The sequence below is a fragment of the Pelobates fuscus genome, chromosome 2 (genome assembly GCF_036172605.1).
Source record: "Pelobates fuscus isolate aPelFus1 chromosome 2, aPelFus1.pri, whole genome shotgun sequence".
Lineage (NCBI taxonomy): Eukaryota > Metazoa > Chordata > Amphibia > Anura > Pelobatidae > Pelobates > Pelobates fuscus.
Window position 1 is genome coordinate 352,394,242 of NC_086318.1, and position 114,234 is coordinate 352,508,475.

General features: G+C 42.3%; 1 protein-coding gene across 1 annotated transcript; it reads right to left on the reverse strand.

Moving 5' to 3' along the window:
• Positions 1 to 26,180: 26,180 nt before the first annotated feature.
• Positions 26,181 to 106,622, reverse strand: THUMPD2 (THUMP domain containing 2). The gene is made up of 10 exons (XM_063443638.1): positions 106,429 to 106,622; positions 87,786 to 87,918; positions 59,191 to 59,582; positions 56,443 to 56,520; positions 38,014 to 38,066; positions 37,409 to 37,496; positions 36,654 to 36,725; positions 32,845 to 32,959; positions 27,872 to 27,992; positions 26,181 to 26,821 (listed from the first exon to the last, which is right to left on the reverse strand). The coding sequence occupies exons 1-10, from the start codon at positions 106,543 to 106,545 to the stop codon at positions 26,542 to 26,544; spliced, it is 1,449 nt and encodes a 482-aa protein (XP_063299708.1). The 5' UTR covers positions 106,546 to 106,622; the 3' UTR covers positions 26,181 to 26,541.
• Positions 106,623 to 114,234: the final 7,612 nt, after the last annotated feature.

The window sequence follows — 114,234 nt, forward strand, 5'->3', positions numbered from 1 at the left end:
CATTTGAAAAATGTTTTTGGGAGTTACATATGGTATGGCCAATAAAAAGCAAATCTCCATACGTTCCGGATCAATTAAGAGAGGTATAGCGCTCCCCATCTCAAAGGCCAGATTTAATTGCATGGGCTCAATTGTTTCTCCATCCACATTGGCAAGCATCGCATGAACAATATCCTTGGATACAAAATACAGAGGTATGTGTCCCCCTGCCAATTCAATCATTCCAGTTTCCAAAAGCAAGTGTGTGGAACAATATTGGGTCATGCAGAAATAGAAGTTCACGCTTAAATAAGTCATGACTTTGGTGCAACTCAGTGGATTTGGCAATTAACTCCGAATGCAAATTTGTTGGAACAACTGTGTCTTGCACAATAGTTAACACGTCTTGGAGAAGTGTTCTTTGCTGTTTTATCACCTGATGAATATCGTTAATGTGTTGCTTTAGCGCATAGATTTCCATATCCAGTTTTTGGACAGTAATAGAGTTGGCTGCAGACATTCCAGTTGCGACGACTGCACCGACAGTGGCACAAACTAATGCAACAATTATAGCGGTGAGGAACCTTTTGGGTCGGTTGCTCATCGAAATAGAACTGGATACAAATGGTTTCCGGGTTTGCTCCAAAATGTTTCGCACACGGTCTTGTGCTCTTTGGAGGTGCATCTGGTACCAAGTCTGTAACTCAGGAAGCTGCATTGATGGAATGTTGTACGCCTTCTCGATGGAAATCTTGGGGTCCAAGCTGACGAACACACGTCGGGTAAGGATCCTCTTTTCTGTTAAGATGAACCCTGGTGTCTCTTGAATCAGGATGCCGGAGGATGGTCCCATCTCTGCGATCGGGTCGGTCCGTAGCTCTTGGCACAGGAGCAGTACGATCCAGAAACACGCCACATCCTTCTTGGACATCTTTCGACAGTCACGGATCAGGAACTCATTTCAGACTTATCTACTAATGATTCAAGGTTTGTTAAGTATACAAACTTATAACAGTGTGACATCACTTGGCCTAGGACAACACATTATTACGATTCATCAATATATGTATTCTCTCTAATTCTATTTTTATAACTTCATCCCTCACTACATTTATTACTGACTCCTCAGCAATATACCTATAGCAGCTAAACAAGCTAGTAACCTGCTTAGAAAATGTAGTTATTGGATGGCAAGGAAATGGTTAATGACATGAACATACATGAGATCATGGCACATCACAACATTTCACATCATACGATACCACATGAATCAAGCATTCATCCAGGTTAGTCGTTCACCCTTCTGCATCCGAATCCACACCTATAATCCTTAATTGAGATTTAGGATGACAAGCACGCAACTGGTTAATGTGAACCCACTTTTCAATAAAATCACCATCCTTAGGAATTTTTATCTTGTACACTACTGGGGAAATTTTGTCAATGATGACATATGGCCCTTTCCAAGAAGGTAAAAATGTATTTTCCTTGACTTGATTTCGCGCAAAGTTATACAGATAGACTTGATCTGTTATCTCATATTCCTTTTTCGTGTTTTTTAAATCGTAATAGGTCTTAACCCCTGTCGCTGCTTTTTCTAGATTCTTTTGGGCATAAGCAAACGCATGCTGTAAATGCTTGCGCAAATCTTCAATATACTGATGCGTAGTGGCAGCATTGATCAAATTATGATCCGAAGTACGATATAGTAAATGCTGTGGTAAAACCATCTTTCTTCCTGTCATCAATTCAAAAGGTGACAATTTGGTAGCAGTGCTAGGTGTAGCTCTAATCGCCATTAAAACTAGGGGCAATTTAATGTCCCAGTCTTTACCAGACTCCTTAACATACTTCTTCAGAATATTAACGATAGACTGGTTATATCGCTCTACCCCCCCGCTAGACGCAGCGCGGTATGCAATATGTAGCTTTCGTTTTAACAACTAGAATGTTCCACATCTTAGCCATTACTTCGCTGGTAAAATGACTACCTCTGTCTGACTCAATTCTTTGGGGCAGACCGAACCTGGAAAAGACATGGTTAATCAACAAAGTGGCGCACACGGTACTCGTGTTCTCTTTACAAGGCAAACATTCTATCCACTTTGTGTACATACATGTAACGGTTAACATGTATTTGTTACCTCTTGAAGATCTTGTTACAGGACCTATAAAGTCAATTTGAATATCAGACCAGGGTAATGACACCCCCCTCTTCTGAAGTGGTGCACGATGGGTTGGACCATGGGGTTGATATTGCGGACAAATCAAGCATCCCTGACAGTATGTATTAACATCTCTTAACATGTGTGGCCAATATGCATAATCACGCAATATCTCATATGTGATCTTAGCACCACGATGCCCAGATGTAGGAGCATCATGTGCGTGTTGGAGCATTAACCCTCGGTATACAGTTGGGACTACCCATTGTTGAATACCATGTTTAGAAGTTCTGACCAGCAACCCATCCATGATACTAAATTGGACTTTATATCTCATCAAGATTCGTAAATCTTCATTATCTTTGCAATCCTCATCTGTGATGGGATTGACAGTAGGGTCTTCTATATGTTTATAGAATATACCTATGACAGGATCGTTCTTCTGACTGGTAATCAGGTCCTCACTAGGAGCTTCTTGACTCCATTGCACGACATTTAAGTCGGCAGTATCTCTAGCCTGTCGTCTAGTTATGGCTTCAACGTGAATTGAACCCATAAGATCATCAATGTTTAGGGTTTCTCCATTGATGGCCGCTTGTTTTGCCAGTGAATCGGCTAAGTCATTACCATCCTTGTCAATACCTTCTATTTTAGAATGGCCTTTGGTTTTCTTCCAATATATGGTTAAACCATGTTCTTTAACCAACTCATCAATTTTACAAAACAATTTCCCATGTTTAACAGGTTTGTTATTGCTTTTCAGCATTTGGTTAAGTTTCCAGCTAGGCAGATATTCAACGAAACTGTTGCGAACATAGTTGGAATCAGTTATAATAACAAATTCTTTGATACTATATTCTATTGCCATTTGAATGGTCTTATATACTGCACAGAGTTCGGCTATCTGACTGCTTTTGGGACCAATATTGTATCCTATAGATACATTGGGATAATCACCTATCCAAGCGATTCCGATACCTGCAACTAACTCTCGTTCAGCACCAGCGACGTGGTGATATGAACAACCATCAATGTATACCCACGGTAGTGGTCGACAGTATTCCTCGTCATAAACTTTATAAGGGGATAACAATTGCTCTTCTAGGAAGTCATCTCCGGTGTCATTATCATCCAGAGATGGAGCAGTACAGTCATGTAATTCTGCTAAACCTTGGGCAACTGGGCTTCTCTTATTATGTTTATAACGGACTTCTAACGGCCATCCCTGTAAGGATAGAGTCCATGCAGTAATCCGACTGTTAAGAGAGATTACCGTCTCTAATTCTTTCACTCTGCAGATACTGTAGAGGTTGGTGAGCTGTTTCTACAATAATTTTCTCACCTTGGATATAGCTACGAAAATTTTGTAGTGCCCAGACAGTCGACAATAACGCCTTCTCACACGTGTTGAATTTAACTTCAACAGGTGACAAAGTCTTGCTAGCATATGCAATAACTTTGTTTAAACTGTCCTGCTTCTGATACAGAACAGCACTGATGCTTAAATCGGTATATCCTGTCTCCAGATAGAAGGGTTTACCCCCCTCTGGGTATGCTAAACAGGGTGCCTGAGTGAGCTTCCTCCTCAGTTCACTTACCACTTGGTCCTGAGGCTCCCCCCAGTTCCAGGTAGTTTCCTTTTTAAGCAGGTGTAAGAGTGGTTTCGTTATTTCTGCATAGTTATCTATAAACTTACGGGAGTAATTAGTCATACCAAGGAACGATCTTAATTCCCTGATGTTTGAAGGTGTTTTAGCCTTTAGTACGGCTTCAACCTTCTTTCTCTGGGGATTTAATCCTTCAGAGGTTACCTCATGTCCGAGGAAATTGACATGGGTGCGACACCATTGCGCCTTTTGTAAAGACAGTTTAATCCCTGCCTCTCTTAACTGAGTGAGAACATGTCTAATCTCTATGATATGCTTATCAAAGGAAGTGCTTTTCAGCAAGACATCGTCGACATATGATAACGTTCCTCTCTTGAGTGCGTCAGGCATAGCTTTATGCATGAACACAGCGAATTCATGACCAGAGTTTATGTAACCGAAGGGCATACGGGTCCAGGTATACTGCTGCTCTCCAAATGTGAAGGCCAATTTGTATTGGTCTTCATTATGGACTGGTACAGTCCAATATCCCTGCGCACAGTCAATGGCAGTGAATATTTTGGATCCCTGCATTTGTACCAAACATTGATCTATGTATGGCACTGGCCAACCAGACATATAGACGCGTTTATTTAGCTGTCGTAAGTCAGCGCATAAACGCCATTGTCCATTAGGTTTCAGAATCCCCAAGATCGGATTATTATACGAACTGTGCACTGGACTTATAATGCCCCTTTCCTTTAAGTTCTGAATGATGTCTTGTAGACCATCGTATGACGCTAATGGGAGTCTATATTGTTTGATAAATACAGGTGGTAAATTTGGATCAGTTTGTATTCTGGCTACGTGGAGGTTAGTTAACCCACAGTCGTAGGAATCTTTGGCAAAAATATCTTGGAATTCCAAAAGGATTTCCTTTAGCTGCTGTCGCTCAGCATCGTTGGAGCAACCGTCAGCTAAAGATATTTGCTCTTCTAGCCTTTCCTGAAATCCTGGAAAGATTTCAGGCTGGCCTATCTCATAAGCTTCTTCAAGCCTAGAAGTTAGGTCAGTTCGGTGTTGACTTACCTTTTCTCTTTGGTCGTGATACTCTTGTGATTCCTGCTCATTGAGCGGATGATCGAAGGTGATTGATGCTTCTTCGATTTTACATGAGCCGTCTTCGACGTTGAAGGGATACACAGATAGGATAGTGAATAATCCTTCTGGGGAGGAATGGAATATTTGATCGACAATTTTGTCCTCAGTTAAGTATTCTTCAGGGATGAGGCCTATAATTTGGTTTTGGAAACCAAATGTATAGTACTCAGCATCCAATGCTAGACCTAATAATGTTCCTTTTGGTAAAGTAACACTATTGGGTGTAACATTGTTGACCATTATATAGGTGGAATTCTTACCAATACTTACCATTGGTGTATGTGTTACCACCATCCCTAAATGTTGTATCCTGTTGGATAAACAGATTAGGGCATCAGAGTTTTCTAATCTCTGACCCTCCTTGACCTGTAGGGATAAAAGAAAGTTACTTGTCCCTTGTGGAACGGTTATGTCACCAGGTACTTGGATACTTACCGCATATGGTAGTATTTGTCCTGATCTCAGGGTGTTTTCCTCGTGTAGGTATCCACAAGGATTACCATTTAACCTTGTCCACAAGTTGGAATTAATCAGGTCAAGGTGTATGGCAAAGCGATGTATGACATCATTGCCAATGTAAACCTGATAGCGAGGTTCGTCTATCACTAGGAATACATGTTTAACTGTCTTATTTCCGATGGAAATAGATAGTAAACATTTTGCTATCACATTGTGACTCTCTGATTCGCCATCCAGGTTCTGGATCCACCTGTCATGTGGGGAAGCGTACCTGATCATTTTAGGATTAGCGATCTGCTTTAACAGACTTCTGCTAATATAGCTGTTCTCACTCTTTAAGTCCAGCTTTGCATTCCTATTTCTTCTTAAGTCATTTATCTGAATGGGAAAGAATAAGTTATCATTAACCCTTTCAATTCTGGCAAGGAATTGAGCATGACCTGCCAGATCTACAGATTCAACATAGTCCCTGTGGAGAGAAATGGTTAAAACATCACCTTCCAGAGAGACATTCTGGATCCTCTCTGGAGCAATTCTTACGGAATGCTCATCTACAGGTGCGATTGCGTCATTCACCTGCAGGATAGTCACGTCAGGTGACTGACTATTCCTAAAATATACCTCTATCGAGTCAGGTCTTTCTTCTATTACATGGCAGTTACGATCAGATTGTACATGTGATTTCTCATAGGTTATAGGAACCTTAGCTTGTGACCATACAATTCCATTCACACAGTCAATAATTGTGTTAAGTCTTCTGAGTATGTCTATACCCAGAATCAGTCGGTTATAGGGGAGATCTACCACTATCACCGGGTGTCTAAAGGTTTTGTTACCTATTTTAAACTTTAACCAGGTATTGCCAATAACATGAAGTGCATTTCCTCCGACACTTAGCAGAGCATTGGGGAAATCTCTTAGCTTCGGCTTATCCGTTGCTAAGTCCATTACCTGCTGGAAGTAGGTATTGGATAAGATCGTGGCTTGTGAACCAGTATCTATTAACCCTTTGAAAGGCTGGGGTAGCGAATCCTGTATTTCTACAGACATTTAGTACCTTCCTTCATGTTCTTCTAATTCACATAAGAATTTAGAATGTGTCAACATATTACTTGTTTTCCATACATTACCGGTCACAGCAGTAGTTTCTACCTGTACTGAGGAATGCTCAGTCTTACCCACAGGCCCATCCTTTTTAGGAATATCTTGAACTTTCAAGCGGGAACTAGTGGTCGGCATCTCATCAGTTAACCCTTTCAGGGCTGGATCCTGGAAACTAGTGGTTGCTGGGGCTATTTTAGCCTTTGGCTGAAACGAAAAAACAGAGGAACACGTTGCGCCTCCTTCACCCGTAAGTGAAGTGACGGAATAGGCAATAGGTTTCCCAACACAACTATTGTTTATTTGACTGTTAGTACCTGGAAAGGAAACAGGATTAGGTATTACATCTACTGACAACCTAGCCTGTTTAGTCACTGTAGCTATTGTGGCTGTGGCATTTGTTGTTGTTGCTGCAGTTGCACAGGTGGCTCTGCAATTGGAGCTGTCCCTAAAAAAGGATTGATAGCAAAGGCTTGGTTAATCTTTGTTATTTGCTCCATTAATTTGCCCATCTGGTCTGTCAATTGACCAACCTGACTACGCAAATTATTTCCCCCATTGCCGTTTTGTTTTTGCCCATTAGAATTTGGCTGGGATGGCTGAGACTGTTGGGAATTATTGGAAGCGGATTGGTTGTTTCTGTTTCCATATCTCCTATTTCCCTGAGGATTCCTTCTCCATTGGGAATTGCCTTGGTTTTTATTTACCCAGGGGTGTTTATTCCCATTGGTATTGGATTTTTCAGAGTTATTGTCAGAGGAGTTTGCAGAATTGCTTCTGGCGTTTTCCTGTTTCTGAGGTTTTGGTGTTTTCAAAACCTCAGAATAGGTCCTCTTTTTCTGTTGGGTTTCTAAACCTAACTGAATTTTAGTCTCTGACACCATTTTATCACCAGGTTTCTTAACCTTTGGCTGATTTTCATCATGTGCATGGTGTATGGTATACAATTTCATGCACTGACTGACTAGCCATTCTAATGGTAGCTTACAATCATAATCTCTTGCGAGATTCATTTGTATACTTACTGGCATGGCATGAAAATACAGATCTTTGAAATCTGTGCTTTCATACCTGGGTTTTCTTTGGGCCACGGAGTATGCATTTTTAAGAATTGCTAAAAATTCTCTGGGGCTTTGATCTGGACGGCACTTTAAGTTATAAAGCGCCTTCTTTGCAGAAGCAACGGTTTTATACTTACCATATTCCATGATTATTTCATATTTCATCTTGGACCAGGACATTAATTGCATAGCTTGAAGACTCTCTAGATAAACACGGCACATTGAATCAAAGGTCCATGTAATGAACCATTTCTTTTGAATGTCATCATACATGCCCAATGAATTCATTGCTCTATCATAATTTTCCAGATGTTCAGATATGTTTCCTGAACCTCTAGAAAATTGTGGGACAGTCTCTCTTAAGGAATTTAATAACCTTTGGCGATTCATAAACAGGTGTCGTTGATTTACGACCTCTGTTTCTGTTTGTTTCCCTGCGATGTGGTAAACGTCTATGCGATCTGTCTGCTGAAGAGGAATTAGACCCGTACAACAGTGCAGATGGCATATCAGTTACATGGCCTTCAGAGTGGACAGTGCAATCACTTTCACTCCCATCACTCTGAGCTTCTTGTTCACTGTCACAATTCTGATCAGCATCAGAATCCTGCCAGTGCACAGAACCATGTCTGTTTTCATTCCTATCAACCTGAGTCTGATTCCCTCTGTCAAGTTTGGCCAGGACAGTCTTTTCAAACTGTTCTGCCCAAGATTGCCAAGAATCTACAGGTGTTTTCTTAGAATTACTCACATCTTTACTTAGAGACTGTTTTATGAAAACCTGGTTTGGTGTGGGAAAATCATAACAAGGAGGGGATTTATAGATAGTCTTTTCTTGCATTTTTATGCAACTTTTTGGCACAGAATGATGGCTACCAACCTCACTGCCTGATTTCAGACTCTCCTCTTCATACTCATCCAATTGCGTTTTAAGCTGATTTATTTCCTGTGCACATTTATCCATCAAGGCTTTCATTTCTTTTTCATGATCAGCCTGACGAGTGTTATGCTCAACAAGTAAATCTTGGTATTTCCCATCTTGAATGCCAAATTGTTCACTGTACGTGTCCAGTTTGGTATTCAATACCTTGTTTTCATCTAACGCCTTAAGAAGTGCTGTCATAAAGAAAGGCCAAGAGTGTATTATGTACCCCATTTTTTTCTCTATGTTCTTTTGTTCAGCAATTACTTTAAGGTGTGTTAGTATGTGTTCATCAGATATCATCGTGCGTTTAGCATCCCATTCAATACTTTTTAACCAACCATCATAGCTTAAATCATTTTTCATATGTTTATGAATATGGATTAGAGCATTTTTTCTTAGGTCTTCAATTATTTCACAATTATCTGTTACAGATTTATCGCTGCCGCTGGCCATATTTTATACAGTGATTTAATCTCAATACAAAACTCTTTTCTATATTAAGATTAATATTGCATGAATTACAAATATTATTGTATATGGAATATAATTTCAACTTAAACGATCTCAGCAGTGCCTCCAATTTGTGGGGATATTTATGGGATAATAATATTAAACAGATGAGAATTGCCCACGATTTTCAATTCTCAGATCCCAAAGAACGTTTATCGTTTTAAGTGAAATGTATATCATATCAATTAGTCACAGATTTGTTATAAAAATAGATCGTTTTTATTTCTTAACAATTTAAATAATAATAATGAGTGACATGCATGATAATAATCAATGGAATTTCAGTATAACATGAATATGCAATACAATATGGTAATATAAACAAACATCTCCTAATGGTATAGACGTAGTTTAGAATCTACACATTATGCCGTCAAGACATTTATGACCCTTTCTTCGCAGAGAAGGAATGTGAAAGTTTCACAGGGAGACAGAGCGTAGAGCAATACAAACTTAGCTGGCAGAGTAACCCTTTCAATGCTGGCTAGACCTCTTCTAGGGATTTAAGATCTACTCCTATGTAATTTTAACTAAAAATAACATTTAAACCAGTCATAGTCTTTAGTCATTTCCTTGCATCCAATGAGAAATCTTACTATGTTCTATAAGCTAATATTTTATTAATTTGTCTAAATAGATATTTTATCTTATTTTAGAGCCAATCAATACAGCTGGATAAATGTGCTAATATGCTAACGTGATATTAATCACAAAAATACATTAATGGCTATATTAATCCCAGCTGCAGATGGGGTGCTATAACCATATATATATTCTTTAATAATTAAGATTTCTAAATATGAAATCTAATCATGATTTATCCAGTCATATATCATGCTATTAATTTTAATTAATTTTAATTAATTAATTAAATGCCAGTATATTTACCAGTTAAGTAGATATTTTCTCATCAGATATTCTCAGGTAGCTAAGTGTCATGCGTCTCTTTCTCTGCATGGAGTGTAAGAGTTTCTTGGTTACTCTCATCGCCCGATTCTCCCTCCTCAATCTTTGAATCTCGAGAGTGTTGTAATGCCTCTCTCTTCAATCTTTGAATCTCTGAATCTCCCTCTCTTCCCTTGTCTTAACTTTTTAAAGGGGAAATTCCTCTAAGTGATAGCCAATCACAATGCTGTAGGTGTGGTTATTTTCTAGGTAACCATTTTAGTATTTGGACTCAAGATGGCAGTCTTGTCCCACTAAACATACCTATCCAGGAAAGAGTTAACTTTTCCTGGTGGCTATTTTGACGTCACTTTGGCTTATCTTTATGTTTGCCCTAACTCAAGTCTTCTGTCAGTTCAAAGGGTCTTTCTCAATTTTATCCAGACTATGCGTCTCCATTTTCTGTAATAATTCCTAATATGACAGCTTATAATACTATAGATGAACTCAAAAATACAATGAGAATCTGTTAGGTATAGAAAGTAAAATTTAATTAGTTAATCTTCTGTCACCTATGTCTGGGAATAGAATGTATTAATATTCCATTAGTAATTAGACAGTCTCTTATCACTTGGTTTGTTTATACAAGACATTCCATTCAGCTCGGGCAAAGCGGTCAGTTTTAGAGAAAGGATAGAAATTCTGTGTCTCTTTGTCAACTTGAGAATAACAAAATGGAGTCTGGTCTGTTCACATTGACTTCAGAATATATACTTTGTATTTCTATCATAGCACAAAATGTCTGCCGATATAAATACCCTGACAAGGTCCATCTAGGATTAACCCTTTCTGCTGTATGTTTACCTATGGGTTAATCCAGCCTCTAGTGGCTGTCTCATTGACAGCCGCTAGAAGCGCTCCCGCGCTTCTCACTGTGATTTTCACAGTGAGAAGATGCCAGCGTCCATAGGAAAGCATTGAGAATGCTTTCCTATGGACTGGCTGAATGCGCGCGAGGCTCTTGCCGCGCATGTGCATTCAGCCGATGACGGGGAAAGGAGGCGGAGAGTCCCCACCGCCGAGGGAGCCCGGCGATGGAGAAAAGGTGAGTGTTTAACCCCTTCCTCACCCTAGAGCCCGTCGGGAGGGTGACCATAAGGGTGGGGGGGACCTAGAGACCCTATATTGCCAGGAAAACAAGTATGTTTACCTGGCACTATAGTGGTCCTTTAAACACAGTTGTGGGGTATGGTTGCATAGCCTGGCAGTTGTGTATACATACGTACGGGTGTGTAGGGGTTATTGGAAACAAAAATGAAAACTTTGTTTGAGCAAAAAAGCTTTTAAAAAATAATTTACAAATTAATATAGTGTGTATGATGTATGTCTTCAGCTGGTGACTGTGACAGGGTGAGTAAAGGGGTACCAGTGGCAGGGAGAGTGTGACTGGACGAAGGATGTAAATGGGACAGGTTGGGGGGGGTGAGAGAGAGAATGAGGGAGGGCGAGTATGACATGGTTTGATGAGAGAGTGTGACGGGCAAGTGGAGGTAAGTGTGTCAGGGCAATAGTGGCTTGGTAGGGGGGACAAGTGTGCCAGGATTGGAGGGGTTAATGTGACAGAGTAAGTGTGGCATAGTTGGGGAGTGTGAGTATCACAGGGTTGGTGTGAAGGGTGAATGTGGCATGGTTGGAGGAAAGATTGTGACAGGATTAAATGGGGGTTAATGTGACAGGATGAGTGTGGCAGAGTGTGACAGGTGTAAAGGAATTAATGTGACAGGATAAGTGTGGCAGGGTTGGGGGGAAGTGTGACAGAGTGAAAGAAGGTGAATGTGTTAGAATTAGGGGGATTAATTTGGCAGGGTGAGTGTGGCAGAGCGAGGACAGGTGCGAATGTGACAGGATTAGAAGTGGCTAAATTAGTGTGGATACATGAAGGAGCTGAAAGTGTGGGGGATGACAGTGTGTGAGTGGTAATAATGTGTGGGAATGTGACAGTGTGTGGGGAGGCTGACAGTGTGTGAGAGTATAGTGACACTACATTTTGGAGGGTGACTGTGTGAGGCAGGGTGACAGTGTGTGTGAGGGGGTGACCCTATGAAGGACAGTGGGTGAGCCTGTAAGGGACAGTGGGTGATACTGTGTGGGACGGGGGTGACAGTGTGATGGAGGTGGGTCTTAGTGTGAGGGAGGTGGGTGATGATGTGTGGAAGCAGGGCCGGCCTTAGGCAATTAGGCTTAGGCAAAAAGTCTTCACAGCCCCCCCCCCCCAACTCCCACCAAGTTGCCTGAATACAGTAACACACACAGGCACCAGGGACTTGTGTATTGCGAGGCAAACAAGGCATTTGCAGGGGGCGGCACTTTGCAGGGGGCGGCAAAAAAAGCCGCCTCCAAACCCCCAGGCTTGCTTGCCTCGCGTCCTGGGGGGCTCAAGAGCTGGCCAGTTGGCCACTTTTGAGCCCCCCCGAGGCTGGCAGTGAAGGAGCATAATCACCTGAGCTCTTCTTGCTCAGCTCCCTCTGCGCCGCTTAATGAAGCAGGGAGCCGGAATATGACGTCAGTCCGGCTCCCGGCATCACTAAGCGCCGCCTACTCAGCCTGTGCGCCCTCTGCCTGCCCGCCCAGCAGCCACACTGGACTGCAGGTAAGAAATCCACTCCAGCTCTCCCAGGGAGGCTGGGTGGAATTAAAATAAAATTAAAAAAATATTAGTTTGTGAGTGCTAGTGGAAATGTCTGTGTGTGTGTCTGTGAGTGTGTATGTCTAAGTGAATGAGTGTGGTCAGTGAGTGTGTATGTGTCAGTCAGTGAGTGTGTATGTGTTGGTCAGTGGGGGCGTGCGTCTTTCAGTGAGTGCGTGCATCTGTCAGTGAGAGTGTGCATCTGTCAGTGTGTGTCCAAGTAATAGTGTGTGTGTATGTCATTGTTTGTCAGTGTATATGAGTGTGTGTCTGTCAGTAAGTGTGCGTCTTTCAGTGAGTGAGCGTCTGTGAGTCAAAGTGCGGCCTTGACAGGAAGGGGTGGGGGAAACTCGGTTACAGGCATGTACGCACACACACACACACACACTCAGTTAAAGGCAGTCACACATACAGGCACACACAATGGCACAGCTACAGTGACACACAGACAGACAGTCACACACACACACACAGGCAGACACACACACATAGACAGACAGTTATACACACACACAGGCAGTCACACACACAGGCAGGCTGGCAGACAGTCACACAGGCAGGCAGTCACACACACACACAGGCAGTCACACACACACGGAGACACACACAGGCAGTCACAGGGAGACACACACACACACAGGCAGTCACACACACAGGCAGTCAGACAGACAGACAGACAGTCACAAACACGCAGTCACCTACACACACACAGGCAGTCACACACACAGGCAGGCAGTCACACACACAGGCAGGCAGTCACACACACAGGCAGGCAGTCACACACAGAGGCAGGCAGTCACACACACACACACACAGTCACACAGACAGACAGTCGCACACACAGGCAGTCGCACACACAGGCAGTCACACACACATAGGCAGGCAGTCACACAGGCAGGCAGGCAGTCACACAGACAGGTAGTCACACAGACAGGTAGTCACACAGACAGGTAGTCACACAGACAGGTAGTCACACAGACAGACAGTCACACAGACAGACAGTCACACAGACAGACAGTCACACAGACAGACAGTCACACACAGGCAGGCAGTCACACACAGGCAGGCAGTCACACACAGGCAGTCACACAAACAGGCAGTCACACAGACAGACAGTCACACACACACTTACCTCTTTCCAGTGGATGCAGTTGGCTGATGGGGAAGCAGGGACTGTGCAGCAGGGGCTTTGGGAGGTATTAGCCCCGCCTCCTCCTCGCGATAAGCCCCGCACCATCGCTTGGTAAGCCCCACCCCCTCTGATTTCTTTTTTTTTTATAGACCCGGGTGGAGAATAATTAATCCTCCACCCGGGTACCTGTTTTAGCTCCCTTGCACTCCGGCCATGTGTGAGCTGTGTCGGCCACAGGGCGCCATGGACCAGCTCAGCTCGCACACACCTAAGGCCGGCCCTGTGTGGGAGGGGGTAATACTTTGAGGGAGGGGGTAATACTGTGGGGAAGGGAGATGGTATGTAAGAGGGGGTGATGGTGTGAAAGAGATGGGGTGATACCGTAGAGGGGTAATACGGTGGGGGTGGGATACTGGGAGGGAGAGAGGTAATACTGTGAGGCTGGAATAATGTAAGGGAGTAGGTAATACTATGGGGCGTTACTGGGGAGGAGAGGGTAATACTGTGAAGGGGGATACTGGAAGAGAAGGAGGGTAATACTGTGGGAGTTGGATACAGGGAGGAAGGCTGTGAAGGTGTGAGTGAGGGAGGGAGGGGGTGATAGTGTAATAGAGGGGGGATACTGGGAGGGATAGGGTAATACTGTGGGGATGGGGTTGACAAATACCATCTTTCTCTCCCTGGTTATATAGTTACATAGCTGAAAAGAGTCTTGCGTCCATCAAGTTCAGCCTTCCTCGCATATGTTATTGCTGTTGATCAAAAAGAAGACAAAAAAATGAGACTGAAGCTCTTCCAATTTTGCAACAAACTAGGAAAAATTATTTCTTGACCCCAAAATAGCAGTCAGATGTCTCCTTGGATCAAGCAGCTATTACCCCACTAATTAGAAATTATATCTCTGTATGTTATGTTTTTGCAAGTATTTATCCAATTGCAGTTTAAACATCTGTGTGGACTCTGACAAAACCACCTCTTCAGGCAGAGAATTCCATATCCCTATTGCTCTTACTGTAAAAAACAACTTTTCTTTGCCTTAGATTAAATCTCCTTTCTTCCAACCTAAATGCGTGACCTCGTGTCCTATGTATAGCCCTGTTTATGAATAGATTTCCAGATAATAGTTTGTAATGGCCCCGAATATGTTTGTATAATGTAATCATATCCCCTCTGAGGCACCATTTTTTCCAAACTAAAGAGATGTAAATTTTTTAACCTTTCTTCGTAACTAAAATACTTCATTCCTTTTATCAATTATGTAGCTTGTCTCTGCACTTTTTCTAGTGCCATGATATATTTCTTTAGAACAGGTGCCCAAAATTGCACAGCATATTCAAGGTGTGGTCTTACCAGCGATTCATAAAGAGGCATAATTATATTTTCATCCCTAGAATTTATGCCCCTATTTATACATGACAAAACGTTACTGGCCTTAACAACTGCAGATTGACATTGCATATTGCTGCCTAATTTGTTGTCTGTAAAAATTCCCAAATCCTTCTTGTGTGTGGTTATCTCTTATTCACTACCATTTAGGGTGTAAGTTGCTTGTGCAATCTTGACCCCGAAGTGCATAACTTTGCCTTTCTCTACGTTAAATTTCATCTGCCATTTTAGTGCCCAGTCCCCCAATCTATCCAAATCCCTCTGCAGCAAAGCAATATCCTGCTCACATTTTATTACTTTACAAAGTTTTGTGTCATCTGCAAACACTGATACATGGCTTTCAATGCCTATTTCAAGATCATTTATAAATATGTTGAAAAGAAGCGGTCCCAAAACAGAACCCTGAGGGACACCACTTACCATGTTTGTCCAGTCTGAAAATTAACCATTAATGACAACTCGTTGTACTCAATCCTTAAGCCAATGTTCCAATGTTCTATCCTTAAGCCAATGGTGGTCTAGTGGGCTCAGTGGTGGTCCGGTGGGCTCCTTGATGTCCAGTGGCCAGGATAATCGGTCAGCAGCTCTGCAGTGTGAAGAACTGCAGACCATGTATCTTGAAATATCCGGTCAAACTATTGTCGTGATAACCCGCAGAAACGCTCTGATTGACCAGATCTCACAAGACACATGGTCGGCAGCTCTGCACGCTGCTGAGCTGCAGACCAGCGGCCACAGGCGCTCTCCGGCCGGGCAGACTTGAGGCGCCTCACATCCGGTGGCATACTGAGCAAGCCACCGGGTCCTCTCTTGGTGTCGGGTCCTCAATCACTGACCGAGGACCCGACACAGTCTGCCCTAATAAGAGAGCCGCCTCTGTGTATATATATATATATGTGTGTGTGTGTGTGTGCACATGTACACACAAATATGTGTTCAAAAATGTGCTGCATGTGGAGATTCCTAATTCTTGTAATTAGCCATATGGTTTTCAAATAGTGTGCTTTAATATGAAGTCATTACAAATCTTTCTGTCACTGAAATGTGCTTTAGTCCAAAAAAAAAGTGGAGAGCTCTCTTTTTGACATTGCTATTTACAATGAAATTTATTTAAAAAAAAAATTAAAAATGCAACTTTGAATTCAGTTGAAGGAGCACTTACCATTACGTTTTGATGTTATATTCTTAAAGAGGTCTAACATAAAATATATGTTTAACACAAGACACAGAATGCAATTTGCCTTTTGATATTTGTTCAGGAGGTATGAGCCTTCTTGATTAAAGCCTGTGAGAACATTCAAGAATCCATCATACTTAATTTGACATCAGTGAGTGAAAAGTCAGTGCCTGCAGTTTTAGTCTTATTCAAAGGAAAGTTGAATGTGTATAAGAAATGACATGACTGACCTTACGTCGCACAAGAGTACAAATAAGCAATGTCATGATGATACAATAACTACTGCAACAAGATTAAATACTTTGAATAAAAGCATTTGAGAATTGTGCATTACTGATGCAACCTTGCTATATAAAGAACACCAAAAAACATCTACTAAAACAAAAACATATGTCTTTGTTTAACCCCTTAAGGACCAAACTTCTGGAATAAAAGGTAATCATTATATGTCACACATGTCATGTGTCCTTAAGGGGTTAAAGGAACACTACAGAGTCAGAAACGCAAACATGTATTCCTGACCCTATAGTGTTAAAACTACAATTTAGTTACCCCTGGATCCCAATTTCCTCCCTAAATATAGTAAAATCTTACTTGCATTCAAGTCTGCAGCTGCTGGCTCTGCCCCATCTGCCTCTAAAACACATGCTGTCTGCTGACATCATCAGAAGTGGTGGTCTGAGCCAAACACAATGCTTCCCCATAGGATTGGATGAGACTGTCAAGGGGCAGAGCCAACACAAGTCAAACACAGCCCTGGTCAGTCAGCATCTCCACATAGAGATTAATTGAATCAATGCTTACTGTGCAGCACTGTCACAGGAAGCACCTCTAGCTGCCATCTGAGGAGTGGCCAGTGCAGTTATCATTAGGCTGTAATGTAAACATGGCGTTTTCTCTGACAACAAGTATGAAGGGAATGATTCTACTCACCAGAATAAATGTAATAAGCTGTAGTTGTTCTGGTGACTATAGTGTCCCTTTGAAGATCATTATTGTGAAAAAAAAGGTTACACACAGTTGTCTAGGTTGAAAAAAAGACTGAAGTCTATCAAGTACAACCGTGAAGTCCATTATTTTATGCTGTTGATCCAAAAGAATTTGTAGCCATTTCCAATTTTGCCCCAAAGACAGGAAAAATGTCTTCCATAATTACCATCAGATTTCTCCTTCGATCAATAACCTGTTTACATACCTTTCTACTTCTGTCTCAGTCTCAATGAGTGGCCTCTTGTCTATTGTATATGTGACGAGAGCAATCTCGCCACATTGCATTGGAGAAGCCTGGCTGCCCGCCTGCTGCCTTTGGACTATGGCCCTGGGAGATTGGGCCCTTTAAAAACAGTATTCGGCCATACCAGAGTGTATGTCACTCATTCTGGCCCTTTAAATACAGTGGGGTCATTTGGTACTTGCCCTGTGTGAGCTGTGGTAACCCAGATAGCTATGCCATGGAGCCTATTCGTGTGATTAAAGACTTTGGCTCTATGGCGATTAAACTGTATTCGGTTGGTCTGAGTGCCATTCACCTAATAATGTGCACTCAGACCTGAGCTATCTGGGGATATGTGAAATGTCTGTGTGTTATGTGTAAAATGTGACTTTATGTATTTTAAAGTGTTTTATGTCGTTTTGCAACCATGTGGTTAATGGAGTCTGCCTCTAGTCCTGGATAATTGGATTACTTCTCCAATTATCTCCAGGGCAGAAGGGAGGAAACCAGGATGCATTGTGGGGATGTTTTTTTCTGCCAGCCAGGGGGAACAAAAGATACTTTTACTAACTTTTGAACCCCTGGTCTGATTCATGCCATTTTTTAATATGTTGTTCCCCTGAATGGATTGATTGAGGATATGTATTTTTATGTGAATGTGATGTATGGTTTTAAAGTTACAGAGTATGTGTGGAAACTGTATTTTTACTGTATGTATAATGGGATTATGTATCACACTAAGGGGAGGGGATGTGTGGGTTGCACCCATGATACTATTGGTTATTTTATGCCTCCCCCTAGGTGTGGCCTGTATGTGTACTCATGTAATAAAAACCAGGCTGAGTGCCCCAGCACCTCAGACCACTGCTTGACCCTCAACACGGAGCCTTGTCTCGTTCTTGGGGGGATTCACTGTATGCTGTTGGAGATCGATTGCTAGGAGTGTAAGCTGATGTCTGCTTTTCCTGTTCGTCTGCTAGCAGCTATTCGTGAGGTTCCAGTTTGGAGTGCTATTTTGTATCCAGTTCTGGAGTTGGGTGTTCTGCAGTAGCTGTGCCTGTCTCTCAGAAAGGGGCATATCACCTAAACGGATTTTAACCCCTTGTCTGCTGAAACGGTCCGTTACAATTGGTGGCAAGCGGCGGGATCGTTCCTACAGCCAGAAGGACAGCTACAGGAAACACCATTTCTTTGGATTTACAAGTGGGGCAACGCATGTCCCAGTACAGCGACTCTAAAAGCAACAGAATGGAACCAGCAGTGTTATACGAGGAGGAGGACCTGGATCGCCGGGATGCATTAAAGAAAAGCATCTGGTACCAGGCCCTGGATGTACAATACCAGCGGGGTGAGAGTCTCCCCAGTGAAGAGCAGCGGTTGCAGAAGCAAGTGGCCCTGCGGATGCCCTTCCTGGGAGAGCAGCCCCTGGAGGAATGGGTGAAGGAATTGGAGTTCCGAGTATGGCAGGAGATTTGGCTGGAAGATGCCTACCAGGCACTCTGGTGGTATATGGCACAGTATATACCCTGGACAGCCGAGCATGACAAGCCAGAGGGAGAGGAGTTTGATGGTCCTGGCTTGTTATGGGAGTCCTTTGCAGAGACGGACTTCGGGAGCCCTGCACAGACCAGACTTCAGGATATTTTCTACACAAGGGAGGCTAGGCATGACTGGGATGACCCCCATGAGGTAGGGCAAGACCTGCTTCACCTAGCAACCATGGAGTGGGAACTGGAGCAGGACTACCGAGATCTCTTCCACTCCATTGGGAAGGCTCAGCAGGACAGTAAAGTGACAGACCCAGATCCAGACCCATTCCGCTGGGAAGATATTGTGGAGATTTACTGGGAAGAACCCCAGGTGGCCGGTAGAGATGGGACCGAGGTCTCTCCACCGGTCCTGCAGGGAATTGGGAGCCCAGTCTCCATTCCCCAGCGGCAGGCTGAGTTACAGGGGGCAGAGGTAGTTGGTCCTAGCCCCCAGCAGCAGCGTGATTTTTTGGGAATAGAGAGCCCAGTCTCCTTTCCCCAGCGGCAGAGTGTCCAGCAGGGAATAGAGAGCCCAGTCTCCTTTCCCCAGCAGCAGGACACTGTATTGGGAGGAGAGACAGTCGGTCTCCCTCCACAAAGGCGGAAAGTATGTATGGGAGAGGAGCTTGCTACCACCTCTCCCCAGCGGCGGATCATTGATGTGCAGGGAATAGAGAGCCCAGTCTCCTTTCCCCAGCGGCAGAGTGTTCTATTGGGAGAGGAGCCTGTTACCCCCCCTCCCCAGCGGCAGCTTAAGGTACCAGGGGGAGACTGTAAGCCCCCCACCGGTGCAGATGGGACCGTGGTCTCTGCACTTACCACACAGGGGGTAGGGATGGTCGGTCCTGCCCCCCCACGACAGGGCTGTGTAACTAAAGGGGAGACAGTCGGTCTCCAGCAGCAGAGCAGTGCAGCTAAAGGGGAGACAGTCGGTCTCCAGCAACCAGGCTTCAACCAGACTACTCCTGTGGTAGTGCTGGCATCAGGGCAGAGTACCGCTGGTCTCTGCCCACTCAGCAACCCACCAAGGCAGCCTACCAGTCCCCCACACAGCCATGGTGAGGCACCTGGACATGGACAAATTTCTCCTCTACCCAGGTGTAGTAACCAGTTATTGTGGGTGGGCTGTACTGCTGTTTCTGTTTTGTGGGTGGGCTGCTGGACTAACAAGGGCACTGACCGGCAGGAGGTCAGATACCCTGTTAGTCTGTTTGGAAAAGGGGAGAGATGTGACGAGAGCAATCTCGCCACATTGCATTGGAGAAGCCTGGCTGCCCGCCTGCTGCCTTTGGACTATGGCCCTGGGAGACTGGGCCCTTTAAAAACAGTATTCGGCCATACCAGAGTGTATGTCACTCATTCTGGCCCTTTAAATACAGTGGGGTCATTTGGTACTTGCCCTGTGTGAGCTGTGGTAACCCAGATAGCTATGCCATGGAGCCTATTCGTGTGATTAAAGACTTTGGCTCTATGGCGATTAAACTGTATTCGGTTGGTCTGAGTGCCATTCACCTAATAATGTGCACTCAGACCTGAGCTATCTGGGGATATGTGAAATGTCTGTGTGTTATGTGTAAAATGTGACTTTATGTATTTTAAAGTGTTTTATGTCGTTTTGCAACCATGTGGTTAATGGAGTCTGCCTCTAGTCCTGGATAATTGGATTACTTCTCCAATTATCTCCAGGGCAGAAGGGAGGAAACCAGGATGCATTGTGGGGATGTTTTTTTCTGCCAGCCAGGGGGAACAAAAGATACTTTTACTAACTTTTGAACCCCTGGTCTGATTCATGCCATTTTTTAATATGTTGTTCCCCTGAATGGATTGATTGAGGATATGTATTTTTATGTGAATGTGATGTATGGTTTTAAAGTTACAGAGTATGTGTGGAAACTGTATTTTTACTGTATGTATAATGGGATTATGTGTCACACTAAGGGGAGGGGATGTGTGGGTTGCACCCATGATACTATTGGTTATTTTATGCCTCCCCCTGGGTGTGGCCTGTATGTGTACTCATGTAATAAAAACCAGGCTGGGTGCCCCAGCACCTCAGACCACTGCTTGACCTTCAACACGGAGCCTTGTCTCGTTCTTGGGGGGATTCACTGTATGCTGTTGGAGATCGATTGCTAGGAGTGTAAGCTGATGTCTGCTTTTCCTGTTCGTCTGCTAGCAGCTATTCGTGAGGTTCCAGTTTGGAGTGCTATTTTGTATCCAGTTCTGGAGTTGGGTGTTCTGCAGTAGCTGTGCCTGTCTCTCAGAAAGGGGCATATCGCCTAAACGGATTTTAACCCCTTGTCTGCTGAAACGGTCCGTTACAGTATATTACTGGTAATGAACAGTTAAGCACATAGCGGTTTGTACTGACCCTGTATATATTTGTGTAGTGCTATCATATTAACCTCTGAGGCACCTTTTTTCTAAAGAAAACAATTTAAATTTTTTAAAAACTATTTTTAACATTGCTAGTTTTGTAGCTCGCCTCTGCACTTGCCCTTACAATATACTTCTGTGGTGGAACAGACCTCGCCACGTGTTCTTGGAGGGGGCTGCTTGCCCGCCTCCTACCTTCTGACTATGGCCCTGGGATATATGGCATTTGAAAACACTATTTGTGCCCTGTGGCAAAACTGGAGATTGTGCACAAATATGACTATTGTCCATATTTTTTATGATTCCCTTCATTTGTTGCACTGTTCCCCATGTGTTTCATCTGTTGGTTCGGCTGGATAGACTACCAGACAAACTGTGGAGTTACTGGGTGGCCACCATTTCATGTATCAGAGGCACATGGTGAGAACAATGGATGAAGCACATGGTGAGAACAATGGATGGCGGCCATTTTAACTCACAGACACTGTTTTGACTTTTCTACCGGTGCCATCTCGCCGGTATTTAGTGCACAAAGAAATCGTTCAGTAGTTTTAAACCACAGCACAGGGGACACATTTAACAGTAATTATTTTTCATATAGCCTTTATATGTTCTGCGGAATCTGCATTAAACCGTATCTTCCAAACTACTGAACGGATCTGGGTGAATTTGGGATATATTTTTTATGGGGTTATTGCATGTTATGGGGTCCCTGTGATATGTTTTATAATACTGTATTTTCCTGCCTGTGATAATTAAGTTAGTCTATTGTGTTGAGATAATTGTATCACAGGCAGAGGGGAGGATTTCTAAAGTAATGAATGGGAGTGTTAGCTGTGTTGTAATGTGTTGATTGGCTGTTCTTCAAAACCCTGTGGGCAGTACTGTTTTATAGAATGTGAATAAAAAAGGCTGTATGTGCCAGTACAGACAGTTCTTCTTGACCCTCAACACGTAGTCTTGTCTAGTGATTGGAGGGGACAGTTATACTCACACTGGGGATTGCTATGCTCTGCATACTCCCTTGAGCTTTAATCACTTAGCTCTTTTAGGAGCTTGTTCCTGATACGCTCTCCTGGAGGAGAGGTCTTCCCCACACGGTCCAGGAGGACAGAATCTGATCCAGGGTGGACAGAAGACGGCGAGACTCCAGTTAAGGTTGTGGAGCCTGCAGTGGCTGTGGTGTCAGGGGCGGTGCTTGTGGTCCTCGGCGCAGGCTAGGAAGCGTCCATCAACGGAAGGTACTCGGTTGGAGTACGGGGAGTTCCGTTACACCTTCTTTAAAATTTAAGCCCAACACTGCACCACATATTCAAGGTGGGTCTTAGCATTGATTTGTAAAAGGGCAAAACTATATTTTGAATTTGAAAATGTTACATTTACAACTATTCTGTGCACTCTATCTGTAAGCCATTGTTCAATCCAAAAACAGGATTCATTTGTCTAAACCACCCTATTTCAGGTTTCCTAGTAACCTCTTGTGTGGAACTGAATAAAATCCAAGTAGATCACATCTATTGGAACACCCTAAACTAGGGATGTGCATGTGAAAAATATTCGGTTCGGTTTGGCATTCCGAAATTCGGTACTTGACACTTCGGAACTTTCGGCACTTCAGGACTTCCAGTAAGTGTACGGTTAGGGTTGGTTTAGGGTTAGGGTAGGGCTTGGATTAGAGGTAGGGTTAGGGTTGGTTTAGGAGTAGGGTTAGAGTAAGGGGTAGGGGTTGGAGTAGGGTTAGGGGTAGGGCAACCCTACCCCAACCCTTAACCCTACCCCTAAACCTAGCCCTACCTCTACTCCAACCACTAACCCTACCCCAACCCCTAACCCCAACCCTCTCCCGTTTTTCCACGTTTCAGAAATCCGAAGTACTTCGGCAATTTGGTTTGGCATTTAGAAATTCGGCACTTCGGTTCAGCATTCCGAAAATCTGCACATCGGCACTTCAGACATTTGGAAGCATTCGAATGTCCGAAAATCATCTGAATTTGCATTCGGTACGAAACGAATTGCACATGTCTACCCTAAACTATATTTCTACCAACTTCTTCAGAGAATGCAATTAAGTTAGTTTGGCATGACTTATCTTTCATAAAACCATGTTGATTCCTGCAAATTATATTTTTGTTCAAAATTAATTCTTGAATACTAATACTTAATAGCCCTCCAAATAATTTCCAACCACAGATGTTAAGCTCACGGGTCTGTAGTTTATGGGTTGAGCTTTTGAAGTCTTTTTAAATACAGAGACCACATCTGTTTTCTCTAATTTTCTGGTACAATTCATGAAAGAAAAGAATCATCAAAAATTAAAACAGTGTTATGGATATTTCTACACTAAGCTCCCTAAACACATGTAGGTGAATACTATACATGGGCTTTGTTTACATTAATGTGCTTTCATTTCTGAAGCACTTAATCCTTTCTTAACCAATCACTCGTTTGCTGCAAGGCTTGTAACTGGGATTTTCAAATCTACAGCCATAGATTTTGTTTTGTCTATATATGTAAAAAAACAATTATTTAGAATGTATGCTTTGTCCTGGTCCTCCTTTATTAACTCACACATCTGACTTTCCAATGGAGCAACACTATCACTCTTAACCTATCTGGCATTAAGCACAGAAAAAGACAAGTGGAATATGTAACCAACTTGCATAAAGCAGGTGGGAACACAGATCCACTAGGGAATACCTCCTAAATTGGAACGTCACCGCCTATGATTGGTTAATTACCCGGAAGACGCACGCGTCAATCTCCGTCAATCTAGCAATCCTATTGGCGGTTTTACACATATGGGCGGCCACTCACCCCTATATAAGCGGCCCCCTGTGAGTATGCCAGCTGCTCTTGACAAAGGCGTTTGTTACACGCCGAAACACGCGTCGAGCGAAATAGCCGACGCTATGATTTCTATTTAAATTCTACTTTGATTTTTACTTAAACTTGGGCTGTGTTCGACGCTATCCAGGCGTCTTACTATTCAATTGGGAGGGATTTTTTTTAGGCTGCCTCGAAGCAGCAGCTAGTAGTGGTTTCCTGAGAACAGTTAGCTTAGGGTGTATTAGGTCTTGGCTATTTACCCTATTTTACGTATTTCAGGGCTCCAGCTGGTTACTCATTAATGGGCTTACCTTTACTCCTTACTCCTATTGTGTACCAGAGCGCTGTTTATACTATAGGCTATTGGATCCTGTACGTGTTAAGGCTTCCTTAGGATACTGTGCCTCTACCTATACCCCATTTTGCTAAATATTGTCTCCTCTCTATGGTACCACAACCACTGTGAGACACTATCCCTGTCCATTTGATTGATTCTTTAGTAATCGTGTTATTTATACTGTGCTCCTATGGGCTATATCCAGTGATTTATCTCCAGTTGTACTATTATTGTACTTCACAATATCACGGGCTCCCACTACACTACTTTATCTAAGATTACTATTAGATCCAGCCAAAAGTTTTTTACTAGGTGTTGGTTTTCATTGTTTCACACATTATTCTGGTGTGTTATTATATATATTTTTTCTAATAAAGGTTTTTTCTATTTAATGTGATGTTCCAATTTAGGAGGTATTCCCTAGTGGATCTGTGTTCCCACCTGCTTTATGCAAGTTGGTTACATATTCCACTTGTCTTTTTCTGTGCCTATTGTATTCGGGGTTAAGCCCCTTATACCTCCTGTAACCCTACTTAGGTATTGGTGGTGGAGTTCTCCACTACCGATTCCTCCTCTCTTTTTTCTATCTGGCATTAACATACTTCTAAAACTTTTTGAGGTTGGTCTTGCTCTCTTTGGCTATGAACTTTCCATTTTTAAGTTTAGCCCGTTTAACCCCTTAAGGACCAAACTTCTGGAATAAAAGGGAATCATGACATGTCACACATGTCATGTTTTCTTAAGGGGTTAAATAGCTCTTTTGCAAACCTTATTGGCATGCTTATATTTGTTATAGGATGCAACTGACCTTCTCTGATTTATATCTTTTGAATGCCCTTTTCTTATCTTTTATCACTTAATGGACCCTTTTAAAGACCTTCCATTTATCCTCTGTGGTTTTGCCAGTGAATATGTCCTGTCAGTCAATTAGTTGTAAAGATGCCCTTATCCTATTGAATTTAACATTTTTAAAATTAAGTGTTTTTGTACAGACCATATAATATTTTTTATTCTTCTGTTAATCTCAAATTATACCATATTATGGTAACTATTTCATAAGTGCTCCCTGACTTAAAAGTTTGAAAATAAGTCAACATTATTAGTTATGAAAAGATCCAGACAGTAATGTCTTATAGTTCCCGTTTACTAATTGAGACATGAAATTATGGTTTATCGGGTTAAAAACCTATTTCCCTTAACTGTGCCGTTAGTCCCTCTTGCCCAATCAATCTCTGGATAATTAACATCTCACATGATCTCAGTTGTGCAAGCTTATTAATTTAAGATCCCCAGTTGCTATCCCCATCAGTATTAATGCTTGTATTAAAGTAGCAGCATCTACTGGAGGGTTAAAAAAAAAATGAATATAAATATAAACTATATAAGTCTTACCTATGTGCGTGCTTGGTGAACAGAGTGCAGTTGAAAAAGATATAGCACAAAATGGGTAGGCATCCTTTTGGTAGTGTTGTATGTAAATACAATTTAGCATTCCCTGAGGATGCCAACCCTATAGTAGAGAATTCTGCATGTGTTAAAATGGGTGGGCAGCTGCTTTTATAAGGTTTTTTTTTTTCTTTTATAATTCTTTATTTTAGTAGTGCATGGAAAGAAACAGAAGCAGATAGTGACATGACATTGATAAGTAATATGACAAAGTACATTGGCGCATACATTTATAAAAAAAAGAGCAAAAAGAATGAACAAATTTACATATAGTCCCTATTTGTTTCAAGGAATGTAATGCATTTGGAGGTACAACACTTCACGTGAGTTCCCAAGCTTGGGAATATGGTGACCTACAAATAATTGTATTTTGAGTTTCCAAAGCACCAGCCACTAAAATGAAGACATTTCATGATCATGTATTAATCCACCAGCCTGTGTTGTTCAAATAAATGTAAAGTCCACCAATGAGATATGACTACAATGAAAATGGCACACACGGACAGTCACTAACTGTAGAATTTTGTTGGCAATGGATAAATAGCATATTTGACTAAAAGCATAATACATTTATTCCAGGTCATTTGAACAGATTAGAAAGTCATGGGTTTGATAGCTTTTTGCATTTAAATATTATTGCTTCCGTCACTCCGAGGCTCACTGGATGGGCCTCTATAGGAACCAAAGACTCAAAGTAATCTGTTTTCATAACAATATCTTTTTTATTTGATGCCATTTCATTCTTATCTTTTTGAAGCAAATCATTCTCCGTTCTGGCAGTACTTCCATTTTTAACATCTTTGAACTGAAAGTGTGCTTTCAGGTGATGATGAAGGCTTTGGCTGAGGAGTAGCACAATAATCCCTCCAATGCGGACAACTCTGTAAAAGCAGATAAGAGAGAACTGAGGCATCCATCCTTCCATCCAAAACCAATAATGCAATAGGACTAATTCACTACAAATCCAATGAATTATTGTTCCAGAAATACACAATCATCTTGTGCAATACTTTACTGATCGATGAGTACTAATTTAATTGGCTACATACTAGTTTACTACATACACAGAATTTTAAAATTAAAATTGTGATAACTACAAAGTAGTGCACATTATACTGGAGCAATCCAGGGTCAATAAACGACATTTTGAGCAACCACCTATTATATATTTCACTGCATATTTTGCCTAGTGGTGTGTATTAAATTTGTGTCAGACATGTAATCATGCATGTGTTTCTTAACATATATTTAAAATATTTTACAGTATGCCCTCTTTGGTCTTGGATAGGCTGCTCCGGACCTCCCCTTGGCCATGCTCTCTCTCTTTTTTTTTTTTTCATATTTACAAGCTTTCCACGTCCACCAATACGTTAACACACATCTAACCTATCAGTGTCTTATCTCTAGGGATCACAGAAAACTGTACTGCACATACACAAGAAAACAATCTTGTGATGTCATCAGTGACATTGCAAGATCCTAAGATGTGCACCTGCTGTGAATGTGTGCTATACATACTCATGGCAGGCACTTTCCCTAGATAGCGAGCATTGCCTAGATGCCACTGACCGCTATCGCAGCGCACCGGACCACCATGGACTCTAGCAGCCCACTGGACCGCCAGGAAATAGTGCATTAGAGTTTTACAAAAGGTAAGCAGGAGTGAAGCTAAATAAAATATTCACATACATAAAAAAAAAAAACAAGCTGCACATACATAGTCCACACACCTTTGTATTCCCCTTTTCAATAAGCTGCTTTTTAGATCACCAAGGAAATATAGACTAAACAGTGCATTTTAAATATGTGTGGGTTTGGGGCTGTTCCATTAAGACTAAATCAGTTTCAAAGCCCAGAGTTTAGTAAATAAAACGTTATTGACCAAAAATAATTTACAGCATGTTTTTGTAAATTCAATACCACTTACATACCTCTCCATTTCACAAAGGATTTCGGGAAGCAGCTCTTTCATGTTTTTAGAGGATGCAAACTTTTTTCCAAATGGGATATCAGAAATTACCACATCGATACTTTCAGACAATATTGGTAGATCTAAAATACAGGAAAACAAAGTTCTACTTATTTATTAGAATTTTTGTTGACAAATTATAAACATGCCTTTTAAAGCATAGTGCCATGCAGTGAATCACACATTTAACATGCACAATTTTCTGCAGGTACCATATGGTTGATACAATCATGATATTGTGGGGATATTTATGGGATAATAATAGTAAACAGTTGAGAATTGCCCACTATTTCAATTCTCAGAACCCAAAGATTGTTATTGTGTAAGTGAAATATATTCCATATAAATAAAATCACAATTTGTTATAAAAATAGATACAATTTATTGTGACAATTTAAATAATAATATGTAACATGTGTGATAATAATCAATGAATATTCAGTATAACATGAGTATGCAATACAAATGGCAATACATTCCACTGGCTAACACAGCCAATTTTAATGACAATGATTTATGATGGTACTTCACAGAGAAACGAAAGTGAAACTTACACACACACACAGAGCTTGCAGCTTAAGGCCATAAAACTTTAGCTAACAGTTAGAATAACCCTTTCAATGCTGGCTAGACCTCCTAGGTAATTAAGACCTATTCTCATGTGATTTTCAATAAAATAACATTTATACCAGCTCATTAGTCATTTCCTGGAACCATCCAATAAGAGTAATCTACCATGTTCTATAAGCAGAATCTTAACTTACCTAAACAGATATTATCTTATTTTAGAGCAAATCAATACACCTGGATAAATATCACGATATGCTAACATGTGATAGATCACATAAATACATCATTATTCTAATTCCATCTGCAGAATGGAATGGTTACAACTATGTACTTCTTATTTAACTAAGATTTCTAAATATCAAAATCTGATCGTGATTTATCCAGTCATATATCATGCTATTAGAAAATTTTAATTAATTTAGATTAATTAAATGAAACCAGTATAATTACCAGTTGAGTAGACATTCTCATCTGATGAGTAGGTAGTCTAAGGAACTGAATGGATGTGTGATGGTGTGTAAGAAATTCTGAGTGCCCTGGAGTGGATATCTGTCATGGATTTCTCTGCATTGCCCCCAACTGCTCACCTCTTTGCTTCTTTGCTTCCTTTTACATTACTCTCTCTTCCCTTTGTCTTAACTTTTTATAAGGGAAAATTCACTAGGTGATAGACCAATAGAAAACTGGAGGTGTGGCACAGCTGGTATTTGAGGCTGCCTGGCCGTGCCGGTATTGCAGTAATACCGGCAATACAAACGCAGGTAATTTTCTCAGAATAAATGGAGATTACTCTGCAATACCAGCACCGGCCAGTAGGGGTCACTGTGTGTGGAGAGAGGCAGGGATAGGAAGTTACAGCATATCCTTGCCTCTCTCTACTACTCACTGATCCGTGGTCCAGACAGCATCTCTACAGCTAAGGTAAGTGAGGGATGGGGGGAAAGGCAGCAGGGACACATGGGGACACTGAGACATTAGGGGACACTGAAACACTAGGGGACACAGACACTAGGGGACACAGACACTAGGGGACACAGACACTGGGAGACCTGGGAACACAGAGACACTTGGGGACACTGGAAAACATGGGGACACTGAGACACTAGGGGACACATGGGAACACAGACACTAGGGGGCATAGACACTAGGGGACACTGAGACACTAGGACACATGGGGACACAGACACTGGGAGACCTGGGGTAACAGACACTTGAGGACACTGGAAAACATGGGGACACTGAGACACTAGGGGACACATGGGGATGCTGAGACACATGGGGACGCTGTGAGACATAGAGACATTGGGAGACACTGAGACATTGGGACACGGAGACACTATGTTCCCATGTCCCCCAGCCAGTGTCCCTAGTGTCTCAGTGTCCCCAAGTCTCCCAGTGTCTGTGTCCCATGTCTCTCAGTGTGCCTAGTGTCCCTATATGTCCCAGTGTCCCCATGTCTATGTTCACAACTGTCCCCATGTCTCCCCAAGTTTCTGTCTCCCAGCCAGTGTCCCCTAGTCTCCCAGTGTCTGTGTTCCTAGTGTCTCAGTGTGCCTGGTGTCCCCATGTCTCCCAGTGTCCCTATATGTCCCAGTGTCCCCATGTCTATGTCCACAACTGTCCCCATGTCTCCCAGTGTCCCCAAGTGTCTGTCTCCCAGTCAGTGTCCCCTAGTCTCCCAGTGTCTGTGTTCCCATGTCTTAGTGTCCCCAAATGTTTCAGTGTCCCCATTTCTCCCAGTTTCCCTAAATATCTGTGTCCCCATGTCTCCCAGTGTCCCCGGGTCTCTCTGTGTCCCCAGGTCTCTCAGTGTCCCCAGTATCTTAGTGACATGGGGACACACTGAGACATTGGGACACTGGGAGAAATGGGGACACAGACACTGGGAGACTAGGGGACTGGGCGACATGGGGAAACTGACTCTGTGATACATAGGGACACTAAGACACTGGGTGACTTGCGAGACTGAGGCACTGGGAGACAGGGAGACACTGGGAGCAATCCATCTACACAGCAGAATCAAACTGAGTAATTTGTTGGTGATTTTACAGAATTTTCTCTGATGTCACTCCTTATGATTTACATCATGTGATGTCACGTATAACTAATTAATTATACAAATGATTAAGGCTGGTATTTTTTTTTTCTACTCTTCACATACTTTTGCTTAAATCATGTATTTCTGACCCTATCATATTATATATATATATATTAAAATATTACTTGTATTCAAGTCTGCAGCTGCTTGCTCAGAAGTGGTGGTCTGAGCAAATTACAATACTTCCCCATAGGATTGGCTGAGACTGTCAACTAGGCAGATCAGGGGCAGAGCCAGCACAAGTCCAACATAGCCCTGGCCAATCAGCATCTCCTCATAAAGATAAATTGAATCAATGCATCTCTATGAGAAAAGTTTAGTGTCTGCATGCAGAGGGTGGAGACACTGAATGGCAGTGCTGCACACTAGGCAGTACTGCCCCAGGAAGCACCTCTAGCAGCCATCTAAGGAGCGGCCACTGGAGTTATTTTCTCTGAAAAGACAGTGTTTACTGCAAAAAGCCTGAATGGAATGATTCTACTTACCAGAACAAATACAATAAGCTGTAGTTGTTCTGGTGACTATAGTGTCCCTTTAAGTTTGGAAGCTTAAGAGGGATGTATGGGAACAAAACTTGTGTGGACTGGCTGACATTAAAATTAGTTTATGTAATGTAGACGTTGGTTTCTCTAACACTGTGGCATGTCCCATTTCTTCTACACTCACTACATACACCTTTTCTCTGTCTCAGAGTATATACAAGGAACTTCTGCCTGCTAGTAAGAAGGTAAGGAGACAAGTGGACCAGCGAGTGCTAGGGGACAGTCCTTAGAAAGCATGGAGTGAGCGCATCATTAGACGCATTTATGTCAAGCTCAAGGTGCTGCATGCATAGTATGCCCTTAGTTGGACAGCCTGCAGGATTGGCAGGCAGACTGACATGCATTCATGCCAGGCTGTCCTTCAAATTCTTTGGACAGACATGCCCCCTTTTTGGGCATGTTCACCCTCTTTTGGCAGGTCTTGTCACGTGATTCGCGCCAGTGGCACACCCTTTTACCCTGCCCATTGACTTCCTACTTCACTGGACACTGCTGTTAGGGGTTATGGATTTACATAGAGTATGTGTTTTCTTATAGCTGCATCCTATGAGTTTCCCTCCAGCACCATCTCCATCAGATACATGACGCTTGGGAGGTATGACTGTTTTAGTGTTTTTGCTTGATAAGATTCCGTAATTAGGCCCATCATAATTGTCAGCACCAGGCCCACTGTGCTCTTAATCCGGCCCTGCCCTAATTGAGATGTGTGCAGATAATGCAATAGTTTATAGTAAGTTTATAAGTGTTTATTACATACCTACATATTTTCTTGCTTTAGTTTGGTTTGTATATTTTTGTATATTAGTGTTTGCTTGCTTAGTTAAAAAAAAGAATTGTCAAATGATGCGTGCCCCTTTAACTTTAATATCACTTACTAAATCTTTTAATATCCATTTAAAATGAAAAAGGCATTACGTGAAAACTGTTAACACGCGTTAAAGGTAATTATCAGTGCTTTATGAAATGGTGTACCGGTAATTTGCAGAGGAGCAACAGCTCTCATTTTAAAACAGGTGTACAGTAAAATATGCTTCCAATATTATTTTATAATATTCAATAAAGTGCATTTTATTCCATTATGCCTCATTTATGATTTTATAAAAATGTGTCACTGGCTTCAAGTCATTTTAACAACAAACCTAATTAGCTTGAGACTGTCACATGACATCCTGTGCACTGCCTACCATATATCTTAACAACCAACATTTTGCCGTTTAAACTTCAAGAGGCATAATGATGATATATTTAGTAAAAATGTTTTAAAATGTTTTCAATAGGGTTGTGGTAATTGCAGTTGCATCTTTAATTGAAAGTCACATTTTTGAAAAAGGGACATTAAAGGCTTATGAAAGGTTTCGATATACGGTTATAAGACTGTGCATTACATTTGGATTTAACAATATCAAAAGGAAAAAGAGTTACAGTTAGCAAGGATCATGAGAAGATATATCAAGTCCAATAAAAAATATCAGGAATCCCACAGGAATGAACATTCAGTGAAATTAGATGACAAATTTAATGTATACATTAAACAAAAACATTTTAGATTCTTTAAAATCTCCTATCACTAACCAAGCCTCACTAACAAACATTGCATTGTAAGACTTGCAGATTATTTTTTTTAAATTATACATTCAATTAGTGGAGAGAGAGAGAGAGACTCAATTATAATTTATGCAATTTTTATCATTTATAGATACCATAATAAAATTCAATGTACCATACCTAAAACCGATCCTTTCAGAAACTCTACTGAGCCTTCAACACCAGCTGCCTTCACATTATCAACTGCATTTTTCAACTGTGAGGCATTTATATCCATTCCCAGGAAGTGTACATGCTGTTAAATAAAATAAAAACTAACGATGATAAATACAATACAGTTAAAACCATAAAATGAAAATGGTATGAGTGTTACAGTAGATCTCATATTTAAAACTTGACATTTAAAAAAAATTATTAGTACAAAAATAAACTTGTAATAAGATTTCTATGAAACACTTGCTACACTGGGCACAGTGGGCACTCATTATAATAATGTATACAAAACTAAATAAATATATATCTATATCGGTGTCCTCACTCTCCATCATCTTTATTAACCACATTTGCTCTAGTTGTGGTCTTTCTCCACCCACTGAGTCCTCTAATTTTTGCTAACCTAGGCCTCGATTTAATATTTTTCGACAAACTTTTGAAAAGATTTTTTTCAAAAATAGATCATATCAAAAAATAAAACAATTTTCAAAAACAAAGTCATTTTAAAATTTTATTAAAAAATGTTAAATAATTTCAAAAAACTATCCAAACATATATTTAATCAAGACCCAAATCATTTTCCCTGACTTCCCCATTTCTGTTTTCCATTCCTCACATCTTTCTCCAACCCGTGTCTTCAAGTTTCTTCCCTCATGTGATGACCAACCTGGACATGTCTATCACAAAATTGTAAAGGACATATATGGATATGGCCAAGTACTGGAGGTAGTCTGAGGTACACAGAAGGTGGACTTCGTTCAGTGTAATAGTTGTTGTGCATTTGTTTCACGCATTGCTTTTGGGAGGTTTGGATGTTGTCTAATCTGTAGACAGTTCTCTATATTGCAGCAGGAGATTGTATTTTTGAAGTCTGAGATTTGTAAATGATCTGTTAAACAAACTCAGGCTGGGACTGTTGCAAATCCACTGCCGCAGGGATGTCCTAGGAATGGCTGATCTAGAATCTGGTAGACTTGGAGATGTGGACAAAAGGCATACTGCACAGTCTGTGTTTTCACATCATTCATTTTCTGCACTATCAGATTATAGTGGTGTTACGGAGACAGGCTCAGGCACAGAGTGTGTGGAACCATCATCCTCTATGCCTAAGGTGAGCAAGAGTGCAGCCAATGACAAAAAGGACAAGGTGAGGCCTCATAGAAAGCAGTTGTTGTTGGGGGTTCTATCTTAAGAGGTGTGGAGTTGGACAATAGTGGCTTTGTGAGATGTCTTCCTGGAGCTACTGCTCACAGAGACAGGAGACGTATTTGTAATATTGTGAAGCAAGCAGAGCAGGAAGGGGAATTAGATGTACTCGTCCATCTTGGGACAAATGATTTGGCTTATAATGAGGTTTCTGAGGTAAAGGAAGTGTTTTGTGTTCTTGCCAATGATATACGGCAGGTTGTGTCCACACTGTCATTCTCTGAAGTTCTGCCTGTGCATAACACTCAGAACGATAGGTGGATGTGTATTAGGGACTTTAATTTGTGGCTTGGTGAGTGGTGTTGGGAGCAAGGATTTGGCTTTGTTTCTCATGGTAGCTCTATTTGGAATACAAATTAACTGTACAAAAAAGATGGTTTGGAAAATGGAACAAATGTTCTCAGCGAGCAGTTCAGAGGTTTTGCTAGAAAGTATTTAAACTAGGAGGGGGGACAAAAGGGTGATAAAACATCAATCCAATTGACCCCCAAAGTAAGGACAGAAAGTAACTGTAGCAAATGTGTGTTAAAAAATGATAAGTTTAGAGTCATGTCTACAAATGATCACGGTTTAGGGAATAAGATTCATCAACTTGTGTCAATAATGGCAACTGAGAATGTAGATTTAGTGGCAGTTACTGAGACATGGTATAATGAGAAGAATTACCAGGATATAGCAATACTAGGGTACTCTTTATATAGAAAAGACAGAGAAGGCAAGAAAGGGGGAGGGGTGGCCCTGTATGTGAAGGATAGCATAAAATCTAAGCTAACAAAAGTTAGTGAGACGAACATGGAGTCCATTTGGGTTATGTTAGAATTTGTAAATCACACAGTAACTTGTGTAAGTGTGATTTACAGGCCCCCTGGACAAATAGAATAGTTAGATAATCTACTAGTTGAGGAAATAGCTAAAATGACAATGAAGGGCAAAGTTATTATCATGGGTGACTAATCTTCTGGATGTGAACTGGAAAACCAAAACAGCTGCTTGTGCCAGGAGCACACATATGCTAAACTCCCAACTTGGATTGTCTCTAAAACAAGTCACTGAGGAACCAACTCGTAAGGAGGACATACTAGATTTAGTGTTAAAAAATTGAGATTTAGTATGAGATATTACTGTAGGTGAAAGTTTAGGATCTAGTGATCACCAGTCAGTGTGGTCACACCACACAAAAACAAAAGTTTTAGATTTTAGAAAAACAGACTTTTCTAAAATTAGAATATGCGTAACGGAGTCCTTATCAGACTGAGCAGTTTAAATGGAGTTCAGGAGAAATGGGATAATTTAAAAGTTGCACTACTGAAAGCAACAGAGTTGGTTGTATAGGGAGAGGCATTAGCAGTAGAAAGAGAGGAATGTGCATGCCATTGTACAGAACACTGGTGAGACCTCACTTGGAGTATTGTATTCAGTACTGGAGACCATATCTTCAGAAGGATATTGATACTTTGTAAAGAGTTCAGAGAAGGGCTACTAAACTGGTTTGTGGATTGTAGGATACAACTTACCAGGAAAGGTTAAAAGGATCTTAAAGACCACTATAGGCACCCACACCACTTCAGCTTAATGAAGTGGTCTGGGTGCCAGGTCCATCTAGGATTAACCCTTTCTGCTGTAAACATAGCAGTTTCAGAGAAACTGCTATGTTTACCTATGGGTTAATCCAGCCTCTAGTGGCTGTCTCAGTGACAGCAGCTAGAGGCGCTTCCGCGCTTCTCACTGTGATTTTCTCTCTTTCTGAGTACTGAAGGAAAGGAAACCAGTTAAAGGGGAAGGTGTCTCCTGATGCACACCAATACGCTTGAGATTTGTGCGAGTCCTTCACTTGGCTCTATATTTGTGAGTTTGTTTTTTGTATTTAAGAATTTGTGTATTATTCCTTGATATACTTCACTATTGTATCTTCTCCTATTTTCTGTTCCATGTTTATCTCCGTTTGAGATTTAAATACCCCTGGGTGTAGGGGTAAGTACAAATTTAGCGCTCCACTTCAGGGAGTCCCATTAAGTGGATTGGTTTTTAACCACCCCCTTCTTGATTCTCCCATCTTGATTACATATTGGGAGGACCCTATTTAGCCTTGACTTGCAGAGAGTCCCAGTAAGGAAGCATTTCCCAAGTAAGTGGATTAATCTCATAAGAGCAAGCATTAGGCTGCTACTAGGATAGGACCTGCCGAATATGGGGTACTTTGACGTAGTTGGGAGGCTAACTAAACCCCCATCATTTTTTGCCTAGGTGAGGTGTTTTTAAATTAAACTATTACAATCTCTAAGATTTGAAATCATTGTTTAGTGAATAAGCGAGTGCGCTGGATTCTGTATTTTGTGTATATATATATATATATATATATATATATACATATATATACACACACACACACCCCAACACAGAGTGTCTGTTTTCATATATGTAACCCTATCAAGAGAAAGATTAATGCAAATCTTAAAAAGTACAAATTTACATTAACAGTGGACTTAAAATTAAATTTAATTATGCAAAATATATATTCAACAAATTGAACTTTTGATATTTTAAGTCAATAAAAACCCTTATTAACATACAGGCCACTCCTTTGCAGCTTCCAACAATATTGTTCCAACACCACACATAGGATCAAGGACAACAGTTTTGGCCTGTAAGATAAGACAAAATGGCATGTCAACAAGAATAATACAATATTATTTTAAAACCCCTAGTATAACCTCAATGCAAAGGAAGACTTGAGGAAACGTACAAATAAATGTATCCTCTCTTTATTTCCCTTTGCTGTGTTCCACAGTTCTCGCCAATCCATTCTTCTCTGTTTTTCTTATATACTCTTCCCACATGCAGACTCACCAACCCACAAAGCATACTCTAGTATTTGTGCATGTTTTTGCACTGGCAATTGATATACGAGACCTGTGTTTGATCAGTAAAGCTGAACATTTACCCATTAACCTAAAAAGGAAACTCTTGTGGCAGTATGGTACCTTTGAAAATAGAGGACAACCAACTAAGAGCAAAATGTGAACAAATGGTTCTGGGTACAACTATAATTCCACTCACAAGATTATAGTCATACAATGCATAAAAACAAATAGCAGCCTGCAAACTCTGATTCTTCCTAGTTAGAAATTTAACCAGGGTCCATACTTTAAATAAAGTCTTCTCTTCCTCCACTACTATTTCCTGCACTCTCTTTATCTTAGCCCTTTAAAACTACTTAGGGGTGTTATTTAGTACCTTCATATATTTTTTTTTTGTATACATCACAGAGAGAAAATATACTAAAATAAATATACTAGCTGCATGCCCTAGAATATATTCCACTTACACTGATTTCAGCAAGTGTCACCATGGCCCATGCAGTTGTAGATCGCAGACCTGTACTCTGAATATATGCTCTATTTGCCAAAGGCTGCCTAAAGAACAATGATAATGAAGAATGCATGGTTAAATTATACATTTATACTTCCTTTTTGGAAGGTGTAGAGGTAAGATAGATAGATAGATAGTGTAAGAGAATCCTGGCAAGGGGGCAAAACGTTAATCAACACAGTAACCCTTTAAGATTTGAACTTGTATAGAAGATATAATAAATATATATATATAAAAAATAAATAATAATAATAATAATAAAAAAAAAAGTTTCCCTTATGGCCTCATAGAGGGTTAGGATGGGCATAGAACTGCAGACATTTTCATAAAGATATTGTAGCTGTAATGAAATGGACAGATGAAGACACTGGAAATAAACTTGCACCCTACCCAATGAGAAGGACTAGTTATGGTTCTTAGAATGTAATTTTCAATGGACACTCTGGAGTTAGAGTTGCAAGAATGTATCTAAACATTTATAGGTACATTGAAAGCAATATCCATTTTGAAGCGTTCTTTTAAATAAACAGAAAATAAAACAAACAGAATAACATCAATTACCTCATTATTGGAAATCCCACCACTGAATAAAGGTCATTGAGATGCACAAATACCTATTAGATAAAATACAGTGAGAAGTAAATGAAAGTAGCATTTAAACACATAAATGTAAATATTTTCACACACACACACACACACACACAAACAACAACAACAAAAAAAGTATTTTTATTGAATTATGGTCTTTTTTCCTCCACATTCAAATTAATTTGCTAAACTAACAAATAAATAATTGCAGATTTCATGCCGCAAAATCAAGCTCTTAAAGGAACACTGCAGTGTTAGCAATGCAAACCTGTATTTCTAAAGCTATAGTGTCCCTTTTCCTAGATCAGGGGTAGGCAACCTACGGCACTAGTGCCATGCACGGCACTCAAGGCGACTTTGCACGGCACTCAGGGCTGCTAGAGCCAAACAGGCTCTGGCTATCAGGAGTCCCAGTGAAACTTCAGATATCTGCTAATACGAAGAGGTGGTAAAGGACAATCCTCAATTTATGCATTGCGGCACATGGAGGAAGTGATCTCAGATCACTTCCTCCCAGCACTTGTGAATGGGAATCCACACTGTAATAGAGCAGCACGCAGCTGCTGTTGCATCTCCTATACTTGAGCTGTACCTGGCCTGCCTGGTCCCCACTGGAACCCAAGGAAGCCACCCACACTGCTAGATTTAGACAAAAATGCACAATAAACCCTCCCCTCATACAAATAATACGAACAGCCCATACACAAACATACACACAATCCCCACAAACGCAACACCACTAACTATCCACATACATGCACACAACCCCACATGCAGCCTCTCACATGCAATACCTAAAACAGCCCCCACCCACTACCAATCACACAATGTGACATATCCATACACACACACACACACAATGCCCCACACATACACACACTGCCAAACACACAATGTGACATATCCATCCACACACACACACAATACCCCACACAGCCCCTCACATACACACACTACCAAACACACAATGTGACATATCCATCCACACACACACACAATACCCCAAACAGCCCCTCCCATACACACACTACCAAACACACAATGTGACATATCCATCCACACACACACACAATACCCCAAACAGCCCCTCACATACACACACTACTAAACACACAATGTGACATATCCATCCATCCATCCACACACACACACACACACAATACCCCAAACAGCCCCCACACATACACACACTACCAAACACACAATGTGACATATCCATCCACACACAATTCCACAAGCAGCCCTCATACACAGCCCAAATTCATAGGTATCATACACGATACCATAAAGTACTCCTGAACATATACAATATAATAGCTCATATACGCACAAATACAACGATACAAAGCAATTACAGTAAAAATAACACAAGCAGAATACGGCAGCATACACACCTCAATTTAAAAAAAATAGGATCGGCACGCTAAGGGACATCACAATCCTATATCGGCACAGTGCTGCTAAAAGGTTGCCTACCCCTGTCCTAGATCTATATGCCCCCGTTCCTATTTGCATATAGGCATTTACCTGTACCCACACATGTAGATGACCAAAGCCATTTTTTCCCATACATGCTTATGTATATAAGTGTGGGTATCACTGAGATCGGGGACTGACTGACGATATGTGGGGTAGGGGAATATGTACTGTGAATAACATTGTCACTTTATAAATAGTACGAATGATCCCCTCAGTGATGCATGTCAGAATTATTCCGTCATGGCTGTCCCACCCTTAAGGGTTCTTAATGGCAAACATCTGTCATGCATTTTACCACCAGAGACGGTTTACCTGCTGGTAACTGGGGAACCCCAGTTATCACTTGATATATGGTGTCACACTTAGTGGTACACAGCACTGGGACCCCACTTTATAAAAGGATATATTTGCAAATAAAAATATTTGACCATGAAGATCTTAATCAAAAAAATAAAAATTGTGGTGTAATTTTGCATAAGATTTATCATATTCTAAAGTGGGTCGGTTTTCCTTTTTTTTTTATTCAAGAAAATGTTTGTTGGTACAAGCTTATGAACAGTAATGGACAATAATAGCATTAGTTTGAAAGATATATACATTAACCCCTTAAGGACACATGACATGTTTGACATGTCATGATTCCCTTTTATTCCAGAAGTTTGGTCCTTAAGGGGTTAAAAAAAGCAATATAATTGTAACTGTATAAGTATCCGAAAGGTATCACACCATGATATAGAGTTATACAAGTAAGGCAAATACACCGAAGGCATGCCAGTAAAGCGGCATTATATCATACTATAACACTAAATCTGCTCTCGCAGTAAAAACAAAAAGCAAAACAGAAATAGAACAGTAAAAGTAGCAGTTTATGCTTAGCTTGGATAATACTCAGGCTATATGACCTCTATGGGTGAGAGCAAACACATATGACCGTATACCAGTAGTTATGAGAAATAGTGCATCACTGGATACTGGATAAGTTGCTAAACATCAACTCAAGCATACAGAAGTTGGTTGTTCATTGGCAGGTATACTATAGGGAGTGTAGGAGGAATAAATAAGCTAGGATAGTATAACGTGAGAATGGAAATGGGAAGTAACCCCGGTATCTCTGGGAGTATGCAGTGTTTTCTACACGACTGTGGTTTAGTCAAGGTCAAGGTTTATTATCTCTGGGTCGTGAGCAAAGCGAGATTGAGTAATATTGACTGTATCCTGGGTGTTGTGAGTACTGAGGGGGCAGGAAAGTAGCATTACAACATTTCACATAATTAATGCCAGATTTACATGGGAGTCTATAGGAGCATGCTCGTTGATTGTCACACCTAGGTCCCATATTTGGTGACAGGTTGGCATGGGGATCGTTATGAGCAGGTGCGCTGATACAGGGTGGGTCTGTGTTCCCCAATTCATCATCACCGCTCATCGGTAGCTCATTGGCAGTGCTACAGCTAGAGGTGGGATAGGGAGATTGAGAGGTGACCCAAGGGAGGGGCATACCTATGGTCTATGGTAGCGTGGACTTCATTCCCTTCTGTGTATATTAGGGATCAGGCGGTGGGGATTGGGTTTAGAGCAGTACCGGTGGGTCTCAGAGAGAAAGGGGTGGGGGGTGGGAGAGAGAGAGAGAGAGAGAGAGAAGAGAGAAGAAAAAAAGCAGAGGGGTGGGAGATAAGGGGTGGGTTGGTGGGCGAATGTCATCGCCCCTACTCCACCACGCCTCGTAGTTCGTCCTGTGGGGTCTTAGACACACCTATCTGGTCGTCAGCCACCAAAGCCAATGAAAACAGATCTTCTGGTATGTCTGATGTCTACCTCTTGCAATCAGGATAAGTTCCTCAATGGACCGCATACACTCTAACTCTGTGGAGAGCAGCTTGAGAACTGAGCGGGGACCGACCGAAGGGCAGGCTATTTCAGCTGCTGCCCGTTCTCAGTATTCTCTTGCGACCCATTTTTTACTCTATACTCTAACTCTATTGACCCAATCGTCCATGGAGGAAGCTGCGGTCTTCATCCAATGCATTGGGATCAGGCTGCACGCTGCATTGATCAGGTATGGGGTGATTGTCTTCTTGTAAGTAGCCAGCGGTAGGGGGGTCAGGTGGAACAGATAGCTCTCCGGGAAGAGGTCAATCGAGTTATCCGTTAGTGTGGAGACTATACGGTGCACCTCCCCCCAGAGGGGGTGAATCCGGGGGCAGACTCACCAGATATGGAACAGCCTGCCAAGCCAACTGCCACATCTCCAGCACTCCGGCGCACACGAGGTGTGCATGAAGGCAAGTTTCTCAGGTGTTTTGTACCAGTGAGATATAATTTTGGATCCAGATTCTTGGTACTTCATGCTGATGGAGGTTTTATGTGTCATTGTGAAGGCATTAATCCATTGTTCTTGCGTCAAGGGGTGACCAAGGTCTCCCAATGCCTGACGAAATAGGGTAGTTGAGACTTCAATGTGTTGAGTTCAGGCGTGTGGTGGGGGTGCGGATTGGGTGCATATGATTTCAAACGTAGTAAGTGTTTGCGCTGCTGAGGGCAGATTCGGGATTTGCTAAAGCAGGCGGACTAGCTGGTGGTATCTGAAGTGTGTTAGTAGACTCGGGAGTTCGGGTATCTGTTCTGTTCTGGGATGAAGGGTATAGTTCTGTTAGTGGGATGAAGTTCCCGTTGGCTAGCACATATTGGAGCCTACAGGGTGATGGCATTCTGAGGCTGGTCATGGTTCGTGTGGAGTTGATGATGCGGAACGATGGGTTGCCAGTGATGGGGTAGAGGGGTGAGATAGGTGGCGAAAGGTTCAGCTTGTCAGATATCCTCTTCCAGATAGCCAGGGTGGCAGCTATCGTGGGGTGGCTCCTGTCTGGTCTCAACGTCTTTCATGGGGGTTGCCAGGGAAGCGTATGTAGTGGCAGTGTTGAGAAGCTATGGCGATCCAAAGCTTGTCCTTTGGTGCTAAGGACCATTCGGCGATGCGTTGTAGGTTTATAATTTGGTGATATTTGACCAGATCAGTGAGATACCCAGTCCGCCCAGTGGTTTGGGTTTCATTAGGATGTCATTTTATCCTGGCAGTCTTGTTTTGACATACATATTGTTAAAAGCCTTACATACTTGGGTGAAGGAGGTCTGGGGGACAAAGATCGGGAGCGTCTGTAGTAGATATAGGAAGTGTGGTAGTACATTCATTTTAAGAACATTCACTCTTCCGAGTCAGGTGATATGTGTTCCGGACCACTCCGCTGCAGTGAGCCATATGCCCAGATATTTGATCGCGTCTTTACACCATTGAAATGAGAATTGCGTCTTCAGGGATGCGATTAAAGTGCGGTCACAGCCCAAGTGCAATATCTCGGATTTTGTGTAATTGATTCGCAGGTTTGAGAGAGAGCTGTATTTGTTGAATTCTTGCATGATGGCCAAGAGTGAAGATTGCGGGTTCCAGACTGTGAACAGCAAGCCGTCAGGATAGGCCGATATCTTGCTTTCTCCCCACTTGCCTCCTTTGCCTTTGATGTCTGATCGCTCCTGAATCGCATGTAGAAAGGGTTCCAAGTTAAGCAAAATCAGCAAGGGCGAGAGAGGGCATCCCTGTCGGGAACCATTTCATATCATAAACGGGCTGGACAGTTTGCTGTTCACGTAGACTCGTGCCTAAGGCTTATTGTATTGAACTTCGATCCACGCTCTCATGTTCGGGCCAATTCACAGTTGTTGCAATGTCACAAACAAGAAGGTACAATCCACCCTGTCAAACGCCTTCTCCACGTCAGTGGATACCAGGAGTGAGGGGGTAGATCTTGTCTGGGCTGCGTGTATCAGGTTGATTACGTTGGTGGTGTTGTCCCTGGCTTCCCTGTTTTTTTTACAAATCCCAACTGACCTGCGTGAATCAGTTTTGGCAGGATGGGTTGGATGCGGAGTGCTAGAATCTTCGCAAAGAGTTTCAGGTCGGCGTTCAACAGGGAGATTGGCCTGTAGCTTGGGCACGTTCTGGGGTCTTTACCTTCCCCTGGCAACACTACAATGTGTGCCATTAACGCATTGGGGTCGAGGGTCCCACCATCCTTAATCACATTGAACATGCCAAGTAGGTGAGGTGCTAGTGTTTGGAAGTAGGTTTTGATAACATTTGATGGTGAAGCCATCAGGTCAGGGGCTCTTTTCGTTTTTGGCTAATTTCAAAGCCAAGGACAGCTCTTCTGCTCCCTGGAGGACCCGATTACAGCAGATCATGTCTGCATGAATCCTGGATTTAAGGTGTGTGGTTAGATACATTTTTTGGGCAGCGGTTCTGCTTGTGTCAGGGTCTCTGGTGTCTGTGTCGTGTTTGGGGAGATTGTACAGGGATTCGTAGAACAGCCGGAATTACTCAGCAATTGACTTCGGGGTGACTCAAGAGGTTCCGTTGTATTTCTGATATGAAGATTTTCTGCCTGGATTTCCTCAGGGCTTTTGCCAGTATCTTACCGCTTTTGTTACCATACTCGTAAAATGTTTTCTGTGCCTATCAGAATTGAAAGGCGATCCTTTGGGAGAGGTGTGAATTTAGGCCTGCCCTGGCTGAAACCAGTTGTTTATCATCTAGTGTGGTTTTATGATGCTATTCCAGGTCCGCTATTTTCTGTGATAGATCTGCGGTTTCCTGTGGTTTTCTTTTTTTGTATATTAAGTGTATTGTTCAGTTGACAATTATGTTTCTTTTCCACTCTTCTTCAATATGTAATGTTTTCAAGTCATTGTTGGATAAATAAAGGGATTATTTAAACCTTCTAAAAATTAATAAGGTCAAGACAAGATAAACGGTCATCCAAACGTTTTTTTTTCCTATCTCACAACTCAATATAATTATTTCATCCCCATGGGAATTAATCAAGTTAGAGAGACAGATCAATTAACTTTCTGAAGGACAGAGAACACACAATTTGTATTAGTCCCTAAACTATGTAAGACAGGACCTACTACAGGAAACAACACCCAATAAATTAGTAGAACAGCCAAGTGGATGAGATGATTTGGTGTCTCCATTCACTTTAAATCAGAGCAGGATCTACATGACTCCAATAAATGAATATGGACACAAAATGAATGCTTGCCTGTTGACAAATAAGAAAATTAGATTCCCATTTAACCCGTTATGGACCGGACTGTTCTGGCCATGTTGTACATTAGGGACCAGGGCTGTTTTAACACTTTCGTGGTGTTTGTGTTTAGGACAAGAAGGGATTTCTTTACATACCATTATTTGTATCATTTCATATAACTTACTTTAAAAAATATAATAAAATATGGTGAAAAATTGAAGAAAAAAAACAAAACCATGTTTTTTGACTTTTACTTGAAAAATCATTTACTCCTCTACAAAAACTAATGAAAAAAAGTGCTAAATAGATTCCAAATTTTCCCAAGTTTAAAAGCACCCAGTGTTGACATGCTTTTTTGCAAGTTATAGGGCTATAAGTACAAGTAGGACATTGCTGTTTCAAAATATATCTTTTTTTTAATTTATCCATAGTGACACTGTAACACGGTTATCTGTCATAAATCTCTGAATTACACCTCACATGTACATATTATTTTTTTTTTTTTTAAAGTAGACAACCCAGGGTATTCAATATGGGGTATGTCCAGTCTTTTTTAGTAGCCACACTGGGCAAAATTAGCGTTCAAAATAGTTTTTTGCATTTTTGACACACAAACAAATATGAACGTTAACTTTGGCCAGTATTTGTGACTAAGTGGCTACTAAAAAAGACTAAACATACCCCATTTGCAATACCTTTGGTTGTCTTTCTTTTGCAAATAGTATGCCATCATGGGGGTAATTCTCATTCCTGGGCTACCATATGCTCTTGTGGTAAAAGCTACAGGATGTTTAAGAAAAGCTCAGTACTCACATGGTTAAAACTACTGTGCAACTATCTAGAACCAGGGTGCATGTGTGGAATGTCAGGAACGCCCACTATTAGATAACATATGTAAGAGATACGTTTTAGTTTAATAATTGGATGTAACTATTAGACATGTGCGATTCGTTTCAGAATGTCCGAATTGGCGAATTTCGGAATTGTCGAACCAAACCGAATTGACGAATTTTGAAAGTGCCAAAGTGCTTCGGATTTCTGAAAAGTGGCAAAACAGGGGAGGGAGGGAAAATGAAGGGAATGATGACATGAATTTAACCCTAACCCTAACCCTGGTGTTGGGGTTAGGGGAAAGTTAGGGTTAGGTTAGGGGTTAGGCAATTACCGAAGTGCCTTAGTCCCAAATTTAGGAAGTGCCGAGCCGAAACAAATGTTTTGCCCATGCCCATCCCTAGTAACTATAGTAATGTGGGTGTAATTTTTGTATACGTCTGGAGTATGTCATTTGTGGTATATATTCTATGTTATCTTGTAAATGTGTGCTCAGCTGCAAAACAATAAATAGCCTTTGTTCTTCAACGACCTGTGTCTGGAGTGTCCCTGCATCATCTCTGACCCGAGAATTCTTCCACACTCTCAAAGGCAACATAACCAATCTGGCTAATTTCAATGTGAAAAAACTGAAAATCAAGCCTTATATTTGACCCTGTAGCTTTCAAAAACACTATAAAACCTGTGCAAGGGGTGGTTGGGGTAGTGTTTTACTCGGGAGACTTCACCGAACACAAATATAGGGTTTCAAAACAGTAAAATGTACCACAACAATGATATCAGTGAAAGTGCCGTTTGTGTGTGAAAAATGCAAAAACCGTCACTTTCACTGACAATATCATCGCTGTGATAGGTTTTACTGTTTTGAAACACTAATATTTGTGTTCAGCGAAGTCTCCTCAGTAAAACCGTACCCCCCATGTACAGGTTTTAGGGTGTCTTGGATAGTTACAGGGTTAAATTTAGTGCTAGCAAATTAAATTATCTGGACGTTTGGCCTGGGTTGTCAGGCAAGTCCCCCAAATTGCAATCAATACAATTACTCAATGATGTAAAAATATTACATAAATATGCACGTAGAATTTAAATATATATACATATTTGAAGTCTACGTGAATTATTTATGTAATTATGTATATAGACATAAGTATATTTCTTATTATTTATATATTTCATTCTAAGTGTATTTTGAGATATATATATATATATATATATATATCAAAATACAGTTAGAATAAAATTACATATATATATATATAAATTAAAAAAACTTTTCATTTTTACTATTTATTTTTAATTTAGATTTTTTATAATAATACATATGCAATATATATAGTTATTATATATATTTATATACATACACGCACACACGTGTGTAATTTAATTATATGTATATATTAATATAAAAATACACTTTTGAATGACAAATCATATATAAGATTATATATATATATATATATATATATATATATATATACACACACACACATATTATATATAGGGGGGGGGGGGGAAATCGGGGCACTAGAACTTCGTTTTTTCTGGCACTATAGTTTTCCTTTAAAGCCAAATTCTAGCATAAAGAATAAGGAATATGTATTCCTAACACAAGAATGTTATACTATCCAGTTATTATTGATAGTATCAGCAAATCCGTTTCAATATAAGGAATCATTGGCGTCCCGTGCGCATGCAGTACAATTGCGGTGCTGCGCTAATCAGTATCTAATCATATATATGTTTTTATGTCCTGAGGAAAGTTCACAACGGTGGACTGAAACGTCGACTATCTGACAAACCGGATTAAAAGTTTTTACTTTTGATATTGAAGTCCTTGAGTGCTAGCCTTTCATTTGGATGTTATGTTTATGTGCAGCTGAGCACCGGGCACTGGAAGGAGAGCTGGAGTGCAAAACTTCCAACGAATTGTATATATCATATATATATATATATATATATATATATATATATATATATATATATATATATATATGGAACATGGGGGGGTGGTTGCACTCACCTGAACATGCTTAAATGGGGTGCTGCTGGGGGCCATATTATACAATACACAATATCCAGCGCACTCTCCTATCTACTAAACAGCAACTTCAATGTTGACAGATTTTATTAGTTTTTAAAAGGTTTTTTTTAAAAACACCTTATCTAGGCAAAAAATAATGGGGATTTAGTTACATTATATGATCATACATTGCATAAGCCTGCCACAACGTCAATGTACCCCATCTTTGGCAGGTCCTACTCTCACAGTCTAATGTCTGCTCTTATGAGATTAACCACTTACTTGGGAAAAAATTCCATCCAAAATTCCATTGTGGCAGGCTTATGCAATGTATGATCATATAATGTAACTAAATCCCCATTATTTTTTGCCTAGATAAGGTGTTTTTAAAAAAAACCTTTTAAAAACTAATAAAATCTGTCAACATTGAAGTTGCTGTTTAGTAGATAGGAGAGTGCGCTGGATATTGTGTATTGTATAATATGGCCCCCAGCAGCACCCCATTTAAGCATGTTCAGGTGAGTGCAACCACCCCCCCATGTTCCATATATATATATTTGGGAGTCTAGCCAACTCCTTGGTTTTGCACCCCTCCCTGTCACAGGTGCCTCATCTTAGGTCCCTATTTAGCCTTGTACTGCAGAGAGCCTCAGATGGAATTTTTTTCCCAAGTAAGTGGTTAATCTCATAAGAGCAGACATTAGACTGTGAGAGTAGGACCTGCCAAAGATGGGGTACATTGACGTTGTGGCAGGCTTATGCAATGTATGATCATATAATGTAACTAAATCCCCATTATTTTTTGCCTAGATAAGGTGTTTTTAAAAAAAAACCTTTTAAAAACTAATAAAATCTGTCAACATTGAAGTTGCTGTTTAGTAGATAGGAGAGTGCGCTGGATATTGTGTATTGTATAATATGGCCCCCAGCAGCACCCCATTTAAGCATGTTCAGGTGAGTGCAACCACCCCCCCATGTTCCATATATATATATTTGGGAGTCTAGCCAACTCCTTGGTTTTGCACCCCTCCCTGTCACAGGTGCCTCATCTTAGGTCCCTATTTAGCCTTGTACTGCAGAGAGCCTCAGATGGAATTTTTTTCCCAAGTAAGTGGGTTAATCTCATAAGAGCAGACATTAGACTGTGAGAGTAGGACCTGCCAAAGATGGGGTACATTGACGTTGTGGCAGGCTTATGCAATGTATGATCATATAATGTAACTAAATCCCCATTATTTTTTGCCTAGATAAGGTGTTTTTAAAAAAAACCTTTTAAAAACTAATAAAATCTGTCAACATTGAAGTTGCTGTTTAGTAGATAGGAGAGTGCGCTGGATATTGTGTATTATATATATATATATACACATATATATTATTTTTTTTACACCAAAAGTTTTTTTAACTTTATTTTCTGATTCTACACTGACAGGGAGACTGCCTGTCAGCACAGACAGTCCTCCTGCAGGCAGATACACAGGCACCTATTGCAGTCATGTGATCGAGCGACATGCCGCGGGGAGACTGTCTGGACTGGGTGAAACGGCAGTCTCCCTGGACTGGGTGAAACGCTGATCGCTGCCGGGGGACCGACGGCAATCAGGTAAGTACCCAAAGACCGTTATGACGGTTCAGGACCGTTATGATGGTTCAGAATCGTCATCGGTCCTCAAGGGGTTAAATGTATTGCCTGCTCTCCTATACTGCTGAGGATTGCTACCAACTAGGTTGCTTTGGCTATGGAGCTTGTGTAGTGCCTTCTGTTGGTAGCAACAGCAATATGCACTAACTGAATAGCAAGGCTAGTTATTTTGCATATTCGGGTGGATTTACATATTGCTAATTCTGCAGGCAGGAGAGATATTTTCTGTTAATTATTGTCTTCCCCACCCCTTTTTAAATAGGTCATTGTGTTATAATAAGTTGATGTATGTTGCCTGCTATGATTTGACTGTTTGTAGTTTTATTGTGTTGTCACAGCAATGTTTATGTAATGATCATATGGGCTAGTCCCAAGTAAAATAAAGTTTTGTATATTAGTCCCTTTTGGTACTTGTATCCTGTATGGATTCCTGGTGACAGAGTCTTAGGCCATCTTTGCAGGATTCCTCTAGCCCTGGGAAAAAGCAAAGGAGATTTTGAGGCTTGAGAGCCACAAGTGTATTTATACCATTGCAGGCGGATGTGGATACCAGCCTAGAAGAAGGGCTGCGGCGGAAAAGGCAGAGGGGACTATACCTGCCTGGAAGGAAAGCTGCAGAGGAATAGGCAGAAGGGATGATCCTTGGAGGCAGGATTGCAGTGTATGAGGCAGAGGGGATGATACCTGCCTGGAAGGAGAGCTCCACAAGGACCCCAGTCAAGCTTTGGTGACTGGGGCTGAAGCGTTCCAGGGTCTCCCTACAAGCTGCTAGGAAGCGGACTGGGTGGAGGTACTCGTCAGAGTACAGGAGTTTCGACACATTTATGCATTAATTCGATGACAAGCATCGGTCCTGCATGAGAGGTGGTGCTTAGCAGCAATATAAGCACTGCCGTTCCTCAGAAAAGACAGAGTTTTCCCCTGCAGACTGAACAATAAAATATCTTCGCACATGAACCACTACATTATGCAGTAGTGGTTCTAGTGCCTACAGTGTCCCTTTAAAAAAGTATATCTACACAAAAAAAATAGTAATTGGGGGCACACCCAGAACATGCATTTTTAAATAGTGGTGCTGCAGTAAAGACCACAATTTATACAAAAAACAGTTAAAGGAACAACGCACAAACAAAAACAAATACAGTTTTAAATTGAACAAGGCTACACCCCCATATTTGTTTGCCAAGATAGGAGACTTCTTTGTAAAATGTAAAACTGAATTTGGTTTTGTGTGTGCACTGTTCCTTAAACTGTAATTTAATAGTGTATTTGTCATAGTACAACCTAATTTATTGTGAATTAAAGAGCATTACATTTTAGCTATCTGATGCTAGCAGAAATGCAATAGATTTAATCCTCTCTAAAAACATTGTCCCTTCTCCACGTTTTGATCATGTCTTGGAAATAGACCTGTTGCCAGTGAAATGGCAGAGAACAGAGTAACTGGAAGACCAAAATAACCCATACAAAGGTGGTTCTCTGCTCCTCGTGACTCCAACAACCAAGAGTTTCTCACTCTAGTGGGGTATGGGATGCACTAAGGGCAATGTGCAGGTAGTGAAGCCAGTATGTCTGCGTCATCAGAGAGGACAGCCTTGCTAGAAGTAGTGTCCCTAAGCAAAGTTAATCACAGAAGAAGGTGGCACGAAAGAGGACCACAGGGAGGTTATAACAGTATAGTAAGAACCATGGATCAACCAAGTGCTGGAGAATAAGGTGAGTTTATAATGGCTGCCAAAGTCAATAAATATATAGTTAATAACTTAGTAGCTTTTGTTTGTTGAAGTGAATCCCGCATGGCTCACTTTAAATGGCTTTTTTTTTTTTTTTTTTTAGCAAAAGTAAGAAGCAGCATTAATTTTTCTTGCTACACTTCCACAAAGTCAAGGATTTTATAGTAACTATAGTAAGGTGCATGATTAAATAAATAAACCAAATAGGTGCTGATGATCAATTAATTTTGTAGGTTGAAATACAAATTAATATTATTATTATTTTATTTATATAGCGCCAATGGGTGGACTAACAGACACGTAATTGTAACAAGACAAGTGGATGCACAGGAACAGAGGGGTTGAGGGCCTTTCTCAATGAGCTTACATGCTAGAGGGAGTGGGGTATAGTGACACAAAGGGTATAAGTAGGGGTAATTAAATAGGTTGCTAGAAAAGTATTCACTGAGGGCTTAGTAGGTTATTTTTGACAGTTGTAGGAGAGGTGTCAGGGTGTCAAGGGATGAAAACTTGCCAACAGTTTAATTGATATACTTTCCTGAAGAAGTGAGTTTGCAATTATTTTTGAAGGAATGGAGACTGGGTAAAAGTTTAGCAGAGAAGGGAAGGGAATAAATCTGGGTGAGAGCAGGGCCGGACTGGCCCACCGGGATACCGGGAAATTTCCCGGTGGGCCGCGGCACCTGGGGCTGGGCTGACAGCCCCAATCATCATTGATCAGGCTCCTGTAATCCCGACCGGCCATATGCGAACTGTGTGGCCGCACAGGGCCCCAGGCGGCTGACACAGCTCACACATGGCCTGCCGGGTTTATAAAAAAAAAAGGAAAACCCAATATTGCGGTGGGGCAGAGCTTAGCGTGCAGCAGGGATGTGGAGGTAAGAAGCAGGTCAGTGTGTGTGCGTGTGAGACTGCCTGCCTGTGTGAGTGTGTGGATGTCTTTGTGTGTATGTGCATCTGCTAATGAGTGTGTGTGTGCACACATCTGCTAGTAAGTCAGCTTCTGTGTGTGTGCGCATCTGCTAGTGAGGGAGCTTCTGTGTGTGTGAGCTTGTATGTGTGTCAGTGAGTGTGGCGGAACCAACCTCGCCACTCGGCATTGGAGAAGCCTGTTTGCCCGCCTCCTGCCTGCTGACTATGGCCCCTGGGAGATTTGACCCTTTAAATACAGGATTTGGGCATGTTGTATTGTATTATGCTGCTACTGGCCCTTTAGGAACCATCTGGGGACATACTGTGGAGTTACTGGGTGGCCACCATTTCATGTTTCAGAGGCACATGGTGAGAACAATGGATGAAGCACATGGTGAGAACAATGGATGGCAGCCATTTTAACTCACAGACACTGTTGTGACTTTTCTACATGGTGCCATCTCGCCGGTATTTGGTGCACAAAAACATTGTGCAGTAGTTTTAAACTATACAACAGGGGACACATTATACAGTAATTATTTTGTATATAATCTGTATAAGTTCTGCGGAATCTGCATTAAACTGTATCTTCCAAACTACTGAACGGATCTGGGTGAATTTTGGATATGAGGTTCACCCAGATCCCCTGGTTATATTTATATGCGGTTATTGCATGTTTTGGGGTCCCTGTGATATGTTTTATAAAACTGTATTTCTCTGTCTGTGATAATTATATTACCCATTGTGTTCAGTAATCATATCACAGGCAGAGGGGAGGATTTTGTGTGGGAGTGTCTATGTGTATTGTACGTATTGATTGGTTGTTCTGTAAAACCCTGTGGGCAGTACTATGTTTGTGGATTGGGAATAAAAGAGGCTGTATGTGCCAGTACAGTCAGTTCTGCTTTGATCTTAAAACGAAGTGTCGTCTCGTTATTGAGGGAATTGGATTGTATGCTGATTGCCAGGAGTGTAAGCTGATTGAATGCTTTTCCTGTTCAGCTGTTTACAGCATTCATATGCTTGAGAGCATTCGTATGCTTCTCCGGTTCAGTGGTTGTGGTGTCTGCTGCAGTGCTTGGAGTCCTCAGGAAGCTCTAGGAGCATCCTTCAACGGAGGTACCCAGTCGGGGTGCCCGTCGATCCGTTACAGTGAGCTTGTCTGTAGGGATCGTGTGTGTGTGTGTGTGTGTGTGTGTTAGTGAGCTTGTCTGTAGGGAGCATGGGTGGGTCTGAGCCTGTCTGTGGTGAGCATGTGTGTGCAGTGAGCTCTTCTGTAGGGAGCATGTGTGTGTCAGTGGGCTTGTCTGTAGGGAGAGTGTATGCGCACCAGTGAGCATGTCTGTAGTGAGCGTGTGAGTATTCTTTACTGTATAATTTAATTACCCTGGAAGGACTAATATTTTGAATTAGAAAAAGAAATATTCCAATAACAAATTATATATATATATATATATATATATATATATATATATATCTATATCTATATATATATATCTATATCTATATCTATATCTATCTATCACACACACACACACACACAACTACATAGCACAATGACCTTTGGGGATCGCATATATTTTTTGGCTGCTCTGTATCCCCAGTCCGGCCCTGGGTGAGAGACAGCCAAACTCTGCTAAGAATGAAGGTTGCTGAAGACCTTTTAATTTCAAAAGTCATACACCATGGCAAGACTGTGCTTAGCAACAAGACACAATATAGTTATACTGTATCTTTCCTAGGCAGAAGTTTCTAGTTGTGCACTCCACGCTCTTCTTCTTTTTTTTTTTAATTTTATATTTTTATTGTGCAGGTAGGTACATGGTATTTCCATACGCCACAACAGCGTTCATATAGATATGCATACAGACTTATTCGTGGCATTAGTACGTGCACATTTTTTAAGTATAAACAAAGTCGATATAACAGGCTTAACATTAGTAAATAGTTACTGCACTGTAGTTTAGCATGCAAGTGAGTTAGGATTGAGTTGCTGTATACTACCGCAGTATAGTAAAAGCTTTAACATACGTCTGGGTGAAAACATGACTGAGGGATCATTCATAGGAAACAACAGACATGTGAGTGGTAGTGAAAGAGATTAGGTAGGCAAGTGAGTAGTCAGGCGTTACTATGTGGTTAATGTTACATGCTTATAATACGAAAGTGTAATAAAGGTTGTGTATCTCAAGATGGTGCCAGGCTGACAGGCTTATTAACATGAGAGTGGCATGTGGAAGGCCGTCAGGTGACATGACCCGTGTGTGTAGCACAGCATTATGTGATTGGAAGGGCATTGTTATAAGGGCGCTAAGTCTTAAAGAAAAGGAGAAACATGCAGGCATTGTGGATGTCTGATGTGTATATAGGGTGAGATATTCATGGAGGTGTAGATATTAGCAAATTAATAACAGGAGAAGAGAAGTGTCCGGCATACAGGGGTACACAAGCCTGTGCTGGGTCTTGCAGAGATTAGATTGTGGAGGCTGCAAGGGGGACTGGAAAGCGTCCGTTCTGGTGGGGTAGGGATGTAAGCAAGTTCTGCTGGGCCTTCCCTGCCGCTGGGTTTCCCCTCAGCCTTTACCCAGCTGGGGAAATATCTGCATTATGTGGGCCTCTTGCAGTGCTTTCCTGATTGGGGTGTTCACATGCTCTGTTGCGTTTTCAGGCGCCTGGCTTGCCTGTCGTTGGGGCAGTGGAAGCGTTCCTCCTCGCCGCCATTTTGAGGCCTTTGGTGTTGCTGGCGGGTTGGTCTTCTGCTGTAGGCCTCGCTTTGGCTGCCGAGGTAAGTAGGCACTTGGTTGCGGGTGCGTCATTATCTTTTTTTCCCTCTCTTGCCTCTGCCTGAGGTTGACTGGTGTGCCGTGTTTGCCTCTGGCTTTTTTGTCCTGGTGTGGGTGCCTCCGGCGCCTTTGTAGTTGTGGTGTGTCGCGTGCAGAGTTTTGGTGCCTTTGGCGATACAGAGGGCTCCGGGGTGGCGGAATCAGAAGTGGTTTTGGCACAGCTGGTGAGACAGGTTGTGGGACTTGTGGAGAACCCCGCTGTCTCTGTTCGATGCAGAGCCAGAAGGCTGCAATGATGGCATCCAGCTGTGTGAGCGTGTTCAGCGTTTGGGTAGGTCCGCCTGTGACCCCCGCCATCTTTGGTGCGGCGAGCTCACACTTGTTCTGTGCCCGCAAGATACTTGAGTGTTCCCCTGGGACCGGGATGACTCCCACTGGTCCAAAAGGGGGGGAACGAGGGCCCATTGTCGAGAGTCCAGTCGTGGACAACGTCGGAGAAGCGGCAGCCTCCTCTGCGCCGGCCACGCTTGTAGGCCGCATAAGGTACCCCAGCGTTTCTCGCTGCAAGTTTGGCATGTTTGGTACCCGTTGGTTTGCCTGGGTGTCACCAGTGGGTTGATGGCCCTCGTGAGTTGTGTACTCGGTATTGTGCGGTGATTTAGATGCTTTAATCGCCAGTAAGAGCAGGAGCTGTTCCTTCAGGCATCCACTCTGCTCGGCGGTCAGGCCCGCCCCCCCCCACTCCACGCTCTTCTAAAGAAACACTAAGAAACAAGCACTGTTGAGGACCACTAACACATTGGTCGGCCAAGGAACCCTCGTGCAGCAGATGAAAAATACATCATGCTTTCTTTCCTTCATAACTGGAAGATGTCCAGCAGTGCAATTAGCTAAGTATTAGCAGAAAATAGCAGGATCCTGGTACACCCATGTACTGTCCTTAGACATCTGGCCAGAAGTGGTCTACCTTTGACATGGAGACAAGGCCTTAAAACACAGGAACTGAGGTGCAAAAAAATTGGAGCAGGTGCTCTGGAGTAATGAGTCACAATTTGAAATATTTGTCTTTAGCAGAAGGTAGTTTGCTGAAGAGCAGTACAAGAACGAGTATCTACAGAATTCAGTAAAGCATAGTGGAAGTTCCTTGCAAGTTTGTGTCTGCAGTTCTGCTAGTAGAATTGGGGATTTTGTCAGAATTAATGGTCTCCTCAATGAATGTACAGTAGTACAGGCAGGCACTTGTCCATCATGCAGTACCCTCAGGGACGGATCTGATTTACTAATTCTTGAGCATAAAACTAACCCCAAACAAACAGTCAAAGTAATTAAGTACCATCTTCAGAGTAAAGAAGAACAAGGAGTCATGGAAATTATGGTACAACTCCCACAGAGCCCAGAAATCAACATCATCGAGTCTGTCTGATATTACATGAAAAGACAGAAGCAACTGAGGCTACCTTAATCCACATAAGAACCGTGTTTAGCTCACCAAGATGTGTTACAACCTGACAAATTTCATACAAAACTGTGTGCAAGTTTATCTATAATAATATATTTTGTTTTGAAGGCAAAGGCAGTCACACCACATATCGATTTGCATTTTGTTAAATTGATTGAAATAATCTGTGATCATTTCTATTTTTTAAAGCATTCTTACGTTACAATATTTTTCACACCTGCACTTTTTCACAGTAGTGCATATGCATATCAATAATTTGTTTTGCAGAAGCAGATAGTACAGAAGTAGCAACAATTCCATTGGTGAAGGCAACATTTATTGAAAAGAAAGGACTTGAGAGTACAAGTAGAGCACCTACTATTCAAGGTTAGAATTTTGCAACAAAAATAAATAAGTGTTAACAATTGTGCAATGCCATACCCATAAAATTGCTAGCCAAGATATTTTTCCCTTATTTCCTACCTCTAAAATTGGCTTCCGCAAATCAGGTTTCCAACCAAACTGTCTTACAAGAGCTTTTCCAATAACACGCCCCAGCTCCTAAAGTACATAAAAAAAACAGTGGTCACTTTGCAGTAGGCAGTATTTCATCTGACTGGTAAATGTCATACCTCCCAACATTTTAAGTTAAGGGCTATTCCGTGAAATTTTAGGTGACATACTAATAATTTATGCAGCTAAATTGTACTTTAGAGCTGTTACAATGCATCTTATTTAAACAGAACGATTTCTAAACACATTTATTGTAGTTTAAAGATACATTACTGTGCGTACACCAGATATAAATTGAATTGAATGAAACTGGAAATAATGTTATTTGCTATTGATTAATCTTTTAGGGGCACTTAATTTTTGCCCTTTTATTTTTTTTTACATACAGTGTCGCTATAGCAACGCATGCATACGGCTTCATCACAAGAGCGTGGAGCACCTTCATGCATGTTCACATCGCACAGAGGGATGACGGTTCGACACAGTGCAGGGTAAGTTAATTCTCCTATTTAGTCATTATGAGTCGTGATTTAAGTTGACTGTGGGGAAACCACTTTAAGGATTCATTTTGTTGAGCTATTTCAGTTGCTTTTGTTTGATTTGTTCATTGCATACAGCTGAAACGCTGTACATTTTGACAATAAACCTGATTTTCAATGGGGGTTGAATAACTTTGATTACAACTGTAATATGAGGATATATATATCCTCATGTCACAGATGTAGCAATATGTTAGTTTTTAACAATCATGCGGCAGAAACAAAATGAGTTGTTTTTAACAAAGTAAAAATCTAGATTTTAGGAAAGACTCCACAAATATTCTCCCTCCCATTTAGTTTCCCTCCTTGTTAATGCTATTTTTTTTTTCTCTCGTAGCTTAAAGGGATCCTCTAGTGCCAGAAAAACAAACCCGTTTTCCTGGCACTATAGGCTCCCAGAGTGCCCCGCTCCCTTACCTGAATCCAGGATCGATGTCCCTCGGCGCTTGGTCAGGCTCCGCCTACACTCCTCAATGCTTTCCTATGGGGAAATCTGACACTGGAGGTCCGTGAGGAATTCCAGCGTCAGATAACGGAACAAAAGTCAGTTTGGATTCCGGAAGCCCTTTAGAGGCTGTCTGGTAGACAGCCACAGAGGGCAGACTTAGAGCTGGATTGTAAACATTGCAGTTCTCTGGAACTGCAATGTTTACATTGCAGCACTAAGTGCAAAAGGGTCTTCGCAACCAGACTACTTCAATTAGCTGAAGTGCTCTCGGTGCCTACAGCATCCCTTTAAGGATTTGGATTTATTTGAAACAGAGTCTAATTAGAGAGTATTAGAAGAGTTTGTTATATTAAAGTTATCATTTTTATAAGTTTGAATGACAGAATAAGTTATAGTCACACCTAAATAAAGAGTAGGATATGAAAGTAGTGAACACTTTATATATGCCACTGGATCGTTAGAATTCCAAGTTCTTGTAATAATTTGCAGTTAAAAAACAAATAAGTCAGCTTTCCTGCAACATGGGTCAGTAATAATATATAATATTCACCTCTTTCACTTTCATTTATTACACTAAAGTTTTTAAAATCTACAAATATATTAATATTAGGGAGCTAAACATTGAAATGGTTACATTTACCAGCTGGCTTTGTAATTAGTTATAAATTTGACTCTAATACAAGCATGTTAAACCTGCGGCCCACCTGCCCTGGGGCTACTTTGTGCTGTGGCTGCAAAGATATTTCCTGTCTGATTCTGGTCTTCCGACGGCCGATCGCATGCTTCTGCAGGCCAGCCACTCCCCTTTCCCTCCTGCACGTAGTGCCAGAGGAGCATCTGGCCTGCTTGAGCAGAGAAGAGCCGGGCTGGAACTTAACTTGTATTAATTTCAGGGAGGGGGCCAGTGTATTAAATTGGGGGAGGGAGGGGGCCATCTGGGTAAAATAGGGAAGAAGGACAGTGTACTAATTTGGGGGAGGAAGGGAAGCAGTGTATTAAATTGGGGGAGAGTGAGTGGGGCAGTGTATTAAATTGGGGGAGGGAGAGCAGTGTATTCAATTAGAGTGGAGGGAGGAGGGGCAGTGTATTTGATTAAGGGGCACTGTATTAGATTGGAGGGAGGGGTGGCAGTGTATTGGATTTGTGGGCAGTGTATTAGAATGGGGGGAGAGGGCAATGTATTAGATTGGGTCTGCATGGAGGCGCTGAACGCTCCACATGGAGATGCTGATTGGTCGTGCAGCCTTTTGCCACACATAAACAATAGTCACCCAATGCTTTCCTATGGGAAAGCATTGGATTGGCTGAGATCATCAAGTTTGATGATATCAGCCAAAGTGAAGAACACACTCATAGAACTTCAAAATCAACAAGATAACGTAATTTGTAACGTTCACCATTTCAGTCCCATTACCAAACTTTTCTTAATGTCAAGGTTGTTGAATGGAAACATTGGTTATATGCAAATACATATCTCCTTAAAATAAATTTGCTCTTTTGTTTACTTTGAAGCCCTACTTCGTCCAGTGTCAGTTAGGCAACTTTTTTTATACAGTACTTTTCAAAATAAACCTACGTTTCTATGAAGTTATCGTTTTTTTGCAGCCCACATAAACTTAAAACTTGTTTATTTGGCCAGTGTTGTCCTTTGAGTTTGACATGCTTGCTCTAAGACAACTCTGCATTAAAACCACCACTATAAAAACATGCAACCCTGAAAGAAACCATTACCTGTGCAGTAAATAATTTTGCAATTGCTCCAGTACATCGGCATGAAACTCGAAAAGTAAACATACTTTTAGCAGAAAACAGTGTTTTTGGGGGGATATTATTAGTTTGTTCATCGTTAAAAAAACACTGGTTTTCTGACTGGGTCAAAAATGTGTCGCTTGTGTGTTCATCAAGTATGCAGACCTCACCAGCACCATGTTCTTTCTTGCAAAGTTTTGATGTGTACAGTGCTGAATCATTTTCCAACTTCCTCTTTGATGCTTTTATTTGATCATTTTGTACATCATTCATGTGCCGTACTGGTTCCTGGAGATTTTGCCATAAGTCCAAAGCACTGATCCACACCTTACTTTCTCCAACCATAGTTTCCCTTAACATGGATAATGCATTTCCTAAAAATAAATGAATATTATATGTATTATCTGCTTTGCACTATACCAATTTATACAAGGGACTGGGCCAGTGATCCTCTTATGGAGTGAAGAGGACGACTACACAACGGCGGAACACTGGGTTCCAAAAACTGGTAAATGTTTTATACAGTATAAAATAAAGTATCAAAAAGTGTACGGGTTGGGTGGGTAAGGGGGGTCAAGACTAAAATCAGTCAATGTGTGTGTAATCAGGCTTTATTAAGTTGTGCCTCAGATACACTGTAACTAAAATAGACAAAATAAGAAACAGTAGATAAGGGGGAAGGAATCTAAGAGTCCCTATTTATATTCTCCTTTGGGTCATAGTAGCTTTTTATTTACCTTTTAGATGACCTCATATAGTGGGTTTGTAAGAGTTTAGTACATAAATACATACAAATCACAAGTATAATAGAACAAGTAAATAAAATTAAAGGCACGTTAAAAAAATAAAATTATATTTATGTGTTAAATTTGCTTTAGAAAATGAATATCATCAGAGATGAAAAATCCTTTAGCACTGGAAGTCAGAGTACTGATACAGTAAAGAGGTATATTTAGCATTAGGTATCGGACAATATAATTTTTCGATTACACAGATTATTTGTTGCTTTTGGTGCAGATTGCTGAAAACCAGTGCCAATATTCTGTAATTTTAAAGCTTTGAAAAAGCAACACAATTTCTACACAAATCTGGCATCTGACCGCGCTGATAGCAATCACCCCCCTATCACTCTCAAGCAGCCAGTACATGCTGGTACCAGTGAGATCCCAGAATGTACAATGCTGTTACTGATGGTAGTGTCATTGCTGACAGCAATCACAATCCTATCACTTTAATTTAGCCACTAAAGAACATTACAGTAGATTATACACCATGGGTGTCCAGCCTTTTGGTTTCACTGTGCCGCATTGAGTGCAGAGGAATTGTCTTGGGCCGCACATCAAATCTATTATGTAGATCAAGGCTAACTACTAAGGTTGCTAACTACATCTACCTTGATGCTTTGCCAGCATTATGGCTGTAAGAGCATTATGGGAGATGTAATCCATAACATCTGGAGTGCCAATGGTTGCCTCCCCCTGATATAGATAATGTACATAAGAAATATATCTTTAAAAGCTCTTTTCTTAATTTTGACATTTTAGTTGTTTAGTAAATAACTCCCTTTTTGTTATCCTTATGTGGGATTGCAATATTTAAATATATCAATTTAGGGAGCTATGTACTAAACAAGTACACATGTACATGGGCGTAGGAACCCAAAAAAATCTGGGGGGATAGCATTTTTACTCGCCGGGTATATTCTTATTCCGTAAACTAGGAGTTGTTTATCCCATTGTACAGCGCTACGGAATTTGCATTCGCTATATTAATGATTAAATAATAACATTAAAGGGTCACTACAGGGAAGGGGTTTTACTTACCCGGATACAGCGCCGGGATCCTCCTGATGCCGCGCCCCCTATTTCGTCAAAATGACGAAATAGGAGGGTGTGAGCAGGGAGCAATAAAACGCTTCTATTCAGAAGCGTCATTGCTCTCTGGTGCACATGCGCAGCTTTGCCGCACATGCGCAGATACTTCATTGGGCGGCATTCATGTCTCGACTAGGAAGCACCTCTAGTGGCCATCTGAGTGTCCACTAGAGGTATTCCTCAGCAGTAATGTAAATACTGCCTTTTTACGAAATGGCAGTACTTACATTAAAAAGCCTGAAAAGACATGCTATAGACACCAGAACTACTACGTTTAGCTGTTGTGGTTCTGGTGACTATAGTGCCCCTTGAATATATAGAGGAAAAAAGAATCATCACAAATGTAAGAAATAAAATGTCTGTTTCATTATTCTAAAAATTATTTTAAAAAAATAAAAAAATATGCACATTCCTAGTTTAATTTTTAGCACGACATATGACACAAACATTTTGTACTTTGCAGATTACTTTTTATATTTTTTTATACATATACAGATTGTGTAATACTGCCCCTGACTTACGGTGACCACATTTCCTAACCGTCTCTATCCCTTCCATTTATATTAGAACCCCACCTACCCCTTCCATGAATATTAGAACCACCCCTACCCCTTCCATGCATATTAGTACCCCCTAACACTTCCATGCATATTAGTACCCCCCTTAAACCCTTCCATGCATATTAGAACCCACCCTACCCCTTCCATTCATATTAGTACTCTCCTAACCCCTTCCAATAATTTTTCTACCTCCCCCTTCCTCCCATACATATTAGTAGCCCCCCTAAACCCTTCAAATTATTTTCATACCTACCCCTCTCCCCCTATCCTTATTAGTAGCCCCCTAACCCTTTCCAATTATTTTTCTACCTACCCCTCCCCCATCCATATTAGTAGCCCCCCTAAACCCTTCCAATTATTTTTCTACCTTTGTCCCCCCTTTTACCTGACATAGCAGGGGGACCTCTGGACGTCCGGCAGGCGCAGTGTCAGACTGAGCGCCGGGTAGTCACGTGACACCCGGCCAGGGCCGGTGCAAGGATTTTTGCCGACCTAGGCAATAAATAAAACTGGGGTGCGTGATAATCCCCAAGCTAAAGATAGGCCTACCAGAAGAAATACTCTCAATTTCAACTCAAATGACAAGTCATACAATTGTAACTGAACCATCCCAAAATCCTGGCAAACCTATGCATGGGGGGCATGGTTGTACTCAGGAGGCCTTGCAGAAAACAACCTGGAGTGTTTACTTGCAATAACCAACAACAGGCTCCCCTAAATCACTCACAAATGTGAGTGAAAAAAATTATATTTTAAAATTACCACCACACATTTTCTCAAATTTGTTTTACTCAAAACGGTTGCATCAAAGGCATCAAAACACTCCATATACAATACCGTGGGGTGTCAACTTTTCAAATATATGCACGTTCATGGAAATAAAATAAATTGGGATATGTAAAAAGGCCCCCAAAAAGAAGATAGGCAAAGAAGATATGTCAAATTTGAAAAACACATCAAATGTTTGGCATTGCACCCCCCAAACATCCCAACAAACCTATGCATAGGGTGGTATCACTGTACTCAGGAGATGTTGCTGAACACATATGTTCTTTGGCAGTAACACCTAAATGGAGCTGATAATCCATGCCTAAAGTATAATGTTACATAGTTACATAGTTACATAGCTGAAAAGAGACTTGCGTCCATCAAGTTCAGCCTTCCTCACACCTGTTTTTTGCTGTTGATCCAAAAGGCAAAAAAAAAAAAAACCCAGTTTGAAGCACAATTTTGCAACAAGCTAGGACAAAAAATTCCTTCTTGACCCCAGAATGGCAGTCAGATTTATCCTTGAATCAAGCACATATTTATTACCCTTCATTGAAAGATTATATCCTTGAATATTCTGTCTTTGCAAGTATGCATCTAGTAGCTGTTTGAACATCTGTATGGACTCTGATAAAACCACTTCTTCAGGTAGAGAATTCCACATCCCGATTGTTCTTACAGTAAAAAAACCTTTCCTTTGCCTTAGACGAAATCTTCTTTCTTCCAGTCTAAACGCATGGCCTCGTGTCCTATGTAAAGTCCGGTTTGTGAATAGATTTCCACACAATGGTTTGTATTGGCCACGAATATATTTGTATAATGTTATCATATCCCCTCTCAGGCGACGTTTTTCTAAACTAAATAGGTTTAAATTTGTTAACCTTTCTTCATAGCTGATATGTTCATTCCTTTTATTAATTTTGTAGCTCGCCTCTGCACTTTTTCTAGTGCCATGATATCCTTCTTTAGAACAGGTGCCCAAAATTGCACAGCATATTCAATATGTGGTCTTACCAGTGATTTATAGAGAGGCAAAATGATATTCTCGTCCCGAGAATGAATGCCCTTTTTCATGCATGACAATACCTTACTGGCCTTGGCCACTGCTGATTGACATTGCACATTGTTGCATAGTTTGTTGTCTATAACAATTCCCAAGTCCTTTTCGTGTGTTGTTATCCCTAATTCACTTCCATTAAGGGTATACGTTGCTTGTGTATTCTTTACGCCGAAGTGCATAACTTTGCATTTTTCAACATTAAATTTCATCTGCCATTTGAGTGCCCAGTCCTCCAGTCTATCTAAATCCTTCTGCAGCAAAGTAATATCTTGCTCACATTGTATTATTTTACAAAGTTTTGTGTCATCTGCAAACACTGAAACATGACTTTCAATGCGGTCTTCAAGATCATTTATAAAAATGTTAAATAGAAGGGGTCCCAGAACAGACCCCTGAGGGACACCACTTGCCACCTCTGTCCAGCTTGAAAATTTACCATTAACGACAACTCTTTGTATTCTGTTTTTAAGCCAATGTTCTACACAAGAACAAGCATTTTCATCGAGACCGATTTCCTTGAGTTTCAACACTAATCTTTTGTGTGGAACTGTATCAAATGCCTTGGCAAAATCCAAATAGATCACATCCACTGCAACACCCTGATCTATACTTCTACTTACTTCTTCGTAGAACGCAATCAAGTTAGTTTGACAATGTGTGTGGAAAAAAAAAAAAAAAATGACTAACCAAAGGTTTGACAAAGACTGGTGGTAGAATTAGTGCATGGAAAGTGTTAAAATACCACCATTTGAAATACCCTGGGGTGTCTACTTTTCAAAAATATACGGTTTGATGGGGGTAAATTACATTGGCCGGTTTCAAAAATGTCCCAAATAGAGCAAGGGTGCATGATGACCAGATGTGAAAATTCCAAGTTGGAAAACTGAAATGCACCCCCTCCAAATAAGGTATTTTAGCCCGACACACCTGTACATGGGTGGTATCACTGTACTCAGGAAATGTTGCTAAACACATATTGGGGTGTTCTTTGTCAGTAACCATTAAAGTTCTCAGTACAGGTGTTCTTAAATTGCTATGTGTATTTAAAAAAAAAAAAAATCACTAATTATTTTATTTTATATTTGGCATAGATTAGTGGTAAAATGGTTGCATGAAAAGAGTCAAAATACCCCAAGTTTAATACCATAGGTTGTCTTTTTAAAAATATATACATGTGAAGGGATTCCTGACAGATATCAGTGTTACAATGTAACTTGCGTTAATTTTTAAAAAAATTGGTTTGGAAATAGCAAAGTGCTACTTATAGCCCTATAACGTTCGAAAAAAAAGCTAAGAACATGTTAACATTGGGCATTTCTAAACGAAGGACAAAATTTTGAAACTATTTAGCACGGGTGTTTTTGGCGGTTGTGGCTGTGTAACAGATAGTGGGGGTCAAAGTTAGCAAAAGTGTGTTTTTTTAAATTGTTTCATAGTAAATTATATGATATGATGAAAATAATGGTATCATTAGAAAGACCATTTAATGGCGAAAACAGAAATTTTTACTTACCGTAAATTCTTTTTTTCTTAATATGGTGGCATATGGGTTTTGCTCCTCCCTGTGGACAAGACCTTTAACAAGCTATTTTAAAAAGTATCCTCCCCCTTTAGGTATAAATGCTGAGACCGCAAAACCTACCCCAGTACGTAACAAGTAAAGAAACCAGACCAAGCAAACATCCAATGCAAAAAATTCTTTAATAAAGAGGGAGGGTAATAATACTGCCACCATATTAACCCCTTAAGGACACATGACATGTCTGACACGTCACGATTCCCTTTTATTCCAGAAGTGTGGTCCTTAAGGGGTTAAGAAAAAAAGAATTTACGGTAAGTAAAAATGTCTGTTTTTTCTGTCATATGGTGGCAGTAACTTATGGGATATAGTAAGAATCCTTCTGGGCGGGACCTATGCCACGACGGCTTGTAACACCGTACGCCCAAAAGCAGCTTCAGAGGCAGAGAATATGTCTAGCCGGTAGTGCTTGATAAAGGTGTTGAAAGACGACCAGCATGCCGCCTTGCAAATGACTTCTGGAGATGCAAGTGCTCTTTCTGCCCATGAGGTAGCCATGGCTCGAGTAGAATGGGCCTTGATTGTAGCAGGAGACTGAAGACCTGAGGAAGAATATGCTAAATCGATAGCCTGAATAAGCCAACGAGACAAGGTACCACGGGAAGCTACCTTGCCCTTTAGGTGACCCTGAAAATTAACAAACAGGTGATCCGAAACTCTGAATTCCTTTGTTCTGTTTAAATATATACATAACGCTCTTCTGACGTCCAACTTTTGCCATTTGTGTTCTTGAAGGGATGAGGGCACACTAAAAAAGGAAGGTAAAATAATAGGTTGATTCACATTTTTTGAAGATAAAACTTTAGGAAGAAAAGATGGTCTCGGGTAAACCACCTTGTCCTCCTGAAAAATGGTGAATTCATCTGAGGAGGATAGGGCGTGAAGTTCTCCCACTCTTTTGGCTGACGTGATGGCTACCAAAAACAATACCTTAAGAGATAAAATTTTTAAAGGAACTTCCTCCAAAGGTTCAAACGGGTTAGTACTAAGTGCCTGAAGGACTAGGGCTAAGTCCCATGTTGGAAACACCGATCGTTTAGGAGGTCTCTTGAGGCTGATGGACCTAAAAAATCTTCTGACGAAAACATTGGCTGCCAAATCCTTAAGAAGAAAAAAATTCAAAGCTGATATTTGAACCTTGAGAGTTGAGACTCCCAGGCCAGCGTCAAAGCCTTCTTGCAAAAACTGGAGAATGTTATCTATTGATGGTTGTAATATCGGGACCCGGTGATCCCTACACCAGTGAAGAAACTTGGACCAAATTCTAAAGTATATCCTAGAAGTTGATCTTCTAGTGACGTGGAGTAAGACTGTTATTCTCTCATCTTGCAAGCCCTTGTTTCGAAGGATCAGCCTTGCAGTAGCCAAGCCGTCAACCTGAACATTTCTAGTACTTTCAAGGGTAGGTTCCTGTTCACCATGAGATGAACTGAAATGGGAAGCTCCCAATAGTTGATAGTCATCTTCTTTAGGGCCGCAAACCAGACTCTGTTTGGCCAATAAGGGATTATCGCCAATATCCTCGCCTTGTCCGTTCGTATCTTGAGGAGGACCTTTGGGATCAGGGGCAGAGGTGGGAAGATGTAAGCCAGCTGAAAATCCCACCTTATTGATAGAGCGTCTATCCAACTGGGTTGATCCGTTCTGAATAGGGAGGCGAAGTGGTAAACCTTCTTGTTTGATTCTCTTGCCATCAAATCTACTTCTGGTACTCCGAATTTCCCAGTCAAGATTCTGAATACGTCTGGGTTTAGAGACCATTCCTTTTGGTCCCACTTTCCCCTGCTCAAATCGTTGGCTATTACATTGTCGCTGCCTCTTATGTAAACCGCCGAGATGTCTTCCAGATTTCTCTGCGCCCATTCCATAACTTCTGTACAAAGACTGTAAAGCCTTCTTGCTCTGGTTCCTCCCTGTCGATTGATGTAAGAGACTACCGTGCGATTGTCTGACTGTATCTTGACCGCCCTTTGAAGTAACCAAGGTCTGAGGTGATGAAGAGCATACAGAACCGCCAATAATTCTTTGAAATTTGTAGATTCCTCTGCTTCCCTGGAAGACCATTTTCCTTGGAACATGGTGGAGCCTAAGTGGGCTCCCCAACCTGAGTTTGAAGCGTCTGTGGTGACTATCAGCCAGACCTTTGGTAGAAAGGATAAACCTTTTAAAAGGCACTCTGAGGTTTTCCACCAATCTAGATCTTCCTCCTTTTTTGACCAGGAAGTCAGGATGTTCCACTGTAAAGGTCTGACCTTTGATCTTGCCCATTTGACTGCCGGGAAGGTGGCCGTAAGAAGCCCTAACACACTCATGGCTTCTCTGAAGGAACAACTTTTCATCCTTTGGAGGTTGGAAATCGTTTTTCGGATCTTTTTCCTCTTCCGTTTGGGAAGAAAAATTGACATGGAGGCTGAATTGATCTTGAAACCGAGAAACTCTATTAGTCTTGTTGGAACGCAAACTGACTTTTTTAGGTTCAAGATCCAGCCATGGTCCTGAAGAAACTTTATAGTGACCTGCAGATCCTCGTGCAGTTGAACTTCGGTATGTGCCACTAGAAGCCAGTCGTCTAAATATGGGATAATTGAAATACCCCTTTCCCTCAAATGAGCAGTTAGAGGAGACAGGATCTTTGTAAAGATCCTTGGAGCGGACGACAGACCGAATGGCAGGGCCCTGAACTGGAAATGAACGGTGTGACTTCTTCTTCTTATTGCAAATCTTAGATATTTCCTTGAAGCGGTGGCTAGCGGAACATGTAGATACGCATCCTTTAAGTCTATCTTTACCATAACGTCGCCTCTTTGTAATAGAGGAAAAATTGATGCGATTGATTCCATACGGAATCTGTGATAGGGGATAAACTGATTTATCTTCTTCAAATCCAGAATGGGCCGAAACGAGTGGTCCGGTTTTGGAACCAGAAACAGTCTTGAATAGACTCCCCGAAATTCCAGTTTTTGTGGAACTCTTTCTATAACCCCTTTGTGTAGAAGCAGCCTGGTCTGATAATCTAGAGCTCGAGATTTTTTTGCGGACTGGTAAGTTGATAGTAGAAACCTTGATCTTGGTTTTTCCAGAAAAATAATCTTGTGCCCCTTTCGGATAATCTTTAGAACCCAAGGATCCTTTGTGGTCTGTTCCCACACCGGAAAAAAATATTGGAGCCGTCCTCCCACACCTCTGGCGTCAAAAACGTCTCCCTTTGTCTCTGAAGGTTCTTTTGACCTCATTACTCTGTTCAAATTTTCGGCTTTTATCCTTTCTTTGAAAAAAATGTGGTCTCTCTTGAAAGGATCTCCTACCCTTGGATTGGTAATTTCTGTACCCTGGCCTCCAGGAGAATTTTCTATCTTGAGGAAGTGCCTTCTTGGTTTCTGACATCTGTCTTATGATTTCCTCTAAGGGAGCGCCGAATAATTTAGATTTTTCCAGAGGAAGTTCACAAAGGACTGCCTTAGACGCTGTATCTGCCGACCAAGACCTCAACCATAGGGCACGTCTTGCCACCGAAGACAAACCCATGATCCTGGAGGCCAATTTCATCACTTCTACTGACATATCCAAAAGGAATTCATTCGCCAAATGCATGTTCTGAAACATGTGACTAAGATCATCAACATGGCCAGCCGATAAATTTTCCTGTACTAAATTTAGCCAAACTTCATTTGCTCTGGCTACTGCTGCCCCTGCCAGTAAGGCTTTGCATTGGAAACCGGCTGTCTGATAAGCCCGCCTACACGAGGTTTCGGCTCTCTTATCCATAGGATTTTTTAATGCTGCAGTTTCCCCTATAGGGATAGTGGTTCTCTTGGCAATCTGTGCCACCTGAACATCAACTTTTGGGAGATCTTCCCACATAACGTCGCTAGCCAGCCTGAAGATATCCTTAAAGTGTCTGGAAATAAAGGCACGCTTTTCCGGGTTTTTCTATTCCCTAAATATAAAATCAACTAGGCTCTGTTGCACAGAAAAACCTCTCTTAGGATTTTCTGATCCCTGAGGTAGGATTGTCAGATTTACTTCTTTAATAAATTTACGGATTGCCTCTGAGGGAAACCCCACTGGTTCACTCGACGAGGAACCTGAATCCTCTGATTCGAAAGAAGAAGAACATTCTCCTGAAGATTATCCAGATGAAGAAATTATTTTTCTTTTATTGATCTTTTGTAGAATGGGGGCTTCTACCCTTTTAGATTCCTTAATCGTGTCCAAGGTCTGGGACAAATTCTCCTGGAACCAGGATAGGAAAGATTGCATATCCTTTTGCTTATCTCTTTCCAAAGAGTTTGCAGTACACTGACTGCATATTTTCTTCCTAGACCCGTCTGGGAGAGGAGTTGCACATTCGCTGCAAACAATATGTTTGGACTTCACCGTAGCCTTTCTAGGCGTGGGGGTTAGCTTCTCCTCATCCATCTCAGGTGGACTAGACATATCTGTAAAAACAAACGGAGGCTCTTTAGAATATAGATTCTTCTTCAGAAAGTATTTTAAAGTAAAGATTTTTTTCCATTAATCTTACCTCAACATACCTCTGAGCCGTGTGGGGGGGCAGGTGACACGGCGTACCTCTTCTGACCTGCATCCATGCTGTCAGTGGGTACCAGCACAGCTTTTAAATTTAAATTTTCGCGGGTTTTTTTTTTTTTTTTTTGTGTGTGTATTTCTTTAAGCTTCCGTTTGCGCATGCGTCTTTGCGCACCCGGAAGCTTAGGTGGAACGCAAACACCACCGCTGTGCGCTTGCTCCCGGAAGCATTTTGCCGGAAACCTTCTCGGCATAAATTAAACAGACCTCTGTTTACTCCGTAACGGCAAGAAACTGGAGCATGGGTCACTCAGCTTACCATCCGGGCAGCTCTCGGACCGGATCCCCCAGACAACATCCCGTGTGCCTCACCAGACGACGAAAGTCCTGTCCATCCCTATCGGGACAAGAAAGAAGACTGGGGTAGGTTTTGCGGTCTCAGCATTTATACCTAAAGGGGAGGATCCTTTTTAAAATAGCTTGTTAAAGGTCTTGTCCACAGGGAGGAGCAAAACCCATAAGTTACTGCCACCATATGACAGAAAAAAAAATGTATATAATGTGTGTGGGTACAGTAAATGAGTAAGAGGAAATAGAGAACATTTATGACAAACTTACTGTAATTTTCTTTTCCTGGCTATTTCTCATGGCAGCATCACTTATGGGTTTATCTTCCCTTAGCAGTCACAGGATAGGAATTAAATTAATTAGACTGATGGGTATAAATAGTCCCTCCTCCCCTTACACCACAGTCCAATTATAAAGCTGAAAAAATAAAGGAATGGGTGGGAACCCTGATGCGTGCCATGAAAAATAGCCAGGAAAATAAAATTACGTTAAGTTTGTCATACATATTCTTTATTCCTGGCTAATCATGGCAGCATCACTTATGGTTAATACCCAAGCTCACAGAAATATAGGGTGGGAATAAAGAAACCGAGAAAAAGACACTATACATACACTCATGCTGCAAAGAAATTTAATATCAGTGGGATAAAGAAACCGTAGACAGAACACTCTTCCAAAAGGAGGTGGAAGGAGAGGCCACATCCAGTTTGTAGTGTTTTATGAACGTCATCGGGGAAGACCAGGTGGCTGCTCTCCAAATATCATCGTATGGAACCTCTGCCCAATTAGCCCATGAAGTCGACAAAGCTCTGGTAGAATGTGTTCTTATCTTTATTGGAGGAGACTGACCTTAAGAGACATACACTTTCCTGAATATTAACGAAATCCAAAGAGGATATCGTCCAAGTAATGGAAGATTTCGATACCTCTTACTCTTATGATGGCTAATATAGTGACGAGAATGTTCTTCGTGCCAAGCTGAGGCCGAACGGGAGTCCCTGGAATTTAAAGTGTCTTCCTAGGGCCCAGAATCTAAGAAATTTTACATGATCGCAGTTTATAGGGATTAGGTAGTAGGCGTCCCTCAAGTCTATAGAAGTCTAAGTGCTTTTCAAGATGGTCTGTAAGGATTCCATTTTGAACATTCTCACGTCGAGCATGGAGTTCACTCCTTTTAAGGTCAGGATTAGACACCCCTCTCCTTGGGGTTTTGGAGCCAAGAACACTGTGAAGTAAACTCCTTCGAACCTTTCCTCTTTTGGAACTTCTTCTATAACCCTTTGTTCCTGAAGAGTAGAGATGCATTTCCTCACGGCTCTTAATTTAATGACCGTCAACAACCTCGAATTCCTGAAGAGAACGGATTTTCGGTAAGAGGAGAACTCTATCCTGTAACCTTCTTGTATGATGGAATTGACGCAGATGTCTGATATTTGCGGCCCACACCGGGTAGAAGAACCTTAATCTTCCTCCCACAATCCCCGAACGGGCCTGAAGACTTTCAGAAGTTCTTCCCAGAGGTTCTAGATCCTCTCCCTCTGGAAATCTTATTGGTCGATGAATGGGAGAAGCTTTTCCAAGAGGAGTTTCTAGAATACTCCCTTTCTGGTTTATAGCTTCTGCTGTCCCGAAAGCACCGATCCTTGAAGCGTTTAGTCTTCCAGGAAGAGGAAAGAGTCTTTCTGCGTTCTTGCTTTTTTGCCATCTGCAGCCTTTTGTATGGCATCCTCCAGAATCTTACCGAATAATAAGTCCCCCTGGAATGGAAGGCCACACAAAGATGCCTTGGAGGCATAGTCGGCTCCCCATGAATGAAGCCTTCTAGAGTCCACAGACAGGGCCATACTTTTAGCAATCATTTGAGTGATGTCGAAAGCGGCTTCTGAGCAGAATTCTGTAGCAAGGCTGTAGTCCTAGAGACTTTCCAGGAGATGTTCCCTGCGGACTCCACGGTCAATGTCCTCCTCCAGATTTGCGAGCCATACTCTTAAGGCCCTTGAGAAAGTGGTTAGAACCACCGCAGGATGGAGGGCAGAGCCTAGGGCTAGATAAGATTTTATGAGATCCCCATCCATACGTTTTCCCATAGGTTCTCTAAGGTAGGCCATGGAGTCAATGGGGAGCAGAGTTTTCTTAGCTATATGAATCACGGCAACATCTATTTTTGGGACTGAGTTCCATACTTTGCAGTCAATGGCAGAGTAAAGATATATCCTTGTGAAATTATTCTTTAAGGTGGGTTTACTTTTCGGCTTGTTCCAGTCTTGAATGATCGTGTCCCTGATTGAAGAATGCACTGGGAATGTTGGCCTATTAGGTTCTTAAAGAACCTGTCAGCCTCTCTCAACTCCGACTTCTCTTCGGTGAGACTAAGAGTGTCCCTGATAAGGGTAATCAGCCTATCAATAGACTTAGAGTCAAGAGACCTGGAGATATATTCAACTTCCTTCTCACCATCATCTAAGACCTCCTACATGTCAGGGTCTTCTTTAGAGCATGAAGACTCAGGTTCCGCTCTGCGTCTCTTACATGGACCACCTTTATCCGTGGTAGACTTAAAGCCCTCAGCAATAGCTTGGGAAATTCAGAGTTTAAGGTCGTCCTGTTGGGAACTCCTATAGGAAGCATCAGCTATTTCCAATAAGCATTCTCTGTTGAGGTTCCTTCCCTGTGGTGCAGAGGTCAAACAGTTCACGCATTTATTGGTTTTATCCCTTGATTTTCTTGGGGGTGAATCCAACTGTTCAAAAATTATTGGCTCACCTATGTTTTCTAGAGAGGGATCTTGCAGAGGCGGAGGGAAAATCCATACTATAATGGGAATCAAAAGAAATGTCAAAAGACCCGAATCCACATCCCATCAAAATTCAGAAGCAAAACTAAATGTCAAGTAAAATTTTAAAATCACAAGGAGAAAAAGCCTACCTTCTGACAATGAGACAATTCAAGCAACCAAAGAAAGAAAAAAAACTCCAACTTTAATGCACTGAACCAAAGGACGTTAAGCAGTGCGCTCAAGGTCGCCATCAGCAGATGCAGCATGATCACAGAGCCTCAGATCACTCAGATTGAAATAGTGCGGGGGAAAAAAAAGGTAGTTCTGCGCATGCGCAGAACGCTGGAATGCACGCTATGCGTTCCAGGTGCTCGCGTCATACACGCGCGACCCCCGAGACCCCTGGGGTAAAAAAGTCAGTTACGGCCAATCGGATCTGAAGGAGATTTATTTAAACTCATTTTTACTTTTCCTCATTGCCCTGTCGTGGTTTCCTTTAGATGGTTATCCGAGAGTGTGTTCCTGATCGTGTGTTTCTGGGTATTGACTTTGGCTTAGTTTTGACTTCCCTGCCGTCTGGTATCCTTGAATATTGGCTTTCCCTTATCACTGTGTCCCATTCTGTGTACCTGACCTTGGCTAGTATATTGACTATTCTTAGGTACTTTAAGTCCGGCCATTCTAAGGTCCAGTTAGACGTTACCCTTAGTGTGTGACACATTTCTGCGTGCTGGATCAACTATAATCCTGACAAACAGAACCCTAGTTCTATTTGTCAGGCATAACACCTCTCCAAGAAGAAACACCACTCTAAGAAACCAAAAAAACAAAACAAAATACTTTGTCTGTGATATCGCATGCAAGGACATTGTGGACATGGTATGTTAATGATTGTCTACTATCATCAATATGGCCTAATCTTATTGTCATTGCCAACAGGACCTCTATTTGGTATGGATTGCCTGGCCTCAGTTTATATGGGTCACAAGACACTATCCTTGTATGGGTTCACTGAATACTAAAGGAAAGACGGTGAGGAAAATGGAGGTTCATCTGCTGACTAGGAGAGTGGTTTATAGGTTAATGACTGATCACCATTTTGTTCACAGCTTCCACTTTATTTATTTTTTTCCCCATGGGTCCTTGGCATATTTTTTTTTCTAAGCACACAAGGTTGTTTTTGCTTACTTTTCTAATACCTTGTTTGGCTAAATGCTTAGAAAAAAATCACTGGAATCCAGACCAGATTCCTATTGAGCTGAGCACTCCACATGAAAGCATAAATTGAGGAATCTCTGTAAGCAGTTTAAGCTGTAAGTAAGTATTGCAAGTTAGCATGCAACTCCCCCATGTTGAAATTAGTGTAGGACTCAACGATATAGGGGCACTGTGATGTAGTGGTGGGCTTAACACAATATGGCCCATATGAGGTAACTAAATCCTCATACTTGCTTGCTACGATAGGTGATTTAAGTAGCCTTGTAAAATTTTAAACTGTAATTTTTGGTTTTGTGTGTGTGCTGGTGTGTGCTGTTCCTTTAATTGTATTTTGTATAGTTTTTGATATTTATAGCAGCACCACTACTTCATGTTCTGGGTGTGCCCCTAAACCTTTCCCGATTAACCTGAGACCCTAGGCCAAGGCTGAAAAATTTAGCTTTCCAGCCATGATTGTGGTAACCTGGATGTAGTTTTACTATAGCATAATCAGTATTGTATTACTTTATTCTTGTAAAATTATTTTAATTAGAAAGATTATACTTTATTATCCTTAATAACTTGTAATTATAGATATTAAATTGTTTTGTCCTAAATAAAGAAGATTTTATCATTTCACTCAATCTGTGTCAAATTCTGCATTCTGGAATCTTATAAATATTAAAAGCAAAACACTAGGGGAGGTAAGTTATTGGTAATATCAAAAACCACAAAGAGTTACCTGGGCTCTATCACAAATCTATATGCATATCTAAACAACTGGAGAGTTACTTTAATCACTCCAATGTGTAAACTCACCTAACACACTAACTGAGCTCACTAGCTCTTTAATTCATCTTGCTGATTTCAGTTAGAAAGGTATAAAAAGTTCTAATGAGTATTCTTGAGCCCAAAAGAATGTTGGCCTGATGAATACTGTAACTACTGTTGTAGTGCTGCCATCCACCCCATGTTCAACCTATTAAGGGTTAAAGAGCGTGTAGGGGCACCTACGCACAAAGCAGAGTGAGTCCACCAAGCCTGATCGACCCACTCACCACCAGGTGGCACCGGACCTGGATACAACGAGATCGCTTACTGGCAGACGGAACAGACAGAGAGCCCAGCCACGACCCATCGGAGGAAGAACCCCGAGGGGGCACCTACCCTGCCGCACAGGTACACCCAGCACCCAAGAGACTCATACACAATGCCAGCGGCTCAGCAGAGCAGGCGTCGGCTGAACACAGATGTCTCTACAAACTGAGGCCTGGACACCTACCCCAGGCACCGGAGACGGCTCCTAAGCGTCAACACAGACTCTCAGTGCACCCGGTTATATTGCCCTACTGACTCTCTCGGACTAATCCCCTCTACAACTTTCCACGCTGAAAAGGACAATCTCCACGGGACTCTCACATTAAGTACAGCTCAAATGTTTTGCTTGACGCAACTATTCCTAATTTCTGCTTGATATCAATATGCCTTCTCATACCGAAGCAACTATTCCTAATCTCTACACAATATCACTATGTCTTCTCACACCCACTGGTTGTGTCCCTAGACAGCCTGCTACTGACCATTCCCATGCCAACTAGCCTGCATGTCTGACAACCTACCACTAATATATGTTCCTCTATGAATATAAACTTAAGTGCAACAGTTTTACAATATGCTTGATTAGTCTAGCATGCTCACCACTAACCACAAGCATGTCAATGCCATGTTTTACTACCTACTAAAATCTATAATCTACTGTAACTGTGATGGCAAAACTCTGCTTTAAACACATTTGCTGATTTATACACAGCAGTGAAATGTTAGACTAATATATATAGTTGTGCCTGCAACAATAACCCTAGACAAACATAGCATGTAAACTTCAGATATGCCTAACCCCATACTCTTTATGTGCTACACACTCCTAGTCATCGCCATGGTTCTTTATGTGCCAATAGTTAAATCAGAAACACACCACTACGCTACGCCACCTCTGTTAACCCCTAAATACTGTGGCTCTGCTATGGATCAACAACAAAAGTTAAGCATAAAGAATGTGAGTCATGTTTAAAACCACCGTCTATGGGGGGCGTGGCTAGCTGCCGAGCATGGTGGACGCATAAACCACAGCTCCGGCTTCAGAGCTTAGAATCCGAAACCATCCGGGCGTACAAAAAGCGGAGAACGACTAATTATTGAAAATGTCTCAACACAAGACGAAGAAGTCTACTACCAAGGCAGACAAAATCAATTTTTTCAACCAAAAACTGATGCCGGACCAGATGGAACAACAGGCCTCAGACAAAGATGGCGACGGCATGGAGGGAACAGAAACCCTGTAACACGGAGGGGATTTACCAGACCCACAGGGGACCCTCAATAAAAGCTATCTCACGAAGGCACTGGAAGATTTGTCCAGAAAATTGATTACATCCTGGCAAACCTCCATGGCTTCCCTCCACAGGGATGTAAAAGAAGTGGGCCAACGCACGGCTAATACAGAAAACAAAATGTAAGAATTTACCTCTGCGCACAACGATCTGGCTGGCCATGTGGAAGACCTGGGAGCGAGATTAGAACGAACTGAAGCGAAACTCGCGGACCTGGAAGACCGGGCGAGGCGCAACAACATCCGCGTGAGAGGAGTGCCCGAGAGCGTCTCGCCAGCAGACCTACCGGCCTACATTAGAGGCCTACTCCACGCATACGCCCCCGATGTCCCCACTGATATGCTCCTGGTGGACAGAATGCACCGGGTCCCACGGCCTAAACACCTGCCGGACACTACCCCACGAGACGACTGCTAAAAGCTCATTACTACCACATAAAAGAGCATATCCTCAGAGCAAGTAGAAACAAGGGATCACCACCGGATGACTACCCGAGGGTACAGCTCTTCACGGATCTCTCCACGGCTACACTCCGCAAGCGACGAGAATTTGCTCCGATTGCAGAAACCCTCAGATCTAACGGGATAAGGTACCGCTGGGGATTCCCCGTCAAAATGCTGATACACAAAGAAGGGACATTGATCTCCATCACCTCTCCGGAAGAAGGCCTCCGCCAGCTGAAATCCTGGGGCATAGAGAATCTACCGGACGAGAATACCGGCTCCCAACCCAAAAAGCTGCAATTGGACTGGCACAAGAAAAAGTCTAACAAAAAATAGACATTAGAGACTGCTCCTCGAGTGTGCAAACTCCTGGTACCGCAAGTATCTCTTCAGCTTACTTATTGTATAGCCGCCCCTAGAGGTTCTCAAATGACACCTGTGATACGAATTATGCATGATGTAAAAGTATATAAATATTAGCATATTGTCATAATAACATTGAAGCGGGCATAAACGCAGGGATAAAGGGGACCCCCTACCGAATCCGATACCCATAGTTTTAAACTAAAATAAAAAAATTAAAAATAATATAAATAAATACTATATATCTATATATACAGCGTACCCCACAAAGGTGAAAACAAATAACGTCAATCAGGCACAAAATCAAATAACGCCTCATGTGCTGAGGGCCTAGGGAGACCATGCCCCCTCCGCAATTGTGAACAGCCTCCACCTATTGAGGGCTCAACAGCAGGTTTCCAAGGGGCAGAAGCAAATAAATGCATATACCGTGCAGATTAAGTAACTAAACACCATGGTTTAAACTACACAAGTAGCCCCCAATTCACTGTGAGTTCACTTATAACTAAATAAACCTGGGACTTAGTGGATGCCAGATAGACTCACTAACCCCAGAATTCCGAACCTGGTACCACTCAAAGCACCCTGAATCAGCACGGGGATCCGTCAAATACCCTCTACCCACCAACCATAACAGGTCCTACCCTGACCTAGCCTACACCAGCTATTACAAGCGGGGGAAATAATAGTAACAACTAGGGTACTCCAAAAAAAAAAAAAAAAAAAAAGAGGATTTACAACACTACTATATGGGAATGATGGAGGACACATATTGAAAGCATGCATAGAATATAAAATAATGCTATTTCTACTATTGAATGATAAGGTACCACCACTGTATTAGTACTCTATGTGTGTATACTACTTGCTTATTGTATATGTATGATATATGTAACAGAAAGTGTTTGATCCGTACTAACCATACCAATAGACCAACACCCCCAGAGATATCATGCGAGGTCACCTCTAAGGAACCCACAGGTGTGACCACACACCCAGGGAGCGGGGCAGACAAGTATACAATAGAATCAAATCCCCGACCCCTTCACCCCTCCTAGGTCCTTCCACGGATGAAATTGATAAGTCCCCAGCTGATAATGAGCTGGAAAAAAAAAAAAAAGGGATACTCCACATCGGAGACCACCCGAAAAAAATCTTAACGGAAAACCAACACCAATCCCCTATCTAAACATGCCTGCTATACTATACAAGAATGTCATGGAAAGAACCACTGGGACATTAAAACACAGATAGGGAAAATAAAAGAGAGAATAACGGGAGTAGATGCATGAGGATGACAGGATTAGATAAGGAAAATTAGTACAAGAACCAAACGGGGAAGACTCTCTGACCTACCAGCCTCCAAAACCAAAGGCGCGACAGTCTTTCAGCATGGACAGGAGGCTGATACCTGATTGAGCCTATTGTTTGATCCCCAACCAGACTAAAGATACAATTTTGTTTGCCCATAAAATAATAAACAGGAGTTAAATAGCTCACTAGCCACCCATAGGGAACAATGCTTCCTAACCCCGCAGTGCAAGAGGTTGACACTGCGCCCCGCAAGGGGAATGATCTGTACATAGCCCTAGTTCTCCCTCCCGCACCCCTACCACAGTTCACCCCTCTTCCTCCCCTCCGGGACATGCCACCTGGAAACAACACGCAAAGCTCCGACAAGGGTCGCACTACCATACTGACAAAAATAGCGAAACATACACCATGCCACAAGGCACATCCAAAACAGAGCATAATTAGCATAAAGGGGGCAAATCACGCCCAAACATATAGCTTAGGACAGGCAACACAAAACCTTCACATTTCCAGATACCCCCACGGGAAGACGGTGCAGATAGGCTATAGGCCTAACCCCAAACTCCCAAATGTTAAATATATATTCGCATAACGTGAGGGGATTGAATGCCCCTCACAAACGCAGGATGCTACTGAGAGATGCAAAACAAGCACAAGCCGACATTCTTTGTATCCAAGAGACACACTTCGTTAAAACCAAGATCCCATCCTTTGGCACCACAGACTACCACGCAATACCATGCTGCACATACATCCAAAGCAAGAGGAGTGTCCATCCTAATCCATAAATCACAATCATTTGAACTGCTCAGACTTCACACGGATAGCCAAGGCAGATATGTCATACTGATTTGCAAAATTAATGATACCTTATACACGATAACCAATGTGTACAGCCCTAATGCAAATCAGAGGAATTTCCTCCATAAAGTACTCTCAAAATTAGACAATCCACAAACTGCACAAATATTACTATGTGGAGATCTCAACCATATCTTTGACCCAGAGGTAGATACCTCAGCCACCCCACAAACACACAGACGTCAAACTTGGTCAACACAATGTAAAGCCATGACAAAACTACTCTCTGAGTTTGGCCTCTATGATGCGTGGCGTACGCTACACCCAGGGGAACGATCATACACCCACTACTCCCAAGTACATAAAACACACTCGAGAATTGACCACATACTGATCTCAGCCCCGACACTCCTCCGAGCAACGCAATGCGAAACCGGGGATATACTGTGGTCGGATCATTCCCCCCAACCCTAACACTCACAAACACGTTCCAAACCAGAGGCAGAACTCCTTGGAAACTCAACGAATCCCTACTAGCGGATGAGCAATTCAAACTGGACCTACACAAAGAACTGCAAAAATATTTTGTAACAAACGACACCCCAGACAGCACAGCACTGACACAATGGCTGGCCCACAAATCAGTAATCAGGGGGTTGCTCATTAGCAGAGCAGCCCACATAAAACGCACCACCCACGCCAAGCTCATGATGCTACTGAGACAACTAAGAGACACCACCAGCCGGCATTTCCTTTCTCCATCTCCTGACCTGCAGTCCACAATAGACCAAACGCAAGCACAAATTAATGAGTGGCACCTCAAAAAAACTGTACATATGATGCAGAAACTAAAAACAAGAGAATACGCCCAGGGTAACAAAGCAGGGAAACTGCTTGCATCTAGACTCAGACAACAACGACAAAATCCCCTTCCTCACACGATCAGATGGCACAAAAATATATAACCCCAACATATAGCTGATGAGCTAGCAAAATACTACTCAGGACTTTACAATCTCAACATGGACAACTCCATCCACCAGACAAGTAAGGCAGATATCACGAACTTCTTGCAACAAGTACAGTTACCAACTCTAGCCCCAGAACAATACAACTCTTTACAAACACCCATCACAGTAGAGGAAATTACAACCACGATTCTTGCTCTTCCCATGGGGAAATCACCAGGCCCAGATGGGCTCTCAAACATATATTACAAAACCTACCACAATACGTTAGGGCCCTACCTGTTGAGAGCCTACCAAACAATGCTAAAGACAGGAAACACACCCCAAGAGATGCTACTTGCACACATAACAGCATTACCAAAGCCGGGCAAACCTCCTACTAAAGGACAAAACTTAAGACCCATATCGTTATTAAACACTGACATAAAGTTGTTCGCGAAAATCTTCGCAAACAGGTTAGCAAACATAATTCCATCCATAGTACACGACGACCAAGTGGGATTTGTGAAAGGCAGACAAGGGGCGGATGGAACCAGAAAGGTGCTGGACCTGATGCACTGCATCCGGGGGGGGGAAAGCAGTGTGTTCCTCTCCCTGGATGCAGAAAAGGCCTTCAACAGGCTGAATTGGGCCTTCCTTGCGGAAGTCCTACGCAAATTCCACTTCCCACCACAGTTCCTAGCAGCAGTATCCACACTATACAGTAACGCCTCCGCTAGGGTCACCACAAGCGGATTTATCTCTGACCCGCTAACCATAACTAATGGATCACGACAGGGATGCCCCCTACCCCCCCTACTGTACATACTAGCACTGGAACCTCTAACTACCCTAGTCCGCAACCACCCACAGATACAAGGCATACAAGTAAAGCAAACAGAATACAAACTTACGCTATTCGCGGATGACGTACTGCTCACGTTAACCAACCCCGAAACCTCCCTAAAACAGTTCGCAACCACTTTAGACGCCTACAGTAAATGCTCTTACTATAAACCAAAACACAGGCCATGTGCATAAACACCCATACTGATAGGATGAAAACCCTAAAGTCTCAATTCCCATATGACTGGAGAACAGATCACCTTACCTTTCTAGGCATCAAACTCACAACAGCGACCAACCAGCTCTTTAAAGCGAACTATATAGCACTACAAACTCAGGTAAAAGCGCTTCTTCAGGGTTGGCACAAAAAAGGGTGGTCAGGCCGAATAGCTGCAGTGAAAATGGTGATCCTCCCTAAATACCAGTATTTATTCAGAACCCTCCCCATAAGAGTCCAACTCTCCTTCTTTAGGGAAAACCAAAAAGTACTGAACCAATTCATATGGGCGAATAAAAGACCAAGAGTAGCCATAACCACGATGTATAAAACCCACGCCAAGGGAGGCATGAACTTGCCTAACATCCAACGATACTACATTGCAGCCATCATAAACCCTATGATAACGGTACAAACAAGATAGAACCCCACAATGGGTAGCACTAGAATCCGGCACAAAACCAGAACAACAATTCCTCTCCATCATGTGGACCCCCTTCCCTCTAAGACCCAAACACATGGCGTTGTTACCAACAATGGCCCTAACGAAACGCATTTGGGACACACACAGGAAGACTATATGCGGGGCAAAGACATGCTCTCCTGCCATAACGATCAACACCCTGCAAATGCAAATCCCCAACTTTAATGCACGCATATGGGAAAGACACCACATCAAATGTATCACGCAATTGACACAGGGAAAAAAAATTGTACCCTTCTCTCACTTACAAAAAGAATATGGCCTACCAAGCATAGCAGAATTCTCATACTTTCAAATACGAGCATGGTTGCTCAAACACTATGTACCATCAATAAAAAATGTGAGTGAGCTGCGGCTGACGGCCTTTGAAAGGGTTATGACTACACAAATGCCTGCAAAAAAAACGATATCACTACTATATACAAGCTTAAATAAAGAAGAGAACATAAAAACTTTACCATTTATCCGATCCTGGGAACGTGAGCTACACCTCAACATCCCTGACAAAACTTGGGAAAAAATATTTGTCACCAACAAAAAACTGACACTCTGCTCATCCCACATAGAACTTTCAAAAAAATTGCTCTACCGCTGGTACCTAGTACCAAAAAGGTTACATAAGATACACCCTACGGTTTCTGACAGATGCTGGAGATGCCTCAAAAACTTAGGAGACATGAACCACACCTGGTGGGGTTGTCCTAAACTAACATGTTACTGGCAACAAGTGGCCGACTTAGTGACCCTAACTACAGGATTTACTTTACCCCATAACCCAGAAACGTTCTTACTACATATGTATCCAGCAAAACTCACAAAACCAATGGCCTACCTAACCTATCAAATAAATGTAACAGCTTTGATGCTGTTAAGCAGGAAATGGCACAATACAGAACCCCCAACAATACAAGAATGCATAAATCTAGTGAATCAAAACAAAATCTATGAGTGCGCAGCCCGACAAGCAGCAAACCAACAATCCAAAGTCTGGAGAATAGCTTGGGACAAATGGAATGAAATAATGGCCACTGACAAGTCCCCCACCAAGGATTTGGGCCCAGCCAAACACCGACAGCCGCGCTCACATATGTGAAACTTGTAAAGACAGCTCCCTAAACAGAAGGGTATAATGCTCAAACCAACCCCGGCCACTACTACACCCCAAATGTGCCAAAACAATCCAATCATCAAGCACCCACAAGGTGGGCAATATGGCGGTGGGAAGTGACGCCAATGGTGTAACCCCAAGTACATGACAAACAAATGCAAAGTCATCACTCCCAAAACACAGTGTAGACCAATGCTTTCAGAAGAATGCGACCCAGGGCGTTACCCGCCCACCCACTTCCCCTTCCCACCCCCCCCCCCCCCCCACCCCGTCAATGTTTACCCTCTCAAGTTTTACAAAAACCTCACTACATGTAACTAATAGTAATTGTGAAATGATGTGACTTTGGTCAAAAATATTGTGTTATGATACCTTATGACTGCTGTTTCTTTTTTGTTAAGAGGTCACAACTCATCCGACTCTACTCATTGTAACGGTCATGCATGTATGTGAATAAAATGGCTTAATAAAAAAAAATAAAAAAAACACCGTCTATTGTCTAGAGCCAACCGTTAATAACATGTCACTAACACTTTCAACCAGGGCCGGACTGGGAAAAAAATTAGGCCCGGGCATTTTTCAATCAGAGCGGCCCCCTAAGAAGGGGGCGGGGCCAGTGAGGGTGTGTTTTGTCATCACTAATGACAAGCACGCCCCCTCTCAAAGTGAGCATGTTAGTTCAATGCGCAGAGCCCCGCTGAAGAGCTCTGGCATTAGAAAAAGGCCCTGAATTTGTTCTGAATTTGTTCTGCGCAGCGCAAGCAAATTTAATAACATGTTTGCTTTTAAATTGTCTCTGGTGTCTCCACAAGTGGGATACCAGAGGACAAAAGGGCCAGGAAAGTGCATGGTGCATATGTTTGGAGCCTGCTTGTGGGATTGCGTGTGTGTAGAGTGTGGTGTGGTATTGTGTAAATAGGTCAATTTAATTTGTGTTTGTGGTGTAATATGTGTGGCTAGGCGCTGTAGAGAGTGTGTGTATAGGGGGCATAGTGTTATAGGGGATGTAGCGAGTGTGTGCATACGGGTTGTAGTCAGGGGCGTATTAGCCGCGAGGCAAACAAGGCATTTGCCTTGGGCGGCATTTTCCAGGGGGCGGCAAAAAAAGCCTAGGGCAGCACAAAACCAGGATACACCACTGGTTGTAGTGTGTGTGTATAGGTGACGTAGTGTGTGTAGGGGTTGTAGAGAGGGTGTGTTTAGAGAATTGTTGTATGTGTTTGCTGACAAGGAATGTAGTGTGTGTAGGTGGTGCAGTGTGTGTGTGTGTAGGAGATCTACTGTGTATAGGACCCAGAGTGTGTATAGGAGATTGTGTGTGTGTGTGTGTGTGTGTGTAGAGAATTACGAGTGCATATAGGGTAAGGGATCTAGCGTGTATCTAGAGCGTAATGTGTGTAGTGGTGCAGTGTGAGGGGTGCTGTAGTGTGTGTGTGTGTGTGTGTGTGTGTATAATATATATATATTTGGACGTATTGTATGTCTGAGGGGCGCAGTGTGTGTGTATGTAAGAGTGCTGTGTGTGTGTTTGGGTGTGTTTGGGTGCTGTATGTGTGTGAGGGTGCTTTGTGTGTTTGGGGGTGCTGTGTGTGTCTGGGGGTGCTGTGTGTGTCTGGGTGCTGTGTGTGTCTGAGGGTGCTGTGTGTGTCTGAGGGTGCTGTGTGTGTCTGGGTGATGTGTGTGTTTGGGGGGTGCTGTGTGTGTCTGGTGCTGTGTGTGTCTGAGGGTGCTGTGTGTGTTTGGGGGTGCTGTGTGTGTCTGGGTGCTGTGTGTGTCTGGGTGCTGTGTGTGTCTGGGTGCTGTGTGTGTCTGGGTGCTGTGTGTGTCTGGGTGCTGTGTGTGTCTGAGGGTGCTGTGTGTGTCTGAGGGTGCTGTGTGTGTCTGAGGGTGCTGTGTGTGTCTGAGGGTGGTGTGTGTGTCTGAGGGTGGTGTGTGTGTCTGAGGGTGCTGTGTGTGTTTGGGGGTGCTGTGTGTGTTTGGGGGTGCTGTGTGTGTCTGGGTGCTGTGTGTGTTTGGGGGTGCTGTGTGTGTTTGGGGGTGCTGTGTGTGTTTGGGGGTGCTGTGTGTGTTTGGGAGTGCTGTGTGTGTTTGGGGGTGCTGTGTGTGTCTGGGTGCTGTGTGTGTCTGGGTGATGTGTGTGTCTGGGTGCTGTGTGTGTCTGGGTGCTGTGTGTGTCTGAGGGTGCTGTGTGTGTCTGAGGGTGCTGTGTGTGTCTGAGGGTGCTGTGTGTGTCTGAGGGTGCTGTGTGTGTCTGAGGGTGGTGTGTGTGTCTGAGGGTGCTGTGTGTGTTTGGGGGTGCTGTGTGTGTCTGGGTGCTGTGTGTGTCTGGGTGCTGTGTGTGTCTGGGTGCTGTGTGTGTCTGGGTGCTGTGTGTGTCTGGGTGCTGTGTGTGTCTGAGGGTGCTGTGTGTGTCTGAGGGTGCTGTGTGTGTCTGAGGGTGCTGTGTGTGTCTGAGGGTGGTGTGTGTGTCTGAGGGTGGTGTGTGTGTCTGAGGGTGCTGTGTGTGTTTGGGGGTGCTGTGTGTGTTTGGGGGTGCTGTGTGTGTCTGGGTGCTGTGTGTGTTTGGGGGTGCTGTGTGTGTTTGGGGGTGCTGTGTGTGTTTGGGGGTGCTGTGTGTGTTTGGGAGTGCTGTGTGTGTTTGGGGGTGCTGTGTGTGTCTGGGTGCTGTGTGTGTCTGGGTGATGTGTGTGTCTGGGTGCTGTGTGTGTCTGGGTGCTGTGTGTGTCTGAGGGTGCTGTGTGTGTCTGAGGGTGCTGTGTGTGTCTGAGGGTGCTGTGTGTGTCTGAGGGTGCTGTGTGTGTCTGAGGGTGGTGTGTGTGTCTGAGGGTGCTGTGTGTGTTTGGGGGTGCTGTGTGTGTTTGGGGGTGCTGTGTGTGTCTGGGTGCTGTGTGTGTTTGGGGGTGCTGTGTGTGTTTGGGGGTGCTGTGTGTGTCTGGGTGCTGTGTGTGTCTGGGGGTGCTGTGTGTGTCTGGGGGTGCTGTGTGTGTGTGAGTGTGAATGTATATTTTATTTAAATTAAAATATATTTTTTTATTAATAATAATAAAAAAAAAAGTTATATCCCCCCTCCTCCCTTCTTACCTTTAGCCTGGGAGGAGGGGGGGGGGGCGTTCTGCCTGGGGGGAGGGGGGATCCGTTCTGCCTGGGGGGGAGGGGGGATCCGTTCTGCCTGGGGGGGAGGGGGGATCCGTTCTGCCTGGGGGGAGGGGGGATCCGTTCTGCCTGGGGGGGAGGGGGGATCCGTTCTGCCTGGGGGGTGGGGGGATCCGTTCTGCCTGGGGGGTGGGGGGGATCCGTTCTGCCCGGGGGGTGGGGAGGATCCGTTCTGCCCGGGGGGTGGGGGGGATCCGCTCTGCCTGGGGGGAGAGGGGATCCGTTCGGCCTGGGGGGTGGGGGTGTTCCGTGCTGCCATCCTTCCCTGGTGGTCCAATGGTGAGAGTGAACTGTAGCCTGTAGGCTAGAGTTCACTCTCGCGAGATCTGAGCGTTGCCGCGGTAACGCTCAGACCTCGCAAGAGGACCCGGCGGAGCTGCTGGATAGAGCTCAGTCGGTCCTCTCTCCTGCCTCCCTCCCTCACACCCTCTCCTGCCGGCGGCCGCCTGTAACTGCCTCTGGGCCGGTGAGGGAGATCTTTGATCTCCCCACCGGCCCATGGAGGCACAGAGCAGGGCCAGTGCTCGGGTAGCGCGCTGGCCCTGCAGGGGCTGGCAGGGGAGATCCTGTGATCTCCCCTGCCGGCCTCGGCCCCACAGCCATCGCGGCCCACCGGGCATTTGCCCGGTATGCCCTTTGGCCAGTACGGGCCTGCTTTCAACGTATAAGCTGTCTTTCCTAACGATGCAAAGCTGCATACATATTAGCCTTGTTACATACACGTTTTAACCTTGCATGCTAAATTCTAATTCAATGGTGTTTAATAGCCTGTTATCCTCTTGTTAAGTATATAAAAAATGTGCTGTCTCAACTGCCACACTTTGAAATGTTTTGAAAAATGCCTGCAGATGCTATCGTGGCTTTGCACGCTTGTTGTCACTTTTCGCACAAATAAAATAAAGAATTAAAAAAAAAAAGCGTGTAGGGGTTCCTAAAAATACCCCTTCTAATTCATTATATAGAAATATGTACCCTTTAGCTGAAATCAGCAAGGTAAATTGTTAGTGTAGGACTCACCTAAGGGGTTTTGCCTTGAAGTGGCAGGTGAGCTTATACGTGAATGACCATTGGAGTGATGCTAAAAAAAATGTGCATATGGATTTGGAATAGAGTGCGGGTAACTTTTTTTGGTTTTGGTTCTATGTATTCAGGCTGATGAATACTATAGTCATTGCTAGTGCCCAGGAGTAGTAGGAGTTTAAGTGCAGGGCTTCATTTTGAATGTTTGTATAGAGAATATCGGTTAATTACAAGACCAATACCAATTAACAGAAATATGCCAAATATTGCCTCTAATGCTTTGCAGAACCGATAATGGGTCTATCCCTATTTAATACCCCTGTATTTGTTAAGCAAGTCTAGCAGCAAATAACCAAATGTCGGTGTTGCAAGGTAGTTTTATGTTACTGAAAAATGAAAACATTAAATATGGTTTGTCGGATATTACTTTACATACGGGAACCAGTTTTCTTTTACACTATGTATAGTGGATTTGTAAAATAATTTAAAATGTACACTAAATACTGTAACCAACTACAGCCTACTGTAAAGGCTATGGTGCCAGCATACCCTTGGCACCAATCCTGTATTTTCTGTCAAATTATGAGACAAACCAAAGGTAGAACAGCCTCTTATGTGGTGTAATGCTAGTGTGAACATTAAACTTTCACAAAAGCAAGATTACATTTTTTAGAATTTCTAACAGCATTAAATGACTGAGCATGTCAGCTGTCATGCTGAGTAAATAAATGCCATCTAAACATAGATGCAATTGAATTCTGACTTTCTATCCTAGAAATAGGGAATTTATTGTGCTCACCTTTACCCTTAGGAAGAGACAGAGGTGGTTCTTTACGCAGCAACAAAAATAATCTTTCTCCAGATTTAATTTGTCTCAATCTGTACATGTCTGGTTCTGCTGTGAAAAAAACCTTCCCAGACATTGATTCAACCTGAAAGCAGAAATGGTACAGTTTCAGTAAATTTACCATCTATAATTACAATAGTACAACTATTTTATTTTGCTTAATATTTCTTATAATGTCCTTATCAAGGGCAGTTTACAAAGATTTATAATATGGACATCAATGAAATTACTGATAATACAATTAAACTTCAGAAGCCTTCAAAAAATGTATCCAAATCAACTGACAAACTCATGAAACAGTTTTGGAATAACCTCGAATTTAAAACAGCACTGACTAGCAGAGGATACAAATAGTTTTTACTAGAGTGCTACATTTTTCTAGATATTAAAGGGAAACTATAGTGCCAAATATAGCTTCCCCCTGAGTCAATGCCTCCCCCGTTAAAAACCCAGTCTGTCACTTACCTGGGTCCAGCGCCGATGTCCCTCAGCACTGGCTTGGGGCCGCCTTCTCTCCTCCCTCGCAGATGTCAGCCGGCAGGGGAGACCTCACGTGCATGCGCAGCATTATTCATTGTTTTCATATGGGGATACCGGTGAAGCTGGAAGATGCATAGCGTGAGGACGTCCAGCACCATTTAGCCTGGAAGTCCCTCTAGTGGCTGTCTGGTAGACAGCCACTAGAGCAGAATTTAACCTTAGCAGGTCATTATTTCAGTTTATTAAAAACTGCAATAATTACATGCGTATGGTTAACGGTGATGTGACACTGCACCCAGACCACTTCAATGAGCTGAAGTGGTCTGGGTGCCTATAGTGTCCCTTTAATAGTTAGGTGGACTTCATACACAATTTGATTTTATAGTTAATTTTATAGTTAATGATATTATAAAATAAAATCGATAAAACCACTTTATGTAAATGATATGGGAAAACCAGAAAACCTTTTCCCTCAAAAAATACCAATAAAAAAACAAACATACAAAAGTGTAGGAATTCTGAAAGGATATTGATACTTTCTAAAGAGTTCAGAGAAGGGCTACTAAACTGGTTCATGGATTGCAGGATAAAACGTACCAGGAAAAGGTTAAAGGATCTTAACATGTATAGCTTGGAGGAAAGATGAGACAGGGGGGATATGATAGAAACATTTAAATACATAAAGGGAATCAACACAGTAAAGGAGGAGACTAAATTTAAAAGAAGAAAAACTACCACAACAAGAGGACAGTCTTAAATTAGAGGGGCAAATGTTTAAAAATAATATCAGGAGGTATTACTTTACTGAGAGGGTAGTGGATGCATGGAATAGCCTTCCAGCTGAAGTGGTAGAGGTTAACATAGTGAGGGAGTTTAAGCATGCGTGGGATTGGCATAAGGTTATCCTAGACCAGTGGCGTACATACCAGGGTCGCAGGGGTCGCGGCTGCGACCGGGCCTGGCCCACCAGGGGGCCCGGCCGCCCCTGCGACCCGGTATGTACGCACTGGGCCAGCCTCTTCTCCTGGGGGCCCCAGGAGCCGGCCCCCTCAGGGCCCCCCGAGGCTGGCCCTGCTTACACCCGGCGGGCAGTCAGGCTGACCGGTGCGCGAGGGAGCACTCTCCCCTGAGTGCTTCCTCTTCAGCTCCCTCGCGCACCGCAATGATACTGGAGCCGGAAGATGACGTCATCTTCCGGCGCCGGTATCAGTACGCGGCGCGCGAGGGAGCTGAAGAGGAAGCACTCAGGGGAGAGTGCTCCCTCGCGCACCGGCCAGCCTGACTGCCCGCCGGGTGTAAGCAGGGCCAGCCTGACTGCCCGCCGGGTGACCGGCCCCCCAGGAGCCCAGCAGCACCACTGGACCCCAGGGAATCCCCTCAGCACTCCAAAAGGTAAGGAGGCTGGGGGGATTAAATAAAAAAAAAAAACATGTGTAAGTGAGTGTTAGTGTGTGAGTGTGAGTGTTAGTGTGTGTGAGTGAGTGTAAGTGTGTGTGAGTGAGTGAGTGTGAGTGTTAATGTGTGTGAGTGAGTGTGAGTGTTAGTGTGTGTGAGTGAGTGTTAGTGTGTAAGTGTGAGTGTAAGTGTGAGTGTTAGTGTGTGAGTGTTAGTGTGTAAGTATGTGTGTTAGTGTGTGTGTGTGTTAGTGTGTGTGAGTGAGTGCTTGAGTGTTAGTGTGTGTGAGTGAGTGTTGGTGTTTGTGTTAGAGTGTGTGTGTGTGTGTGTGTCTGCTAGTGAGTGTCAGTGAATGTGTTACTGTGTGTGTCTGTTACTGAGTGTGTTTGTGTGTGTGTGTTAGTGAGTGTGTTTGATGTCTGTTAGTGAGTATGTGTTTGTCAGTGAGAGTGTATGTTTTGTAAGTGAGTGTGTATGTATGTCTGCCGCTGAGTGTGTCTCTGTCAGTAATTGTGTGTGTCTGTTAGCTAGTGTGTATGAATTTGTTCGTGAGAGTGTGTGTGTGTGTCTTCAGCACTTACCTTTCTCCAGCGCCGGACTCCCATGGCGCTGGGGATCCCTCCGCCTCTCAGCTCCGAATGCGCATGCACGGCAAAAGCCGCGCACACATTCAAACCGCCCATAGGAAAGCATTACTCAATGCTTTCCTATGGACGTTCAGTGTCTTAAAATGGCGGAAGCGCCTCTAGCGGCTGTCAGTGAGACAGCCACTAGAGGCTGGATTAACCCTCAGTGAAACATAACAGTTTCTCTGAAACTGCTATGCTTTCAGCTGCAGGGTTAAAACTAGAGGGACCTGACACCCAGACCACTTCATTGAGATGATGTGATCTGGGTGTCTGTAGTGGTCCTTTAAGTGTGTGTGCATCTGCATGCACTGGCGTACATAGAATGTAAGGAAACATGAAAACATAGAATGTGACTGCAGAGTTGATTGACCGGTGAGAGAAAGACCTCTTATTAAATAGTTTTTCTCCCACATATATACATTTTGCTAGCAATCCTGCTAACACAATGTACAGACAGAAGTTATAATTGACTTGATTTTGACTGTAATCCATATATCAATGTGTGTATTAATAATTTAATTATGCCTATAATATTAACACATCTTAATATACATGTATAGATGTATAATACACACAGAAATTTCATCAACATATAACATATATGTAATTTGCACGTATTGGCCCAGTCTTGTTGCTAGGAGCACAATAACATACTCAAAGTGAAGAGGATACTCATAGAACTCAATATAAACAAGATTACTTCATGTTTTATAATTGTGCAACAGCACAATTCACCATTTCAGTCCCATTACCAAACTTTCCCTAAATATGTCAAGGTAGTTGAACTGAAAAATTGATTATATGCTGTGGCGGATCCGGTCATGTATCAAACGAATCCTTAAGACTTATTCCCAAGCCCCCTGGTTCGGTACCTTCCCTTCTACCGAACATACTACCAAACGCGCGTTCTCTGGCAGACGGTGGCCATTTTGTTTGCCCGAATTAACTTCTGTGGGAGTTAGCTGCGAACACTATGGAACACAAATCGGTCACTAAACTATGCGGTCACCGGTCTACTTATCCCCTTGTTTTAACCCACTTGCCGACCTGCTAGGAGAGCGCTATTTGGAGGGAAGGTACTACAGACTTGAGACCAATCACTCTGAGAGAACCAGGGGGAGCACACTTCAACCACAGGAGCTCCCAACATTTGACCGGTCAAGATCACTTTTCTCCTGGAATTGTACAGTAATTTTAAGGAAATAATCAAATCACTCTATATCTGCAGTTTAGGCTGGCGTGACACATTATTGGGCTGGTATAGAATTTTTTTCCAGGGCTGCTTTTAGTTCCCAGTCCATCCCTACTGAAATGGCAGTGTTTACAGAAAAAGCCTGCAGGGACAGGCTATAGTCACCAGAACAACTACATTAAGCTGCAGTTATTCTGGTAACTATAGTATCCCGGTAATCAAACCCCTAAATCCTTCCACTGCAGCTTAATGTAGTCAAACTTCTAATCCCACCTCTGAGGGATCCCTCTGCTGATTACTTCCTAGTACACTCTGGGAGTCCACTGTACTGGGTGATTGCAGCATGAAAGGGAGAGCACACCATCATGCTGCAGCACTAGTAACATTGATCTGTGCTGGGCAGCTAGTAAAGCCCGGCACCACTCACTGGACAAAGGGGCACTCCCATGGTCCCATGTCTAATGAATGTATTATTATGTGACACACAAGATGTTTTAAGCAATGTATCAGTTTTTTTCACTTCACTTTTTGGGCCATGACGTGCCTTGTATTTTTAGAATTAAAGTACCATCACTCACACATACATTCTCTCACACAAATTATTGTTTTATTTTAATTTACGGCCACCTGGCCTCCTTACCTTTGGGAGAGCTGAAGTGGATCCTTTGCCTGGGGTCCATCGGAACTGCAATGATCCTTTAATTTTATCACATGACAGGAGGCTTCATATTTTGCTTTAACTTTCTTTACTTACTCCATAGCAGCAAAGAAAAAACAGGTGAAATAAAGAACCAATCAGAACACAGTCAGAGTGTATATAAGGGAAAGCATATCCAAAGCACTTCCTCTTCCTTTGCTGCTCCATCACAAGTCAGGTCAGAGTACTTGTTCGCTGTTTCTGTTTTAAGCTGAACCTATTGTATGTGACTACTATATTTCCTTTCCGGTGGGGATGGCGGGGGGCTATCCTTTATCTACATCTCTCTAGTGGGGCTGTGAATTTATTTTCTTATTAGGATTCTGTCCCCTCTCTCCCCAGAGGCTGCCTATCCACCTCCTCCCATGTGGCTACGTTTGCCACTTTCTTCAGGTTTCCCACACCGTTCGCATTGACTTTAGTGCGTTCAGGCAGGGAATTCTGTTGATTCATGCATATAGACAAGATTGGGCCGTTCGCTTTTCCCCCCGTTCACGCATATTTATGTGCATAGACTTCAGTGGTTTGCACACTAACTGGCAGTTCGCGGTTGTCCGTTCGCAGGGTTTCCAGTTCGCATACAGACATCTTTCAACGTTCGGTAGTTTTATGCTTGTTTGCGGATTTCTCCATTCGCGTCTAACAGCAATCGCTTTAAATTTCGTATGTTTTCCCGCAAACACGTTTTGCGGGCTTTTAAACACCATTTTAGTCCTGGTTTTCGCGAGACCTGCGGCGGCCATCTTGTTGGTGATGTTATTCATGGATTTTACTCCCATCACGAAGAGGCTCTCTGTGATTTCGGTTTCTGGCTGTTATACCCCTAGGAAGTGGGACTGCCAGTCAGGTATACCCGAGTATTCTGGCAAGGGGTGAGCACCCATTTGGGTACTACCCAGAGTGTTGCAGAGAGGAATCTGTATTTGCAATCCTGGTTTCCTGTGTGAGCCCCAGTGATCGTAATAAGAGTCTTCTTAATTGCCACATGCCGTTAGGCTGTGTGTGAGTTAAGGCCCATGGCCTGTTTCACTCCCACCCAACCGGTCCCTATACCTCTTCTACCTGTGCCTGTTTGGTAAAAGAAAGATAAACTTATCCATATATGCCTATCATGGAAGATACCCAGAACCCCATGGACCTCCATCTCTGGCCGCATCCCTGGAGAAGGCTATGGCCAAAGTGTTCCCGGCAGCCTCTGATCCTTTCAAGTTGGCTCCAAAACGCTCCCAAGGCAGGGAAGACTGAGATGAGTCGGATGATTCCTCCAGAGAGAGGGCACGCCTGGCGAAACGCCATTGGAAGGGTGAGGGCTCCAGGAAGTACCCTGGCAAGGGTAAGGTGCCCCTCAAGAGCAATAAGCCCAACGCATATTACCCCCCCTCCTATTCAGGATGATTCCTCGGACGAGGAAAGAGATGTGCTTCACTCCCTCTCCAACGTGGATGAGTGGCAGGCAGAGGTCTCCGACTCCGTTGAAGGCGATTGGGGCTTTAACGCCTATGTCACAGAGACCTTTCGGGGTGAGCCCCAGAGTAAGGAGGATGCAGGGACGACGGAGGCGTCCGCTGCTCTGGAACAGGAGGTTTTCCAGGATGCTACGGGTCAGAAGATGTTCGACCCCAGGAATTTTTGGATTCGGAAGCCCTTGGACAAAGACGTCCGCAAGCGGATGAGGGCCGAATGCCCCAGGCCATCGCTACCTGATAAAGTGGCTTTGAATACATGTGTGAGTTCCTGACCCTATAGTGTTCCTTTATGTACCATACCAGCAAACTGACGCAGTCTCACCAAGGGGTTAAGAAAACATTGCCCTTTTTTATGTGGATCCACTACATTTTTTTAGTTAACCAAACACTGGCCACAATTAGCGTACAAATTTGTTTTTTCATTTTTCACACACAAACAAATATGAACGCTAACTTTGGCCAGTGTTTGTGACTGGCTACTAAATAAGACTGGACATACCCCATTTGCAATACCTTGGGCTGTCTACTTTTGCAAATGGTATGCTATTATGGGGGTAATTCTCATTCCTGGGCTACCATGATGTATCAAAGGCAACATAACCAGTCTGGCAAATTTCAGTGTAAAAAAAACTGAAATGCAAGCCTTATATTTGAAGCTCTAACTTTTGAAAACACCATAAAACCTGTACATGTTTTATGGTGTCTTGGAAAGTCACAGGGTAAAACACAGGGCTTGCAAACCAAATACTCTGGACTTTCTGCCTGGGTTGTCAGGCAGGTCCCTCCAATTGTATTTAATAAAATGACTTAATTAAGTACAAATATTACATAAATATATATACATAATTTATATCTCTTATTTTTTTTTATTATATATATATATATATATATATATATATATATAATATAGATATACAGTATTTTACAAAAGTGAGTACACCCCTCATATTTTTGTAAATATTTTATTATATCTGTTCATGTGACAACACTGAAGAAATGACACTCTGCTACAATGTAAAGGAGTAAGTGTACAGCCTGTATAACAGTGTAAATTTGCTGTCCCCTCAAAATAACTCAACACACGGCCATCAATGTTTAAACCAGCGTTTCTCAGTTGGTGTTCCGCAGAGCCGAGAACAAAATTGGGTTTCTGCAACATTTCGCCACATCCAAGACGGCCGCCGCTACCTGCTGTTCACGGAAGGTCGGAAACAGCAGAGATCGCAGGAGCGCAATCTTAAGCCCGCCCTGCCGTCAGACTGCATTGTCGTCAGCAGAGCCCGCCCTGAAATCAGCCAGCCACTTAACTCGGCTTTGAGAGAGCCTGCCCAGCCGTCAGTCAGCCCGCCGAGCTGTCAGCAAGCCAGCCCTGCAGTCAGCCATTTTCAATCACTCGTGGTAGATGAGTGAGAGAGTGGACCTGATAGTTAAAGCTCTGTTATTGTCATAGAAAGTTCTGTTAGGTAGGGACAAAGAAATTCTATGCTAGAGGCATTAAAAGACTGAGGGGCTAAAAACTGTTTAACTGTATTTTTCAAAGTGTTTAAATCTTTTTTTGCTCCAAGTCTAACTGAAAAATCCTGCTTAAGTTCAGTTCTTTCTAAGAGCGTTATCAAAATCAGTATTCTTTTCAGTCAAGTTGTGAGATCTGTATTTTTCAAAGTGTTTTGTTCTTTTTACCAATAAACAACCATGAATTTGGAAAGCTGGTTAAAGCAGGGCACTCTTCAGAGAAAATTTTTTACTACTTCTACCTGTTTGGCACTTATAGAAACGGAGAAAGAAGATACAACTAAAAATCCAGAAAACATGCCCCAAATTGTTGAATCTACTGTTCCTCAAATAGCAGAGGCAAGTGACAAGTCAAAAATGTTTTAAAAAATATGATGATAGCTACTTGTCATTTGGATTCACAAGTGCCAGAAAAGAAGATTGTCCTTAAGCACAACGCTTACTTTGTAATAAAATATTGCCAAACAGTTTATTAGAACCTGCTAAATTACGTCGTCATTTTGAGCAAAATCACGCAGAGTGCAAAGATAAAGACCTTTTTTTTAAGGGGTAGCTAAAGGAGTAAACAATTTCTGAACAAAAAATTTCAAAATGTTAATGAAAAAGCCACAGAGGCTTCTTACAGAGTGAGTTACCGCGTTGCACTTGGTGAAGCACACACAATTGGGGAATCTCTAATAAAATCATGTGAAAAAGAAATAGTATCATGTATTTTGAGTGAGAAGTTGAGTAAAAAAAAATTAAGCTGCGCCATATTCGTGATCTTGGTGATGGCATTCATATTGAACTAATTTCTTGACTGTATCAATGTGATGGGTACTCACTGCAATTAGATGAGTCCAGAGATGTTGCAGAACTTTCAATTTTGTTGTTTTTTGTTAGATATAATTTTGACAAACAGATTGAAGAAGACTTGCTTCTGTGTGAATCTTTAAAAACACATACCACTGGCAGTGGCGTACAACCCCCCCCTCGCGCTTACTCTACGCGGGACGGGGCAGGCAACACATGGCGGCGGGCACCTGGTCGCAGGGGATGCAGGGCTGCGACCACGGTATGTACGCCAGTGCATGCAGATGCACACACACTTAAAGGACCACTACAGACACCCAGATCACATCAGCTCAATGAAGTGGTCTGGGTGTCAGGTCCCTCTAGTTTTAACCCTGCAGCTGAAAGCATAGCAGTTTCAGAGAAACTGTTATGTTTCACTGAGAGTTAATCCAGCCTCTAGTGGCTGTCTCACTGACAGCCACTAGAGGCGCTTCCGCCATTTTAAGACACTGAACGTCCATAGGAAAGCATTGAGTAATGCTTTCCTATGGGCGGTTTGAATGCTTGCACGGCTCTTGCCGTGCATGCGCATTCGGAGCTGAGAGGCGGAGGGATCCCCAGCGCCATGGGAGTCCGGCGCTGGAGAAAGGTAAGTGCTGAAGACACACACACACACACACTCTCACGAACAAATGCATACACACTAGCTAACAGACACACACATTTACTGACAGAGACACACTCAGCGGCAGACATACATACACACTCACTTACAAAACATACACTCTCACTGACAAACACACACTCACTAACAGACATCAAACAGACTCACTAACACACACACACACTCAGTAATAGACACACACAGTAACACACTCATTGACACTCACTAGCAGACACACACACTCTAACACAAACACCAACACTCACATACTAACACTCACACACACACTAACACACACACACACACACACACTCACACACTCACTAACACTAACACACACTAACACTAACACACACACACACACACTCACACACACTTACACACACTTACACATGTTTTTTTTTTAAATTTAATCCCCCCAGCCTCCCTACCTTTTGGAGTGCTGAGGGGATTCCCTGGGGTCCAGTGGTGCTGCTGGGTCCCCTGAGTGCTTCCTCTTCAGCTCCCTCGCGCGCCGCGTAGGGATGCCGGCGCCGGAAGATGACGTCATCTTCCAGCTCCGGTATCAGTGCAGTGCGCGAGGGAGCTGAAGAGGAAGCACTCAGGGGAGAGTGCTCCCTCGCGCACCGGCCAGCCTGACTGCCCGCCGGGTGTAAGCAGGGCCAGCCTCAGGGGGCCCTGAGGTGGCCGGCTCCTGGGGCCCCCAGGAGAAGAGGCTGGCCCAGTGGGTACATACAGGGTCGCAGGGGCGGCCGGGCCCCCTGGTGGGCCGGGCCCGGTCGCAGCCGCGACCCCTGCGACCCTGGTATGTACGCCACTGACCACTGGTGAGAACACCTTTAACTGTGTCCAGAAGTTCATGAACACACACAGTATAAATTGGGAAAAATGTGTACATGTGTGCAGTGAGAGTGCCAAAGCAATTGGGAGAAAGTGGCAAAGCGGCAATTGGGAAAGTGGCAGGCGCTGAAAAAACAGCACCAGTTTTCACTATGTTCGTCACAGACATGCACTGGTAGCTAAAAATATTTCAATCTCTCTTAAAACTGTGCTAGACAAATCGATCCAGATTATTAATTTTATAAAAAGTCATCCATTGCAGTCACGACTATTTAAAATTATATGTGAAGATATGGGTAGTCACCACTCTGCTCTGCTTTTGCATTCAGAAGTCCGTTGGCTATAACGAGGTGAAGTCCTTATTAGAATGTTTGAATTGCGTCAAGAGTTGTTTGCATATTTCCAGGATCATAAATTTGGATTATCTGATCGATTAACAATCACTCTGTGGTTATCCAAAGTAGCACATCTTGCAGGCATATTCACAAAATTAAATGACTTATGTCTAAGGAAAAAACACTAATATTTTTAATGCTAGAGATAAAATATTTTCACTGTCTCATAAGCTGCAATTTTGAACTCTTTTATTTGAACTCTTTGCCAACACTTAAGGATTTTCTTGAAGAATCAGAAATTGAACTTGGGGGAGGAGCGTGGGTGGACCCGAAACCACCGCCGAGGTACATCGGCAGGGGTCTCAGGTAAGTCACTGAAGGGGTTTTCACCCCTTCAGCAACATGGGATGGGTGGTGGGAGGGAGAGGGGACCTGCAGTGCCAGGAAAACAATTTGTTTTCTTGGCACTGGAGTGTACCTTTAAATTAGATATAAAAAGAATTTGCCAGCAAAAGAGAACATTACACTCCGCTCATTTAAAGGGTTGTGCTGCGCTGTGCTACTCTACGGCACACTTTATTGTGGGGGGTGGGGAGGGTTCCAAAGTTTTACCATGTCAAAGGGTTCCAAGGGAAAAATTAATTGGGAAACCCTGGTCTAAACCGTTGGCAACAAACGAGAGTACACCCCTAAGTGGAAATGTCCAAATTGAGCCGAATTAGCCGTTTTCCCTCCCCGGTGTCATGTGACTCGTTAGTGTTAAGGTCTCAGGTGTGTTAAATTAGGTGTTATCGCTCTTTCATACTGGTCTCTGGAAGTTCAACATGGCACCTTATGGTAAAAAACTCTCGGAGGATCTGAAAAAAAGTACTTTGGCACTTTGGAGAGGTGTTTTCTTCACGGATGAATCCCGGGTTTTACTGTGCAGGGCAGATGGCAGACAGTGTGTATGGCATTGTGTGGGTGAGCGGTTTGCTGATGTCAATACAGTAAAACTGCACATTTTTGAGTGTCCTTTTTTTATGGCCAGCCTAAGGCACACCTGTGCAATAATCATGCTGTCTAATCAGCATCTTGATATGCCACACCTGTGAGATAGATGGATTATCTTGGCAAAGGAGAAGTGTATCATATGTATATAATATATATATATATATATATATATATATATATATATATATATAATCTAAGTAACGTATATACTCGAGTATAAGTCGAGTTTTTCAGCACATTTTTTGTGCTGAAAAACCCCAACTCGACTTATACTCTAGTCAAGGTCTGTATTATGGCAACTTATATTGCCATAATACAGACCAGGACCGCCGGGCTTGTAATTAGCATTTACTTACCATTCCTGCAGCTCCTGTCAGCTCCCTTCTCTCTCCTCCGGTCCGATCAGCTCCCACTGTAAGTCTTGCAAGAGCCGCGGGGTCAGAGCTCCGCGCGGCACTCACACCGCGAGACTTGCAGAGGGAGCTGATCGGACCGGAGGAGAGAGAAGGGAGCTTACAGGAGCTGCAGGAAAGGTAAGTAAACGCTTCCTGCCAGCCCCCTCCACTGAACTGCCAATGCCACTGGACCACCAGGGAATGAGAGCCCCCCTCCCTGGCGAGCTAACAAGCAGGGAGGGGGGACGAAAAAATAACATCAAAATTTGAATAATATATCAAAAAAATATATATATTAAAATAGTAATAATAATATAAAACAAAAAAATATTAAAACAATAATAATTATAATATAAAAAAAAATAATAAAAATGCCCAGCCCCCACCAAGGCTCTGCATCACATACATACACTGCGTTCATACACACACTGCGTTCATACACACACACACACACACACACTTTTTTGGGATCTAATTTTATTTAGAAATTTACCAGTAGCTGCTGCATTTCCCACCCTAGTCTTATACTCGAGTTAATAAGTTTTCCCACTTTTTTGGGGTAAAATTAGGGGTCTCGACTTATATTCGGGTCGATTTATACTCGTATATATTTAATTAACAAGGGTTTCAAACTTTATTTCCGGCAACAGGCACTTCTGTGGATGGCTATTCCGTCCATATGATCGCAATGTTATCACTGCCTTTTTTCAAGGGTATCTCTAGGCAACCAGTTGGTTCCGAAACGTTAGGGGTATTGGTGGATCGTGTTTCTGTCTTGCTAGGCTTGTGGAAATTAGGTAATTACTTTGTATTATATATTTTGCCTTTTTATTGCTTTGTCCATTTATTTTATGTATTGACAAAATTATTTGTTTGAATAAAGGATTTATGAATTTATTTGTGGCTGTTATCGTATGCATTCTGTATCTTTGTAATATTGTAAATGTGTCACTCATTTGTGTTCACTGCATTACCATATGCAACCACCAGGCTTCACAACAGTTGGGAAAGTACAGATTTTGGATTTCTGTCCTGCTGTGCAGCTTTATTTCCCCTGTGTCCCACATCCAGGGAACTATCCCCAGACAGCAAGGCGCAAGTTAATTATTACATGTGCTTGCGCTCCGCAGCGAGCATTACGACTATGCAGGAAGTGCTTTAGCAGGAAGCTACTGCCACGTCAGGATAGTTGAGAGATATGCAACACTGTTTCTTTTAAACTTTAGTACCAAATTTTGAAACATAAAACATACTAAAGAAAGTTTTGTTCATTAACACTTCTAAATCAATTTTCACATTTGACGATAGACAAAAATCAATATCAAAATATAACCAAATATAGACAAAAATCAATATCGCTAACGCAGACGTGAAATGTCCGCATTAGCAATAGGTGAGCAGGGGCCTCAGCATCATTACCATTCAAACATCATGTACTGATTATTGTGCTTAGACTCCCCTTTTAATCTATAAAGTCAATTTGAACTTTTGGCTTTAGTGGCTTTCATTTGATAAAATAAAAAATATATATATATATATATACATTTTAAAGGTTCTCAAATATATAAAAACAGTATACCGTAAAGTATCTTATAAATAAATTGTATAACTTATTAATAGTTGTCATACAATGTTTGATGCAATAGTGCCACCTTAAGGCATCAGCCTTATTTGCAAGCCCTTGAAAGCAGCACAATATCCATTATTAAAGAGAAACTATAGGGGTAGATGGATACCTTTTTAAAATTGTTATACAGATAAAGCAATACAAAAATAATGCAAATATAAATAAAAATATAGAATACTATAGAATATAGAATACTGTTGTATCTGACAGTATTTACATCACCTGCTATGCCTCCCACCTGTTATTTTACTGGCACCAACCCCATGGCTGCCCAGTCGCTAGTCTTACGTGCATAGTAGATATGCACACACACATGAGTAGCCACCACATAGTTCATGCTGCCAGCAGGTAAATAGTACTTGAAATTAGCTAAAATGAGCTATAATTCGCAGACATGCATCCTTCCGGAAGCAATGCATCTTGGTGCTTTTTGAATATTCAGAATCCTATATATTGTATAAGGTTTGGATGTGAAAACACTCATTTTAATCCAGACATTGAATGCATCAGATCCGGTCAGATGGAAAGAATTGCAACCGGATTTGGCTTTTATAAATATAAGAACCGGCATTCCGGTCAGAATTCAGCTATTTTCACTGGATTCTGCTCATTCAGAAAAATTCAATTGTTACTGAATTACCCTGTTTACGTGCTTGCTTACAAAAAAAAACACAAAAAACGTCACCTTGTCATGTTTTTTTTTCAAAAAATACAAACACCCCAAAAGTGGAAGCAGCAATGGGGCCCTGGGAAAGCTTCTTCTTGTGGGCCCATCATTGCTATATCCACTTAGTGCTACCACTCCCCACTTCCTTGTCCTATTCCTCTCATTTATATAGGTATACACTGACCAGCCACAACAGTAAAACCACTGACAGGTGAAGTCAACATTGTGGAATATAATAGGCAGCAGTCTAGGTCATAGAATCTCCAAATGGGGGTTATCCCGGTATGCAATGGTTAGTATGCATTGGGCGCCCAAAGCTCATTGATGCATGTGGGGAGAAAAGGCTAGCCTGTCTTGTATGATCACACAGAGCAGCTACTGTAGCTCAAATTGCTGAAAAACCTAAAGGGACACTATTGTCAGCTGAACAACTACTGCTTAATGTAGGTGTTCTGGGGACTATAGTCTGTATCTGCAGGCATGTTCATGTAAACGCTGCCTTTTCTTACATTGTTCCCTAGGGACGCCACCAGTGGAAGTCACACAAACTGCCACTAGAGGTGCTCCCTGGGTCAGTGTTGCACAACGTGCAGCACTGAAGTTCAGTGTTTCCATCATCAGAATTCACGATCTCAGGCAATCCAATGCTTTCCCATAGGAATTGTCAATTCTGATGCCATGGAGGCAGATCTAAAGCGGGGCCAGCGGACCTGCGTGGCGCTGAAATAAAGGTATGTAAACTACTTATTCGAGGGGGACAAGCAGGGCTGTAATGCTGGCCATGACAGAAGGTGTCAGAACACAGTTTGCTGCAGATGGGGCTGAATATCAGCATACTGATCAGAGTACCCATGATGAGCCCCGTCTGCTGCCAAAAATGTCTTCAATGAGAACGTGGGCATCAGAACTGGACCATTAAGCAATGGAAGAAGGTTGCCAGGTCTGATAAATCAAGTTTTCTTTTAGATCAGGTGGATGAACGGGTGCATGCATGCAATTTATTTGGGAAAGAGATGGCAGCAGGATGCACTAAAGGAAGAAGGCAGGCCGACTGAGACAGTGTTATGCTCTGGGCTATGTTCTACTGGGAAACCTTGGGTCCTGGCATTTATACAAAAATACAATGTGTGCTGGCACTCAATCACGTCATTAGGTGCAGGTATTCAAGGTTAACCCCAAAACAACCTCATAATGTCAAAAACAAATAGATATGAATACCGCACTCAAATGTATGACAAATCTCAATAACAAACGTGATCTCAATAACAAACGTAATGCAATTAATTTATTGTTCTCTTAACTTACTATGGAAAAATATATATAATTGTCTTTCATAGAATGATTCCATCGTATGTATAGTTGCATTCATTTCATCATATATACAATAGCTATTTACAAATAATTACAAAATCCTCCATAAATACTATTTGCTTTTGCACAGTGTTAAGTTCATTGTATATGTATATGTACAGCTGGTAATGATCCCACTGGTGCTGTAGAGAAAAAAAAAATTAGCACGGTACCAAATGCTGCTGCCTATATGAAGTCATAATGAAAAAGAAAAAATTTAAAAATTTAAAAAATTACAAAAAAATAAAAAAGACAAAAAATAAAGTCCTGATATACCACAGTCCAAAAAGATACTGCACTATAGAAATCTCTATATATAGGTGGATCTCACCAATCTGGATGTTTTCTTAGTATGAAAAGCTGAGAAGGCTGGAGGATTTTGTAGTAAAATATGAAGTAGATGAAAATGAAGAGGGTGAATCTTCCTGCTGCGACACCATCTGATGTAAAGATCACCTCACCGACACCCGGTGTGTATACGTGTGGTCAGCGTTGCAGACAGTCCTAGACAGTCCTTGGGCTGCGCGCTCGGGACGTCCATGTCCCTTCAACAGCCCCGACAAAATCCTCCAGCCTTCTCAGCTTTTCATATTAAGAAAACATCCAGATTGGTGAGATCCACCTATTTATAGAGATTTCTATAGTGCACTATCTTTTTGGACTGTGGCATATCAGGACTTTATTTTTTGTCTTTTTTTCATTTTTTCTATTTTTTCTTTTTCATTATGACTTCATATAGGCAGCAGCATTTGGTACCGTGCTAAAATAATTTTTTTCTCGACAGCACCAATGGGATCATTACCAGCTGTACATATACATATACACTGAACTTAACACTGTGCAAAAGCAAATAGTATTTATGGAGGATTTTGTAATTATTTGTAAATAGCTATTGTATATATGATGAAATGAATGCAACTATACATACGATGAAATCATTCTATGAAAGACAATTATATATATTTTTCCATAGTAAGTTAAGAGAACAATAAATGAATTGCATTATTACTAACGTTTGTTATTGAGATTTGTCATACATTTGAGTGCGGTATTCATATCTATTTGGTCCTGGCATTTATGTAGATGTTACTTTGACATGTACCAATAACCTTGTGATTATTGCAGACCACATACACCATTCCATGGCAATGGAATGGAAGGCAATGGTATTGCCTTTTTTTAGCAGGGTAAAGAATCCTGCTACACTGTAAAAATTGTTCAGGATTTCTTTTGAGGAACATGACAAAGAGTTCAAGGTGTTGCCTTGGTCTTCAGATTTTCCTGATCTCAATCCTATTGAGCATCTGTGTGATGTGCTGGAACAACAAATCCAATCCATGGAGGCCCCACCTCGCAACTTGCAGGACTTACAGGATCTGCTGCTTATGTCTTGGTGCCAGATACCACAGGACACGTTCAGAGGTCTTGTGGAGTCCATGCCTCAACGCATCAGAGCGGTTTTGGAAGCACGACCTACATATTAGGCAGGTGAATTTAATGTTGTAGCAGATCAGTGTATTTATTCTCCTTTGTTCAGCAATCTTGTTTCAACTGTTAACACATTCAAATAGTGTGTCTCAGTTGACACTCTTAGCCATTGAATTATATCCCAGCTCAAACAAAGGTAGTAGAGCCCAACTTCTAGAGGAATGAAAACATGATGGTCATGGTTGAACCTAGAGGAGGTTTGCTAGTGATACAACTAGCCTCATTGGTGATACTCAAAGTGGGCACTCCTGCCTGAAAAGCAGGTAGTGGCATATCAAATAAAAATGGGGCCTATGGCAAGCACTGAAATTGCGCCTCTCGCTGCACCCATCTATTAGATATGTTTAACATAAAATCTAATAAAAAAAAAAATACAAGCTGCATGTGATGTGTCTGCATTGTGCACTGGCTGTATGTGATGTGAGTGGTGGCTTTATGTAATGTGTGTGGTTATGCTCTGTGTAGTCCCTCCTGCTTGGCTTTCTTCAAGGGAGGATGGGCTATGCTGTCATACTCCCTGGGGGTGAATGTGCGGTCGGTGTTCTATCAAAAAACCCTACCCCGTGAAAATTCCCTACCCTCGTCACTTCCGGTGACGCAGCCGCACCGGAAGTGACCCTCATCCAATGGAGGAGGAGGGTGTGCGCCGCCGCGCAAGCGCACACCAACTAGGTAGGGATTTTTCACGGGGTAGGGGAAATGAATGCAACAGTGCGCACGCGCGGCAAAGTACTCCCGTCGGAGGTATAGCGCGCGTGCGCACAAGTTGCAAGGGAGCGCTTCACAAACCGCGCGTGCGCAGTATAGGGGTAGGGAATTTTGATGGCTATTAGCCCTGTGAGATCTCCCTACCCCTATACTGCGCATGCGCGGACTCATCATGAGATTAAAGCCTCTCCCTGCTCCCAACACTCTCAGCCATCCAAGATTGAGGGTGAAGTATGGTGGGACGGTGGGTGTTTATGTGCATCATATTGGGGGGGTCTGTGCAGACCCCCAATTCTGCACAGACCCCCCCCAATATAATGCTCATAAACACCCACCGTCCCACCATACTTCACCCTCAATCTTGGATGGCTGAGAGTGTTGGGAGCAGGGAGAGGCTTTAATCTCATGATGAGTCCGCGCATGCGCAGTATAGGGGTAGGGAGATCTCACAGGGCTAATAGCCATCAAAATTCCCTACCCCTATACTGCGCACGCGCGAACTCTGATCGTCGGATTAAAGCCTCTCTCCCTTGCCACTAGTGCGCACGCGCGCTGTACCTCCGACGGGAGTACTTTGCCGCGCGTGCGCACTGTGGCGTTAATTTCCCTTACCCCGTGAAAAATCCCTACCTAGCCTAGTTGTTGTGCGCGTGCGCGGCGGCGCACACCCTCCTCCTCCATTGGATGAGGGTCACTTCCGGTGCGGATGCGTCACCGGAAGTGACGAGGGTAGGGAATTTTCACGGGGTAGGGTTTTTTGATAGAACATCGGCACTCAAACTTTAGTACTGTAATAACTCCCTCACAGATTGGTACTCAGCGAGTCAGAGTGCAAGATTAGAACATCTGGCGACCTCACTCTGACTCACTAGAGAGTGCAAGACTGCAATGGAGCTATTACTGTGGGGTGAGTGTGACAGGGTTAGTTTAGCAGAGTGAGAGGGATGGTGAGTGTGTCAATTTTGGGGAAATGAGTGACTGCAGCAGTGTGTGAGGGGTGACAATGCATGAGGACTAAGTGTCAGTATGTAGGGAGGCTGTGTTAATAAACACCCCCCTTATCTCCAGGGATTAACAAATACATTCCCTGGGGGTCCAAACAAATGCAAACTGCTTACCATGAGGCTGTGCTAGAAAACACTTGGCACCATAATCAATACAGTGCACTGTTGTGGTGATGTTGCTTAAACTAAATCTTATACTCATAGGGGTCGGCTATTTTCTATTTAAGAGAGACTTTCTGGCAACACACTGTAATTTAACACTATCTTCACGCTATGCTCAAAAAAAACATTGCCCTCACTAATGATGGCGCCAAACGCGCTGACACGTAACAAAAAGATCTATGTTGCCTTAAATTAAGTGTATCTAACGCTTGCTTACATCTACAGCGGAAGCTTTTCGTGTCACCTCCTCAGTCACGAATCGCTCCAAGCCCCGACCTGCGGTGCAGAAGAAACGCGCTCTCTTAGGAGAACAGTCCACTTTCGTTTCCGCCATTGGTTACTTTCTTTACAGGCGCTTACAGTACATTACATGAGGGCAGAACCTCCCAGGTCTCTAAGCAAAACCCTGGCCTGTAGTTTTTTACGAAGTACGCGTTCTGTCATCTAATTTTGCGAACCTCGGCAGCCATGATAAGTACTGGCAGCCCCTCTCCTGTTACGTCATGGGGCCTGCGTGTAGTAAATGCCCCCAAGATAGAAAAGAAGCAATAGAACACAAGTTAGTACATTTGGGAAGTGAGGTTCGGTTTGGGTGAAATAAACATTGTATAGCTGTGCTATTATGGTTAGGAGGTGATCATATTATCACTCAGTAGTATTAAAAGGGAAACCCACCCCATGTTCACTACATTCTACAGGTCAGTAATTCTCAACCCTTTTTTTCATCAAGGCAATCTTATAGGGTTACAAATACAAAAAAAAAAGAGGGAGTTAATATAGCAAGCATGTGCATGCACTGTGGTTTCTATGCTTGAAGAGCAGAAGGTTTCTATATTAAATAGTTTTTTCCTCCTAATTTATACATTTGCAAGAAAATCTGCTGGCACAATGTATAGATAAAATTGTATTTTCTTATGAGCATAAATTATAGGTATTGTGACAGGGACCTTGAAACACACTAGTGTGCCATGGCCAGTAGCTGGGGGCGGCCGCATTACATGACTTGACTGACGGGAAGAGTGCTGTGTGCTCCCCTCGTGCCGGTCACTTGGACATTGTGCCCTTCCCACAGAAGCTTGGGGGCCGCCAGTGGACAGAGCTCCGCGGTTGTGCCCAGCCGCCAAAACAGGGCCCCGAGCACCAGTGAGTGCCTCCCCTTCTGCCTGGGGATCCTGCTCCTGGAGTGTTGCTGCTTGGAGTTTGTGCTGCAAGTCTGTGAGTGGCCTCTACGGGCATGTTGGGCCCTTAACCCCTTAAGGACTGGACTGTTTTTGCGATGTTGTACATTTGCAACCAGGCCTCTTTTTACACTTTTGTGGTGTTTGTGTTTAGCTGTAATTTTCCGCTCTCTCATTTACTGTTCCTATACAAATTATATGTTGTTTTTTTCAGGACAAAAAAGGCTGTCTTTACATACCATTATTTATATAATCTCATGTAACTTAACTTAAAAAAAAAAAAAAAAAATATGATGAAAAAAATACATGTTTTTTTGACTTTTACTTGAAAAATCTTTTACTCATCTACAAAAGCGAATACAAAAAACTGCTAAAAAGGGGGGCGGGGCGGGGCCGCCGAGCCGCATGGCAGCAAACTAACAGGGCTCCGGGCCCTAGCCACAAAAAAAAGGCATTAATACCGACTAAAAACGGCCCTTAGAGCCGGACACCAGCACAGGATCAACTAGAGAACTACCACAGCTCCGGATTGATACCGCACATGTCTTTAACGCACCGGGAGCGATGAAACCGATGCACCCGGCCTACCAACCTCCACAAGCAACGACATGGCAAAAATGAGACCTGGCAACGGAGGGCCGCACCAAGAGGCACACATGCCGGAGACACACACTGCCATGAAGTACTGCACCGGCTCGGGGCACGGCCCCGTCCCCCCCCCGGCCGGTGGGGGTAATCCCGGCCGCGTGGGGACCGCACATGCCGAGGCTGGAGCCTCCAGCCGGGACCTGTGCCGCTCTCCTACACTGGCAGAGGCTGTCATACTGGGACCCGCCAGCAGTGTGAAGCGGAAGACGGCGAACCCGTGCGGGGGGAGACCTCGGCGCCCGCCGCCTGACCTGTGGAGGCCGGGGCCGCGGACTGGCTGCCCGGGCGGCCCAGGAGCCGATACCATGACCGCTCTACCTCCGGATGAGGAGGGCACCTGGAGGAATCTGTCCCCACCGCTGTGAGCCCGGCAGAGCCGGGCGGTGCGCGCCTCCGGCGGACCCGTGGCTGAGAGGCCGTGCATCCCCTGCTCTGCAGAAGTGGCCGGAGATGGGAGAGACTTATGGAGCGGGTTTTGGACCCACCGGGGCACTGGAGGTACGGGGGAGGTGCAGGGGACACTGGGAGTGTGGACTCTTTGGGTGGGGGGACCGCAACAGCCCATGATGCCCCCGAGTGCCCACCGAGCCGCGGTGCTCGCGGGGGGCGGCCTGGGCCGGCCTGGGGGCCGGCCGGGACCTGGCAGCCGGGGAGGCAGGGGGGCGCTTGATGCTCCCTGACCTGCATGGGAGACCCGACAGCTTTGCATGTTCACAAGGGCCTTGCACGTCCTCAATCCCACACAGTCAGCCAGGCCAAGCAATCTTCTGATGGAACATATCAGACACCAAACCTGGAACTTGAGCTATACCCATGATCTTTACTAAATCACTATATGCCAGGCAAACTTCAAGGCGTATTCTAAGCATATTTTAAACGACTTTAAGCATAACAAGCGCTGAAGCGTGATCTTTACTATATTAATATATGCCAGGCAAATTTCAAAGCGTATTTTAAGCATATTCTTTAAGCAACTTTAAGCATATTAAGCGTCTGAGCGCGATCTTTACTTTTGACACTGTTTTAAGTTTATGTACCTATCGAGCACTGTAAGCTTATACATTCTAATTACACGAGTTTGTTTCTTGCATGTCATTAAAAAAAAAAAAAAATGTGCCGTTTACACTGCCACGTATTTGTCAACCTATGAAAATGCCTGCAGATGCTGTCGTGGCTCTGCATGACTACTGTTATCTGATGCACAAATAAAATAAAGAATTTAAAAAAAAAAAAAACTGCTAAATAGATTCGAAATGTTGTCCTGAGTTTTAACCCCTTAAGGACCGGCCTGTTTTTGCAATGTTTGTATGTTAAGGACCAGAGCAGTTTTAACACTTTTGTGGTGTTTATGTTTAGCTGTAATTTTCCGCTCTCTCATTTACGGTTCCCATACAAGGTATATATTGTTTTTTTCACGACAAGAAGGGCTTTCTTTACATACCATTATTTGTATTATGTCATATATTGTATTTAAAAAAAAAAATAAAAATATGGTGAAAAATTTAAAAAAAAAACATGTTTTTGGACTTTTACTTGAAAAATCTTTTACTCATCTACAAAAGCTAATGAAAAGAACTGCTAAATAGATTCAAAATTTTGTCCCGAGTTTAAAAACACCCAGTGTTTACATGCTTTATTGCTTTTTTTTGCAAGTTATAGGTCTATAAATACAAGTAGGAAATTGCTGTTTCAATATATATATATTTTAAATGTATCCATAGTGACATTGTAACACCGTTATCTGTCATAAATCCCCGAAACACACCTAACATGTACATATTTTTTTAAAGTAGACAACCCAGGGTATTCAAAATGGGGTATGTCCAGTCTTTTTTAGTAGCCACCTAGTCACAAACACTGGCCAAAGTTAGCTTTTTTATTTGTTTGTGTTTTAAAAATGCAAAAAACGCTAACTTTGGCCGGTGTTTGTGACTAAGTGGCTACTAAAAAAGGCTGAACATACCCCATTTGCAATACCTTGGGTTGTCTTCTTTTGCAAATGGTATGCCATCATGGGGCTAATTCTCATTCCTTGGCTACCATACGCTCTCAAAGGCAACCTAACCAATCTGACAAATTTCAATAAAAAAAAAAAGTAAAATCAAGCCTTATATTTGACCCTGTAACTTTCACAAACACTATAAAACCTCTACATGTGGGGTACTGTTATACTCAGGAGACTTCGCTGAACACAAATATTAGTGTATCAGAACAGTAAAATATATCACAGCAATAATATCCTCAGTGAAAGAGCTGTTTGTGTGTGAAAAATGCAAAAATCTTCACTTTCACTGACAATATAATCGCTGTGATATGTTTTACTGTTTTGAAACACTAATATTTGTGTTCAGTGAAGTCTCCCGAGTAAAACAGTACCCCCATGTACAGGATTTAGGGTGTCATAGAAAGTTACAGGGTTAAACACAGTGCTAGCAAATTAAATTATCTGGACTTTCGGCCTGGGTTGGCAGGCAGGTCCCTCAAATTGCAATCATTAAAATTACTTAATTAGGTAAAAATATTACATAAATACGCACGTATAATTTTAATATATATACATATTTAGATATTTGACGTCTACGTGTATATTTATGAAATTATTTATGTAATTATGTATGTGGACATATGTATATTTCGTATTATTTTTATATATATCATTACATTCTAAGTGTATTTTGATATAAATATATATATATCAATATCAAAATACTGTTGCAAATTATTTTTATTTTTTGTTATTTATTTTTATTAACATATTATTTGTATTTTATAATAATATATCTATACCATATATATACCGTAGTTATTATATATATTGTATATATTCGTGTGTAATTTAAATATAAGTGTATTTTTATATTAATATACGTATATATAAATATAAAAATACACTTAGTATGACATTATATATATGATATATATACATATATTATATATAGGTATATATAGATATAATACATGTATATATATCATATATATACACATATTATTATTTTTTTCACACTTTTTACTTTATTTTAAAACTTTATTTGTGATTTTTCACTTGCAGGGAGACTGCCTGTCAGCACAGACAGTCCCCCTGCAGGCAGACACATGGACCCCTATTGCGGTCATGTGATCGAGTGATCACATGGCCGTGGGGTCCTGATCTGCCGAGGGGGGACTGCCCGGGCAGACAGGCAGTCCCCCTGGACCTGGAGGAGAGCTGATCGCCGCCGTGGGACCGACGGCGATCAGGTAAGTAGCCCCAGACCGTTATGACGGTTCAGGACCGTCAGCGGTCCAAACGCACGGTCCTGAAGGGGTTAAAATATCCAGTGTTTACATGCTTTTTTGCTTTTTTTTGCAAGTTATAGGGCTATAGATACAGTGACATTGTGACACTATTATCTGTCAAAATTATCGGAATAACACCCCACATGTACATATTTTTTTCAAAGTAGACAACCCAGGGTATTCAATATGGGGTATGTCCAGTCTTTTTTAGTAGCCACCTAGTCGCAAACACTGGCCAAAGTTAGCGTTCATATTTGTTTGTGTGTGAAAAAGTAAAAAACTAAATCGAACGCTAATTTTGGCCAGTGTTTGTGACTAAGTGGCTACTAAAAAAGACTGGACATACCCAATTTGCAATACCTTGGGTTGTCTTCTTTTGCAAATGGTATGCCATCATGGGGGTAATTCTCATTCCTGGGCTACCATACGCTCTTAAAGGCAACGTAATCAACCTGGCCATTTTCAATGTAAAAATATTTGACCCATATATTTGACCCTTTAACTTTCAAAAACGCTATAAAATCTGTACATGGGGGTACTGTTAAACTCGGGAGACTTTGCTGAACACAAATATTAGTGTTTTAAAACAGGAAAACGTATCACAACAATTATATCATCAGTAAAAGTGCTGTTTGTGTGTGAACATTTTTTAAAAAGTCACTTTCACTGACAATATCATCGCTGTGATAGGTTTTACTGTTTGGAATCACTAATATTTGTGTTCAGCAAAGTCTCCCGAGTAAAACAGTACCCCCCATGTACAGGTTTTAGGGTGTCTTAGAAAGTTACAGGGTAAAATACAGTGCTAGCAAATTGAATTCTCTGCAATTTCGGCCTGGGTTGGCAGGCAGGTCCCTCAAATTGCAATAAATAAAATTATTTAATTATGTAAAAATATTACATAAATACGCACGTAGAATTTAAATATATATGCACATTTATATATTTGAAGTCTACGTGTATATTTATATAATTATTTATGTAATTTTGTATATAAACAAATGTATATTTCGTATTATTTTTATTTATTTATATATACATAGATATATATATACAATTTCATTCTAAGTGTATTTTGATATAAATGTATATATTTTAATATCAAAATACAGTTAGAATAAAATTTCATAATATAGATATATAATTTTTTTTAAATTTATTATTTTATTTTTTTTAATTTAATTTAATTTACATATTTGTATTTTATAATAATATATATATATACAATATATATAGTTAATATATATATTATATATATATGTGTGTAATTTAATTATAAGTGTATTTTTATATTAATATATGTACATAGTAGTATGATATTATATATATGATATATAGACATATATTATGACATATTATAATATATACACACATATATAATTTTTTTTTTATTATTATTATTAACATTAACTTTATTTTTTCTTTGATTTTACACTAGCAGGGAGACTGCCTGTCAGCACAGACAGTCCCCCTGCAGGCAGACACATGGACACCTATTGTGACCATGTGGTCGCTCTGTTGAGCGATCACATGGCCCCAGGGGTCCTAATTCGCCATGGGGAGACTGTCTGGGCTGCAGGCAGTCTCCCCACAACGGGAGCACTGACGATCGCCGCCGGGGGAACGACGGCGATCGGGTAAGTACATCTTAAAGTTAGGACGATTCAGGACCGTCATCGGTCGGCAACACAAAAATGCCAATGACGGTCCTGAACCGTCCTCAGTCCTTAAGGGGTTAAGGAGAGCCCTGAGTGAAATAACTGGGTGGTGTGCACAGTGATCACTTATGCGGGTGAGTGGTCACAGAGGGACATCCTAGGGTCAGGGGGGATATCTAAAATAGAGATGGGGCATGGTGACAAGGGTCATCCTAGGGGTAGGAGATATCTGAAATAGGCAGACAGGTGTATTCCAGGGATAGGGGACAGGGTAGGGTTATCATTTGGCTGGTATTTTACCAGCACAGCTGGTATTTCAGGCTGCCTGGCCAGTGCCGGTATTGCTAAAATACTGGCAATACAAATGCAGGTATTCTTTTCTGATTGAAAATAAACGCAATACAGCCGCCGGTAAGTAAGAGAGAGGCAGGGAAGAAACTTCAGGGGAGCAGCTCTGCACAACACACAGAAAGCAAAGCCAGCAGTTCCTAGCCTGCAATCAGCCTACTGATTAGAGTTAGCTGTTGGGACATCTGTAATCACAATGGCGAGATTTATGTGCTATCTGCTCCTATGTCTATAAAGACAGATATCTTTATTTTAATTAACTACAGAAGAGTTTCTCTCTCTCTCTCTCCATATATATATATATATGGAGAGATATATACATTCAATTGGAGATAATTATTAGTTTTATATTACTATTATTTTATTTTTCAAATTTTATTGTAACACAACAGAAGTGGGAAAAGGAGCTGTGATACAACCAATGCGGTGCGGAGGCTGTTGAGAGTGGGTGCTTTTTTTTTTTTAACAATCACTGTTTAGTAGATATACCCCCAATGAATACATGCAAGAATTTTTCATGCATGTATTCATTGGGGGGTTATCTTAAAAGAGCTTGCAAAGGCTGCAGATCTCATTAACTGCAGCCTTTGTAAGCCCTCCCCTTTTTCCCCGGAAGAGGCTTGCAATCTCTTCACAGGGAAATAACCAGTCAGAGGCTACTCATTGAGAAGCCTCTGAATTTGCACACACGTGCACACGTACAAAACGGCTTGTGCACGCTCATGCAGTTACATGTGCGCGCGCGCGCACACGTCGGGTCTGCAGCTTGTCTGTGAGAGGGAGACAGGCACGCTCAAATAGAGCTCAGGAGAGCTACCTGAAGGAGGCAGCAAACCTTCCTGGCTGTTTGATTGACAGCCAGGGGGGGTTCCCTAGCAAATTTATTGGAAATCAGAACTTTTATAAACTGGCGTT

Excerpts from the sequence above, each read along its gene's own strand:
- THUMPD2 (XM_063443638.1), bottom strand. The coding sequence starts at position 106,545 with ATGGCGGAAACGAAAGTGGACTGTTCTCCTAAGAGAGCGCGTTTCTTC. Across the intron at positions 87,919-106,428 it reads GAAAAGCTTCCGCTGTAGAT|GTTGAATCAATGTCTGGGAA; the intron begins GTAAGCAAGCGT and ends TTCTGCTTTCAG. Across the intron at positions 37,497-38,013 it reads GTGGGATTTCCAATAATGAG|GCAGCCTTTGGCAAATAGAG; the intron begins GTAATTGATGTT and ends ATTGTTCTTTAG.